This window comes from Lagenorhynchus albirostris, chromosome 12, assembly GCF_949774975.1.
Source record: "Lagenorhynchus albirostris chromosome 12, mLagAlb1.1, whole genome shotgun sequence".
Taxonomy (NCBI): Eukaryota; Metazoa; Chordata; class Mammalia; order Artiodactyla; family Delphinidae; genus Lagenorhynchus; species Lagenorhynchus albirostris.
The window spans coordinates 71,374,617-71,518,795 of record NC_083106.1 but is presented as its reverse complement, the minus strand read 5'-3'; the positions used below and the strand labels follow the sequence as shown (position 1 = coordinate 71,518,795).

General features: G+C 40.4%; 1 pseudogene; it reads left to right on the top strand.

The window, feature by feature from the left end:
* Positions 1–100,402: 100,402 nt before the first annotated feature.
* LOC132530498 (uncharacterized) lies at positions 100,403–142,679 on the top strand (annotated as a pseudogene).
* The last annotated feature ends 1,500 nt before the right edge of the window (positions 142,680–144,179 follow it).

Here is a 144,179-nt window from a genome sequence, read left to right as displayed (position 1 = left end):
GTTGTATCATTATGAGCAACAGCCTGGTCATTTAAGCACATATGCTAGAGAAAAACTTCCATCCTCCCAGTTTCTAGCATACTTGATGTGGGAACTCAGCAGACTTTTCTTATAAATATAGAGTAACTTCTCTGCAGTTGCTTCCAATGTCATAGAGTATCAATACCAATCTCTGCTCCCTTAGGTCCTTCCCAAAATGGGCAAACAAACATAGAGCTAGACTTCGTCCCTCCATGATTCAGGACCCATGGGCAAATGTAGATGGTCTAAGGCAGCACTGTCCAACAGAACTTTCTATGATGATATTCTATATTTTCATTGTCCAATATGGTAGCCACTAGCCACATGTAGCTATTGAGTTCTTGAAATGTGGCTAATACAAATGAAGACTTAATTTTTTATTTTACTTAATTCTAATTTAAATTTAAATGGTCACATATGGCTAGTGGCTACTTTATTGATCAGTTCATATCTAAGGTCATTCAGTCATAGGCTTCATACGAAAATAAAGATTATAGTACAGGTTATGATTACAATCATTCCCTTTTGGAAGCTCCTAGGGTCACATCTGGCTTTCAGTCATTTTTAATTTCCTCAGAGTAATCACAGCTTACAAGGTTCCATCTAGCAGAAACTCAAAAATTATCTTGTCAAATCAATCTAAAACCAAGGCACATAACATGGTTTAAAAAGTCAAACAGACCACAACAAAAAATATCTTGCACTCAACTGTCCTTCTAACCTCCATTCTCAGACAACCACTTGTACCTCTAGCAGTTTTTTCTATCACTTACCTCCTTATTTCTAAGTGATGTTTATTACTACCTCTTAACTCAAAACATTACACACACCTATTGACTTCCTATTATGATTGGTAGAGTACCTAGCTCTCTCAGATGCCCATCTTGCTCCCTCACCTAATACTACATCACAATTTTTACTTAAATCCCTATTTAATGTTTTCATTATTATAACGTCATAATCTGGACGTACACAAACACCATTCACTGCCCAGCCATGACATGCATCATGATTACATTTCTTCTCTGGTGCTTTTTCCGTTTTCCCCTGGAGTCAGCCTTCTTCTCCTCCTCGTCTTCATTTGCTTGCTTTTATTTGAAACTAGGCTACATTTTCATACACCCTCCAACAACTGTAAATGTTTCTCGTGAAATTTTCAAGCACTCAAACCTGGCAAATGAACCAGGAACCACCTTTGTGGACTCTCCATCCTCCCCTTTCAATCTAGTTGGCTTGGTTTCTGGACCGGATTTACAGCTAGAGCCCTGGAAGCTCCCTTTGTTTCTCTCCTGGGTCACATTTCAGGAAATTCTCTCAACCTACTCCTTCATTGACTAGATCATGCCCTCCAGGAGTCGGTCGGGAGAAAAGTTGCATGGGTAGTAAACTGTTTGTGTGTAGCTCTGTATGTCTGAAATAACTTTATTCTATCCTCCCACCTGAATGATAGTTTAACTGGGTCAAGAATTGGCAGAGTTGAAAAGAAAACACGTTATGAATCTGTGAGGAAGGAGGAAATAATTTCCCCCCAGAATCTGGAAGATTTCCTTCTAGTTTGCAGTATTGTTGAGAGAGCTGATACCACTCTGACTCAGAATCCTTTACACGTTTTTTCCTCTGGAAGCTTTTAGAATTCTCTCTTTATCGCTGTTATTCTGAAACTTCAAAATGATGTGCTCCATATGAGGGTATTTTTCATTCATTGTGCTTGGTATGTGAGGTACCCTTTTAATCTGAAGACCCACATCCAAGGAAATTTGCTTGTATTGTTACTTTGAAAATGTATCATTTTCTGTTTCCTTCTAATGAAACTCCTATTGTTAGGCTACTGGACCTCCTAGATAACACCTCTGTCTTAGCTTTTCTCACTCATTACCCAGGGAAAAAAGAATAAAGGAATGGACAGTTTCCTGACTTTATCTTCCAAATTATGATGAGAATTTTAAATTTCAAGTATAATTCTAAATTTCTAAGTGCTCTTTGCTCTGACTATACTTGTTTTATAGCTTTGCATTTTTATTTCATTAAGGATATTCACTGGAGTTAGTTTGTAGGTTTTTTTGTCGTTTTTTTTTTTCCTTCAATCATTGCCTCTCTTAGCTCTGAGTTTCTTCTCGATTTTTCTTTTTCTTTTTGATGGGGACGGACTTTTCATATTGGAGGCTTTCCTTAAATGTCTGATCATTTGCTCATATTTAAGAACAAGGCATTTAGAATGCTGATTGAAAGCCCTGCTATACAGCAGGCCTTGACAACTAGTGAAGCTCACTCTAGGGCAATCACGTGGAGACACAGCTCTTTCATCAAGATACCACCAAAACATCTCAGTTTCTGAGTTTCCTAGGAGAGGGATCCTTCTATCCCCACCTTGGGGTAGGAGTCTGGCTGCTGGTATTCTCAGGTTAGATGCTGGAAGGGCACTAGAGGCCTCCTGTTAGACATGCAGAGTTACGTGTATTTCCACTGCCTTCCATCCAGAACCACATCACTGCCCTCCTCTGTGCTTGGTACCCACAACTCCAAAACCCATTACTGAAATTTCTCCAAGAAATGCATCTCTCAATTCCCATTAGGATACAGGAGGGGTAGTCATATAACTTCTCAGAATGAAGGTAGGGTTTGGAGTTAACTGCTCTTTAAACTGCTGTTAACAGACCTCTTGGTTTCAGCCTCCTGACTCTCCTCCACCCTGTGCAATACCTGATGCTTCCAATTTCTAAGAACTCTTGGAATTTGGCAGGGTCAACCCCCCAGCTTCTCACTGGTCACGTCTCCCAACTCCACACACCCCCTCCTTTAGATGCAACCTAAATGCAAAGTGGGTGCGTGAATGTTCAAGCATCTTCATATTATTATTATACAGTGTGCAGTTTCAGATATTTCCTGACTGGCTCAAAGGTAAAGTTGAACACCCATAATTTTCCTGCTGTCATTACTGTTCTTGTCTTGTTAGTGACTTTTGAGAGGAGAATTGGTCAGAGACATTTTACTTCTACTTCCCATCGTGTAAGCGCATCAGTGGTCTTTCTCAGTACAGGAGAGTTTCTTGTTTATTTTTTTGAGAGGATAGAAAGTTGTTCTCTTCTAATTAGAAGAATCCTGTCATATTAATATTTCTTCCTATTCTCAGCATGAATTCTTATCTAAATGACTTACTGATTTCCTTCATTACATGCCTAATACATAGAAAGTAAGAAAAGCTATGGCAAGAAATCAAAAAAGCAAAGTTCTTTTCGTCTGTGGCTGTTCCTTCAACAATTTGGGCTTTATATATTCTCTCCATGAGCAGAGAGAAGGGCAGAGAGAGAGAAGAGAGGGGCCGAGTTAACATATACAAGCCAAAACTTTTAGGGAGATTATTGCCAAGAGAAGCTAACATCTACATATAAGACTGGAAGCTTTCAACCCAAAGTTTTCTTTTTGGAACACCAAGGAGAAAAGGGAAAACAATGAGGAAATAATCACACTAGAATTTAATGAGACAGGTACCAAACTTCGCCGGGCTGTTTATCTCACAATATTTTCGATGCTACAGTCTAAGAACAGAATAGCCATCTTCCCCTGAGTAAGCAGAAGCCTAGGTGACGCAAATGTCTCTCAGTCATGCCCTGCCGCCCCCATGCTTCTAATCGCGCTCAGAACCACTTCTCTCCCCGTCTGGCTGCCATTCATCAGAAGCCCCTCCCACTCTCCCTTTGTCTGAAAACGTTCTCACCTTGTGAGTCCCGTTGAGAGGCCGAGCTCTCTCCCGTGATCCAGACTCAGCCTGTCAGATTCTCACTTTCCCAAGCCAAGGGTGCTGGCACTTGACCAAATCAGGCGCACCTGCTGCAGCTAGCCAGGTACAGGAGCCAGGATCGCGGAGGGAGGGGAGGCCGCTCCTGCAGCCCCGGCAGCGCGCTGAGCTCTGGGCCAGCAGGGCCCACTTTGCAACCTAACTGCGGCCGCTAACACTCTACAGCTGGGCTGACAGGGCCTCACAGCCATGGAGCCTGAGCCAGACTTCAGGCAGTTCTCTCCGGGACCCACTATCCTTTTGATGAACTGCCTTTCTGCTCAAGTCAGCTGGAACTGAGACTCTGATACATACAGGTTTCATATTAGGTTTGCTGAAATAACTGAGGGAAGATCCCACGTGCGGCGGAGCAAATAAGCCCGAGCGCCACAACTGCTGAGCCTGCGCTCTAGGGCCCGCGAGCCACAGCTACTGAAGCCCGCGTGCCCAGAGCCCGTGCTCCGCAGCAAGAGAAGCCACCTCAATGAGAAGCCCGCGCACCGCAACAAAAAGTAGCCCCAGCTCGCCGCAACTAGGGAAAGCCCGCGTGCAGCCACGAAGACCCAACACAGCCAAAGGTTTAAAAAACAAGTAAATAAAAAATCACTGAGAACTGAAGGTGCAAATCTTGATCTAAGAAATGACAACAAATCCTACAGACAGGTGGGCATCTCAATCTATTTTAACACTACAGACAGGTAGGTGTTTCTTTTGGTATCACAATTTTCTTATCAGTTTGAAAAATTTAAGCCTCTGTTCTCAGTTCTACTCCAAGAAAAAAAAAAAGGCTAATATTCCTCTCATCTTGCAGATTTGAGATCAGACTTTAGATTCTTGTTGGGACACATGAGAACCAACATGAGTGAGCCAGCTAGCCTTCCTCATCATCGTGACCGCCTAGACCCAGGCCTCAGACACCAGTGTGCTTAAGGACCTCCTGAGTCTGTACACCTGCCTTCAAAATACACATTCAGGCCAGAGAGCGAGCACGGGTACTCAAGGAGGCAGTTAATAGCTGTGGGAATCCTATCTGAGCCCTCTCTTAATTAGGCAAAGCTAATGAGAGCCACTGCCTTTTTGTAAGCAGTATCCAGATGGTGGTTTTAGGTTATCATTACTATAATTAAAGGTAGTGTAAGCTTCAGGGAATCCGAGGTTAAATTCCGGAGAGAACCTTATTTTCTACTCAGGATTTTAAGTAAGCAACTCAAAAAAGGAGAGAGAGGCAGAGGAGAAATTTGTTTCAGTAATAAATAGCTGTTTTATAGAAGTTTAAATAAAATATTGAGAATTAACAGTGCAACCAACACTTCTGGGGTGGGGGATGGGCAGTGGCGCCGATGGTACCACATTAGGGGCTGAAGGGAATCTAGAGGTGAAGAGGGCTTCAGCCCCATCTTTACCTCAGACTGACAATCTGGGTGGGAGTCAGTGGAAAAGTGGAAGAGGGATGTGAAAACAAGATACATAAATATGATAAAGGCAGAAGGTCATGAACCAAAAGGGGGTGGCAGGAAAAATAGTTTTTTTTTTAATTTATTTATTTTTGGCTGCGTTGGGGTCTTCATTGCTGTGCGCGGGCTTTCTCTAGTTGAGGCGAGCAGGGGCTACTCTTCGTTGCGGTGCAAGGGCATCTCACTGCGGTGGCTTCTCTTGTTGCGGAGCACGGGCTTTAGGCGCGCGGGCTCAGTAGTTGTGGCACCCGGGCTTGGTTGCTTCGCGGCATGTGGGATCTTCCCAGACCAGGGCTCGAACCCGTGTCCCCTGCACTGGCAGGAGGATTCTTAATCACTGTGCCACCAGGGAAGTCCCCTTTTCATTTGTTTTTAATTGTTTCTATTTCTCATTCCCAATCAAACGTGCCACCGGGGCTCTCCACACACTAAGGCTGAAGTGCACATCGTTTGGGGGGATGGGTGGATTAGTCTAGATTTAAAAAGGCGCAGCCACACTATGATTTGTTTTTTTCAAATTTCCAGCTTTCAGACACAAAACCCCCCAGCTTTCAGTTGCAAGAGCCAGAGACGAAAGAGAAAGCATTTTTCCAGAAATCTCAAAGATAAGCTTTGGAATACCCATTGGCCGGCATAGAGGAGTGGATTGTAGAGTTTTAACTGCAAACAGAGTAGAGAGATGGTAGGAAAAGGGCAGGGATTTGAGGAAAGCCCATCCTGAGGCTGGAGGAGGAAATTTAGGCAAGAAAGGGAAGAGCCAGCGAGTTGAGGTGCCTCTGTTTTGAGCACCTGTGGGCTGAAAGCCTGGGGTGGGGAGGGAGGATTCGGAAACAGGTAGGTTGAGAACCTCAGAATGCAGGAGGCTTGAGCATCAGTCCCTTCAAGAACTCACCAAGTGGTCACCCTGGGCAGTAGGGTAGAAATGGGAACCACTTGTGTCTAAGCTGAGAGCATCTGAGATATACCCGCATCCTCTCCTCCAGCACAAAGTGAAAACAATCCAGAAAATCTCTGCAATCCTTTCAGAGGGGCACGAAGGCCTCTGAGAATAAAGGACACGATCCTCCTCTCTGTGTTGAGTCCTCGTGCCTGAGAATGCTGTGTCGTGGGGAAAGGGAACCCTCAGCAGAGGCTACAAGCCCAGGGGACCATGGGGTTACCGTCACAGAAAATCAGCAGCCCTGGTGGGGCAGAGCTGAGAGAGAAGATGGTGGGAAGAGAAGAGATGGCCAGCAACTCCAGCCAGAGGTACCTCCAGAACAGACACAGCGAGACCTCACAGAAGGCCAACCAGGAACACCTACCTGCCTGCCCTGTGCCACGAGGTGTCCGTGCCATGCAGCCCCCGCCGCAGCTCCTTCCTGCGTGCTGGAAGGAAGGGAGAACACGTCAGAGGCTACACCAACCCTGATAGGTGGCATGAACCGAAAACGACTGAATTTAAGTCCTGATTTAACTAGTGATTGAGGAAACCTGAAGCGGCAAAATCAAGTGTTTTCTATAGGTGATTGGTGGCTGATGAGTTCGTTAGATGCATTTCTGGGAAACTACTTCTATTTCTACCCACCAGGCTATGTGCACACAGGGCTCAGAACACAAAGGTACACACCGAATGCAGTGGGGAAATTGAAGGAAGAAGACATTGTACTAAGTTGGAGGGCAGATTAGGCCAGTATTTATAACAGGATTTTTAAAAAACTGTGCTTTAATGAATTTATGGGCTTTTGACAAGTAGAAATGAGGTGGAGGCATTCCAGATGGCAGAAAAGAGATGGATCAAAGCCTAGGAAATGGGAGGAGGTGGGAAATGTTCAGGAAAAAATGATGGTCCAGTTTGGCTGGAACCTAAGCTCCTCTTTTAAAATTCCACACATGCTCTGCCAGAGCCCTGTGCTTTGTGCCTCAGTGACGGGAAGCGTTTTGTAAACATCTCCGGTATGAAATACATTCGGAGCTGAGTGATGCCTGGAAACATACGCCCATTACTTAGAAGCCCTGTTGCCTCTGTCTGCTTCCTGTCCCTTCCTGCAAATGTAGTAAACAGACTTGTCACCAAATGATGCCTCTGGTGGGAAATCCTCTTCTCTCCTGCTCTGTGTGCAGCCCTAGCCCACAGGGAAGGGATCTTCCATTCGTATTTCATCGTTTCATCACATGCTCGGAACGCTTTCACCATTCTGCCTGTCCTTATTCCTTGGATGGAGGCATGGCTACTACAGTGGAAGGTGGTGGTTCGTTGGGTGTGAGGTGGCGGTCCAGGCATTTTTATTTTGACAAATCGCCAAAGGTGATCCAGATCTCCTCTTTTCCTTTTTACACTTTCCTTAACCTCCCATCCATTCCTTCATAGAAATTTAGAACACTATCTGGTACATATTTGGAGTCTATAACGATTTGTTGAATGAATGAGTTGACAGGCCCACCAACCCATTTTCCAAACTGCAGCATGCAATGGAATCAGCAGGAGGGCTTGTTAAAATACAGATTGCAGGAATTCCCTGGCGGTCCAGTGGTTAGGACTCCGCGCTTTCACTGCCGAGGGCGCGGGTTCCATCCCTGATCGGGGAACTAAGATCCCACAAGCCTTGTGGGGCGGCCAAAAAAGAAAAAAAATATATAGATTTCTGGGTCCACCTGAAGAGTTTCTGATTCAGTGGGCCTGGAGCAGGGGCTGAGAACAAACCCCTTCCCCCCAGCCCGCTAACCCCTGCCAGGTGATGCCTATGCTGTTGGCAGGGGGAGCGGGTACACTTTGAGAACCACTGGTCTATATATAGATCAATACGGAAATCCCCTGAATACTTTGACCATAACCCAAAACTGATTGGTACCTTTAAATGTTTTATCTACCATATTCCTGGAAGCTTTTAGAAAAAGATGTTTCCCTATGTTTTCTTACATAAGTTATGACAGCAACTTAATAGCATAAATTATAGCCACTGAAAACCATTTCTGGAAGACATGGAATTTTGATTAAGAATTCCAGGAATTAGAGACTTCTGAATAAAATGTTATCTTTTTCCCATTCAAGGGTTGATGGTTTAATGATGCAGTAAAATTTTAAAAGCCATAGGACTGCTATTATTCTACCTTGCACTGGCCTTCTTTAATTTCACAACAAAGCAAAACTCAGGCCACCTCTTCTGGAGTGACTGAGACTTGGATAAAGAGGAGTGTTTCTGTCCACTGCCTGGAGGAGAATGCATTTAAGAATCTTGGGGCTTCCCTGGTGGCGCAGTGGTTGAGAGTCTGCCTGCCGATGCAGGGGACATGGGTTCGTGCCCCGGTCTGGGAGGATCCCACATGTAGCGGAGTGGCTGGGCCCGTGAGCCATGGCCGCTGAGCCTGCGTGTCCAGAGCCTGTGCTCCGCAATGGGAGAAGCCACAACGGTGAGAGGCCCGCGTACAGAAAAAAAAAAAAAAAAAGAATCTGGGACTGCCCTATTGTCTTTTTACCCCTACAGGGAAAACGAAACAAAACCACATTGTTTTCACATTATGTCAAGTACCCATAAGAGGCCAGGTTTTTGCCTTGTTTTCCAGGCCTTTGTAAAAAGTCCAGAATTGCTTAAATAAGAAAATCTTCTCTAAGAAAAAAAAATTTTTTTTTTTAACTTTTAAACTCTAATGTTTAATAATCACGTCGGGCCATAGCTTTCCTTGGGAAGATTCTTCTTGAACTTTCCTAACCTGTATTTCTAATTCTATTAGTTATCTGCAGAGTCAAAGACATCCACATTTTGTTGGATCACTGGAAATAAAAAGGATATACTTTATAATGGTTTACCATGTGGATTCTCACTGCTCAGAAATTTAAATGGTCAAATGCCCTTGTTCCTGCAAGCTCCCTGAGAGCCATTAATTCCAATTACACCTAACTAAATATATATTACAGAATTCAGATAAACAATATTTGAGCTACAAAGGCATGGCCTTTTCTCTCTCAGAGCCAGACTACACATGAAATCCCCAATAAAATGTGTGACACAGCTCCTCAAATTTATATCTGCAAGTCTGGTTTTTATATAGTCCTACAGTGAACAGAAATGAGGCTCCTCAGGGCAGAAAATATCATTTGTCTGCAGAAGTGTTCATTGCTCTGGCCTTTTTATTAAAATTCTCACTTATTTAGGTTCTTCCAGACTGAGACTTCAGTTGCAGATTTCTTTTCCTTGCTGTATTTTATAAGACATGCAAAATTAAATACTCCTATATGTAATTATTATTATTTGTAATTGCAGGTTGTATTTTGCATGTTGATTGCATTGCTCCCTGCTGCCCCAGTGTTCCACGAGTATATGTAATTTTACCTTATACTCTAATTACACTTTAGAGAATTTTCCATTTATCTGCCAATGGATTACTTTATCAAAAGGCAGGCAGGCATAGATATCAGAGGGCTTTCATAGCAATAGCAAAAACAGAGCTTGATTAAATCACTTTTAGGAAAGGAAAACTAACCCTGTTTTCACATAATTTGGTAGAAATTCATAACTCGGTCTCCCAAGTGGATGGAGGCTAGCAGAGGTGGGTAGAAGTCAGGAGAGGGCACAGACACAGAGCTCGGGCTTGAGAGTGGAGAGCATCAGAACGGATGAGGGTCAAGACAGGCAAGGAAGATGTTGTCAAGTGAGCAACAGGACCAAGAATAGCAGAATACGGTTGCAAGTTTGGGAAGCAAGGGTGTAGGATGAATGGGATGGCCAGAGAAGTAAGGGTACCAGGTGATCATGCAGAGGGGGCCTGGCAGATTTACCGGGGGAGTAGGAGGGTGTGAAATTGGCAGATCTATGTAGAAGGTAAGTATCAATAAATCAAAGTTAGAGTCAGGGACTGGCAGCTAAGCCTACGAATGTAAAACTAATGGAGATGCAAGAAAATGAAGATGGGGCTTCCCTGGTGGCGCAGTGGTTGAGAGTCTGCCTGCTGATGCAGGGGACATGGGTTCGTGCCCCGGTCCGGGAAGATCCCACGTGCCGCGGAGCAGCTGGGCCCGTGAGCCATGGCCCCTGAGCCTGTGCGTCCGGAGCCTGTGCTCCACAACGGGAGAGGCCACAACGGTGAGAGGCCCGCGTACCGCAAAAAAAAAAAAAAAAAGAATATGAAGATGGAAACAGAACAATCTATTTTGACTCTCCTAATGAGCCTTAATTAACAGCTCTGGCTGAAAACCTCCCATGACAGAACACAGAAGCCTCTAGAGCAGCTTGAAGAAACTGTCAGGATGCGAATCAGCTGTTAACTGAATACATAGCTTGAGTTTCCTTTAGCCAGTTGTTTTCCATTGTGTGGGTAAATGATCAAAGGTGTGAATCTGAATCGTCAGCAAGTAAACCGGATGCAAAAAAAAAAAAGCTAGGAATTGTATTTATGTTACTAGCAGCAACCTTCCTTAGGGAAGGTTAAAATTAATATTTCAGAGATCTCATTAAGTGTTTAGAACCATCTCTGCATACAGTTTTGAATTCCTCAGGCAAGGAGGCAGGCTAGATGCAGAAAAACCCACCGGCTGCCCTGTAAGTCGTATTCACCTGTCGTTTTCGAAGATGAATGAAGGTTAAATTGAAGCCTTAAGTTAGTGGCCCTCACCCAGGTGGCATATTAGAATTATAGAGGAAGATTCTGATTTGTCCAGGGTGAAACATGAGCATCAGTATTTCTTAGAAACTCCCCTGGTGAATAGAAGGGTTGGGAACTACTGCTACGTGGAAGAGACCTCAGTGAGAAGAACACAACTCTACGTGCCATGATATTAAAGTATGTCCTAGGAGGCAGCCAGGATTCCCCAGGACCTCATGCCACCTTTGATTTTACTTCCTTGTACAAAAGAAGGCATATGGTGACTTTGGCCAATATCAAGAACATGGCTCACCTCCTGAGGTCACTATGACTCTTTCTTTGAAGAAAAAGAAATATGAGAACTTGTTGCTTAATCATGCTTTGTGAATATATCTGATAAGTTTCAATGGTTTTGTAGGCCAGTATTGATGGATGCTGTTGCACCTCTGTTCATTATGACATGTACAGCCTGATTCCTCCTTCCAGTTTCTGAGTGTGTATCCAATGATTTGATGTAACAGAAAGGGGAGAAATGTCTATATTTCCAATAGGTATCTGTAGCAGTGGGATGTTTTCATCAAGGCAACTGTTAAGAAGTAAAGAAATGGTTTCATACCCAAGAGAAATAGATATTACAACAGAAGAATGCTTTATAAAAAGTAACATTGGGGGCTTCCCTGGTGGCTCAGTGGTTGAGAGTCTGCCTGCCAATGCAGGGGACATGGGTTCGAGCCCTGGTCTGGGAAGATCCCACATGCCACGGAGCAACTGGGCCTGTGAGCCACAATTACTGAGCCTGGGCGTCTGGAGCCTGTGCTCCGCAACAAGAGACGCCCGCACACTGCGATAAAGAGTGTCCCCCGCTTGCCACAACTAGAGAAAACCCTCCCACAGAAACGAAGACCCAACACAGCCATAAATAAATAAATTTAAATCATATGGGCTTCTAAGAAGACCTCTGCTTTAAAAAACAAAAAAGTAACATTGGGAAAGGGAGATAACACAAACTTTTGCAGACTCAGGAAAGTCATTTTGAGCCAAAAACAGAGCTACCAAATGATCTAGCAGTCCCACTCCTGGGCATATATCTGGAAAGAAATGAAAACTCTAATTTGAAAAGATACATGCACTCCAATGTTCACAGCAGCACTATTTACAATAGCCAAGACATGGAAATAAGCCAAATGCCCATCAGCAGATGATTGGTTTAAAAAGATGTGGCATATATATATATATACACACACACACACACATATATATATGGTGGAATATTACTCAGTCACTAAAAAGAATGAAATATTACAATTTGCAGCAACGTGGATGGACTTAGAGAATATCATAATGAAGTCAGAGAAAGACAAATATTATACGACATCACTTATATGTGGAATCTAAAAAGCAATACAAATGAATCTATAGACAAAATAGAAACAGACTCACAGATATAGAAGACAAACTTGTGGTTACCAAAGGGGAAAAGGAAGAGGGAGGGGCAAATTAGGGGATGGGATTAACAGATACAAACTACTATACATAAAATAGATAAGCAACATGGATTTACTGTATAGCACAGGGAACTATATTCAATACCTTGTAATAACCTAGAATGGAAAATAATCTGAAAAAATACAAATATTATATACGGAAAACTGAATCACTTTGCTATACACCTGAAACTAATACAATATTGTAAATCGACTTTACTTTGATTTAAAAAAAAGTCACTTTGACATAGCAACAGTGTCTAACAAAAAATTAGAAAATGCTGGTTAATAAAACATAAGTTTATAAATATGGCTAGAAACTCGACTAACTTTGAGATCATGTGTGCATATTCATTGGTTGATGAACACTAGCCATGACCTACAAATTTAAATGGAAATAAAAATCCTGTCAAGGATTGGATAAAAATAAATCTTTAAGTCCTATGAAACACTACATGCATATGAGGAGAGTAGTAGCATAACGTCAGCAGGAATGTTATTCATTTTGATTTCTGAGTTAAATTGTCTCCAGGTTCCAAGGTTACATACCAAAGGGATATAGTATTCAAATTTTCTAAGGTGTAAAACCCTCCATCGAATAAAAAAATCCTCCAAGAAAACACAATGAATAAAAGCCTGCCCTGATTGAAACTGAGCTCTGGGTATAGAGCTCTACGTTTAACTTCCTCTTGGCCCCTTCGAGCCCTCGTCCACCAACCTGCAACCAGACTTTTACTTCCATCTCTCCCTCTCACAGATTGAATTCTTTCCTATGAGGTTCTTTGGTTTGATTAAGTAAAGCTCCACTAAATCCTCCTAGAATCAGAAGGAGGAAATAATTTCCTTTTAAGCCGGGACCCCTGCTACCCGAGATATTAAAACAACTATATTATTATTTGGCAACAAGATTGGGATACTATTTAAAAAGAAAAGTGCTGAAGAGCAGGCAGTAGAAATCTAATTTCAAGTGTCTCGGTAAGAAAGTTTACACTGAAATTTGAATGAACTCAGTGCAAAAGGACTTGCGCAGAAAACAAGGGAGGACAAAAAGGAAGGGAAATAACCATGTGCCAGACAGTGTGCTCGCCGGTTACATGCACCAGCTGACTTAACGCCACTGAAAGAGCAGTTACTATCTCCTTCACACCGATGAGGAAACGGATGCTTAGAGAAATTAAGCAATTTGCCCAAGTTCTCACAATCGGTAAGTGGCAGACCTGGAATTTGAATCCAGGAATATCTCACTCCCAAAGTCCATGCCCTTCTTCCCCACCATACTGGCAAACAAGGCGCCTCCTGGGAATCATATTTTGAAATCTATTTTAAACTCAAAACCTAGTGACAACGTGGGGAACATAGCCAATATTTTACAATATAATAACTGTAAATGAAATATAACCTTTAAAAATTGTGAATCACTATATTGTAACTTGTATAATATTGTACATCAACTATACTTCAATAAGAAAAAAGTTTTTAAAGAAATTTATATCTAGTGAAATTCAAGTATGAACCAGGTGGTCTATCTACAGTTAAAGAAAATGATTGAATTATTAAAGAAACACTTCACAACAATCAGCCTGCCTCCTGGGATTCATACGGTAAAAATATTTCATTCAATATTAACGTAAATAAATGAGAGAGAAAAATCCAGCCAGAATGATATCTTAAGATGTAAAATAGGGTCACAACCTCTAGAACGATCTATTGCTAGAAGAAAACAAAGGAATCAAACGTCTTCTGCTTCTTGTCGTTCCTGATGGTATTAAGGACAAGACAAGAAATGGATCTACTTTGTTGGTACATGGGGTCCAAGGAAGGACATAGGCCAGGATGCTTCTTCATTGTGGTAACAAATTCCTAAAGAGAAAATCTGAAGCTGTAGCCTAAAAAGGGTGCTAAAGTTAAACCGGGATAACAAAGAAAAAAATGATATACCAATTGATAGGCAAGAGATTAAAATGTAGAACAAGGTATGAAGGGGAGAAGCGGGAGTGGGGTGTGTGCATTTGTGGACCAGGTATGTCCTGCTTCACCAAAGCCCAGTCACAGCCTGTGATAAAAGGGCTAGGAGGCCCCAGCCACAGGTGGCAGTGCTTACTGAGTGTGATTCTCCCAAGCAAGATAATTGTTCCAGGGACCGTGATGGTGGGGGAGGGTGAGAGGCAATCATATTCTTCTCGTAGAAATGTGCGTGGGGATGCTGAGAGCCTGGGTCTGCTGTAAGACAGAGAGAAAGGAGAGCAGTTGAGTGAGGAAGTACTGCAAAGTCCATAAACTGATTGCGAGCTCCCCAACGCTGCCCCAGGGCCTGCTCTTTCTAAGGACCAGTTGTTCAGCATTTTCAGGACTTCCATGAGGCTTCTCTGTAGCCTTAATAATCACACTTTTAAAACTGAGATAGTCTGAGGAGGTGTCTTAGTCCATTCAGCCTGCTCTAACAAAACACCACAGACCAGGTAGCTTATAAACAACAGAAATTTACTTCTCACAGTTCCAGATGCTGGAAGCCCCAGGTCAGGGTGGCAGCATAGTCTGGTGAGGGTCCTTTTCCGGCCAGGTTGCAGACTTCTTGCCGTGTTCTCACATAACAGAAGGGGCTAGGGAGCTCTGTGCGATCTCTTTTATAAGGGCACTAACCCCATTCGTGTGGGCTCCGCCCTCATGACCTAATCTGCTCCCAAAGGCCCCACCTCCTAATAACATCACATTGGGCATTAAGACTTCAGCATACGAATTTGGGGGGGACACAAACATTCAAACCAAATAAAATAGCAGCGACTAAAGTGAGTGGCCTGGGTGTACTAGAGATGGAATTCTAAGGCCCTTAGATGTTTCCATGCTCCTGGCACTCAACTGATAAGGCAAGCTTGGGTTGGGAGAAACATTTTACTCTCTTTCCTTTTTTACACCAAGAAAGGTAACATGGGGTTGCATGAATCCATTGCTTTGGAACATCCCTCACCTTTGGTTGATCTAGGCTGCTTAGATGGTCCCTACTCCTGCCTTTGGATAAAAGAGGCTAAAGGGAAAGCCTTTAGATAGATAGGTCATCCAGTCTCCCTGAAGTGGGAGCCCCAGAAGGAATCTGTAGAAAATATTTGCCTGGAGGACTCTATACCTAGGAATCCCTACAGTGATGAGTTCTTTGTGCATCCAATTACACAAAATGTTTTCAAATGAGACAGGTTCACCTTGTCTCAATATTCAAGGCCAAGAGCATCTGAAGATAAAAAGACCCAACAAATTGAAGTTGTTAGAAGAATATTTTTAAAATAATAAGCATGATAAGTTAAAAGAGGAATTCTCAAGGAAAAGATTAGAATATAAGACTCTCCACAAAAATCTTGAAACAATTCTCAAAAATATTTCAAATGGGAAGGTACAATTGAAGGGCTTTTAGGGCAGGTTAATCATGAAAGGCAGAGAGCAACCATCGCCAAAAGAGAGCTTGCTGTGCACCAAGGAAGGGGCAAGAGAAACACAGTCAGCCCATATGAGCCAAGGAAAGGCCACAGGCAGTCAGAGAAATTAAAGCACCACCCAGTTTTTAATTTTGATCTTGTTTCAGCATTGTAGGACATAAATATTTCCTTCATGGAGCATAAAGTAAGGGATTTGGAAGACAAAATCTTGATTTTTTTTGGTGAAGTCATGTGACATTGAAATGTCAGCGTTTTTATTTATGTGGATATGAATTGGAATAAGTGCATTGGTGTTCTATTGCTTCTGTAACAAATTACCACAAATGTAGTTGCTTAAAACAGCATATATATATATTACCTTACAGTTCTGTAGGTCAGAAGTCCAGTACAGGTCTCATCAACTGAAATCAGGTGTCAGCAGGGCTTGTATTCCTTTCCGGAGGCTCTACGGGAGAATCTGTTTTGTTGACTCTTCCAGCTTCTAGAGGCTGCCAGCACACCCTGGCTCACAGCCCCTTCTTCTGTTTTCAAAGCCAGAAACATCCCATCTCTGTGACACGTTTTCTATGACCACATCTCTAGGAAAGGGTCTCTGATTTTAAGGACTCATGAGATTAGACTGGGCTCACCTCCTCATTTCTAGGTCCTTAGCCTTAATCACATCTGCAAAAGTCCCTTTTGCTATGGAAGGTCACATAGACAAAGGTTCCCGGAATCAGGCATGGACATCTTTGGGGAGCCGTTATTCTGCCTGGATCTTCTGCACAATGAGTTAAGCCCACAGGTATCTTCAAGTTGTCCAGACATCATCAGATGCCTAAGCCTTCTCCCCAAATTGATGAGGCATTTTCCTTCCCCCTTGTAATTCATAACTTCTAATGTCCTTCAAGCTGTGTTCTTTAATTTACTAAAGGAAATGGTGCCTTCTCCCTTTCACTGAATAAAATTTCACTCAGTATACACTTGATATATTTGCTGTTCCTTGTACTCAATTAAAATATTGCACTTAAGAATTTGTTTTTTTGTCCTTTGTTGATCTGTAAACACAACTGCTATATCAGACACTCTCCCAGAAATAAGTGCTGTATATTTAACTCTCTTCAGATGATTTCCACACCATTTCTGCATCATGGAGATAGAGGATTTTATTGATGCTTTTATTTAACAAGCACATGGTAAAACAAGTATATATTTTATAGACAGAAAACAACAGATACGTGGTTTTTTTAAATCAAGCTATCAAATTAGGTGAAGTTGGAGAAAAGAACTTTCCAAAGCAAGTCACTAAAAATGTCCTTTAAAAACCATTGTTGTCATGTTTAAAATACAATTTTCCACACACATGCTATTTCAGAAACTCACTTGCTACTTAAAATGAGGTACCCCATTGATTATCACCTTAAGTTTTCTACTCAGCAGAGAAAGGTCACAGATGCCATAGGAGATTGGAGCTGGAAGGAAACTTTGAAATCTAGTTTCTCCATTTTACAGATGAGGAAACTGAGGCTCCATAAGGTGAAAAGAATGAAAGCATAAGAATCGCATTGGTTTTATGGGTTGGATTTCCTGTGAACATGATTCAGAATTAGGACAGAAAGGGAAAGATACTCACACTCCCAGGCTTCCAACTGACCACACTTTTTGTTTCTTTGTTTGTTTGTTTTATTGAAGTATAGTTGATTTACAATGTTGTGTTAGTTTCTGGTGTACAGCAAAGTGATTCAGTTATTCAGACATATATTCTTTTTCATATTCTTTTCCATTATGATTTATTACAGGATATCGAATAGTTCCCTAATCTATACAGTAGGACCTTGTTGTTTATCCATTCCATATATAATAGTTTGCATCTACTAACCCCAAACTCTCAATCCATCCTTCCCTTATTCCTCTCCCCCTTGGTAACCACAAGTCTCTTCCCTATGTCTGTGAGTCTGTTTCTGTTTCCTGGATAAGTTCATTTGTGCCAAGTGACAACACTCTTGTCCACAGCTTAAGCTTGAGAATGGATCATGGCCACAGGCCGGTGGAGCAGAAGGCAGAGGATTGAGGGGTGTCACGCTGGTGGGGTGGGCACAGAGACAGTAAATGGGAGCCTGTACAAGGTTCTGAGGCCAACAGTAGTTCAGCATTGTTTCCCTCAGAGTCTAAGCTTCAGTTAAATCTTTGCAACCACCGCTTGCTTGATTTTTAATAAATAGGCAAGCTGATAATCTTTCTTCTGAGGATTTTATTTCTGGTGCCAAAAGGAATTGAAATCAGCATGCTATGTCATTGTACGTTTTCACCTGAGTATAGAAACATGCAAGAGCAAACAGCTAACCTACTCTCACCTCTTCCTCGACCCTCTCCTCACACATGCGACAGCAGCCAAGACGCTAGGCAGTGTTTTCAGTCATGACTCGCTCATGCTATGCACCGTCAGGCTCTGAAATCTTCGTTCTCACCCATTCTCCTGTCTCAGATCTCCTACACCCGAAGACAGTAGGAACATGGGAAAACATACAGGCCCATTAGACAAACACAACATCCCATCACATGCAGTGATAACAGTTTAATTCAGGCTTACTGCAAGCGAAAGTTTCACACAGGATTCACTCCCGTGTTTTCACTCTCCCACTGTCCCCAATCACAGGAAAAGCCTCCAGGATGGATACCGTCTGGGCTTCCTGGATCTGGATTGGATGTCTGTTTCTTTCCCTAGATTAGGAAAGTTTTCAGCCATTATTTATTTGAATAAGCTTTCTTTCTTCCCCTTTCTCTCTTCCCCTTCTGGGACCCCTGTAATGTGCAGAGTGGTCCATTGGATGTTGTCCCCTAAGTCTCGTAAGCTATCTTCACTCTTTATCATTCTTTTTCCTTTCTGTTCCTCTGATTGGATGAATTCCACTGCCCTGTCTTTGACTTCCCTGACCCTTTCTTCTGCTTCATCTATTCTGCTGTTGAACCCCTCTATTAAATTTTTCAGTTATATTCTTCAGCTCTGTGTCTTGTCTGGTACTTTATATATTTTATATCTCTTTGTTGAAATTCTCAATTTGTTTATGCACTGCTCCCCTGAACTCACTAAGCATCCTTATCACCATTATTTTGAACTCTGTCAGGTAAACTCCTTATCTCTATCTCGTTAAGATCTGTTTCTGGCGGTTTATCTTGTTCTTTTGTTTGGGACATATTCCTGTTTCTTCATTTTCCTTGACTCTCCATGTTGTCTCCTGTACATTAGATAAAACAGCCACCTCTCCCAGCCTTGACAACGTGGTCTCACGTAGGAGATGAACTTTATCCTCTAGCCCCACCCTAGCTCTCGGTTGTCTCTCATATGTCTGTGATTGTCCAACTCATCTCTTTTGTTTTTAGTGGCTCCCAAGAGTTGAGGGTTTGCCAAGACCCAACAGTGTCCCAAAGGTGAGGATCTCATTCAGTGCCTAGATGTAGGCTGATTAGAAGCTGTACCCTCAGGAAGCAGCTGGGAAAGTATGTAGTTAAGCCCTTTCCAGGGAGAAACTGGGAGAAGGGCTTTTTTTTAATCTGCTCTCTCTGCATTAGGCTCGTGTATATAGTTGTGAAAGAGGGGTGCTCTTGCACCTGTTAATAACCGCTTCTTTGCTTGCTGGACCACAAACGGAAGCCCGATTGCCATCAAAGCCAGGCAACCCAGGGACCCATCCCTTGGGCAACAGAGCAAAAACTGGGGTACAAGCACGTGTACAAGCTCTTTCCAGGGAGAGACTGAAGATACATGAAGAGGGCTATCGGGAGATAGCAGAGGAGATGTCCATCTGTTTCCCTGGTCTCCAAGAAGGATTGCAGGCAGCATCTAGACGTGGGCTAAATGAGAAGTCTGATCTTCAGGCAGCAGCTTTCAAAGTATGCAGGTGGAGCTCCTTCAGGGAAAGACTGGGAGATGGTTCATCTTGCCTGCTCCCCAGGGCACAGCCCTGGGGAACAGACACAATGAGTGCTTGTGCCCTTGTAAACAGCTGCTCCTTTGTTTGCTATAGTCTTGGCTTTCAGAGCTAGCTGTTTGGGGGGCCTGTCTCTCAGGTAGGAATCTTAAAATTTGGGATGCTAAGTGTGGGTTCCAAACCCCTCACTCATTACAGAGAAGCTGGGAGTTGGGAGGCCCCCCATTGTATGGTGCTGGGCCAAGGGTGTGTTTATGGCAAGGGTGTGTCTGGCCTTTTCTACTCATCTCGATGGGGGTATTTTCTCATTTTTCCATTGTGTAGGAGTTCCTCAGTTTGTTTCTGGATTTCTTGCAGATGTGATTGCTCTGTGTGTGGCTGTAGATGTCTAGCTGTTGGTGTGTCCGTGGGAGGAGAGCTGTTCAGGAGTCACCTATATCAACCTCTCTCTCCTCCAGAAAGATTTTTTTTAGTTCCCTGAGAATCTCTTTAGTTCCTGGGTCCTTCTTGCAAACAAAGGCTTTAGAAAGTCTGAAAGGGCTGAGAGTCAAGTTGGGAGAAAGGGCAAAAGAAATCCATACACAGGGCACACTAATATTACCAAGTGGTCTATGAGAAGTGATCTTTTACAATAAATGCTTCCTGCTGTTCCTGCTGCATCTTGGGCTCTGGGATGGATGCTGAGATACAGTGGGGAAAACACAAGCCTGGTCCACGGAGCTCTGAATCCAGTGACAACTGACCAAAACTAAATCTCATGAAAAGAAATGGTCTGCATTTAAGGTTGAAACTAGATTCATCACCTGGTGTGGACTGTAGGTCAAGACAAACATTACCACCTGATGTGAACCAGAGTTTGCTCATGTACACACATTCGTAGGATTAAAATGTTTTCTTTTCCCTTTTTTTGTCTCCTCTATAGAGGGGCTAAAGATGTCTTCACCATCTGAATAATTTCCCGAACCCAAGGCAATACCAGAAATATAGTATATATTCAATAAATCTTTGGTGCATGAAGAAAACTACGAAAGAGCTTCTGCTCTAAGATTTTTTTTTTTTTAACTTCATCCAGGAAGGTCCAGGATCCTTTAAGATAATAAAGCTGACATAGGATTGACAAAGACAAAGGTATGTCAAAGGAACCATGCCAGGAAGGGCCTATAGATGATCTGGTCACTAGAATTTTGAATAAATAGAGTGAATCAGGTGGTGGACAAGCCAAGGTAAGAAACAGAAGGTCTGTCGCTCATTCCCCAGTGTCTGTGGCTCATTCCCCAGTGTCTGACTGCTTCCTGAGGCCACTGTGCATAACTTTCCACCTGTCAACGTTCTGGACTCTTTTCTTCTAAGCCTTTGGGATCAATTTATTACTCATTGAATTCATCCAGTCCAACATCCCTCTTTTGACTCTACCCAGTAACCCCCTCAGGCCCAGACATCTTTGTCAGACCTCTCCTTGCTGGCATGAGCTTCCCTCCACACTGAAATCATAAAAAGGAATAGGAAAGAGAAAAGGAGCCCCCCCAAAAAGACGACAAAGGAAGAGTCCTAAAAGTAGGAGAAGTAATACAATGTGCTGTCATGCAAGGGATGTGTTATAAAAGGGTGTGGGCAGACTTCCAAGTAGGGTACAAGTGGTTAAGAGCAAGAACTTTGGAGACTCGCTCTGGTAAACAACTCTGCTCTTTGCCAAGTGGGTTAACTTGGCCAAATTATTAATTTCTCTGGGTCCTAGCTTCCATGGATGAGTCCTAGCACCACTTACCCTCAAGGCAGTTTGTGACGACTAAATCAGTGAATACATTTTAGTATCGGGCACACAGTATGTTCTCAAAGATGGCTAATATCATGATAATAACATCACTTGGTCCTGGACCCTTTCATAAGCGTATGGACATATATAAAAGATCTTAAAAGGCGCCTTTATAATTACCAAGCCAGTGCCATTTTTCTTTCCAAGGGACCAAAAAAGTCTTAGAATATAGGAAAGGTGTCTGCTTCACCCTCTTCATTCACAGGAACGCATATTTCTTCCTGGAAGAGAGAGTTTGACAGATTATGATGTACAGATGTTGTCAGGAGGGCAGAACCACCTTGCAGTAAATCAGTTTTTAATTTGTGTTTTTGGAAAATTGGGAAAAGGCTTTAAAATGTTCCAGCGACAGGATAGTTTCCCTTTCCTCAGTGGCAGCAACTCCCCCAAAGAGAGCAAGCAGACCTGGTCTTCATCTTGTAGATGGCGGCTGTGGGGCCTCATCTTCCAGTCTCTAGGCTGGGAGGCTCGCCTCCAGTGGAGCCACTCCTGTTGCGTGAAAAGGCACACCTGGGCCTCCTCTGAGCTGCAGTGCTGAGCCCGCCTGGGCTACTGTTTCTGCCCTCACAGTGTCTCCCCCGCTCAGTTCAAGCCCCTGGGTGATGACGATGAAAATGAAATGGGAACGGACAAGAATCTGGCATAAGGGATGGAAAGCCAGCAAACACAGTTGGGTTTTACACTTTTCAAAGTTGATGCCAAAGTCAGTAACAAGAAAAGACCAGATGATGAGTTCCTAGGAAGGTGACTCACTGGGCAGAGCACAGGAATCTTGAATGGGAGCCTAGAAGCCTCAGATGGTGAGAGTGCCAGGGAGAGGATTAATGAATAAAAGAAAAAGACATATCCTGCTCAGAAAAACCAGGCCACCAAAAGCACCAAGAAAGACCGAGTGACAAATGAAGTCTCTACTACTCTAGTACAGACTGTGTGCCCAGAAAGTCTACTTCAGGAAAATGCTACTGGGGGACATAAGAGACCTCCGGGGCCAGGTGGCCGAGCAGTTTTAACCTGGAACCAGATAGAGAAGGGAGCCTGCTTGAGCAGTGCATGAGCCCCAGGTAGACCGCATTGTTGGTTGGCTGCCCTGCATCCATTCCTTCTTTCTTCCCTCTTAACAAAACCTCAATTTGTTTCCATGGATGTTTTCTTCCCCTATACAGTCTCTGAGAAGGCTGACCCCATCCCCAGTTCTTAGGATGGGTCTTAGCTGTCTAAAAGCAATTCCATCCTCTTTTCCAGAGGTTTGGTAAATTGTCGTGTGATCCACTGAGACCAGGGAGAGGCTTCCCGGGGCTTCTGCTAAAGTTCTACCCCGCCTTCCGGAAGACATTTTGGACATTCTTCAAAAATCGTTTCTTTGTGATGCAAGGCCCAGAGCTGTCGCCAACCTGGGAATGAAGTCAGTCCACTAAGGAGCAAAGAGCTAAAGAAATACAAATATGGGGGCAAGGGCCGTGGGATTAGGTCACTCGGAAGCGGTCTCACCTAGCATTTCCAGTTTCACAAGCCCATAAAATCCTTACGGTTGAAGCCAGTTTGATTTCAATGTTTTTGTCATAGGTGACAGAACACCCTGGAAAAGAAGAAAGAGGAAAAGCAGGAAGAAGAGGAGGAATTATATGTAAGACGCGGAAAAATTATTGCAACTTGCAATAAATCGTACTCCAGCTCAGGTCTAGCTGACTTTGGAAGCCTGTCTTTGCCCACTGTCATCTCACACTGCCTTTCTACTGATGAGCAGAGAGGAGCGCAGGCTTCATTTCCTGCCTCAGTAGGGTGTGCCCTGGACCTCCACACCAGCTGGTAAAATAACTTCTGCTTGAGAAAAAAAAGGGCTATATATAAGAGGAAGGGAAAGAGTACTAATCCTGGAACCCAGTCTTGAAAGGAGAAGCCCAGATCCTATGGAGGTGGCAGAGGCAGAAGTGCTGGCTTCCCTTCTGTTCTCTGGCTTCCCTGGGTCATGTTTCATCACAGCGCAAATTCTGGCAGCAACGGGAAGAAAACTGCTAGCAACTCCTGTTCTCAAGGCCTTAGCAGAAACAAGTCGATGGAGAAAATAAAATGCTACCAGTGGAGTCAAACAGGTAGAGAAATTGACTGTGTACACTTTTGCAAAAAGAGCAGGGAAAGTTGCACCCTTAACTTCATTTGTTTTTATTTTCCTACCCTTTAAGGCAAGTGAAATAAGGCATATATTTCCCCAAACTTTAAGTCATGGAAATTCAGTATGAACATGGCTTTTTATGCACTAAGTACTTTTTCCTTGGAAAATGGTTTATTAACTGCATAGGCAACTTGATTATCAAAGAACACTTTGATAATACAACCGAACATTCTATTGCCAGGAATGTAGTTACCTAACATGGAGTTAGCATAAGTAATACAGTTACCTGATGTAGTAACAGGTGGAAAGAGGCAAGAGCGTCTATTTTAGAGTAGATTCCCTCCCTGCCCAGCTCAGAAGGTTACTTCCTCCCCACAAGGCAATGGAAGACAGAGATTCTGATTCCTCCAGCTCCTGGTAGGGAAGAGATGAGTGGGGAGGGGGAGGGAAGGGACGGCACTCCTGCCCCTCCCATGATGGAGCTCCCATCACTTCCAAGTAACAGAGAGTCTGCACACCACCACACAGTCCAAGATTCTCATACAAAGGCTGTAACAAGGGGTAGAAGTCGCATGAGAAACGTATCAGACGCCACAATTCCCTTACCTCTCCTTCCATGGGACTCATCTGGAAATACCCAAACTTCGTTATACTCATTGATCCTTTTCTTTTCTTTTCTTTTCTTTTCTTTTTCTGGCTGTGCTGCACAGCTTGGGGGATCTTAGTTCCTTGCTTAGTTCCTTGACCAGGGACTGAACCCAGGCCCTGAGCAGTGAAAGGACGGAGTTCAAACCACTGGACTGCCAGGTAATTCCCCCTCATTGATGCTTCTGCTCTGCATTTGTGCTCAGCAGTTACCTGATCTCACTGTGAATGTGTGAGCACAAACCTCAGGTGGGTCCCAGGGCTGCCTGGCAATCCTGCTACACTTTCCCTATGCCATTCACTCTCTCACTCTTCCAATTATTCACTTTTCTCTCCTTAGACCTCCAACATTCCCTCCCCTCCTCATTCTCAACCAATGGCTTTGCTTCTTACTTCAATGAGAAAATAGATGCAAACAGAAGAGAATTCCATATCCTCCCATTATCAAATTTACCAATTTTTCATACATAGCAGTGGACCTTGTGCTTATCTAGGCAATCCCTCCCCTTGTACACAGAATCTCAGTCCCTCTCAGCTGCTCTTAATTATGAAAGAGCCTCAAGGGGTTGGTGAGACTCCTGAAAATATATGCAAAACGTCCTGTGTATAAGTATTTTATTCTGAGGAAACGTCCATAGTTTTCATAAAAATCTCAATCAAAACATTTAGTTCCACTATTCTAAGAGCTAGTAATTGCCAACATTTATTGAGCCTTCACTATGTACCTAGTACTAGCATGAATGAGCTAAATTAATTCTTTCTTTTTAAAATAAATTTATTTATTATATTTATTTATTTTTGGCTGCGTTGGGTCTTTGTTGCTGTGCGCGGGCTTTCTCTAGTTGTGGCGAGCGGGGGCTGCTCTTCCTTGTGGTGCGCGGGCTTCTCATCGCAGTGGCTTCTCTTGTTGAGGAGCATGGTCTCTAGGCACATGGGCTTCAGTAGTTGTGGCACGTGGGCTCAGTAGTTGTGGCTCACGGGCTCTAGAGCACAGGCTCAGTAGTTGTGGCACACGGGCTTAGTTGCTCTGTGGCATGTGGGATCTTCCCGGACCAGGGCTTGAACCCATGTCCCGTGCATTGGCAGGTGGATTCTTGACCATTGCGCCACAAGAGAAGTCCAATGAATGAGCTAAATTAATTCTCAATGCAATTTTCTGATAAAAATATTATGTACTGGGCTTCCCTGGTGGCGCAGTGGTTGAGAGTCCGCCTGCCGATGCAGGGGACGCGGGTTCGTGCCCCGGTCCGGGAAGATCCCACATGCCGCGGAGCAGCTAGGCCCGTGAGCCATGACCGCTGAGCCCGCGCGTCTGGAGCCTGTGCTCCGCAACGGGAGAGGCCACAACAGTGAGAGGCCCGCGAACCCCCCCCCCAAAAATTATGTACTGAGATATCTATATCACAGGTGGGCAAACTGACGCTCAGATGCTCAGAGAGTTTAGATAACCTATTCAAGGTTGTATAGCTCGAGTTGCAGGGCTGGGATTTGAGCACAGACAGGTGCTAAAGTCCATCACACTAGGAGAACTGGCCACCAAGGGATAAAGGATTTAGGATTGTTTTTTCCTTCCCCTCATCTAACCTTTGGAAAACTTATACAAAAACATATATATAAATTCTCATAAAGGAAATGTTATTTTACAGTCAAAATTATTCTAATAAAGCACAAGGCCGGGGGAGGTGAATGGCTTTACTTCATGAGTAATTTAAATGATATATTGTTTTCTACTTTGTACATCATTTTTTAATGAGCTATTATGAGATATTATTCAAATGAAAAGTTATCAGCCTTCTATAAATAACAAAAAAGTACCTCAAATATATAATCAGTGATTTATAACTGCTCAAGTGATCCAAGAAGGTAATTTAGCCTGTTCCTGGAATTCTGTGTATCTGGACAATTAAAACATTGTTTGGTTTACATTCTAAAAAGCCAAAAGGTATGTCACTACGATACATCCTTACTTGTTACGCCCTGGCTGACATTTATCCTCACTTTATGTCTGCAGGTCAAGGGACACATGCTCAAGACATTCAACTGCCCTGCCCTGAAGCTCATTTGTCCTGGTTCTCAATGGAGAAAACTAAATATTGCTCTGAAAATAAGACTGCCAGGATGTAGCCACCTTTCCACTGCTTCACACTGCCTGGTCTTCATTTCTTGCATTGCAGAAGCCACAAGCAACATATCCAACTATTTGGAACAGATAGAAGCATTTTCTTGAGTTTCTACTATTTGTCACAATACACAGACAGAGTCTTGGAGAATTCTTGTCTTTCCATGTAGTAGGTATGTTCCCAGTTATAAGATGATGAGAGAGGGATTTACTCCAGAAAACTAATCCAGGGAGAAATCTCAGTTCTCATCCTCTGCCTCTTTGCAGACATGTTTCTATATCCAGGAAATATATGACCAGGGATCCCTAGACATAGGTGTTCTTCAGTCCTTAGCCACTACTTACACCAACACCTGGAAAAGTGCCAAATCTATCCCCAGATCTCTCAAACCTCCCAGTAAGTTCCCTTACCCCTTACAGTCCACACTCCAGCTATGCTGAGCTTTGCCATTCTGCAAAACCATTCTGCTGCTGCTAGATTTGCTGCTGCCTCTGCCTGGAACACCTTTCCTTTCCTCTTTCTCCTCCTTTATTTGGCCAGTTCTTCTTCCTCAATCACCACCTCAGAGGTGCTTTCCTTGAGCACTCCCCACCCCAATTCAGGGATAGGTGGCATCCTGTGGCTCCCCTGGTGCCCTATTTACTCTTAGCAGCAAACTGTTGTTGTGGCCTACTGTCTGTCCCCCTTGCTGGACTCCACCATCCTTGGGACAAAGAACTGTTTCTGCCTTGTTAAAATGTTCATCTTTTATTGTAGCCCACTGCCTGGACTAGAATAGATGATAAATAAAAATTACTTGCTGAAGGAATGAATGACTGTCCTCATTTATCATTATCCTCTGTTTAGGGCTACATGCCTGTAGATGCATGTAGGAAAGAGGTATGTAGAAGTAAGTGATACAGGGACACAGATAAATTAAACTGCCCTTCAAAGATAACCACTTCCCTCTTCATCTTTATTTCTATTCCTCCTCCTACACCACTACTTCACTGGTCCTTACCATATGCCCTCCTCCTTTCTCATCATTTTGTTTTTGCCATATCTTCTAAAGCTAACTCCTGATCATTCTCACAACTTGCCTTTCTCTCTACTGTCTTCTAATGACCACTTTCACCTGATTCACATTGTCTGTTTCTATTTAGACGTCAAAACAGCATGGAAATAATTTTGCAAAGAAATGTGGTGTACAACACATGGCACACACGAATTTGTGCCTTACAACACTAACTATGATAACAAGATATATTTTCTAGGTATGCTGCCAGAGGACACATCCCTTGAGAGCCTGCCCTGGTGTCCAGTAGGGCTTATGTTCATGGGTTCAGTGGGATGGTAGCAAACAAACAAAAAAACCAGTTCTTAACAGCTATCACCCCAGGGCTCAGCAGAGAGGAAGCAGACAGAAATTCCCATCTCCCAGTCTTCCCCTGAAAGAGATATATTTGCATACTTTAAGAGGTGAAACCTGAGGGTCCACCTTCCAATCACCTTGAACCTAGCTGCTGACTGAGATCCTCCCATTTGGGACACTGACAGGTCTTGGCACATCCTCAACTAGGGGGAGCTATTAAAAATAGAATAGGCTGCTTGGACAATCATAAAGGTCTGAGAGACAACCAAGAGCTCAGACAGGGTGGAACCATAAGATTCATCTTCTACCTAAGACCACTACTTCAAGACTGAGAGACGTGGCTGTTTTATCTAATGCACAGAAACCAACACAGAGAATCAAGAAAAATGAAGAAACAAAGGAATATACTCCACACAAAAGAACAAGATAAAACCTCAGAAAAAAAAAATGTTAACAAAATGACGATTTAGCTGATAAAGAATTTAAGATAATGATCACAAAGGTGATCGCTGAGGTCAGGAAAGTAATGCATGAATAAGGTGAGAATTTCAAAAAAGAGATTGAAAATATTTAAAAGTGCCAAACAGAAACACAGAACTGAAGATTATAATAACTGAACTGAAAAATTCTACAGAGCAGTTCAATAGTAGACTAGATGAAATGAAGAAAAGGTCAACGAACTTGACGACCAAGCAGTGGCAATCATCCAGTTAGAGGAGCAAAAAAGAAAAAACAAAGAAAAAGAGTGAAGATAACTTAAGGGACTTACAGGACAACACAAGCAGACCAATATTCACACTACAGAGATCCCAGAAGGAGAAAAGATAGAGGGGCAGAAAACTTACTGAAAGAAGTAACGGCTGAAGACTTCCTTAATCTGGGGAAAGATCTCAAGTAAAAAACCTAACGTTACACCTCAAGCAAAAAAAAAAAAAAGAACAAACTAAGCCCAAGTTAGTAGAAGGAAGGAAATAACAAAGGTCAGAGAAGAAATCAATAAAATAGAAATTAAAAAACAATATAAAAGATCAATGAAACTAAGAGCTGCTTTTTTGAAAAGATAAAACAGACAAACCTTTAGCTAGAGTTACCAAGAAAAAAGAGAGAAGATGCAAATAAATAAAAAGAGAAATGAAAAAGAAGACATTACAACCAGTATCACAGAAATACAAACGATCATAAGAAACTACTATGAGCAATTATATGGAAAAAAATTAGACACTCTAGAAGGAATGGATAAATTCCTAGAAATATACAACCTACCAAGACTGAATCATGAAGAAACAGAAAATCTGAACAGACTGATTACTAATAAGGAGATTAAATCAGTAATTAAAAACCTCTCAACAAACAAAAGTCCAAGACTAGATGAATTCTACCATTTAGAGAAGAGTTAACATTTATCCCTCTCAAACTATTCCTGAAAATTGCGGAGGAAGGAACACTTCTGAACTCATTCCATGAGGCCAGCATCACCCTGATACCAAAACCAGACAAAGATCACAATAAAAAGAGAATTATAGGCCAATATCACTGATAAACATAGATGTGAAAATCCTTAACAAAATATTAGCAAACTAAATTCAACAAACATTAAAAGGATCATACACCATGACTAAGTGGGATTTATCCCAGGGATAAAAGGATAGTTCAATATCCACAGATTAATCAATGATACACCACATTAACAAACTGAAGAATAAAAACCATATGATCATCTCAATAGATACAGAAAAAGCATTTGACAAAATTCAACATCTATGTATGATTAAAAAACTCTCAACAAAGAGGATATAAAAGAACTGTACCTCAACATAATAAAGACCATATATGACAAGTCCACAGCTAACATTATACTGAATGGTGAAAAGCTAAAAGCTTTTCCTCTAAGATCAGGAACAATATAAAGATGCCCAGTCTCACCACTTTAACCAACATAGTATTGGAAGTCCTAGTCAAATAAATTTGGCAAGAAAAAGAAATAAAGGACATCAAGATCAGAAAGGAAAAAAGTAAAACTGCCTCCATTTGTAGATGGCATGATATTACATAAAGAAAACCCAAAATAATCTATCAAAAAATTGTTAGAATGAAAAATTCAGTAAAGTTGCAGGATACAAAATCAATAAACAAAAATCAGTTGTGTTTCAATATACTAATAATGAACTATCAGAGAAATCAGGAAAATGATCCCATTTACAACTGCATCAAAAAGAATAAAATATCTATAAATAAATTTAACCAAGGAGGTGAAAGACTAAACACTGAAAAGTATAAAATATTGATGAAAGAAACTGAAAAAGAAACACATAAGTGGTAAGATATTTCATGCTTATGGATTGCAATAATTAATATTGTTTAAATGTCCATACTGTCAAAGCAATCTACAGACTCAATGCAATTTCTATCAAAATTCCACTGGCATTTTTTTTCACAGAAACAAAACAATCCTACAATTCATATAAAATCACAAAAGACCTTGAATAGCCAAAGCAATCTTGAGAAAGAAGAACAAAGCTGGAGGAATCACATTTCCTGATTTTAAACTATATTACAAAGCTATAGTAATCAATACAGTATGGTACTGGCATAAAAACAGACACATAGATTAATGGAATAGAACAGAAAGCCCAGAAATTAACCCATACCTATATGGTCAATTAATTTATAACAAAAGACCCAAGAATGTACAGTGGGGAAAGGACTATCTCCTCAATAAATGGTTATGGGGAAACTGGAAGCCACATGCTACTGGATCACTATACACAAAGATTAACTCAAAATGGATTAAACTTGTATGTAAGACCTGAAATCATAAACCTCTTGGAAGAAAACAGGCTTTAAACTCCTTGACATCTGCCTTGGTGATGATTTTTTGGATTTGACACCAAAAGCAAAGGCAACAAAAGCAAAAATAAACAAATGGGACTATATCAAACCAAAAAGCTGCACAGCAAGGGAAATCATCAACAAAATGAAAAAGTAACCTTCCAAATGGGAGAAAATATTTCCAAGTCATATATCAGATAAGAGGTTGATATCCAAAATGTATAAAGAATTCATACAACTCAATAGCAAAAAGCCAAATAATGCAATATAAAAATGGACTAGACATTTTTCCAGAGAAGACATACAGATGGTCAACAGACACATGAAAGATGCTCAACATCACTAATCATCAGGGAAATGCAAATCAAAACCACAATGAGACATCACCCACATCTGTCAGAATGGCTATCATCAAAAAGACAACAAATAACAAGTGTTGGTGAGGATGTGGAGAAAAGGGAACCCCCTGCACTGTTGGTGGGAATGTAAATTGGTGCAGCCACTATGGAGAACAGTATGGAGGTTCCTCAAAAAATTAAAAATAGAACGATCATATGATGCAGCAGTTCCACTCCTGGGTATTTATCCAAAGGAAATGAAAAACTCAAAAGATATATGTACCCTCATGTTCACTGCAGCATTATTTTTTATCTTGAGTAATTTTATTTTATTTTATTTTTTGCACATCTTTATTGTAGTATAATTGCTGTACAATGTGTTAGTTTCTGCTGTATAACAAAGTGAATCAGCTATATGTATACATATATCTCCATATACCCTCTGTCTTGAGCTTCCCTCCCACCCTCCGTATCCCATCCCTCTGGGTCGTCACAAAGCACCGAGCTGATCTCCCTCTGCCATATGCAGCAGCTTCCCACTAGCCATCCATTTTACATTTGGTCGTGTATCTATGTCAATGTTACTCTCTCACTTTGTCCCAGCTTCCCCCTCCCCCACTGTGTCCTCCAGTCCGTTCTCTACATCTGCATCATCATTCCTGCCCAGACACTAGGTTCATCAGTACCATTTTTTTTTTTAGATTCCATATATATGTGTTAGCATAAGGTATTTGTTTTTCTTTCTGACTTACTGGACTCTGTATGACAGACTATAGGTCCATCCACTTCAGCATTATTTATAATAGCCAAAACATGGAAAGAAACTATCTATTTATCCAGAGATAAATGGATAACGTGTGGCATATATACACAATGGGATATTACTCAGCTACAAAAAGTGAGGAAATCATGCTATTTTCGACAACATGGACGGACCTTGAGGGTATTATGTTAAGTTAAAAAAGTCAGAGGAAGACAAATACTGACGATCTCATTTATATGTGGAACCTTTTTGTTTTTTTAAATATGTGGAATCTTAAAAAACAAAACAGAACTCATAGATACAAAGAACAGATTAGTGGTTGAGGGGGTAGGGTGGTGGAGCAGTTGCAAAATGGGTGAAGGCACTGCAAAGGTACAAACTTCCAATTATAAAACAGATAAGTCCTGGGGGTTTAAAGAACAGTCAGGTGACTATGGTTAACAATACTGTATTGTATATTTGAAAGTTCCTAAGACAGTAGATCTTAAAAGTTTTCATCACAAGAGAAAAAAATTTGTAACTACGTGTGGTGATGGAGGTTAACTGGACTCATTGTGGTGAGCTTTTGCAATAGTACACATATCAAATCATTATTTTGTACACCTGAAACGAATATATATGTCAATTATGTCTCAATATAAACAAAAACAACTAACTTCTATTTTACCTTCTCTGCATTTTGAACAAAATCTTGAAATAACTGGGCAGCAACGGATTTAATACTTCAGTGTTTTCTCTCCAGTTCTTCCTTCAGTCTAGCTCTCGCTGGTGATTCCTGCCTAGGTTCTGGAAAAACTATGGCGGCAGCAGCAGCTTCCCTACTCACTCTCAGAGTCTGCCCAGCTGGGCTGATTTCAGGATGATCTGAGGCTCCGCCCCTGCCCCGCCCACACAAGCCTTAAGTGTTGGAATTTTCCCACTGAAGCCCGTGGAAGGGGGATGTGGGCCACTCACCAGGCCCCAAAGTGCACTGCCAGTGCTGACCACCAGGCTCTACAACCAAGCAACCACGGGGAGATTATAAAGAAGTCAAAACCACACCAAAACCCAGTAGGAGGCAAAGCCAAATTTCCAAACTTTCCAACCACAGATCCTGGGCATCCTTTTTGCCATTGCCCAAACTTAAGCAAGTAAAAAAATTAACTTAAAAAATAATAAATGTGTATTAAGCTCCTACAATGTCTAGGAACTATTGTACGAACTTGAAATACAGCAGTGAACAAATTAGACAAATTCCCTGGCCTCCTGGATTTTACATTCTAGTGGTGAGACAGAAGGGGAAAAAAAATCAATGAACAAGTAGTTATAATATAATATTAAAACTTCCTTTAAGAAAACTAAAGAGGGCAATAGGATAGAGCAAGATGAGGACTGTCAACCTATTTTAGATGGGATGGTCAGGAAAGACCTCTTTGAGAAGGTGACATTTGAGTGGAGATCTGCATGGAGTGAGGTAATGACCTTGTAGCCAGCAGAGTGAATGGTAGCAGTTGCATAAGGCTTTGAGTCGTAGATATCCTTGGTGGGCTTGAGGAGCAACAAGGAAGTCAAAGTGGGGGGACAGAGCGGGCAGTGGTAGGCAATGGGGTTGGAGGGGTAGCCAGAGAGGACTCTCAACCCTCACTGTGCCTCTGAAACACCTGGGGAACTTTAAAAATTCACAGATGCTAGGTCCTGATCCCAGAGATCTGATTTCAGTTGATTTGCAGATGGTACCAATCAACAGTAATTTGTCAATACTCCCCAGGTGATTCTAATGTGCAGACATGCTTGAGAACCACTGATGTGGGGCCTTGTACCGAATGTGATGAAGGCGTAGTAGGTTTGAGCAGGGGAGGGAAATGATCTGATTTACATTTTTAAAGGATCATTCTGGCTGCTGGGCAGCACAAGAAAGCAAATAAGGGGACAAGAGAAGAAACTGGGAATCCCAAATAGAAGGCTATTGTAACTGTCCTGGTGAAAAAGATTATGGTGATGAGGGTGGTGGAGGTGGCAGTGGTGAGAAATTGTCATATCTGTGATATATTACGAATGTAATGCCAACGGGATTTGCTGGTAGATTGGATGTGGGATATGAAAGAAAGAAGACTTAATGATGACTCAAAGAAGTTTTGGGTCTGAGGATCAAAATTTATGGTGTTAGTGAAGCGGGGTCCATCAGTGGTGGGATGGGAAGAAAAGAGTAAGTTTGGTGGGAGAAATCAGAAGTTGATGTGAAAATAATGTGTGAAAAAGTGTTATCAATGATGTGAAAAAGTGTTATCAACACTTTTCTACATCTTTACCTTCTTCCTTTCTCTACTTAACTTTCATTTGGCCCTATCCTAACTCCTACCCTGTCTAAACTACATACTATCTCATCTCTTTTGTGAATCCAAAGCTCGAAATGTCTCCCTACAAACCCCCCTACACTGTCGGTGGGAATGTAAATTGGTGCAGCCACTATGGAAAACAGTGTGGAGCTTCCTTAAAAAACTAACAACAGAATTACCATATGACCCAGCAATCCCACTCCTGGGCAGATATCTAGAGAAAACTCTAATTCAAAAAGACACATGCACCCCAATGTTCATTGCAGCACTATTTACAATAGCCAAGACATGGAAGCAACCTAAGTGTCCATCAACAGATGAATGGATAAAGAAGTGGTACATATACACAATGGAATACTACTCATCCATAATAAAAAGAATAAAATAATGGCATTTGCAGCAACATGGATGGACCTAGTAATTACCATACTAAGGGAAGTCAGACAGACAAATACCATATTATAAAATGACACAAATGAACTTATTTACGAAACGGAAACAGCCTCACAGACATAGAAAACAAACTTATGGTTCAAAGGGAAAGGGGGTGGGGGAGGGATAAATTAGGAGTTTGGGATTAGCAGATACAAACTACTAGATATAAAATAGATAAACAAAAAGGTCCTACTGTATAGCACAGGGAACTATATTCAGTATCTTGTAATAAACCATAATGGAAAAGAATATAGAATAGAATATGTATAAAAATGCAGAATCACTTTGCTAAATACCAGAAACTAACACAACATTGTAAATCAACTATACTTCAGTTTAGGAAAAAGTTTCCCTACATTAATATTATATCACTATAGGGCTTCCCTGGTGGCGCAGTGGTTGAGAGTCCGCTTGCTGATGCAGGGGACACGGGTTCGTGCCCCGGTCTGGGAAGATCCCACATGCCGTGTAGCGGCTAGGCCCATGAACCATGGCCGCTGAGCCTGCGCGTTCGGAGCCTGTGCTCCGCAATGGGAGAGGCCACAACAGTGAGAGGCCCGCGTACCGCAAAATAAATAAAAAATAAAAAAATATTATATCACTATAAAATAATGTACCTATATAGATATTCTAAAGATCTGAGGAAAGACGCATCTGGCTACGCCTATAGCTCCTGGAAAGACATTACAAGCATATCCACGAGGAAAGTTTTCGCTCTTGTCAATGTACTCTTGGGTGCAAGTCGGCAGTTAAAATTTGGTTTAGTCAAGTTTCAGAGGAGTGGTCCCTGAAGCTTTTAAGGGTCAGGCCAACTGAATTTCAAGAAGTACCCAATCTTCTCTATTAGCGTTCTTGCATATAAAATGATTGCATAACAGATTTTACAAAAATGAGATGCATTTCTTTATTTATATATTATAAACAAGGCTCATTAGATGTTCCTTTCACTTAAAAAAAGTTAAATATCTCCATTTTTTTAGAGAAGACTTGAACTTCTGACCCCTCTTCTCATTTTAACATGAGGTTTTTAGATTTCTGAAAAGCAATATTGAATGTTTAAGTTTTTCTAGTGGCTGATTTCCAGTCTGGAATTAATTTGGCCTATCTATTTGAAATTACTCTTCTCTCTGCAAAATATGTTAGAATAACTTTCCTTTCATTAACTCCAAAATGGCACTGGATGACAACAGCTTTAGCAATACTCATTTCTCATAAAAAAAAAAAAAACAGAGTTATACTACTTAAATTAAGAGAAAATATATCTTTATCAAATTTTCTTTAGCAAAACAAAAAATAAAGCTGCAAAATAAAAGAAAGACTTTAAAGGGAATTTTTAAAATAATAAAATATAAAGACTAAATGAAGATTAAAATCATTTTAAAGATGTATAAAAACAGGACAGCTAGCTATAAATATCACTTTTCATGTCCTAAAGATGGTACCAACCAAACCTTCTTAGTTAAACAAAAGTTAGAGATATCACGACCAATGATTAGACTAAATTATTTCAGAAACAAGGTAGAGACCCACCATTCTGGATTTTTAACTTAACGGGAGAATATGGGAGGGGAAAAATAAACAAGGTATCATAATAATGCTAGTGATAAGAGTTTGCTTTTATGTACCAAAATATTGATGAAAGAAGCTCTTCAAATATTAAAAAAGGATTGCACGTATGTAATAAAAACAAACAAGCAAACAATGTCTATCTCAGAAAAACCGACTCAGATATGAAAAAGTTGGGGCTACAAATAAAGCTTCAAGAGAAGAGAAAGTCAAAGAGGAACATATAAGCTCCTCTTGACTCAGGGAAGAAAAAGATCAGAAACATATTTTTCCTTTTATGATACTGAGCTTCTGAACAGTGTTTTGCTTGCCAGAAAAACTGAAAGCAAAGGAAAAAGCATTTTAAAGTGACAAAAAATTTCCCAGCAATGTTATAAAGTAGACTGATCCCATATATACAGCAATATTTTCTTGAAGACAAAAACTCATCTTGTGCTAATAGATTTACTGCTTTATTTTTCTGCTAAATTTCTGTGCCTTTAGTTTCAATGCTTTTGAAGCACTGCTCAGTTACATAAGTTGTAAAAGCAATTGTTAATGTGAAAAATTAATGATGTTTATAAAATTATGTTGATATACACTGAGGCAAGCTCAATTTTTTATAAAAATGTAATAGCTTACTAAACCTTTCTTATAAATACATTTATTCAAAACATGTGAAGGTCTAATTTATCTTAATGGTTTTAAGGCAATATTAACTTGATCATCTACATAATACTAACTTGAATAGTAGAATTTTTTTCTGTTTCAATCTTTTAATTTTTAAGAAAATTATTGAGATTTAATTGACATATAACATTGTATTAGTTCAAGGTATACAAGGTATATATCGTATACACTACAATATACTAATGACATTTATTAGTTCAAGTTATACAACATAACTATTTGATGTATGTATATATTGTGAAATGATTACCACAATAAGTTTAGTTAACATCCACGATTTTTTTTCTTGTGATGAGAACTTTTAAGATCTACTCTCTTAGTGACTTTCAAATATACAATAGTGTATTATTAACTATAGTCACCATGCTGTACAATACATCCTCCGATATCTCTTTGATAAGGGCACTAATCTCATTCCTGAGGGTTTCAGCCTCATGACCTAATTACCTCCCCAAATCCCCACCTCCTAATAGCATCACATTTGGGATCAGGATTTCAACTTATGAATTGGGGATGAGAGGACAAAAACATTCAGACCATAGCAGTGCTAGAATTGACAGAAGTTAGAGACTCAGAATACAGGAGTCTAGGGAAGAAGCCAGAATGACTATGTGGTTTCTGAGAAATTGATTCTGGCCATTGAATTAGGGTAAAATCGTTTTTAATGGGAAACTGAAGAGTTTCATTTTGGAATTTTCCAAATTTAATTCACCTGTTGTACATCTGACGAGCAACCTGAAACAAAGGTCCGAGGTTTAGCAGAGGACTAAGAATTGGATTTGTATCAGAGAAATGTTCACCAAAGAGAAAAAGATTTAAAAATAGTGGGTACAGTAAAGATTGCCCAAAAAAATATAGAAAAAAAAAGCTAAGGATACAGCTCTTAAAGACCACATAAAAAGGGGAGATTAGATGAAGGAACTATAAAAATGTATTGGAATCATCAAAGAATTGACTGCCCAAAGACAGTTGTGATCTGAAACTGGAATCCAAAGAAGGAATCCAAAGAAAGAATGATTTCAACCTAGATGGGAAGGATGGTGTGCTGCTTAACTTTATGTCAACTCCATTGGGCTAAAGGATGCCTGGAAAATTGGTAAAACATTATTTCTGGATGTGTCTGTGAGGGTGCGATTAGCATTTGAAATGGTAGACTGAGTAAAGGAGACTGTGCTCTCCAGTGCAGGAGGGCATCACCCAATCCATTAAGGGTCTGAATAGAACAAAAAAGGCAGAAGAAGGGAATCTGCTCTCTCTGCCTGAGCCTGGACATCCACATGCTCCTGCTGTCAGTCGAGGGGGCTCCTGGTTTTTAGGCTTCTGACTTGTGCTGAATTATAGCATGGGATTTCCTAGTTCTGCAGCTGGCTGTCAGCAGACCATGGGCCTTCTCAGCCTCTATAATTGCATGAGCCAATTCCTATAATAAATCATATATATATATGTGTGTATATGATATATAATCATTAAATCATTATATATATTAGTTTTGTTTCTCTGGAGAGCTCTGACCAGTACAAGGGGTCTTCTGAGAAGGGCAAGATGGAGGCTTGCTGGAGAAATTTGTGAATCTCTCCAAATCCCCACACAAAACAGAGTAATAGAACAAAAAGGGGTGGGAGGGAGAGAGAGAGAGAACATTGATGAAAAGGAATCCTCCAGAAACAGTAGGGGTGGGGCAGATCTCTCTCTTTCCTCTCTCCCTGTCCCCCAGCAGCCTGACCCTGCAGGTAAGTGGTTTTAGGAAAGCAGTAGAAGCAGAGGAGATCTGACAGTCCTGAGCTGGGAAACTGGAAGCAGGCCACCGGGGATCACACCCAGAAGAAGAATCACACGCCAAGTGGGACACCACACAACCTACAGGGGATCCACAGGCTCTCGTTAGGAGTATGTGCAGAAAGGCTTGGCACCCCATGAGGGCAGCAAGGAAGAGGGCAGGCAGGGCAGGAAGGGGGCGATCTGAGCCATTGAGATCAAGGCTCTCAGAATCCTCAACTAAAACTTCCAGATGAACAAAGCAGCGTCCTGAGATAACACACTGAGAACAGAATCGGAGAGCAGAAGAGAGGCCACATTTTTTGTTTTTATTTTTTATTTATTTATTTTTTTGCGGTACGCGGGCCTCTCACTGTTGTGGCCTCTCCCGTTGCGGAGCACAGGCTCCGGACGCGCAGGCTCAGCGGCCATGGCTCACGGGCCCAGCCGCTCCGCGGCATGTGGGATCTTCCCGGACCGGGGCACGAACCCCTGTCCCCTGCATTGGCAGACGGACTCTCAACGACTGCGCCACCAGGGAAGCCCGAGAGGCCACATTTTTTAATGCCTGGCAACAGCCATGATGCCAGGGAAGCTTTCCTGGACCACTCCCACCTCTTACAAAGGAACTAAAAATACAGGAAAACTCAGCACATTTTGCCTTGAGTAACACAGAGGATGGTGTTGGGATCCCACGCAAATATAAGAAAAAAGGAGGAATGGCCCAAGTCATATACTGGGACAACTACCACATCCCAGGAAAAAATACATGGGTCCTAGAACAACTAATGACTGTAATCTAATATTTCAGAATTAGATAAAATAAATTAAGAAAATGGGAGACGCTATGAAGGAACAGCTTAACACTCACAAATGGTGCACGGAGAACACAGAAGGCTGTGAACACATAGGTGGCAAAGCTCATAGGCTACCAAGCAGAAGAGAAAGGGCACAGAAACGGCAGAGAGGGACCCTGGAGACAAATGTCACAGACGTCACCATTTACAATCCCGTTCTCACTTAGAGAACAAATAGGGGCTAAGATCCCTAGCTGATGAAACCTCTGTGGCTCTGTCTTGGATCCGCCCCTGCCTGCCTTTGCCTGTCCCCACCTACAGCATTACGTAGCCTCTTCTGTATCATCCCTTAAGTGTTCCTTCTTAATAATGCTAGTGAGAGTCTCACATACTCCCCCTAACACTCGCAGAGCCATTCTCTATGCACGTGTCTGGTATGATTACTTTCAGCAACAAAGCCCATGGTGTCCATGCTCTGCAAAGAATGAAAAGTCTTAACCTCAACATCCTTGTTCTTCCCTCAAATTCCTCCAGCCCACTCCAAGCAGGAAGTAATAACTCAGACTTTGGCTACAGAAGTGACACTTGGCAACTGACAGTTTCTCTTAGCAAATGATCACAGGATACATGGAATAAATGCGACGTGGATGGAGTCAACTGGCAGATGATGCGGGTTTTATTTATTTATTTTAAACATCTTTATTGGGGTATAATTGCTTTACAATGGTGTGTTAGTTTCTGCTTTATAACAAAGTGAATCAGTTATACATATACATATGTTCCCATATCTCTTCCCTCTTGCGTCTCCATCGCTCCCACCCTCCCTATCCCACCCCTCCAGGCAGTCACAAAGCACCGAGCTGATCTCCCTGTGCTACGTGGCTGCTTCCCACTAGCTATCTACCTTACGTTTGGTAGTGTATATATGTCCATGTCGCTCTCTCACTTCGTCCCAGCTTCCCCTTCCCCCCTCCCCGTATCCTCAAGTCCATTCTCTAGTAGGTCTGTGTCTTTGTTCCCCTCTTGCCCCTGGGTTCCTCATGACGATTTTTTTTTTTTTTTTAGATTCCATATATATGTGAGAGCATACGGTATTTGTTTTTCTCTTTCTGACTTATTTCACTCTGTATGACAGATTCTAGGTCCATCCACCTCACTACAAATAACTCAATTTCGTTTCTTTTTATGGCTGAGTAATATTCCATTATATATATGTGCCACATCTTCTTTATCCATTCATCTGTTCATGGACACTTAGGTTGCTCCATGTCCTGGCTATTGTAAATAGAGCTGTAACGAACATTTTGGTACATGCCTCTTTTTGAATTATGGTTTTCTCAGGGTATATGCCCAGTAGTGGGATTGCTGGGTCATATGGGAGTTCTATTTTTAGTTTTTAAAGGAACCTCCATACTGTTCTCCATAGTGGCTGTATCAATTTACATTCCCACCAGCAGTGCAAGAGTGTTCCCTTTTCTCCACACGCTTCCAGTAATAATTGTTTGTAGATTTTTTGATGATGGCCATTCTGACTGGTGTGAGATGATATCTCATTGTAGTTTTGATTTGCATTTCTCTAATGATTAGTGATGTTGAGAATTCTTTCATGTGTTTGCTGGCAATCTGTATATCTTCTTTGGAGAAATGTCTATTTAGGTCTTCTGCCCATTTTTGGATTGGGTTGTTTTTTTGATATTAAGCTGCAGGAGCTGCTTGTAAATTTTGGAGATTAATCCTTTGTCAGTTATTTCATTTGCAAATATTTTCTCCCATTCTGAGGGTTGTATTTTCATCTTGTTTATGGTTTCCTTTGCTGTGCAAAAGCTTTTAAGTTTATTAAGTCCCATTTGTTTATTTTTGTTTTTATTACCATTTCTCTAGGAGGTGGGTCAAAAAGGATCTTGCTGTGATTTATGTCGTAGAGTGTTCTGCATATGTTTTCCTCTAAGAGTTTGATAGTATCTGGCCTTACATTTAGGTCTTTAATCCACTTTGAGTTTATTTTTCTGTATGGTGTTAGGGAGTGATCTAATTTCATTCTTTTACCTGTAGCTGTCCAGTTTTCCCAGCACCACTTATTGAAGAGGCTGTCCTTTCTCCACTGTACATTCCTGCCTCCTTTATCAAAGATAAGGTGACCATATGTGTGTGGGTTTATCTCTGGGCTTTCTATCCTGTTCCATTGATCTATCTTTCTGTTTTTGTGCCAGTACCATACTCTCTTGATTACTGTAGCTTTGTAGTATAGTCTGAAGTCAGGGAGCCTGATTCCTACAGCTCCTTTTTTTTTTGCCTCAAGATTGCTTTGGCTATTCGGGGTCTTTTGTGTTTCCATACAAATTGTGAAATTCTTTGATCTAGTTCTGTGAAAAATGCCATTGGTAGTTTGATAGGGATTGCATTGAATCTGTAGATTGCTTTGGGTAGTAGAGTCATTTTCACAATGTTGATTCTTCCAATCTAAGAACATGGTATATGTCTCCATCTATTTGTATCATCTTTAATTTCTTTCATCAGTGTCTTATAATTTTCTGCATACAGGTCTTTTGTCTCCTTTTGTGACTGGTAGGTTTATTCATAGATAGTTTATTCTTTTTGTTGCAGTGGTAAATGGGAGTGTTTTCTTAATTTCACTCTCAGATTTTTCATCATTAGTGTATAGGAATGCAAGATATTTCTGTGCATTGATTTTGTATCCTGCTACTTTACCAAATTCATTGATTAGCTCTAATAATTTTCTGGTAGCATCTTTAGGATTCTCTATGTACAGTATCATGTCATCTGCAAAGAGTGACAGCTTTACTTCTTCCTTTCCAATTTGGATTCCTTTTATTTCTTTCTCTGCTCTGATTGCTGTGGCTAAAACTTAAAAAACTATGTTGAATAACAGTGGTGAGAGTGGGCAACCTTGTCTTGTTCCTGATCTTAGTGGAAATGCTTTCAGTTTTTCACCACTGAGGACGATGTTGGCTGTGGGTTTGTCATATATGGACTTTATTATGTTGAGGAAAGTTCCCTGTACGCCTACTTTCTGGAGGGTTTTTAATCATAAATGGGTGTTGAATTTTGTCGAAAGCTTTCTCTGCATCTATTGAGATGATCATATGGTTTTTCTCCTTCAATTTGTTAATATGGTGTATCACATAGATTGATTTGTGTATATTGAAGAATCCTTGCATTCCTGGGATAAACCCCACTTGATCATGGTGTCTGATCCTTTTAATACGCTGTTGGATTCTGTTTGCTAGTATTTTGTTGAGGATTTTTGCATCTATGTTCATCAGTGATATTGGCCTGTAGTTTTCTTTCTTTGTGACATCTTTGTCTGGTTTTGGTATCAGGGTGATGGTGGCCTTGTAGAATGAGTTTGGGAGGGTTCCTCCCTCTGCTGTATTTTGGAAGAGTTTGAGAAGGATAGGTGTTAGCTCTTCTCTAAATGTTTGACAGAATTCGCCTGTGCAGCCATCTGGTCCTGGGCTTTTCTTTGTTGGAAGATTTTTAATCACCGTTTCAATTTCAGTGCTTGTGACTGGTCTGTTCATATTTTCTATTTCTTCCTGGTTCAGACTCGGAAGGTTGTGCATTTCTAAGAATTTGTCCATTTCTTCCAGGTTGTCCATTTTAGTGGCATAGAGTTCCTTGTAGTAATGTCTCATGATCCTTTGTATTTCTGCAGTGTCAGTTGTTACTTCTCCTTTTTCATTTCTAATTCTATTGATTTGAGTCTTCTCCCTTTTTTTCCTGATGAGTCTGGCTGACGGTTTATCAATTTTGTTTATCTTCTGAAAGAACCAGCTCTTAGGGCTTCCCAGGTGGCACAGTGGTTGTGAGTCTGCCTGCTGATGCAGGGGACGTGGGTTTGTGCCCCAGTCCGGGAAGATCCCACATGCCGTGGAGCAGCTAGGCCCGTGAGCCATGACTGCTAAGCCTGCGCGTCCGGAGCCTGTGCTCCGCAACGGGAGAGGCCACAACAGTGAGAGGCCCGAATACAGCCAAAAAAAAAAAAAAAAAAAAAAAAGAACGAGCTTTTAGTTTTATTGATATTTTCATTTATCTGATCTGATTTCTATAATTTCTTTCCTTCTGCTAACTTTGGGGTTTTTTTCTTCTTCTTTCTCTAATTGCTTTAGGTGTAAGGTTAGGTTGTTCATTTGAGATGTTTCTTGTTTCTTAAGGTAGGATTGTATTGCTATAAACTCCCCTCTTAGAATTGCTTTTGCTGCATCCCACAGATTTTGGGTTGTTGTGTTTTCATTATCATTTGTTTGTAGGTATTTTTTGATTTCCTCTTTGATTTTTTCAGTGATCTCTTGGTTATTAAGTAGTGTATTGTTTAGCCTCCATGTGTTTGTATTTTTTAGAGATCTTTTCCTGTAATTGATATCTAGTATCAGAGCATTGTGGTCGGAAAAGATACTTGATACGATTTCAATTTTCTTAAATATACCAAGGCTTGATTTGTGACCCATGACATGATCTATCCTGGAGAATGCTCCATGAGCACTTGAGAAGAATGTGTATTCTGTTGTTTCTGGAGGGAATGTCCTATAAATATCAATTAAGTCCATCTTGTTTAATGTATCATTTAAAGCTTGTGTTTCCTTGTTTATGTTCAGTTTGGATGATCTGTCCATTGGTGAAAGTGGGGTGTTAAAGGCTCCTACCATGATTGTGTTATTGTCCATTTCCCCTTTTATGGCTGTTAGTATTTGCCTTATGTACTAAGGTGCTCCTCTGTTGGGTGCACAAATATTTACAATTGTTATATCTTCTTGTTGGATTGATCCCTTGATCATTATGGAGTGTCCTTCTTTGTCTCTTGTAATAGTCTTTGTTTTAACATCTATTTTGTCTGATATGAGAATTGCTACTCCAGCTTTCTTTTGATTTCCATTTGCATGGAATATCTTTTTCCATCCCCTCACTTTCAGTCTGTATGTGTCCCTAGGTCTGAGGTGGGTCTCTTGTAGACAGCATATATACGGGTCTTGTTTTTGTATCCATTCAGCCAGTCTATGTCTTTTGGTTGGAGCATTTAATATGTTTACATTTAAGAAAATTATCAATATGTATGTTCCTATTCCCATTTTCTTAATTGTTTTGGGTTTGTTATTGTAGGTCTTTCCCTTCTCTTATGTTTCTTGCCTAGAGAAGTTCCTTTAGCATTTGTTGTAAAGCTGGTTTGGTGGTGCTGAACTCTCTCAGCTTTTGCTTTTCTGTAAAGGTTTTAATTTCTCCATCAAATCTGAATGAGATCCTTGCTGGGTAGAGTAATCTTGGTTGTAGGTTTTACTCCTTCATCACTTTAAATATGTCCTGCCATGCCTTCTGGCTTGCAGAGTTTCTGCTGAAAGATCAGCTGTTAACCTTATGGGGATGATGTGGGTTTAAAACTCTCTTTCATGTATGTTGAGTTGACCTTAAGTAAGCAATAATTGGAATAATTGAAGTCCACATATCATGTGTATTACAAGTAGCCATATTTAGCCACTTGCACTGTCATGACAATGACAATCAGAGAGAGTGGTGGCATTATAAAGTTCCAGGGACACCAGTAATTCCAGAGGGAAGCATTTCCCCCCTGGGATCTCCTCTCTTTTCCACACACTGTACAGCCTCCCAGCAGCCTGAATTTCACAAGGTAGAATGCTCCATTGCCAAAATGTGGTATCATGTTAAAAAGGCCAAGAGAAGTCATTGGGGGAAAAAAACATTTTTCAGCAAGCAAGGAATAATGCTGTGATTCTTTTTAAGTAAGAAACATCTCTGATTTTGTAAACCAGATGATAGAAATCTTAATTCCCCTATCCGTCTCTGTCCTATTCTTTTTTTTTTTTTAAACATCTTTATTGGGGTATAATTGCTTTACAATGGTGTGTTAGTTTCTGCTTTATAACAAAGTGAATCAGTTATACATATACATATGTTCCCATATCTCTTCCCTCTTGCGTCTCCCTCCCTCCCACCCTCCCTATCCCACCCCTCCAGGCTGTCACAAAGCACCGAGCCGATATCCCTGTGCCATGCGGCTGCTTCCCACTAGCTATCTACCTTACTATGTTTGTTAGTGTGTATGTGTCCATGACTGTCCTATTCTTTATTTTTAAAGTTTCACTCTGAATTTTTCCCTTAGTTAGGGATATTAAAACCACCTTGACACTTGGAAAGCTATGATGATTTAATTAGCACATAACTGAACTTAATATCTAAAACAAGAGTTTCTAAAGCCTGACGGATTTTATTCTAGAGATGACATTACGTGTCCACCAAACAGTTCCCTGCCACCGTGTGGTTAACAGCCTGACCTCTGAGGATTAAAGTTGGCGATGATGAACTTCCAACTTTGCTCATAAAAGTCTAAGTAAAGTTCAGGTAACATGATCTAACATCAGTAAAATGAGATGGCATTTCTGATCACGTCACAGAAGCTGGGCAGGACCGTTCAAGGTTCCCTGTATGCAGGTTGCAACAGTACACACTGCAGATGTAACATACAAGCAAGAAGAATCCCATCGATTTTAATTTAGTGGAATAAAAAGTTGTGAGAATGGCACCAAAATCCAAACCAGACGATGGCTCAGTTAGTGGAGGTGGGGGCCAAGTGCAATCAGGATGGTTTAAAATAGTTCATTTTCTATATAAACAAAGGTTGATGTGTGGAGAATGTCAGTTGTGACAGCCTGTTTCTATAGTAATATCCTAATAGCTTGGACACCTCCTGGAGAAATTATTTCTCTTTCTGCTCTAGCTGGTGGTATGTGAAACCAATCACGTCCAAAATAAAACACTGAGAACAGCATAAAATGTAAGCGCAGAGAGAAGAAATGTTATATGGCTACCTTCTGATTCCAAGGAAGAACTAGAAAATTGAGCTTGTTTTTTGCATCAACTTTTGTCCACTGATTTGCAGAGAAGAACCAAAAAAACCTCCTTTCTTCCTTTTTCTGTTGTTAGTGAATTTCAGAAAAGGACAAATACTGCCAACAAGAGCTGAGAACAGAGAGCTGTCCTAGGTGAATGATTACCAAAGGCTCATTTTCCCTCTCTTAGTCTCCCTTCTAGGTTAGATTTTGAGATGTTTTTGTTTGTTCAGAAGCTCTGTTTGTAAAGTTCAGTAACTATTTTAAGAAGAATAGCTTCTTAACCTAATAAAAATTAATAAAAACATTATTAATACATATAATATCCCCCATTGTTGCTTAAATTAACTGAACTCCACTTTGGGTCCTTCAGTTTTATTAAATCAGTAATCTGCTAGCAACAAAGCTTTTCCCAAAATAAGTATGGTGAGGACAGTTGCTGCAGGTGAAAAGTCAGGGCAATGCCCCTCCACCAAAAGACTGTTATTTTGTGTTTCAATTTAATTAAAGCCAATTCCTGTTTTCAACCGCCCTGAGACACCCAGAATTTCTGGAATAATCTCACTGTTTAGTACTCCAGGGGAAGCCCAGAGAGAGTGCAAAGCTGGGGGTTGAGGTGGGACATTGTTTTCTTTCCTTTTTTTTTTTTTTTTAATTTAAAGTCCAGCAAAATTTTATTTAGAGGTAAACAGAATTTCACAGATATTATCATTTATTTTCTGCATTGGTATAAATTTTTACATTCCTGTGTAAAAGAGAATTACTCTGTTGTATTACAGAACTATTTCTTTCTTTTTTTTTTTTTTTTTTTGCGGTACGCGGGCCTCTCACTGTTGTGGCCTCTTCCGTTGCGGAGCACAGGCTCCGGATGCGCAGGCTCAGCGGTCATGGCTCACGGGCCCAGCTGCTCCACGGCATGTGGGATCTTCCTGGACCGGGTCACGAACCCGCGTCCCCTGCATCGGCAGGTGGACTCTCAACCACTGCGCCACCAGGGAAGCCCCTTTTTTCTTAATTAAAAAAAAAATTATTTATTAATATTTTGGCTGTGTTGGGTCTTCGCTGCTGCGTGCAGGCTTTCTCTAGTTGCAGCGAGTGGGGGCTACTCTTCCTTGTGGTGCGCAGGCTTCTCACTGCGGTGGCTTCTCTTGTGGAGCACGGACTCTAGGTGTGCAGGCTTCAGGAGTTGTGGCACGTGGGCTCAGTAGTTGTGTCTTGCAGGCTCTAGAGTGCAGGCTCAGTAGCTGTGGCACGCGGGCTCAGTAGTTGTGGCACATGGGGTCAGTAGTTGTGGCTCGTGGGCTCTAGAGCGCAGGCTCAGTAGCTGTGGCACACGGGCTTAGTTGCTCCGCAGCATGTGGGATCTTCTCGGACCAGGGCTCAAACCCATGTCCCCTGCACTGGCAGGCAGATTCTTAACCACTGAGCCACCAGGGAAGTCCCAAGAACTGTTTCATTTCTAATAGCAGCATGAGAGACAATAGCTCCTGCAGATATTCTGACTCCATCTGGCTGTGATAGGGATTTTTCCAGGTTCCTCTTGGATTTTCAGATCATCATGTACCCAGGTTTCTTCAAAGGGGAATTTTTAAGTAAAAATTTCTGAGTACTCTGATTCCACTTTTAAAGCAAACTTTACTTTACTTTACTTTACTTGGGGAACCATAATGTTTACACTGAACTTAGCAGAGCCTTCGCATCCTTGGTCAGGAAAGTATCATGGTGGAATCCATCCAGCCTTGTGGGAGGTCCTTGAGGCTGCTAAGGTCAGTGGTGTCTGTTGAATGGCTTGTGGAAGTCCTGCTGCCTTGGGTAGGGGGTTAAAATCGTTCTCGAGAGGAACGTCTCTCTCCGAAGAGAAAATGAGTTTAGCTCTGAGGTCCTTGTTTTCCTTTCAATCAGAATTAGGAAATGCTTCCCGCTCTTCCAATAACATGGTGGATGAGAAGACGTCTACTGGACACTGTCTAAGCTGTAACGTTATAGCAGCTGCGACGCACGAGTCTTTGATATAAATGATTCAGTCAATATAAGGTACAAATGCAAGCTCTGCATCGGATGGTGTGACTACAAACCGCAAGCACTATGGAAAATATGCAAAAGAATTCATTGCTAATTACTATGAAAATGCAAACGTGGTCTTTATCAAGGGCAAGAAAGCCCTGACTCTGCCCAGGAGAGACAGAGGAGGAAGAAATAAAGGGGCAACTTCAGCCAACACACTGCACTTTGTTTTGTCCTAAACAGAATACACATGAATACATTAACAGCATGGGAGCCAGCCAGCAATACCATTATCCACAGGAGTGTAGAAAGTGTGTGAAAACTGTTTGAGTCTCTCAGGAAATTCAGGTTAGTATGAGATTATCAATACCTCTTCCCCCCACCGCCCTCCCCACCATCAGAGCATGAGAACCTTTGCACGAATTATCAAGGCACAGAAATACAGTCCTGGTATTAAGGACAGCCTATAAAAATGGGCTCAAAACAAGATTCGCAGGAAACAATTCGTGGCAACACAGTTTAGCCTGTTACCAAGTAGAAAGCCCGATGAGCACCTTCTTGCACTTAAGCCATGAGACAAGAAAATCAGACTGAATAGATTTTATAAAATCCCTAAATGACAGCTAACATACCTTTCCTTGGGAAGAGCAAAGGAATAAGCCATTAACTTTTTTTTTTATCCCTAACTTAGCCAGCATCCAAAATGCAGTGCCACTCAGGATATTTACCCCACCATCCTTTGCACAAATACAGATTTCCATAAAATCAATTAATCTTAGGGGTGAAAGGGGTCTTGGAGGTCATGAAGCCCAACCCCTTCCCCCTCCAACACTCCCACAGCCAGGAGATTATCCAGCCTGTGTTCAAAAACCTCCACTTGGGAGCTTACCACTGTTTCAGGCAGCCCCTTCCACTGATGAAGAGTGACAGTTACTACAATGTCCTAATAGCAGACTGGGATCTGCCTCCTGGTAATTTCCACCCACTGGTCCTAGTTTTGTCCTCTGAAGCATTTCAGAGTCTAATTCCCTCATTATCCCCATGACAACTCTTCAAATACTTGAAGGCAATAAAAGCCTTCTTCACCCAGGCTGTACATCCCTGGTTATCACACCTCTTCATTTAGAGATAAACCCTTCATTCCCCCAGGACACTAACCTTGACTATATCCTACTTGGTCAATGTTCGTGTTAAAATACACTGACCAGAATGTGATACCATATTACCTTTGGGCCCTGGTGCGAAGGCTTCTGCCCTTTTCCAGGAACACACATTTTCCTACATGAGAATAAAAATTTTGTTGAATCACTCTCCCTAGTAATGCCTGCTGCCAAGAGCATAGGTGGTTGGACTCAACACCAATGTCCCAAGAATAGGAGTTTTTCATAGCCAACATTACGTTATAAGACTTACTTCAGTTTAGTTCAATACATGGTTTCAAACACTCATGATATAGAACGCTTTACGCTAGTGGATATGGAAAATACAACAAGTTTACATGGAGTAGGAAAAAAAATCAGAAAAAAGCACAAGTAAGCTGTAAAACAATACAGAGGGCTTCCCTGGTGGCGCAGTGGTTGCGAGTCCGCCTGCCGATGCAGGGGACACGGGTTCGTGCCCGGGTCCGGGAAGATCCCACATGCCGCGGAGCAGCTGGGCCCGTGAGCCATGGTCGCTGAGACTGTGCGTCCGGAGCCTGTGTTCCGCAACGGGAGAGACCGCAACAGTGAGAGGCCCGCATACCGCAAAAAAACCCCACAAAAAACAAAAAAACAAAAACAATACAGAAAGAGATAAGTACCCTAAAAGATATATACATGATTCCTATTAGATACGAAGGAAGAGGAGGGAATTCCCTGGTGGGCCAGTGGTTAGGACTCCATGCTTCCAGTGCAGGAAGCCCAGGTTCCACCCCTGGTCGTGGAACTAAGACCCCCTCAAGACCCGCAGTGCAGCCAAAACAAAAGAAAAAAAAAAAACAACTGAAAAAAGAACTATAGAAAGAAAAGGGTACAATGTCACCAGGAAAATAACAGCCCAACCAGACTTAAGTGCGCAAAGCAAAAAGGGAAGGAATGGGATGTAAAGCCTCAGAATCTATTTGAAGAAGTTGGACGTGTTTTAATAAATGCGTACTGATTACGCTAATTATATAAACTTGACAAATCACCTAGTCATGGCTGAGGACTTTTTTACTCAGTGTGGGAATCTCTGAGATATTCATTTCCATACTCTTAATATAGTCAAATAAAATTTTGGCCACACATAAACAGAACGGCCATCGTGAAAAAGAGGTAACAAATGCTGGAGAGGGTGTGGAGAAAAGGGAACCCTCTTGCACTGTTGGTGGGAATGTAAACCGGTGCAGCCACTATGGAGAACAGTATAGAGGCTCCTCAAAAAATTAAAGTAGAAGTACCATACCATCCAGAAATTGTACTTCTGGGAATCTATCCAAAGGAAACAAGAACACTAACTTGAAAAAACCTGTACCCTCATGTTCACAGCAGCACTATTTACAATAGCCAAGATATGGAAGCAACTTAGGTGTCCATCCAAGGATATGTATATATACAGTAGATATACAGTAGAATATTATTCGGTCATAAAAAAACAAGGAAATCCTGCCATCTGCAACCACACACATGGATGGACCTTGAGGACATTATGCTAGATGAAATAAGTCAGACAGAGAAAGACAAATACTGTGTGATGTCACTTCTATGTGGAATCTGAAAACAAAACAAAACTCATCAAAAAAGAGATCAGATTTGTGGTTACCAGAGACAGGGGCCTGGAGGTAGGGGAAATGGATGAAGGTAGTCAGAAGGTACAAACTCTCAGTTATAAGATAAATAAGGACTAGAGGTGTAATGTACAACATGATGCCTATAGCTAACACTAAATCCTAAGAGTTCTCATCACAAGGAAAAAAAATTTTTTTTTTGGCTTTTTCTTTTTTTATTATATCTATATGAGATGACAGATATTAACTAAACTTACTGCAGTAATCACAATATATGTAAGTCAAACCATTATGCTGTATACCTTAAACTTATACAGTTACATATATATATTATATATATATCAGTTATATCTCAATAAAACTGGAAAGAAAAACTAGAGGTATAGTGTATATAAATATTTTGGCAAACACAATAACAGCTAAGATACTTTATTTCATACTATTCATATGTCAGGCGCTGTACTAAGTGCTTTACATGAATGAACTCATTTAATACTTATAATGTCCATATGAAGTAGGAATTGCTGTTTTCTCCTTTTCATAGAAGCAACGGAGGCACAGAGAGGTTAAGGAACTTGCCCAAGATCACACAGCTAGTGAGTAGGAGAATTAAGACTTGAACCTAAAGTCTGGCTCCACGGCGAATTTGCTACACCATGCTGCCTCTCACATTAAACATGCAGTTACTTAGTCTAACAACCGGTTTATAACCTTACTTACTCAGGCTTTTCAAAAGCTGTTTTTAGCCTACAGGATGAGCTCAAGCAACGTTTTGGGTTTACATCTATCTGTTCATCTTCCGGAACGCTTACACTATTCTGGATACTGATTAAGGGGCTCATTTAATGTGCTGAATCCCAAGAACTCTGAATCACCATGGAGAACAAGCCATTTCTCTACGGCTAACCACAGGAAAACTTGCCGGTGGTGAAAGTATATCTATAGACCATACACAGTTCCCCTCATCCCTCCTCTAGAGCAGTGTTCGTAATTAACAGAGACTCAAAGCTGCCACTCCCTCCCCACTTCCAGGATGGCTCACAGCTGAATGACTACAGACAGATAAAAATGTAACCTGCTGTGAAAATCTCCAGGAAAGAAAATTCCACAGCCACCCCCAAGGTAACAAATCCCCTGGCCTGACCCCTTGGAGTCATGCCTATTCATCAAATGAGAAAGTTTATTTACAGACTTGTCCTCATTTCCTCAGAGGCCCTCAGGTCCCAGCAAACCTGCTTTGTTCTCCAGCAGCTGGTACCGGCTCATTCTACGATCACTTAATTGGGTTGTGATCTTGTTTTCTGGTCCTGAATCTTCTGCCACCAAGGAAACTTGCTGAAGTTAGCAGACCCAGCAGAGGAGACTTAAGGGAATTTGGTCCCCCGAAAGAGAGGTGTTCTCACTGACCAAAAATCTGCACAGACATACAGACCGCAGGTTGCACCAACCCAGGAGGCTCGCCCTCCTGCTAGATCCTCCCCCGTCCTCTCCACGTCAGCTAAGCTGTCTGCTCTGGTCGATCCATCTTTTGGGGGGGCTCACTGACTTTTCAAGTCCTCAGACACTCGCAGGACTGGGCTACACTGGGTAAGAGAGCCTCCAAGTCTGAATGGCAAGAAGCTTCCAGACTCTTGTGAACACTCTTGCGCAGATGCTCAGGGCACAGCTGGGCCCTCTGCATCCTCCCACCAGAAGGAGAGGAGCATAGGACACAGTCATCCCTCCCTTCATCTCATACTGATGAGACAGAAGGGAAGGGGGCAGGGCACAGCCTTTAAAAGAATGACACGGCTGTTGAGGATATGACATAAACTGGTTAGAGCCTACTAGGTCCAAGATGGCAGAAGATTCGACTTCCTGTAGACCTTGAGCCGCATTATATGTTCATTATAATACATTATAATACAATAGCATCCAAATGACACACCCACAGGCGCCATGACAGTTCTGAGACCAACCATAAAAGCCCAACTAGTGGGCGGTGGCCCAGTTCCCGGCAAGCCCCGCCCCTTCCTCCAAATAATTGGAATAATCCTCCCACTTAGCCTATGCAATTACCCAGCCCACATTTCGGGGCCCCTCTCCCCTTCTGAGATGGCCCATACTCTGTCTGTGGAGTGTGTCTCTCTCTCAATAAGTCTACTTTTTACCTATCACTCTGCCTCTCGCTGAATTCTTTCTGCGCTGAGATATAAAGAACCTGAGCTTCATTAAGTCCTGAGATGAAGTGAGTGATTTCAAGGAAAAGACAGTGGGTTGGAGTCGAGCCCATGGGTACAAGCCCCAATCTGAGTTTTGGCTGGGATCGAGTCCCAATCTGAGGAGTGTGGCTTCAGCTGGGGGCTGCACACCCCCCCAAAAGTTCTCCTGGTATTGCTGTGTCTGGGAGGCGAGTATACCGCTAGGAATGACTCCACTCAGAACAGCAGAGCCTCACATCACCAGCCTCTCCCAACTCCAACCAGCCCCTGAATGCCAGGGCCAAGTCCATAGCACAGCTCAGCTTTTATTCTGAAGGCTCTAGTTCTAGCTTGCCAGGGTAGCTACCTTTATTGATCACTGACTCAGTGCCGGACTTCATACTAGCTGCCTTATTATATAAGTCTTAATCTGCACAAACAGCACACGAAGAAGGTATTACTATTCCTATTTTACAGATATTGAAAAGGAAGCACAGAGAGTAAATAACTTACCTAAGTCATGGTGCTGGAGGGTTTCAGAGAGGGGATTGGTCTGAGAGCTGGTTACCTCCAAGTCCTACATCTTGCCCCAAGCTGCCACCTTGGGGAGGTCAGGTGAGCTCTGAGAGGTGCTCTGACCCAGAACATGGAAGCCAATGTTGGAGCTGGGAAAGACAAGAGATGCAGGGTGTGGCTCTGGCCAGCAATACTCTTTAATCTGCTTTTTCTAAGTGACGCTGCTACCATTTCAGGGGTTTTCCAACCATCTTTTAGGATAGAATGAGGAATGGGTCATCGACCCTAGGAGGCCAAAGTGACTCACCTTCTAGCTCTGCCTTTAGAGCCTCTTTCTTGGGGAGCATAACCCAGGTTAGCATCCCCCAAAGTGTGTTTAGGGAAATAAGGTTCCTGAGAAGTAACTTTTTCAAAAAGTAAAAAAGTTTATTTAGTTTTGTGTAGTGTAATGCAACAGTTCAAAAACTCACTTGACCACAAAGCCTTTTTTCCATACAACACCTGGCACCCTGCAGAACCGACAGTTCCCAGAACACAGGGTGACAAGGGCTGAGAAGCGATATCCCCCAAGGCAATCCCAACATCCAAAGGTGAATTAGCCTCTCAGGTGATGGTTCCACCAGAGCCTGCTGCAGGCGCTTGTGGGCGTGAAGAGCTAGAAAGGTGTCATGTTCTGATGACTAATCAGGGGAGACATTAACTCCTCTGAGCCTCAGTTTTCTCATCTGTGAAATGGAAGCAGCAGGAAGTTGTCTCGGGGATTAATGAAATAATGCATTGAATGGGTTAATGTAACTGCCTGACACATAATAAGACTCAAGGAATGTCAGCGATTACCTTTTAAAATCATATGAAAAGCTGGAGGTAAAGTTACATGAAATTTGTGGAAATACTCTATAAACCCAATGACACGATGTAAATGTCAATTATTATCAAACACTTCCTGGTCTCTGTAAAATGCCACAGTTTCAGGTACAGTTTTCTGCGTGCACAGAAAATACCCAGTGGCTGAAGGCTGATCACTCAGCGTGTTACGGTTTCATTATTCTCGCGGCCCCGACCCGCAAAGGAAAGAAACAAAAATCCTCCTTTTCCCCTTCTATAAATGGAAATTACTTTTCAAGAGGCCACTTCCTTTTGGAGTGAGAAGTGGAAGTACCTGGGTAGGGGTCTTTGTAATAAATAAAGTGTATGAAAACTAGGAACATCTATGCACATCGTAAGAAAGTTTTAATAGAGTAATCTGCAAGGATCTTTAGAATTTTTTGTTCAGGTGGTCAGTTTCTAGCTATACACTAGAATTTCAAATATCCACGGAAACAGGCCCTGGGAAATAATGCACTGTGTGAATACTCCACAGCAGGCCAGGCATGGAGCTTCTAGAAGCAGCGGTGGGCCCTCTCTCTTTACACATAGGCTCTGGCGAACGGTTTTCCCATGTGGGCAGAGGAGCTTTGTGAATGTATCCTTTTCCACAGCTCTTGTTTCCTTGTCTGGACTCTAGAAGGAAGAAGGTGACACCTTCAGCCTCAGTCTGGCAGGTTGGGGCCCAGCAGGGTGGGATCCGGACACCTGAAGAATTTAGCATCCTTCCCGAAGGGGCAAACTGCCTGCCAAGGCGCCCAGAACATGCCGGAAGAGACTGTTCTAAGGCACCGTGGGCACTTGATATGTGACCAGCACCCAGCACCCAGATACTCCAACCCCAAGTTCTCCCGCAGGTTTGTGGGCAGAGCGCGAACTCAGAAACAGGAGCCCCTGCTCGGTCCTCCGGCTCCCTGCTTTCTTTTCTCGTCTCCTATCCTGTCCACCCCCCTCCACCTTCCTCGCTCTCTTTCTCTTTCCCCCAAAGAAAATGTCTTACCCATGATAACACTTTCCGGTTTACAAGGCAATTTTACAATTGCCCTGACACATGGGCTTGGGAGCCCAGAGAGGATTCTGTGTTTCAATCTAGCTCAGGACTCACCAGTATGTGCCCTTGGGCACATAAAAGTCAGCTAAGAATACTTACTCACAAAATTGTTGGGAAGACTAAATATTCTAATGTATTAGAGAATTTTCCACTGGGATTGGCATGGGGAAAGTACTCATTTAGTAGCAGCTATTAGTATTAGGTCACTCTAAGTTAGGGGCTAATAGCACCATTTTACATAAGAGCAAACTAAGGCATAAAGGGAGGATGGGATTGCCCAAGGCCATTAACAAGAAACAGAACTAAACTGAACCTAAGGCACTCGACTCCCTGGACACTTTTTACCAACACAAGAAATGTATTTCTTAGTAACACAGATAATGATTCTGTGAGATTGGCTTTATTTTTCTGGCTCTAGGGGCCAAGAACTGACATGATTCCTACCATCCTACAGCGGTCGGGAAATTATGGTCTGATTTGAACAATTCGTAGCTTTACAGAAGAATATATATATGTATTATACATATATGTGTGTATATTTGTATATCAAACCACGATTTTTTTGTCTAAGAAAACTGTAGGTAGGTTAGGGATAGAAAATCTGCAGTGACATTCAGGGGACATTCAAGAACAAAGCACAGACCATTCAATGATGGGAGAGGAGAGAGAAAACAAATTCAGCCTCCATGTGATTCCAACTTTGCTGCAGCGTTGCTGAGTCAGGGTTTTAATTTCTTCAAAGAAACGTTTGCTGTAGCTCTTATATTTCACAAGCTGGCTTGTGCTCAGTGTTTCATAAATTCAAAATAAGAATACACACCATTTTAAGATGCAAGAACACACAATAATACTGAATAGTGCTGAGAAAGCACCATCATTTGGTACAATATATTTGATGTATAAGAAAAGGACTTTTCTGAATACAGTTTGGATAGTTATTATCTTAGAACTTGAGAAAATACACACAAACAAAGACATTATCACATATAATCATGTTGAGAAATCAGAAAACTTTACTAGAACCTAAATAAAACACTCACCAATAAAAACTACCTTTTATTACCACCTGCTTGCAAACTAGATGGACAACTCTTTCAGGTTAACATCAGGAGCCCTTTAAAATGCATTATTAATACCGGACCCATTTGAAAACCCCAAAATGAAGAAGCTGGGGGAGGGGAGTTGCAAATAGTTTCCTGGATCCTCTGGAATCGCCCCATGAACTCTTGATCCGGGGTATTCTTATACTCTGACTTCCTACAGTTGCCCAGGTCTTAGCACCTTATAAGGAGAGGAAGGCCTCGGAAATCCAAAGGCATCTCCACAGAATCACTGTATAAATGAGTCATTTCACTCAAAGTACATAGAATTTTATTTCCTATAATCAATATACTTCTAGTATCTAGTATTAAATATACCTTTTTTAAAAATTAAGACTTTAGTTTTTTCAGAGCAGTTTTAGATTCACAGCAAAACTGAGCAGAAAGCACAGGGATTTTCCCATCTACCTTCTGCCCCCCACACGCACAGCCTCCCCCATTACTGACATCCCCACCAGAGTGGTGCATCTGTTACAATCGATGAACCTACAGTGACACGTCACAATCACCCTAAGTCCATGGTTTGCACTATACAGTTCACTCTAGGTGTTGCACGTTCTCTGGGTTTGGACAAGCATATAATGATATGTATCCACCATCACAGTATCGTACAGAGTATTTCCACTGCCCTAAAAATCCTCTGTGCTCTGCCTATTGATCCTTCTCCCTCCAGCTCCCCACCTCAACCCCGGCAACCACTGATCTTTTCACTGTCTCCATGGTTTTGCCCTTTCCAGAACATCATATAGTTGGAATCATGCAGTACGTAGCCTTTTCAGAATGGCTTCTTTCACTTGGTCATATGCATTTAAGTTTCTTCCATGTATTTTCATGAGTCAGTAGCTCATCTCTTTTAGCACCAAATAATATTCCATTGTCTGGATATGCCACACTTTATTTATCCATTCACCTACTGAAGGATAATAATATACTTTTAATCACAAACAGTGCAAATAATATGGACGTAGGATGCAATGTATAAACTCTCAGAGTTTTAGAGTCTAAGAGTTAAATCATTTCAGAGTAGAAAGCTAGGAGGAGATAGGTTTAAATCTTGGCTTTACTACTTATGAGCTATGCACTTTTGTACGAAACATTGATCCTCTACGGGCCTTTATTTACTCAGTTATGATGTAAGGATAATAATACATACCTGCAAAGTGCTATGAAGAATGGATAAAGCCACAGGCATAAAAACTCACAGCTGAACAGACAGTGAGAGTTCTGTACATGGTGGTTGAATTTGAATCTGAATTGAAAGTGAAGCCAGACGTGTCCAGTTCTTGAGAGCAAATACAGGTGGCTTCCAGTTCCCTCCCTGCCCTCACCCCAGAATCCCTGGAGTCGCATTCAGAGAATAGGAGGTTTTCAATTCACCTGAGTGATCTTTCCTTCAGAAGATCTCAAAATTCTTAGACACAACTTCATTCTCAGAAAGTAAAGGATCACATATTTTCTTTGAAAGCACCAGTTTCCAAACACGAGGGGGTTTTATTTATTTTATTTTGTTTTGAGGAAGACAATCTTTATTAAACTGAAATTTTATTTTGAAGCACGATATCTATAAAATCAGTAAAATCTGTGTGTACACGATGGTGAAGGCTTGTGAGTTTGGAACGGGGTAGGGTCTGGCCTCCAGCCAGCTTGTCTTCTCTCCAATGACCAACCTCCTCTACATTCCCCCCAACCCCCCAGATAACGCCCAGAAATCCCTAGGATGGTTTGAAAACTTCTGTTCTAAAGGGACAAATAAGCCTTCTCATTCTAGGGTAGGAGAGCTGTCAGGAATATTCTGCTACAGCAGTCATGACCGTGATCCTGTTCTTTCATCAGTCAGATGAAAATATATGTAATCCTGGGAAAATCGGGACATTAAATACCAACGGGGTCACCATCTATTGAGAAGTCACAGACAAATAGAGATCTGCCCCCTTATTTCATTTCAAATTCTCGTGATCTTTAAAACTATCTTGGGTCAGTTAATTAACAAAGGCTTAAAGTGGGATTTATTTCAACCTGACTTGTTAGCCCATCCTTAGTATTGGTTTGGTGATGAGTGAAATAAATGAAGGTCAAATCGGGTATTTCTGATTTGGGCACAAGAGAGCAAAACTGGATGGGAATGTAAGTTGGTGCAGCCACTATGGAAAACAGTATGGAGGTTCCTTAAAAAGCTAAAAATAGAGTTTCCATATGATCCAGCGATCCCACTCCTGGGCATATAACTATAACTATAATTAGAAAACATACATGCACCACTATGTTCATAGCAGCCACAACATGGAAGCAACCTAAATATCCATTGACAGATGAATGGATAAAGAAGATGTGGTATATATACACAATGGAATACTACTCGGCCATAAAAAGGAAGGAAATAATGACATTTGCAGCAACATGGAAGGACCCAGAGATTATCATACTAAGTGAAGTAAGCCAGAAAGAGAAAGACAAATACCATATGATGTCACTTATACACGGAATCTAAACTTCGGCACAAATGAACTTATCTATGAAACAGAAACAGACTCACAGACATAGAGAACAGACTTGTGGTTGCCAAGGGGGAGGGGGGTCGGGGAGGGATGGATTGGGAGTTGGGGTTAGCAGATGCAAACTATTATCTATAGAATGGATAAAAAACAAGGTCCTACTGTATAGCACAGGGAACTATATTCAATATCCTGTGATAAACTATAATGGAAAAGGAATATGAAAAACAATGCATATATATGTATAACTGAATCACTTTGCTATACAGCAGAAATTAACACAACATTGTAAATCAACTATACTTCAATTAAAAATAAAGAGAGATCAAAACTGCCAGATTCAATACTCTGCAGGTTGGGCTTCCCCGGTGGCGCAGTGGTTGAGAGTCCGCCTGCCGATGCAGGGGACACGGGTTCGTGCCCCGGTGCGGGAGGATCCCACATGCCGCGGAGCGGCTGGGCCCGTGAGCCATGGCCGCTGACCCTGCGCGTCCGGAGTCTGTGCTCCGCAACGGGAGGGGCCACAACAGTGAGAGGCCCGCGTACCGCAAAAAAAAATACTCTGCAGGTTTAAATTCATCTAATGCTTAGCACCTAGTGGCAGACATCCTCCAGAAGACTATAAAGACAGATACAATCCATTTGGGTCTAAATTGAGCAAAGTAGGCACAGTGACATAAGAGTATATTACAGACAAGGCCTTGCCCTGGTGTCGAGTATACTTCAATCTCCCAAGCAGAGGGAATAAAGAAAGTACCATGCTTTAATTTGGGGGCTATTTATACATCTTCGTAATTACAGTTGTGAAAGCAACGTCTTTTGTAAGGGAGTTTGGGCTAAAAGCATAGTTGTAAGAATCTGGATAATAGCTTTCCAGTAGCTATTTGTATTTCTCTTCACATTGACTATTGGCAGTAACTTTAGACTTTATTTACAGAAATGTGCTCCACGCTGTTTAATCTAAGATTACTTCATTTCAGGAAGGAGAAAGACACTCTTTACTTGGTTGGAAGCAGACAGAGGATATCTGCACGAATCCTCTGTAGCCCCGAACATTTTCCCCAGGGCCACGCATCACACACAAACCCTTTTAACTATCAAGTAAAAGTGACTACACAGCACTTTGCAACTTAAGCTCTTCTTTTAAATAATACATATTACTATTTTCAGTCATAAACTCACTTCCATGCAAACCCTACTTATAAAGGACAAGTGCTAATGATACACAAGCTGCAGTATTTTCTGCACAGCCTGTTATCCATTAATAGAGCTTGCTTCACTCTCTTGGAAAATGGGCCTTTTCAAATCCGTGAGTGGCTCTAATCTAATAAATTAGATCAGTCTGGATTTTTACACTCTGCTCTTTTTTTTTTTTGCCCTTACCCATCTTATGCTTAAACTAAAGAGATTTATTTAGTCCCAGACTTTGTGTTTGCTCTTGGAGAGATGCAAGAAAAATTTCCTGGAAGCATCACGTTTTCCTAGTTGTGAACTGGAGAGAAACAGTGTGTGTGGGGCTGTGAGACACCGAGCGGGCAACTTGGAAACAGAACCTGCTGCTCAGCGTTACGGCTAACGATTTGCAAGTGCCAATATTCTGGTCTCAACGGGTGGCTGAGTTTCAGAAATATCCATACTGTTGTGTGATTAGCCACAGAAAGGAGAAACTGTGAGTCACAGAAATGCTAGCAAATTAAAACGAACAGATAAATGAAAACCCAGAAGAAAACAAAACTGTGATTCAGTGCCGTATGCAGGAATAAAATGCTGTGTCGCTGCCAGTGGCCACAAATCACACTCCAGTGCCTGCCGGAAACTTTAGGAATTCACAGGACCGGACTCAGATTCAAGATGGAAGACCAAGCACATGTATCAGCCTACCTTACCTCCTCTTGTGTCCTAGTGAAATGGGAGAAAAGTTATTCGTTTTTTAAATGAACCTATAACTGTGCTGGCAAGAAAGGAATCGAGCAGAACAGAAAGTCTGAATGAAACAGGAAGAGAGAAAGCAAATATGGTCAAGTGAACAAAGAAAATGAAGTAGTGAAAACAGCACTTCAAAACTACAGTGCTCAATGAAACTTCAAGATTTAGGTTAACTAATGAAACCAAGCGGGGACCCTGTGCAGCTACAGGATACAAATACTTCCGTCCCCCACCACCACCCCGCCATTTCTTGTTTGTAGGAAATAGGCTTCATTCAGCCTCCTTGACCTTCCCCGAGTTCCAAAGATTCAAATAGTTGCTAATCAGGGAAGGGAGGGGATGCAGAAACAAAGGAGGAACAATCAAGAAACTACAGGGCAGGGATTAAAGCAGGATCCTGGTTCCTCCTCAAGGAATATACATGACACTACCTTTGAGTTCTGCTGCAGAACTAAGGCCCCCAACACAGGTGGAGGTTGGCAACTTAAGGGTGAGCACAAGATTCCTGGAGCACCGCCCTGTTACCACCAACCAATCAGAAGAAAGTCACACACCCTGCAGCCCCCATCCCAAATTTTGCCTATAAAAACTTCTTCCCCAGAACCATCGGGAAGTTCGGGGTTTTTGAGCACGAGTCCCCCCGTTCTCCCTGCTTGGCCCTGCAATAAACCTTTCTCTGCTCCAAACTCCGAAGTTTCAGTTTATTTGGCCTCACTGTGCATCGGGCACATGAACTTTGCTCTGTAACACTAATACAAAAAGCAGGAATGAGACCTGGGGCACTCATCAAGGTAATTAATACAAAGCTAAAGGCAGAACAGCTGAGCCAGTTGGCCCCTTGCAGTTTCCAGAATTATAATGGCTAACATTTACTGAGGACTTACGAAAGGCCAGTTGCTCACTGAATCTTCATAATAACTACTTGCAGTAGGTATTATTTTTATCCTTATTAGTTAAATAAAGAAACTGAGGCACGGAGAGTTTAAGCTCCATATTTACATTCACATGTCTAGTAAATGATCAAACAGGAACTCAAACGCAGGAAGAGTTTGCAGAAAACATCTTTCTAATAGCCATGTCATACTATACTGCCGTAGAAGGCCAGCTAAAAACTGTTCCTTTGGGCTTCCCTGGTGGTGCAGTGGTTGAGAGTCCGCCTGCCGATGCAGGGGACACGGGTTCGTGCCCCGGTCCGGGAAGATCCCACATGCCGTGGAGCGGCTGGGCCCGTGAGCCATGACCGCTGAGCCTGCGCGTCCGGAGCCTGTGCTCCGCAACGGGAGAGGCCACAACAGTGAGAGGCCCGCATACCGCTAAAAAAAAAAAAAAACTGTTCCTTTATGAAATTGGGGGGCTTCAGATTCAGCATGGCAGACAGAGCATCCCAAGAAGTAACAGCAACAAAATTTTTAGTATTCATTTCTTCAGTGAAAAACAAACAATGCATCCGTAGGACCAGAAACTCTGAGGACACCTGAAAGACGGAAGTCAAATGGGATCAGATTAAAGAAGAAAACCACAAACCAAAGCAGATGCAAAAAAGGATTACTGGGAAAAACGAATAAACGAAAAGGAGGCCAAGAGTGCTTGAAGCCCAGATTCAGCAGCTACTGGAGAGATGAATGGGTCTTAGGGCAGCTAAGAGACAAGTGCACCACCCTGCCCTTGGGCAATGCTGGTGAGCAACAGATGAGAATTATGTCTGTGGGCACTTGGGTCATGGACACAGAGCGAAACCCTGGGTAAAAGTGTTAGGGAACCGTTGACTGAAACCGCGGCCTTGGTCAGGCATGATGATAACCACTTGCATGAGCTGTCTCACAACAGGAGGGCCCTGTAAGGCACACGGTGCTACCACCGAAAACTAACCAGGAGAATTCGGGAGGGGCCAAAAGGAGGGAGGAGACGCCAGCCCAAACGTCCTCCCAAGCTCCCAGAATCCTTTGTGCTGGACTCCATCTTGGCTGACAGATGCATGTGCCACCAGGAAGGACCCTGAGTCTGACCAAATATGGGCACAGGCAAGATGATTGGCCAGAGACAACCCAGAAGGCTAACTCCGTTAGCATAAACTGAGAGACTGCGAGCCACGTGGCAGAGCAGTTCTCCTGGGTTCCCTTAACCCCCGGCTCTCTTCCCTGGTGCCCCTTCCCAATAAAGTCTCTTGCTTTGTTAGCACGTGTGTCTCCTCGGACAATTCATTTCTGACTGTTAGACAAGAGCCCACTCTTGGACCCTTCCAAGGGTCCCCCTTCCGGTAACAAAAGGAGGAGAAACGGGTATCTGCTAACCCAGAAAACTGGAGGAGGGGCGGATGTGCTTATATAAATATAGGCACATCTGCCCCTCCTCCAGTCACCAGAGAATACAAGTCATCAGACAGCACATGTGACCCTCTCCCAAAAGCAGGCTCCACAGACAGGCTGACAGGGAAGCTGGAACACAAAGAAGAATGCAAAACCAGGAGTCACCAATACTTTGATGCAGAACAGCACCAAATATAACAAATGGAAGCACTTGCATCCTGAGGAAATAGAGCAAACAGAATAAACCTTTAGGATGGGTTAAATAATATCCTCACAGACATAAAAGTGAGTATGACATCCATAAAGTGAATCAAGTATAGATCTTGAAAACTAAAAATGGTTACTGACTTAGCGTACCTGAGATTAAAACAGTCTCTCCAGACTGGGAGAAACAAGATTCAGCTGAGGGACGGGTTACCATATGAAAAACAGAGGAGTGAGTGCAAGTCTAGGTACATACAAACCTTGAGACCCACTGCCCTGTTCCCAGCAGGATCCCAGAATGTTTTCAGGAATGTTTCACCCTCCAGACAACACACTAGGAGATTCTCTGGGAAATTAGAACAGCCCCAAAGAACAGACCAAGGAAGTGAACTGCCTGATCAATGGCACTAAAAAGCCCCTTAATTAAATGAGCTTAGAACCAGAAATCAATATGTATCTGAGGAAAGGAAAGATCAAAGCCACATCCAGAAGGAATGAAGTTGGAGGAAACAGTCTGTTTTAAAGAAAACTTAAAAAAATACTGTCATTAATATTCTTCCAGAAATAAAAGAAAATATATCCATACCATAAGATTAGGATGCTTTTAATAAGGAGCATTCAGAGCAAAAAGAGCTCTTAAAATTAGATATATGATGGATAAATATTAGAATGCTGGGAACAAAGAGAAATTCTAAAAACTTTCAGAGGGTAAAAACAGCTGTGGGCAAAAAAAAAATAAAAAAATAAAAACTGCATCAGCCTTCTTGAAGGCAAAAGTGGAAACTTGAAGAGAATGGAGCAATGCCTTCAAAATTTCTGCGGGAAATGGATTCCAACACAGAATTAATTTCAAATCCAGCTAATCATCAATTAAGTATGAGGGTAGAATAAAGATGTTTTCAGAAATGTTAAGGTGTCAAAACGTGTATCCCATGCACTGTTTTCTCAGGAAGCTTCTGGAGGAGATGTTCCTGCAGAATGAGTACATGAAACAAGTCAATGAGATTCTGGAACAGGAAATTCAACCCAGGTGAGGTGAGGAAATTCCCAAAGTGATGGTGAAAGGAGACGCTAGCTAGGCAACAAGCCTGGGAAGAGATGGGTCCAAATGAGAGAAATTCAGAAATTTCCAGTAGAGAATTCTCAAAAGAGACAAAATTGATGCTGTCCCACATGCACTCAAATATATGTATAAAGGATATTTAAACAATTTGCAGAAAGTTTGGGTATAAGTTAAAGATAAATGTATTTTAAAAACTAAAATGAAAAAGGAACAACTGCAGCGAGAGCAAAAAGATGTGCAATAGTTTAAAATAAAGTTACCATGGTCATAATCATATAATATTGATCTAAGCAAAATTATGTATAAGTTCATCAGAAAGACAGGAGGCATGGAAGACTGCTTGCAGAATTAATAAAAGAATGATAAATCTTCAATTTCCGTAATAAAAGATCAATAGGTAGTTCCCCAAAATAAAAACAAACAAAAAACAAGAAGAATTGGCAGTAAAACATGTTATTTAATAAGCTTTTTAGAGCTACTTGGCTCTTAATCAACAGCAACAATTTGGAGGGAATCATGAATTACTTTAATAAAAAATAATTTTTTAAAGACACCTACCTACAAAGAAATGAGAAATAAAACTGGCAACACTAGGTACTAGAATACCAAGTTGTAACATCTTCAAAGGTCAAGGAAAAACAATTTTCAACCTAGAATTTTATACCTATGTGAGTTGTCAAATATGGTGAGAATAAAATAAAAAGTTTTCAGCTATATATGGATTCAGAAAGTTTACATTCAGGCATCTCATATGAAAACTTCAGCAAAAGAAAAAGAAATGCAAGAAAGAAAATGACATGAGATACAAAAAACCATGGTAACTGAATATTACCTAAAAGGTGAAAAGAAAACTGGAGATGCAAATTCATTGTTCTTTGGCAATTGGGATACTCTTTTCCCAGTAGTTACAGTTCAGAGACACAGTATGACAGTTTTTTTAAGAGCAAAAAGAAAACTTGGCAATGAAGAATATTTTACTACTGTAATTGTTATTTTTATTTGGGGTTAAATTTAAAAAATCAAGCTACAGATAACTCAGAGAATGCTGAGTTCTAGTTAAAGATCATATTGTAAATGTCATAAACTTTGACCATAAAAAATAAGAATAAAACTTTTTTAAAAAGCAGGAAATTGAAGGGATTGTGGTTGAGGTACATATATACTAAGTTCCTCATCTTCCATAGTTGAGAATTAAAAGGTGCCATGTAAATTGTGAATTATGAATCATAAATATTTTATTTAAATTATAAAGGAAAGCAACAAAAGATATAAACAAGTTGTACTAGTACTCCCTTTGAGAAAGGGAATTAGTGGTAGGGACAGATGACAAGTATTATTTTTCATCTTATATATGTTTTCCTTATGGTTTGAGTATTTTTACTATGCTGCTATGGTCTGAATGTCTGTGTCGCACCCCACCGCCAATTCCTATGTTGAAATCATAACCCTTAAAGGTGATGGTATTAGTAGGTGGGGACTTCGGGAGGTCAACAGGTCATGAGGGTGGAGCCCTCATGAATGGGATTAGTGCTCTTACAAAAGAGACGCCACAGAGCTCCCTAGCCCCTTTGGCCAAGTGAGGACACAGTGAGAAGTCTGAGACCCAGAAAGGGCCCTCACCAGACCATCACCACACCCTGGTCTTGGACTTCCAGCTTCCAGAACTGTAAGAAATAAATTTCTGTTGTTTATAAACTACCCAGTGTGTGGTATTTTGTTATAGCATCCTGAACAGACAAAGACATATGCCTACATAAAAATTTAACTTCTATAAAAGACTAGCTTAAAATGAGAAAATAAAATGAAGATGGGCCTTCACCACAGGGAATTGGTAGCATCTCCTCCAATAGGTGGTAATGTGTCCACACAATGGAATCCTGGCAGATGCTGGAAGGACAGAAGGGGGACAGAAGTTCCTCAGAAAAGGATGTCTACAATGTGATGTTGGTGAAAATGTTTTCCATTCATTTACTCAAAATTAATCAAGGGACTCTTATGGGCCTAGAACTGTACTGGGTGTACACTGGAGAATAACAGTTCTTATGGGACTGACAGTCTGGTGGGGAAGATAAACTTAGAACTAAATGTATAGTTACATTAGGACTTCTGTACAGAGACTGAGTCCTAAGCAGAGGCCTCACAGTTGCAGAAAGTAAATACGTAATATGATCAGTGTGTGTTAAAATATTATATAAATATAAAAGTATGAATTACGGATGTAGGTAGAAAGAAGACCAGGAAGGTGTACACCAAGAGGTCAGAATAGGGAGCAGTAGGTGGAGGAGGGGAAAGATTTTCATTTTGTACTTCCTTATTTTATAATTTAAACATTAAAAATAACACAAATTCCTGGTTAAAATAAGCAGAACTCAGTCAAGAAAGTGGACAACTGAGCAATATGCTATTCATCACTTCTGGAGGAAAAAATTAAAACATTCTTTCCATGGGTAGAAAGTTGTTAGCATTATTCTCCTACCAAAAGGAAGAATGCTATTATTTAGCCAACAGGGCTTTCTGGAGCATTAATTTAGAGTCCTTTAAGAGTACTGAATTACTCGGGCATTGATACTTATTTCTGTATCATAGACTTCATGCTTCAATTAAGATAAATTTTCTGTGGGCCAGGTCAGTATTTGGCAAGTCTTTAAATTCTAATCATTCAATTCACTTAGATTCAACCAACTTTTGACAAAAGTCTTTGTGACTGGACCTTTGTTAGAACCTGAGGGTCACAACGATGAGTAAGACAGGAAAAGCAGCTCGCGGGAAATTCGCAGGGGAATCTCAGTGTCTATACAAGGATAGCACCCTCTCTTGAGAGTCCTGCAATGTTGCTCTCTTCCCCTAGTAGCCTGTGGCTCTCTTCTTCTCATTTCTGTATCAAGTTATTAGGTTATTTTTCAAGGTAGCCAGGAGTCCTGCGGTTCTTTTGGTTAATGGAGATTTGAAATGTGGCCTTGGAGGCATTGAAGCACAGTTTGATTCTGTGCTCTTTTCTGGTCAGCGATATCAACAACCGAAATTAGAGTTATGCGGTGCCCAGGACCTGGATGGAACCCCATCTGTGTTACCAGTGGTACAGTTTTTGCCTTCTCATTCCCAGCTGGATTTGCAGGTTCCACGTGCCAACTCTGCGTAGGTGGAATCTTGGCTTTACCTCCTTGAGGGCTTCAGTTTGCCCTGATTTGAATGTAGCTGCAGATAGATCTCTATCAGGTGGCTCTGAGCAGGTTTAATTGCTCTTACATAGCTCCCTGTCACTGGAGACCAAAAATATACAGCACCCCAGTGTTTGTACCTTTTTATGGCCCCCAAAGTATCATGTATTAGTTTCTATGTTTACATGTTTCTCTTCCCCTCTAGAATGTGAGTTCCATGAGGGCAGGGGACCTGTCTTACTGTTTTTGGTCTCCCCAGTACAGTACAAACTTTCTGGAAATAAATTTTTGATTAAGAAGTATTTAATGAGGAAATTCCCTGGCAGTCCAATGGTTAGGACTCCAGGCTTTCACTGCTGTGGGCCTGGGTTCAATCCCCAATTGGGGAACTAAGATCCTGCAAGCTGTGTAGCATGGCCAAAAAAAAAAGTTTAATGAATTAAAAAAAATAAGATTACTTAGGGGACAGTTTACCCTGCATGTATGATACGAAATATTTCTTGTTTCCATACGCATCTACTTCATCAAAGTACTGAATCTTTGACTCAGTATTTGAAGAGCATCTATGAGAATCTAGCCCTGATTACAGTAGCAACATGTACTGACTCCTTTTTATGTTCCAGACCACATGCTAAGTGTGTGTGTTTATGTACACATTGTGTCATTTTATCTTCACGACAATTCATTAGTCAGTTACCATTTATCACCACTGCACACGTGAAGAATCGAGGCCTAGAGGTAACATGTCCCATTTCAAGAAACAGCTAATAAAGGGTAGACACAGGATTTGAAACCACACCCTTCTATCTTTAGAACCCATATTTAGTTACTGCATTATACAAAAGGTGGAGTTTTCTGGACTCTGAGACAAAATAGTAAAGAAATGTATTAATCTCACGAAGTGGTAGAGACAGGCAACGCCTTTTAGAAATGTCTGGAATGCTAATCTTTGGGTTTGGTAGAAGTTTATTCTACCCAAGTAGAATAAGAAGTAACATGAAATTCTTTGCTTCAATAAGAATAATGGACTTGAAAAATCATTCCATTATGTTTCTCAAGCAGCATTTAGTCACTTAACACTTATTTACATCGCGGGAATAATTACAACTCATTTTGTAATTTGTACAAAGGTGCATAATGAACTATTTACAATATTTAGACCCATGATTGTACCACGTAATCACAGCATAATTGTTTTTTAACAAGCATTGATAAAATGAATCTTTTGGGGTTTTTTTCATAATGCCTGTAAAAAAAATCCCAATGTTTAATTATTAGTATTTTCCTTTCTTCCTGTCTAACATTTGTAGTAAAACTTCTTCCCCTTCCCATGGAAGTGTTTTTAAAGCTTCAGAAAGGCCTGGGTTTACATCTTGGTTCTGCCACTCTAGTTGTGTAACATTGAGCATGTTATTTAACCTCCCTAAGCTTCAGATATCCACACATAAAGCAGGAAAAAGATGTCCTAACTTGCCAAGTTCTTTGAGAAGAAGAGACAAAATATACAAAGCCCCTTACACAGGGACCCAGTATTGATAATTACTGGAACACAGTAGTGGTGATAAAGATGATAACAACCTTTACTGAGTGCTTACTATTTGCCAGGAACTTTTCTAAGTGCTTCATACGAATAAACTCACTCTATAAAAAGTAGTGGGGCTTCCCTGGTGGCGCAGTGGTTGAGAGTCCGCCTGCCGATGCAGGGGACACTAGTTCCTGCCCCGGTCTGGGAGGATCCCACATGCCTCGGAGCGGCTGGGCCCGTAAGCCATGGCCACTGGGCCTGCGCGTCGGAGCCTGTGCTCTGCAACAGGAGAAGCCACAACAGTGAGAGGCCCGCGGACCACAAAAAAAAAAAAAAAAAAAAAGTAGTGGTCAGTAGTACCTTCAACAGTAGCACTCAGTTTGAAGACTGTATCCCTTGCCACCATTTTCCTATGGGAAATACAGTGATGGAAGGTTTTAAAAGTCATTGCAGCTCCTTGGTATTTACCCAAATGAATTGAAAACCTAGGTTGACACAAAAACCTGTGCATGGATGTTTAAAGCAACTCTGTTCATAATTGCTAAACTTGGAAACAGCCAAGATGCTCTTCAATAGGTGAATGGATAAACAAACTGTGGTACACCTATGCAATAAAATATTTTTCAGCAATTAAAAAAAAGAACTATCAAGCCACAAAAAGACATGCAGGAACCTGAAATACATATTGCGAAGTGAAAGAAGCCAATCTGAAAAGGGTACATACTGTGTGATTCCAAGTACATGACGTTCTGGAAAAGGCAAAACTATGGACAGAGTTAGAAAAGATCAGTGACTGCCAAAGGTCTGTGAGGAGAGAGGGAGGGAAGGATGAATAGGTAGAGCAAAAGGGATTTTTAAGACATTAAGCTACAGTTGACCCTTGAACAACACGAGTTTGAACTACACAGGTCCACTTATATGCAGATTTTTTTCCATAATAAATACTACGGTACTGCATGATCAGAGGTTGGTTGAATCCTCGAGATGCAGAAGTACAGATGCAGAGGAACTGCATATATGGAGGGCTGACTTGTAAGTTATGTGCAGATATTCAATTGCACAGGGGATCGTGCCCCTAATCCCAGGGCTGTTCGAGGGTAGACGGTATTCTGTTATGATACTGTCTGTAATGGGGGATGCAGGGCATTATACATTTGTCAAAACCTGTTAGGGAGCCATTGATCAAACCTCCCCACCTTGGCCAGGCACGGTGATAAGCACTTGCTTGAGTTGTGAGAGGAGGTCCCGATAAGGAACATGGTGCTGTTGTTGAAAACTAACCGGAAGAAATCAGGAGGGGCCGAGAGGAGGGAGGAGACGCCAGCCCATAATATGTCTGCCCACCTCCCAGAAACCCTCACACTAGAATCCATCTTGGCTGAGAGATGCGTGCGCCACCAGGAAGGACCCTGAGTCGGACCAAATGTGGGCCAAGCAAGATGACTGGTCGGAGACAACCTGGAAACTCACCCCATTACCGTAAAACCTGAGACTGCAAGCCACGTGGCAGAGCAGTTCTTCTGGGTTCCCTTACCCTCTGCTCTCTGCTCGGGTGCCCCTTCCCAATAAAGTCGTTTGCTTTGTCAGCACGTGTGTCTCCTCGGACAATTCATTTCTGAGTGTTAGACGAGGGCCCTGGAAGGGGTCCTCCTTCCTGCAACAAACCCACTGCATGTACAAAGAGGGACACCTAATGTAAACTATGGACTTTAGTCAATAATAATGTATTAATATTAAATCATCAATTGTAACAAATGTACCAAACTAAAGCAAGATGTTATTAGGAGAAACTATGTATGGGGGGTGGGTGTGGAGAGTAGTATACGGAAATTCTGTACTTTCTGCTCAATTTTTCATTAAACCTAAAACTCCTCTAAAAAGAGTCTGTTAATCTGTAAAAGCATATCAGTTTGTACACTTGAAAAATACAGAGTTCTTTCAGAGAGTTAATACAATTTTTTTCCTGGAAAAAAAAAAGTCTTTGTAAAAAAAAACTAAAAGTTGGGAACTGTCTTACTTAAATAGGATTAGATGTAATTGGGTTCGTTACCCAATGTTATTACTGCTTCTTTTTCACACATACACACATGGGAAGGAAAGGGAAGGGGAGGGGAGGGAGGGGAAGAGAATAGTAAAGAAGAGAGGGAAGGGAAGGGAAGGGAAGGAAAGGGGGAAAGAAAAGAAAAGAAAAAAAAGATATTCAAAGATTAAATAAAGGGAACCCACCTTGAATGCCCAACCCCCCGGGATGAGCAATCTTAAACAGAGGAATCTCACATCAGTGATTCCTAAGGTGTGGTTCCCCCCAGCAGCTTCCCCTGGGACTTGTTAGAAATGCAAATTCTCAGGTCCACCCAGACCTGCTGACTCAGGGGGCAGGGCCCAGCAATCTGTGTTTTCCCTCCAGGTGAGTGTGATGCTTCCTAAAGTTTCACAGCTGCTACTCTAAGCCCGTGCATCTCTATCCTTTTAGCAGACACAGAAACTCACAAGCAAAAGTCTCCCGAGTTTGATGATGGGGCTTCGGCATGAGACTGGGACTAGGGTGAGGCAGGTAAGGTGCCAAAACACGCAGTAATCAAGATAGATAATACTTCGATGCAGTGTTTTAAGAATCATAATTAATGCAAAAAATCTACGATGAATAAAATACCAAAATTTTCAATAAAGACAGGATACGTGTGACTGATCTTCCCTTTCTCCTCAGGCTGCAATATGGCTCCACAAGATGCGGCTTCAGCCAGCGGTGGAGGTAGGGGTGGAGACTCAGGGCTACCATCGCTGAGGCCAGTTCCACGCCTTTCTCCTGACTGATGCACAGACCCTGTGCCACACACCTTCCTCCTGCAGTCACTGCCTCTTCACTGCCTGTTTAGACCTTCCTTCACTGCACCCATTAAAAAATGATACTAATTGAGTGGAAAATGTTAGCATTTCCAAAAGACATTAAATAAATACTGTTCTCCAGACGCTTACTATTTCTGTCGGAGACTGAGTTTACACACAGAAATGAACAGCAGAGAACCCATAAAATAATACCTCTACATTCAAGCAACAACAGGGCTGAGGGTTTAGATTCTGGGGAATCACCAGGGAGAAGACTGAAGTGAGCTAGATGAGGTTCATGTGATAACTTCAGGAAAGTGCTTTGTGAACTGCACGTCCGTCACTGCAGGACTCTTAGCTGTGGCTATTCTCTTCCTGGGAGAGATCAGCTTCAAGCCACGTTTGAAGGAAGTGAGGTCTATATATTCAAGACTTGGCCGAGGGGATTAGAGAAGAAACAAAATCTACTATAGCGGGAAGAAGAAATGAGAAAACTGGAGAGTGCGGGAAATGAAAAACAGATTTGCTTAGCTCCTGTAGGAATAAAGAAAACAGGCCAAAGAGGGAAAGCAGGTGTCAGAGAGAAAGGGCAAAGTGTGTAGGGGGGAACGTACAGCTTGTGACTCAGCACCGCTCGGCGGAGCCTTAACCTGAATTCTGGAAGCCGAGACACTGGAGGCCCTGATTCACGTTACAAGGGGCACATCATTGAAAGGAGCAAATAACATTAAAACGGAATTAAATGATCCCTGTTCATTTCAACCGAACGGAGACGTCAGCATGATTCAAACCTGTTCTCTGGAGGGGTGGTTGTGCGGACGAGAGCAATTGCTTTTTTAAAGTATTGAAAACAAAATGAATGGCAGCTCCAGGTGGGAGCCCTGAGCGATCGATCCCCGGACACCTGAGTCATTCTGAATGGAGACACTCAGCAGCGGCATCGCTGTGGGAATCTACTACCCTGGTGACCGTGTCAGGGCTGATTTTGGCAAACTGTTTTCTTTTTGGAGAAATGTATTTGTCTTTCTCAGTAATTGTTGCTGAAGACGTGCAGCTGAGACCCACAGTGGCTGCAGGAACCAGAGCAGGACAAGGCTCAGCAGGTTACAGGAACAAGGGCTCCGGCTCAAGCCGCGGAAGCGAAGAGGAATCACGCTGGGCGGGGTAAAGCTCATCCTTAACATGGTGCTAAGAAGGAAACTGCAAGCTGAACTAGAGCCAAGTAAAAACCGAACCGCAATGTCATTGCTTTTTGAAACTGAGAGGAAAGGCGCTCCTCAGGGTTACTGGCATAGCTTATGAGAGCCAGCATCCTTTAAGATCAATTTCTCAGGGACGGCCCATGAGGGATTGCATGGAGAGGTGATGGCACTGGAACAGAGCCTAGAAGAGCAGGATTCTTTATAGGAATCGGGGTTTGTCTATCACCTCTGTTTAGCCAATTGTCTAACCAGAGACAGCACTCAGACTAGAAGCAAGAAAGAGTGGGATGGCCCTTACGAAGCATGCACTTTGTGCAATAGGAAGGTGGAGGGGACGGGTTCTGACAGGCTGGTGCTCACCGTGCCAGCCCATCACAGCTAGTGACACGTGGGCTGTCCTGGTCTGAACAGTCTTCATACAGGAGGTCAACACCGACTGGCTGACCGGGTCCAAGAGAGGAATCCACTGGCCAGAGCTGAACTGAAGCCCAGCTCTGTATCTGAGGAGATGACGACCCTAGGACCATGCCAAGGGAGAACAAAACATAGGTTCTGGGAGGGATAGAGAATTCTACCAGCCTAGAGGCCATGCCCACTTCAGGGTTGAAGTGAAGGAAAGAAATTCAAGGCTCAGATCCTACAAGTTGTATCAATAGGTAAGATAATGATTTTTCTAAAATTGAAAAAAAAAAAGAAAAAGAAAAGCTTCTTCCCCCCACCCTCTTAGAGTTGAATAATGGTCTTCTTTGAAAATACTAACTTGTCTGTGATAAGTTGCAAGTAAATGATTTTTGTTACTACTTATAAATGAAGGGGCTTCCCTGGTGGCGCAGTGGTTGAGAGTCCGCCTGCCGGTGCAGGGGATGCGGGTTCGTGCCCCGGTCTGGGAAGATCCCACGTGCCGCGGAGCGGCTGGGCCCGTGAGCCATGGCCGCTGAGCCTGCGCGTCTGGAGCCTGTGCTCCGCAACGGGAGAGGCCACAACAGTGAGAGGCCCGCGTACGGCAAAAAAAAAAAAAAAAAAAAAATGAAGACAAGGCCAAAAAGTCAAGATCTTTGCATTAGGGAGTGAAGAGTTTTCAAGATTCTTGAGTTATCCAGTGACGTGATGAAATCAGTCTTCAATGAGAAAGATGTGAGCAGCAGTGCATAGGATGCATTAGAAGAGAAGACTGAGATGGAAAGCCTGGTATTTCAGGCTGTTGAAACGATGTAAAATCTAAGACAATAACTGCTAGGACTTGATGGTAGTAGTATAAAGGGACCAATCTCTAAGAAAAAAAATATGCAGAGCTGCATGTAGGCAGAAAAACAGGAGAGATGTCTCTATGTCCTCTGAAGGAGGGACGAGAAGAATGTTGGAGCTCTTGACAGCGATGAGGAAACTGGGCTGAAGTGACCGTTTTTTTGGGGGGCAGATAATGAATCATTTCCATGTTAGGTTTCAGGATAACTGGAACACCCATATTTTGTAGGCAACTAGAGCTATGGAAATGGAGAGAGAGTGAGAGGTCAAATAAAATCTAGAAAAGAAAATAACTGGCTTGAAGCTATGTGCATAGTGGTGGAGCAAAGAACCAGAAACATATTAATTATAATAACGACATTGGTAATTACAACTTCCACTACTTACTGAATAGCTCCTGTGTTCTAGCTGTTGTCCCAGCCATTTTACCTGTTTTATCTTTAGACACTATGAAATAGATTTGGTTGTTTCTATTATAAATGGAAAACTGAGGCTCCAAGAGATTAAGAGACTTACTTAAGGTTACACATTAACGAAGTAGGAGTAGATTTCTGTCAACTCCCAATCCACTCTCTTCCCATAGCCTGTTTCCTTACATGGATGGCGGTTCAGTCCCCTTATCATAAAACGCCTGAGGTGGAGCTATGAAAATATGGATATCATGAGAGTACCATTGGAATGACTTTAAATAGAAGAGGGTAAAGGAAATCAGGGTGTAAACAGAGGCTGGGCCCAACAGATGCACAGGTCTGGTATAGAAGGTGGCCAAGAAATTTGTCGTGTCCTCGTAGGATGTTGGATAGTCAGTAAAGGAATCATCTTCCCCCTTGTCCTTAACCTGACACAGCACAAAGACAGAACTTTGAAACAGAATTTGGTTTTGAAACACTGAATTGCCTCCCCCATTGATGCAAAGGGAAAGAAGAGGTCCAGACAACAGCTTTAGAGAGAAGCAGAAGTTCCACCTGGGAGTTGAGCAGAGAGAACCTACTGCTATACAGCTTCACTGACCAACTCCCGGGACACTGTCCACATCCACGTCAGTTACAAGCACCCCCGGGTCCTCCTCTCCTCCCTTTGGCCCCATAGATCCCCAAACCAAATGCAGGCAACTTTTATTCTATTTTCCTAATATTGAATGTAATAATTATATGTAAGTCTTAAAGCCAAATGATAAGGTCCTTAAACTGATGCAGTTTAATAAGCTTTTATAACTCCGTCAACATGTGCTAATCTCTGGTCAAGAGATAAAGCAGACATTTACGGAGATAAAGTAGACATTTCCTGCCTTCCAGAAACTCACCATCTTTACACAGGCACCAGTAAATCATACCACGTGATGAAGGCTACAGAAGTATGAACTAAGTATTCTGGGCATTAAAAAAAAAAACCAAATCAAACTTGGCCTGGAGGAGGAAGAGGAGAAAGGCACAGGGGTGGGTGCTGTTGCCAAAGCTGCCATGCAAAAGTTCTCCCCCTCCCCCCTTCCCCTCCTCTTAAGGCCCCTAGAAAGGTTGAAGCTGCCGCTGCCTGCAGTCGGTGACCGCGTGACTTGGCACCCGCCAGCGTCATAGTCTTTGATGTGTGACAGCCTTAATTTAGAGCTTTCACTAAAAAGTGATGCAAGGATAGAGGGAGGAATCAACAGCTTGAAAATTCGGTCAATTGATCTGGTGGGATGGGCCTTTGCCTGACCTATTTTGTAGAGGAATTGGATGGCATAAATGATTGAAGTGGTACTGAGGGTCTCTGAAGCCTATGAAAGGTAGAAACTCAACCATGATTTCTTTTTCAACTCTACAGCATTCGCTTCCTTGAAGTCTTCATTTTTACGTTAGTCTCAGATACACCAGAAATACATCTACACGTAGAACAACTCCTACAGAACACCTACTGAACGCTGGCAGAAGACCTCAGACCTCCCAAAAGGCAAGAAACCCCCCATGTACCTGGGTAAGGCAAAAGAAAAAACAGAGACAAAAGGATAGGGACGGCACCTGCACCAGTGGGAGGGAGCTGTGAAGGAGGAAAGATCCCCACACACTAAGAAGCCCCTTCGCGGGCGGAGACTGAGGGTGGCGGAGGGGGGGAGCTTCGGGGCCGCGGAGGAGAGCACAGCAACAGGGGTGCGGAGGGCAAAGCGGAGAGACTCCCACACAGAGGATCCATGCCGACCGGCACTCACCAGCCCGAGAGGCTTGTCTGCTCACCCGCCGGGGCGGGCGGGGCTGGGAGCTGAGGCTCGGGCTTCGGTCGGAGCGCAGGGAGAGGACTGGGGTTGGCGGCGTGAACACAGCCTGCAGGGGGCTAGTGCGCCACAGCTAGCCGGTAGGGAGTCCGGGTAAAAGTCTGGACCTGCCGAAGAGGCAAGAGACTTTTTCTTTCCTCTTTGTTTCCTGGTGCACGAGGAGAGGAGATTAAGAGCGCTGCTTAAAGGAACTCCAGAGACGGGCGCGAGCTGCGGCTAAAAGCGCGGACCCCAGAGACGGGCACGAGACGCTAAGGATGCTGCCGCCGCCACCAAGGGGCCTGTGTGCGAGCACAGGTCACTGTCCATACCCCCCTTCCGGGGAGCCTGAGCAGCCCGCCACTGCCAGGGTCCCGGGATCCAGGGACAACTTACCTGGGAGAACGCACGGCGCGCCTCAGGCTGGTGCAATGTCATGCCGGCCTCTGCCGCTGCAGGCTCGCCCCGCGCTCCGTGCGCCTCCCCCCCCCACCCCCGCCACGGCCTGAGTGAGCCAGAGCCGCCGAATCAGCTGCTCCTTTAACCCCTCCTGTCTGAGCGAAGAACAGACGCCCTCCGCCCTCTGGCGACCTACACGCAGAGGCGGGGCCAAATCCAAAGCTGAGCCCCGGGAGCTTTGCAAACAAAGAAGAGAAAGGGAAATCTCTCGCAGCAGCCTCAGAAGCAGCGTATTAAATCTCCACGATCAACTTGATGTACCTGCATCCGTGGAATACCTGAATAGACAACGAATCATCCCAAATTGAAGAGGTGGACTTTGAGAGCAAGATTTATTATTTTTTTCCCCTTTTCCTCTTTTTGTGAGTGTGTATGTGTATGCTTCTGCATGAGATTTTGTCTGTATAGCTTTGCTTCCACCATTTGTCCTAGGGTTCTATCCGTCTGGTTTTTTTTAACTTCTTTCTTAATAATTATTTTTTATTTTAATAACTATTTTATCTTCTTCCTTCCTCCCTTTCTTTCTTTCTTTCTTTCTTTCTACTTTTTCTCCCTTTTATTATGAGCCGTGTGGATGAAATTCTCTTGGTGCTGCAGCCAGGAGTCAGTGCTGTGCCTCTGAGGTGGGAGAGCCAACTTCAGGACACTGGTCCACAAGAGACCTCCCAGCTCCACATAATATCAAACGGCAAAAATCTCCCAGAGATCTCCATCTCAACACCAGCACCCAGCTTCACTCAACGACCAGCAAGCTACAGTGCTGGACACCCTATGCCAAACAACTAGCAAGACAGGAACACAGCCCCACCCATTAGCAGAGAGGCTGCCTAAAATCATAATAAGTCCACAGACACCCCAAAACACACCACCACACGTGGACCTGCCCACCAGAAAGACAAGATCCAGCCTCATCCACCAGAACACAGGCACTAGTCCCCTCCACCAGGAAGCCTACACAACCCAATGAACCAACATTAGCCACTGGGGACAGACACCAAGCACAACGGGAACTACGAACCTGCAGCCTGCGAAAAGGAGACCCCAAACACAGTAAGATAAGCAAAATGAGAAGACAGAAAAACACACAACAGATGAAGGAGCAAGGTAAAAACCCACCAGACCTAACAAATGAAGGGGAAATAGGCAGTCTACCTGAAAAAGAATTCAGAATAATGATAGTAAAGATGGTCCAAAATCATGGAAATAGAATAGAGAAAATACAAGAACATTTAACAAGAACCTAGAAGAACTAAAGAGGAAACAAGCAATGATGAACAACACAATAAATGAAATTAAAAATACTCTAGAAGGGATCAATAGCAGAATAACTGAGGCAGAAGAACGGATAAGTGACCTGGAAGATAAAATAGTGGAAATAACTACTGCAGAGCGGAATAAAGAAAAAAAGAATGAAAAGAATTGAGGACAGTCTCAGAGACCTCTGGGACAACATTAAACAAACCAGCATTCGAATTATACAGGTTCCAGAAGAAGTACAGAAAAACAAAGGAACTGAGAAAATATTTGAAGAGATTATAGTTGAAAACTTCCCTATATGGGAAAGGAAATAGTTAATCAAGTCCTGGAAACACAGAGAGTCCCATACAGGATAAATCCAAGGGGAAACATGCCAAGACACATATTAATCAAACTATCAAAAATTAAATACAAAGAAAACATATTAAAAGCAGCAAGGGGGCTTCCCTGGTGGCGCAGTGGTTGAGAGTCTGCCTGCCAATGCAGGGGACACGTGTTCGTGCCCCGGTCTGGGAGGATCCCACATGCTGCGGAGCGGCTGGGCCCGTGAGTCATGGCCGCTGAGCCTGTGTGTCTGGAGCCTGTGCTCCACAACGGGAGAGGTCACAACAGTGAGAGGCCCATGTACCGCAAAAAAAAAAAAAAAAAAAAAAAAAAAAAAAAGAAGCAGCAAGGGAAAAACAACAAATAACACACAAGGGAATCCCCATAAGGTTAACAGCTGATCTTTCAGCAGAAACTCTGCAAGCCAGAAGGGAGTGGCAGGACATATTTAAAGTGATGAAGGAGAAAAACCTACAACCAAGATTACTCTACCCAGCAAGGATCTCATTCAGATTTGATGGAGAAATTAAAACCTTTACAGACGAGCAAAAGCTGACAGAGTTCAGCACCACCAAACCAGCTTTACAACAAATGCTAAAGGAACGTCTCCAGGCAAGAAACACAAGAGAAGAAAAAGACCTACAATAACAAACCCAAAACAATTAAGAAAATGGGAATAGGAACATACATATCGATAATTACCTTAAATGTAAATGGATTAAATGCTCCCACCAAAAGACACAGACTGGCTGAATGGATACAAAAATAAGATCCATATATATGCTGTCTACAAGAGACCCACTTCAGACCTTGGGACACATACAGACTGAAAGTGAGGGGATGGAAAAAGATACCTCATGCAAATGGAAACCAAAAGAAAGCTGGAGTAGCAATTCTCATATCAGACAAAATAGACTTTAAAATAAAGACTATTAGAAGAGACAAAGAAGGACACTACAAAATGATCAAGGGATCGATCCAAGAAGAAGATATAACAATTGTAAATATTTATGCACCCAACATAGGAGCACCTCAATACATAAGGCAAATACTAACAGCCATAAAAGGTGAAACTGACAGTAACACATTCATAGTAGGGGACTTTAACACCTCACTTCCACCAATGGACAGATCGTCCAAACTGAAAATAAATAAGGAAACACAACCTTTAAATGATACATTAAACAAGATAGACTTAATTGATAATTATAGGACATTCCACCCCAAAACAACAGAATACACAGTTTTCTCAAGTGCTCATGGAATATTCTCCAGGATAGATCATATCTTGGGTCACAAATCAAGCCTTGGTAAATTTAAGAAAATTGAAATCATATCAAGTATCCTTTCTGACCACAACACTATGAGACAAGATATCAATTACAGGAAAAGATCTATAAAAAATACAAACACATGGAGGCTAAAGAGTATGCTACTAAATAACCAAGTGATCACTGAAAAATCAAAGAGGAAATAAAAAACTACCTAGAAACAAATGACAATGGAGACACGACGACCCAAAACCTATGGGATGCAGCAAAAGCAGTTCTAAGAGGGAAGTTTATAGCAGTACAATCCTACCTTAAGAAACAGGAAACATCTCAAATAAACAACCTAAACTGTCACCTAAAGTAATTAGAGAAAGAAGAACAAAAAAAAACCCCAAAGTTAGCAGAAGAAAAGATATCATAAATATCAGATCAGAAATAAATGAAAAAGAAATGAAGGAAATAATAGCAAGGATCAATAAAACTAAAAGCTGGTTCTTTGAGAAGATAAACAAAATTGATAAACCATTAGCCAGACTCATCAAGAAAAAAAGGGAGAAGACTCAAATCAGTAGAATTAGAAATGAAAAAGGAGAAGTAACAACTGACACTGCAGAAAAACAAAGGATCAGAGAGATTACGACAAGCAACAATATGCCAATAAAATGGACAACCTTGGGGCTTCCCTGCTGGCGCAGTGGTTGAGAGTCTGCCTGCCGATGGAGGGGACACGGGTGCCTGCCCCGCTCCGGGAAGATACCACGTGCCTCAGAGCAGCTGGGCCCTTGACCCATGGCCAGTGAGCCTGTGTGTCCGGAGCCTGTTCTCCGCAACGGGAGAGACCACGACAGTGAGAGGCCCGCATACCACAAAAAAAAAAAAAAAAAAAAAGGACAACCTTGAAGAAATGGACAAATTCTTAGAAATGCACAATCTGCCAAGACTGAACAAGGAAGAAAGAGAAAATATGAACAGACCAATCACAAGCACTGAAATTGAAACTGTGATTAAAAATCTTCCAACTAACAAAAACCCAGGACCAGATGGCTTCACAGGCGAATTCTATCAAACATTTAGAGAAGAGCTAACACCTATCCTTCTCAAACTCTTCCAAAATATAGCAGAGGGAGGAACACTGCGAAACTCATTCTATGAGGCCACCATCACCCTGACACCAAAACCAGACAAGGATGTCACAAAGAAAGAAAACTACAGGCCAATATCACTGATGAACACAGATGCAAAAATCCCCAACAAAATACTAGCAAACAGAATCTAACAGCACATTAAAAGGATTATACACCATGATCAAGTGGGGTTTATTCCAGGAATGCAAGGATTCCTCAATATATGCAAATCAATCAACGTGATACACCATATTAACAAATTGAAGGAGATAAACCATATGATCATCTCAATAGATGCAGAGAAAGCTTTCGACAAAATTCAACACCCATTTATGATAAAAACCCAGCAGAAAGTAGGCACAGAGGGAACTTTCCTCAACATAATAAAGGCCATATATGACAAACCCACAGCCAACATCATCCTCAATGGTGAAAAACTGAAAGCATTTCCACTAAGATCAGGAACAAGACAAGGTTGCCCACTCTCACCACTCTTATTTAACATAGTTTTGGAAGTTTTAGCCACAGGAATCAGAGAAGAAAAGGAAATAAAAGGAATCCAAATCGGAAAAGAAGAAGTAAAACTGTCACTGTTTGCAGATGACATGATACTATACATAGAGAATCCTATAGATGCTACCAGAAAACTACTAGAGGTAATCAATGAATTTGGTAAAGTAGCAGGATACAAAATTAATGCACAGAAATCTCTGGCATTCGTATACATTAATGATGAAAAATCTGAAAGTGAAATCAAGAAAACACTCCCATTTACCACTGCAACAAAAAGAATAAAATATGTAGGAATAAACCTACCTAAGGAGACAAAAGACCTGTATGCAGAAAATTATAAGACACTGGTGAAAGAAATTAAAGATGATACAAATAGATGGAGACATATACCATGTTCTTGGATTGGAAGAATCAACACTGTGAAAATGACTCTACTACCCAAAGCAATCTACAGATTCAATGCAATCCCTATCAAACTACCACTGGCATTTTTCACAGAATTAGAACAAAAAATTTCACAATTTGTATGGAAACAAAAAAGACCCCGAATAGCCAAAGCAATCTTGAGAACGAAAAATGGAGCTGGAGGAATAAGTCTCCCTGACTTCAGACTATACTACAAAGCTACAGTAATCAAGACAGTATGGCACTGGCACAAAAACAGAAAGATAGATAAACGGAACAGGATAGAAAGCCCAGAGATAAACCCATGCACATATGGTCACCTTATCTTTGATAAAGGAGGAAGGAATGTACAGTGGAGAAAGGACAGCCTCTTCACTAAGTGGTGCTAGGAAAACTGGACAGGTACACATAAAAGTTTGCGATTAGATCACTCCCTAACACCATACACAAAAATAAGCTCAAAGTGGATTAAGGACCTAACTGTATGGCCAGAAACTATCAAACTCTTAGAGGAAAACATAGGCAGAACACTCTATGACATAAAGCACAGCAAGATCTTTTTTGACCCACCTCCTAGAGAAATGGAAATAAAAACAAAAATAAACAAATGGGACCTAATGAAACTTCAAAGCTTTTGCACAGCAAATGAAACCATAAACAAGACCAAAAGACAACCCTCAGAATGGGAGAAAATATTTGCAAATGAAGCAACTGACAAAGGATTAATCTCCAAAATTTACAAGCAGCTCATGCAGCTCAATAACAAAAAAACAAACAACCCAATCCAAAAATGGGCAGAAGACCTAAATAGACATTTCTCCAATGAAGATATACAGACTGCCAACAAAAACATGAAAGAATGCTCAACATCATTAATCATTAGAGAAATGCAAATCAAAACTACAATGAGATATCATCTCACACCAGTCAGAATGGCCATCATCAAAAAATCTAGAAACAATAAATGCTGGAGAGGGTGTGGAGAAAAGGGAACACTCTTGCACTGCTGGTAGGAATGTGAATTGGTACAGCCACTATGGAGAACAGTATGGAGGTTCCTTAAAAAAGTACAAATAGAACTACCATATGACCCAGCAATCCCACTACTGGGCATATACCCTGAGAAAACCATAATTCAAAAAGTGTCATGTACCAAAATATTCATTGCAGCTCTATTTACAATAGCCCAGAGATGGAAACAACCTAAATGTCCATCATCGGATGAATGGATAAAGAAGATGTTGCACATATATACAATAGAATATTACTCAGCCACAAAAAGAAACGAAATTGAGCTATTTGTAATGAGGTGGATGGACCTGTAGTCTGTCATACAGAGTGCAGTAAGTCAGAAAGAGAGAGACAGGTACCGTATCCTAACACATATATATGGAATTTAAGAAAAAAGTAATGTCGTGAAGAACCTAGGGGTAAGACAGGAATAAAGACACAGACCTACTAGAGAATGGACTTGAGGATATGGGTACGGGGAAGGGTAAGCTGTGACGAGGTGAGAGAGTGGCATGGACATATATACACTACCATGCGTAATATAGATAGCTAGTGGGAAGCAGCTGCATAGCACAGGGAGATCAGCTCCGTGCTTTGTGACCACCTGGAGGGGTGGGGTAGGGAGGGTGGGAGGGAGGGAGACGTAAGAGGAAAGAGATATGGGAACATATGTATATGTATAGCTGATTAACTTCGTTATAAAGCAGAAACTAACACACCTTTGTAAAGCAATTATACTCCAATAAAGATGTAAAAAACAAACAAACAGACAAACAAAAAACCTTGCCTGGAATGGCCAGACAGAATCTCACCAGGAGATAATGTTTGTTCTGTGTCTTGAAAGGTGAGTACCAAATTGCTGAGAGGCTCAAGGACACATAGGAAAGATGAAGTATTTTAATTGGGGCAGAAATGGAGGCTGGAGTAATGGACCAGACTAGAACTGGGCCCAAAGGGAAATAACCCACCAGCTAATGGACGTGTATAAAGAAGCCTGAGGGATGGGTCCCCTTTTGCAGTCCTGATGGAGCATGGTCCCATCAACTGGGGTGTGGCGATCAACAGCAGAGCCCAGGCAGCAGGGAGTGTCTGAAACCTGAGGGTCAGCAGAGCCGTGATTCCAGTGCTCTCTCCCTGGCCCTGCGACCCCCAGGCCTGGGAAAGACTTTGACAAAGGCTTAGTCACGAGCTCAAGGCAGCGTACCGTCCCTCTCAGTGTTGGACAGCGTAAGGAGCCGGGGTCCACGCAGAATGGTCTTGGCCATCCTATGATGAGCAGACCACCAATGTCTAGAATACAGCCTGAGAACATCAGATACCGAGTCCCGGACAATAAAATTCATCTGTGACCCCACCCAACAGCCAGAATAAGCTAGCTGAGATTATCTTTACTATTTCCCCAAATTGCTGCTACAATGATTTACAAGAGGTAAGTATTCAATGTATATTTTCTGAACAACTACGCGAATGTGTTTTTCTGCTATACTCAACTTGTTTTCTTTCTATTTCCTGCAGGACCACAGGCTACATTGTCATCACCATCAATCATCATTATAATCATTTTACTAGCTACCAATTATGGTGGGTTTACCATGTGCCACATGCAATGCTGAGAGCTGGAGATCTCTAACCCTCAGACAACCCTACAAGGCAAACGTTATTAGCCTCATTTTACAGATGGAGAAAGTCGACTTTAGAAAGATTATAGATCTTGCCCAAACTCATATATAGCTCATAAGTGGTGAATCAGTGGGACTTCAAAGCTGTGTTCTATCCAGTATCAAAATAGCACACTTTGATGGTAAATAAGTCATTTTTATAAAAAACTTGGTGAATTAAAAGGAAGCAAAATTCACTCTGTTCACTTGGTATTCTAAGAATAAAACAGTTAAGTGAATTTTTGACAGGTTTTATTAAATATATATACAGAAAAGTATACAATTTGATGAGTTTTTACCAACTGACAACATTGATTTTTCACATTTTGGTTGGATGTATTCGAGTTCCATGAATATAGCACAAAAATCCCATTTTCTTTGTCTATTACAGCTTTCTTACAAATAAGGGGGAAGATGTAAGTTTCCAGTCTATAGACTTGTATGACCTTATTCTGTAATTTACTAACAGACTTCTGGGGCCATAACTCAAGTGTCTTGTCTATTTTTCTGCCCTTCACATGTTTAAAAATGCTAATTAGTTAAAACGTGCAGTCAACTCCATCACCAAGAACTTCTACACTGACCTGAAGAGATTTTATTCCACTATATTCGGCTTATCTTTCCCAAAGAAATATCTCAATTTTCTCCACTGTCTCCTAAGGAAACTGAGCTCCCTTGAGCTCCACTCTGAGTGCTTCAGAACTTAGAGACCTGGTGGAACCACAGTCGCCCCGTTGATTCTCATCAGAGAAAACTATGAAATGTAGCAAGGAAGCTACATCTGACTGGCAAAGAGCCTCGCAACGTTCCATTTTTAAAGTGTTCCTGTCTGTCAGGGCAGATGAATCATGATCCTCTGCCCCCATAGCTAAGCCTGTCCCCTCTCATGGAGATGCCAGCTGCTGCCTAGTCACCAGCAACAGCTCTGTCACTTTTACTTTGCATCTTAATTATGAAGACATCGAGAGACACATGGAACGGCGGGTACCAGAAGGACTGTGCTGTCATACTGTCCTCCAGATGTTCTAAGGATGCCTTTGAATGTGGGTGGAGGAGACGCGCAGAAAGAATGCCGGTGCCATGAAACCGTTCCGGGACTACTTTTTAAAGAAAGACAACAACCAAACCACTACTAATGGGAACCTTTAGCTGGAGAACTTCTCATGAAAAGCATTTACCTGCTCCAGGAGGAATTCATACAGATGAATACCATAGTTATGCTACTTAATTTTGTTCTAAAATGCATAATTTATCCTTCCTAAATCAGTTTCCTCCCAATACTAAGAGCGCTCATTAAGTAAGAAAGATATATCATCAATTAAAAAAAATTATTCTGTAAGCTCATGAAAGCCTACTACAGGAATCATTTCCCAGAAATGTTTTTGAAACTTCCCAAATATTTGACTGGTAGCTGCTGGTATTGTATGATAGGGGAAATGCAAACATAAAGTTTTGAAAACTGGTGCCAAATAAAATGAACTTCCCAGTTGGTTATACCGCTGATTCACTTTTTAAAAAATACTGGGCTTGCATGTAAATCAATGAAGTCAGAACACACCCTCACACCATACACAAAAATAAACTCAAAATGGCTTAAAGACTTAAATATAAAACATGACATCATAAAACTCCTAGAAGAGAACACAGGCAAAACATTCTCTGACATAACCTGTACCAATGTTTTCTTAGGTCAGTCTCCCAATAGAAATAAAAGCAGAAGTAAACAAATGGGATCTCATCAAACTTATAAGCTTTTGAACAGCAAAGAAACCATAAACAAAAAGAAAAGACAACCTACAGACTGGGAGAAAATATTTACAAACGAAGTGACAAGGGCTTAATTTACAAAATATACAAATAGATCATACAACTTAATAACAAAAAAACAAACAGCCCAATCAAGAAATGGGAAGAAGACCTAAATAGACATTTCTCCAAAGAAGACATACAGATGGCCAATAGGCACATGAAAAGATGCTCATTATCGCTAATTATTAGAGAAATGCAAATAGAAACTACAATGAGGTATCACCTCACACCAGTCAGAATGGCCATCATTAAAAAGTCTACAAATAGGGCTTCCCTGGTGGCGCAGTGGATGGGAGTCTGCCTGCCGATGCAGGGGACACGGGTTCGTGCCCCGGTCTGGGAAGATCCCACATGCAGCGGAGCGGCTGGGCCCGTGAGCCATGGCTGCTGGGCCTGCGCATCCGGAGCCTGTGCTCCGCAACGGGAGAGGCCCATGTATCGCAAAGTCTACAAATAACAAATGCTGGAGAGGGTGTGGAGAAAAGGGAAACCTCCCACACTGTTGGTAGATTGGTGCAGCCACTATGGAAAAACAATATGGAAGTTCCTCAAAAAACTAAAATAGAGCTTCCATATGATCGATCAATTCCACTCCTGGACATATATCTGGGGGAAAAAGCTATAATTTGAAAAGATACATGCAACCCTATGTTCATGGCAGCACTATTTACAATAGCCAAGACATGGAAACAACCTAAATCACCATCAACAGAGGAACGGATAAAGATGTGGTATATATGTACAATGGAATACGACTTAGCCATAAAAAAAAAATGAAATAATGCCTTTGGCAGCAACATGGATGGACCTAGAAATTATCATACTAAGTGAAGTAAGCCAGAAAAAGACAAATACCATATGTTGTCACTTACAAGTGGAATCTACAATATGACACAAATGAACTTATTTATGAAACGGAAACAGACTCACAGACATAGAGAACAGACTTGTGGTTGCCAAGGTGGGGGAGAGGGATGGATTGGGAGTTTGGGGTGAGCAGATGCAAACTATTATCTATAGGATGGATAAACAAGGTCCTACTGTAGAGCACAGGGAACTATATTCAATGTCCTGTAATAAACCATAATGGAAAAGAATATGAAAAAAAGAAAAAGATATTGGGCTTAGAGTACTGTGACACACCTCCACACCCTTCTCCACAGGCACTTAATAGAAGTTCTTGGTTTGGATACATGTGAATTACAGGAACAAAAAAAGGAAGAAAGAAAAGGATCCAGTCAGCAATCCTTAAATTTTCATTTTGGCAGCAGGTTTTTGTCTTTGCGGGGGCCAAGCTTTACTATAACTGTGGGGTACATTGTTCTATTTGCTCTGAAGTGTAAGATGAAATTGAAAGGTACGCTTTTCACAAGGAAATGATCTTGAGCAAATTTCAATCAGTGTTGATCTCATCCCCTGAAGAGAAAGGCTAATTAATAAAATGGTCTTTTAAATAGAAAGTCTGTCAGTTCTGTCCAACTTCATTATTCCAATGACCCTTTTCTCCACCCCCAAAGAAAAATGGACAATTTTCATAAATACTGTACCATGCCATCAGGAAATAATTAATTTAGAGCTCTTCATCAGTAATGGGGATGCAGTTCCTTAAAGAGCAGCCTCCCTTTTTTTTTTTTTTTCAGTCTCCCTTTAATTCGATGATGAGACAACTGTTACTGAAACATTTATTGCTATAAAATTATATCAGGGAAAGAAAAAGAAGCAATTTTTTAAAAACTTAAGGTTTTCTCAACAGCAGCACTATTGACATTTTGGGCTGGATAATTCTTTGTTGTAAGGGCTGTTTTGTGCATTGTAGAATGTTCAACAGCATCCCTGGTCTTTACCCAGACAATAGCACTACCTCTCACCCCACTTAAAAAAACAGAAACCTTTCAGACATTACCATATGTCCCCTGGAAAGTAAAATCACCTCCAGTTGAGAACTGACTAATTGAAGGATCTGAAGCTCAAAAACCTTCAAGCTCGTAGTTTGCATAAGTGGGATACAGTGATAGATCAAATAACAGCTCAGCATCAAGTGAAGCATCTAAATAGCTAGATAATTGGGTGATCTAGTGAGAAAATGAGCTCTGACTGTAAAGTCGGATGGCTTAGGTTTAAATCCTGGCCCCAGCTTTTTCTAATGTAGGCAGGTTACCTGTCTTTTCTAAGCTTCAGTTTCCTCCTCTACAAAACAGGGATAATAGCAGAATTTACACATAGGATTGTTTTGAGGATGAGATAAAGTAAAGCAGAGAAGGATCTCAAATGAGTCATATCGCCTGCTATTATCAGAGATGGTATTCAAATTTTTGTTGAATTGGATAGACTAGACCTATGAATATTTATCCATTATTTGAATAGAGTAACAAGTGCAAAATAACTGTGAATGAGTATTTTAGTGCTAGTGGAAAATGTAAGCATTTTTTATACATTGGTATAATGCTACTTACATTTTAAATAATATGTTTTATAGCAAATATGACATGTCTAATCTCATGAGTTTTTCTTTTAGAGTAAAGGGCACACACTGACCCAGGAATAATTAATCCAAAATGATGAAAATTGAGACATATCCAGGGACTTCCCTGGCAGTCCAGTAGTTAAGACTTTGCCTTCCAGTGCAGGGGGTACAGGTTCAGTCCCGGGTCGGGGGAGCTAAGATCCCACATGCCTTGTGCCAAAAAAAAAAGCAATATTGTAACAAATTCAATAAAGACTTTAAAAAATGGTCCACATCAAAAAAATCTTTTAAAAAAATGAGACATATACTACAGAAGTTATTAAAGTTCAAAAACAAGCAAAAAATTTGGGGGGCAGCCAGGCAAAAACAACCCAGGAATATATGAAGAGAGGAAAAAGCAAGGCTGATCTCAGATTTCTGCATAGAATCCAATGCCAAAAACAAGTAAATCATTTCCTAAGATTTTCAAAGAAAGAATTGTGAGCTTAGGAATTTATATTCAATCAAGCTATCCTCGGAGTTTTATAAAAGCTTCAGTCAAACCACTTAAAAATATGAGAAAATTCAGGGAATACTGCCATGATCCCTCTCTGAGAAACTGCTGGATGACAAGTTCCATCCAACCAAAATACAGCTGGGAAAGTATAGCAAGAGAAGTGATGGTGAACATTGAATGTATTTCACTGTAAACCAAAGAAAAAATATTTCAACATGGTACCACTAACAAAAATTTGGAGAGAATTGTGAAGGAAGGTGGTAAGAAAGTTTTTTGATTACCTCACCTTTATTATTGAATACCTGGAAATGAAAGGATCTCAAAGGCAACAAAATCAAGTAATATAAGTTTCAACATACTTACAAGTACAAAGGGAAACACTAAGAAAGCTAATCTTATTGATTGAAATAAATTGATAAAGTAAAAGAGGAGCAGGAGAAGGAACAGAGAACATGTTACTTTCAGTGTTGCATATACTAGGAAACTAATAGGTATAGTCTAAAAACAAGGAGGAATTAGAGGTATTACATAAAAACATAATGAAAAGGTAATTAGAACAAAAATGCAATCGTCTTAATATCAGAAAAACTACACATAGGCAAACAATGAAAAAAGACCACAAAGTGAAGGACTCTTTAAAATCGAAAATGTTGCATGAATACAGCAGAATCAAGATCAAGCACAGCTGTCATATCAATATATCTAAATGGCCCACACCAATTAAAAGACAAAAATTGAATCACACATAAAAACCCAATTCTACATATATATATGGAAACTAAACTAAGGTGATTTATAAAGTGAAAATAAAGAGATAGGCAGCATCATAAAAAGCAAAAACAAATAAAAGGAAAGTGAGGCTTAAAGGTTTCACAGCAGGCAGCATGGAATCCAAAGCAAAAAAGCATTAAACAAGACAAAGAAACCTATTTATGATGACAAAGTGTAAAATTTACACTGAAGATACAACTGCTAAAATATTTCTGTACCACATATCATAGCAGCATTATAACTAGAGCAGAAATTATAGGAGATGAGAGGATAAATACCTAGAAACACATTGAAGTAAGAGATTTGAAGTTACTTTTCTCAGTCCATTGACAAATAGTATAGAGGAAAAATATGTAAAGTCATAGAAGAATATAATAAAAATTAACAACAGATATCTGACTGGTAAATATAAAATTCTGCACCCTGAAAATTGAGACAATACCTTCATTTCATATAGACATAAACATTCACAAAGATTAACAATATTGGACTCCCAAAATAAACTTGTAAATCCAAAAAGTAGAAATCACAATGCCATTAAATTGAAAATTCTATCTAGAGATAGTAAAACTTTCCGTTAAACAATGCTTGAGTAAAATAGGAACTAAAAAACAAAATTTCCAAATTTCTAGAAAACAATGGTTATAATAATGCACCATATCAAGATAAATGAGATAGAGTCAACACAGTGCTAAGAGAAAAATTCATACCTTAAATGACTATTTGAATAATAAAGAATAAAGACAAATGACACAAGCATTCAACCTTAAAAAAGATGATAAAGTGGAAATGTAAACATAAGAAATTAAAGAATCACAAGAGACTAATTTGCATAGAATTTGGTGAATTCTATGAAAATAAATTTTAAAACCTGTATGAAATAGATAACTTTCTAGGAAAGGCCATTTGTAAAAGCCAACCACAAAAGAAATAAAAAATCTAAAGTGATAAAGAACTTCAAACAACAACAAAAGAACTAAGCCCAGTTTATTCACAAGATAATTCTAACAAATCTCAGTGATTTTAAACAGCTCAAATTATAGGTATTGACAGACATATTTAAACTATTTTTGTGAAGCAAGCTTAACATTGATAGCTATACTGACAAAAGAGCATAAAAAACGAATACTGGAGACAAATCTCACTTATAAATATTAGTGCAAAAAATCCTAAATAAAGTATTTGCAAACAAAATCTGGGAGCATGTTACAAGAATAATATAACATAACTTCATGAGATTTATTACGGAAATTATATGAAAAGAATTTAATAACCATTCTTGAAAGAATAACACTCAGTAAAATAGAAAAAGACAGATACCATCTTAACATGGCCCCAAAGCCAACCACATACTTAATAGGGAAACACTGGAGGCATTTTCACAAAAGGCAGGAACAAGAAATGATGCCTGTCACCATTTCTGTTATTTAACATTTCACTAATGTTATTACTAGCCAACATAACTGCAAAGAATAAAGAGTCAGAGGTATAAAATATCAGAAAGGAGGAAGTGAATTTTGTTTTTTTTTTTTGCAGATGATATGACTGTATATTTGGAACATCCAAGCCAATTAACTGCAAACGGTAAGATAATTCAGTAAGGGAGCAAGGTGAAAAAAATAAACACAGTAGTAATCAATAACTTATATAGTTAAATATAACAGATAGAAGTTATAATAGAAGAAATGACTTTATATATCATATCACCAAGGAATAAAATTAACAAGAAATGTACAAGAACATTATGAAGAAAAGTTTAAAATGCTACTGAATAATACAAAAGAAGGTATGAATAAATGGAAATGGTCCTAGACAGGATGACTCAATATTACAAGGAGGTTGATACTCCCTGAGTTAATCAAATATTTAATAATATCCCAATAAGAATACCAGTTGATATCTTAAATAAGCTAGTAGATTCTAAAGTCTGTATTAAAAGAAAAAGAATATGCAAAAAACTCTGAAAATGAAGTAGGAACTAGTATCACTAGATTTTTATAAAATTATAAAGTCTCAATAATTAAAAACAGTGCTCTGGCATATGAACAGATAAAACAATTAGTTGAGATATAGACCCAAATTCATTAGGTGATTTAGGATGTTACAAAGGTGATATTTAAATAAGTGAGAAAGGGAAATGGTGCTGGGGAAAATGGGTAGCCATATGGAAAACATATCCACATCTTGAACCAGGATCATTTCTAGATGGATTAAAATGTTAAAAGTAAAAAAAATTAAACATAAAAATACCTGGTGAAATGCCATGGGGTAAGTACTTTTATATAATTTATAATTTTCTAAGTTTAACACAAAATCCGAAGTCATAAAAGAAAAGACTGATAATTTAAAATATACAAAACACAAATTTCCACATAGCAAAGCCAAAATACAAAGGAAAAAATGGTAAAAAAAAAAAAAAAATTTCACACATATCCCAAATGGCTAAGATTGCTAAATTAAAAGGACCTCCTGGACTTCCCTGGTGGCACAGTGGTTAAGAATCCGCCCTGGTCTGTGAAGATCCTACAAGCCATGGAGCAACTAAGCCCGTGCAGCACAGCTACTGAGCCTGCACTCTAGAGCCCGTGAGCCACAACTACTGAGCCCATGCACCACAACTACCAAAGCAGAATACACATTCAAGTGCAGAGAAACATTCTCCAGGATAGATCACAAGCTAGGCCACAAAACAAGTCTTGGTAAACTTAAGATTGAAATCATGGCAAACATCTTTTCCAGCAACAATATGAGACTAGAAATCAACTTAAAAAAATTGCATAAAACACAAACATGTGGAGGCTAACAATATGCTACTAAACAACCAATGTGTCACTGAAAAAATCAAGGAGGAAGCCAAAAAATACGTGGAGATAAATGAAACTGGAAATACAACATTCCAAAATCAATGGCATACAGCAAAAATGGTTCTAAGAGGGAAGTTTATAGTGATACAAGCCTACCTCAGGAAACAAGAAAAATCTTAGGTAAAAAATCTCACCTACACATAAAGAAACTAGAAAAAGAAGAACAAACAAAAGCCAAAGTTAGTAGAAGAATAGAAATAATAAATATCAGAGCAGAAATAAATAAAATAGAGACAATAAAAAACAATAGAAAAGGTCAATGAAGGTAAGAACTGGTTCTTTGAAATATAAACAAAATTGAAACATGTTTAGCCAGACTTATCAAGAAAAAAGAGAGAGGCCCCAAAATAAATGAAGTCAGAAATGAGAGAGGAGAAGTTTCAACTGACACATAGAAATACAAAGAATCATAAGTGATTATTACAAACAATTATATGCCAATAAAATAGACAACCTAAAAAATGTGGATAAATTCCTAGAAACATACAGTCTCACAAGTTTGAATTGTGGAAAAATAGAAAATATGAATAGACTGATTACCAGTAATGAAACTGAATAATCAGCTAAAAAAAAAAAAAAAAAGCTCCCTACAAACAAAAGTGCAGGAACACAGAGCTTCAGACATAAAGTCTACCAAACGTTTAAAGAAGAGTTAACACCTATCCTTCTCAAACTATTCCAAAAAATTGAAGGGGAAAGAATGCTTCCGAACTCAATCTATAATGCCAGCATCACCCTGCTACCAAAACAAGGACAAAGACACCACAAAAAAAGAATATTACAGGCCAATATCACTGACGAACTTAGATGCAAAAATTCCTCAACAAAATATTAACAAACTGAATATGCTTGGGATTTATCTCAGGGATGCAAGGATGGTTCAATATCAGCAAATCAATCAATGTGATACACCACATCAACAAATTAAAGAATAAAAATAATATCATCTCAATAGATTCAGAAAATGCTTTTGACAAAATTTAGGATCCATTTTTAATAAACATTCTCAACAAAGTGGGTATAGAGGGAATAATACTTCAACATAATAAAAGCCATTTATTACAAACCTACAGTCAACATCCTACTCAATGGTGAAAAGCTGAAAGTATTTCCTCTAAGATCAAGAACAAGACAAAGATGCCCACTCTTGTCACTTCTATTCAGCATAGTATTGGAAGTCCTAGCCACAGCAATCAGACAAGATAAAGAAATAAAAGGAGGGCTTCCCTGGTGGCGCTGTGGTTGAGAGTCTGCCTGCTAAGGCAGGGGATACGGGTTCGAGCCCTGGTCTGGGAGGATCCCACATGCCGCGGAGCGACTGGGCCCGTGAGCCACAACTACTGAGCCTGCGCATCTGGAGCCTGTGCTCCACAACAAGAGAGGCCGCGACAGTGAGGGGCCCGCGCACCGCGATGAAGAGTGGCCCCCGCTTGCCACAACTAGAGAAAGCCCTTGCACAGAAATGAAGACCAGACACAGCAAAAAGTAAAAAAAAAAAAAAAGAAAGAAAAGGAATCCAAATTGGAAAGGAAGAAGCAAAACTATCATTGTCTGCAGATGAAATGATACTATAAATAGAAAATCCTAAAGACACCACCAAAAAACTATTATAAGCAATAAATGAATTCAGTAAAGTTGCAGGATACAAAATTAATATGCAGAAATCTGTTGCATTTCTATGCACTGATAAACCATTAGAAAGATAATTTAAGAAAAGAATCAATTGCATCAAAAAGAATAAGATATTGAGGAACCAATCTAAACAAGGAGGTAAAAGAGCTGTCCTCATAAAACTATGAAACACTGAAGAAAGAAATTGGAGATGACACAAACAAATGAAAAGATATACTATTCTCATGGATTGGAAGAATTAATATTGTTCAAATGACCATGCTGCTCAAGGCAATCTATAGATTTAATGCAAGCCCTATCAAAGTACTAATGGCATTTTCCACAGAACTAGAACAAATAATTCCAAAAGTTGTGTGAAAACAGAAAAGACACCAAATAACCAAAACAATCTTGAGGAAAAAGAACAAAGCTGGAGGTATCATTTTTCCTGATTTCAAACTATACTACAAAGTTACAGTAATCAAAACAGTATGGTACTGGCACCCAAACAGACACGTATATCAAAGGAACAGAATAGAGAGCCCAGAGATAAACCCACACTTTATGGTCAATTAATCTATGACAGAGCAGGCAAGAATATACAATGAGGAAAAGACAGCCTCTTCAATAAATGGTGTTTGGAAAACTGGAGAGCCAAAGAATCAAAGTGAACTCTTTTTCCATACCATGTACAAAAAATAAACTCAAAATGGATAAAGACTTATGTTTAAGACCTGAAACCACAAAATTCCTAGAAGAAAACAGAGGCAGTATGCTCTTTGACATTGATCTTACCAATATTTTTTTGGCTCTGTCTCCATAAGCAAGGGAAACAAAAGCAAAAATAAACAAATGGGACTACATCAAACTAAAATGCTTTTGCACTGAAAAGGAAACCATCAACAAAACAAAAAGACACCCTACTGAATGGGAGAAGATATTTGCAAATGATATATATGATAAAGGGTTAATATGCAAACTATACAAAGAACTCATGCAACACAACATCAGAAAAACAAACAACCTGACCAAAAAATGGGCAGAATACCTGAATAGACATTTTTCCAAAGAAGACATACATACGACATACATATGAAAAGATGTTCAACATCACAAGTAATTAGGGAAATGCAAATCAAAACCACAAGGAAGTATCACCTCACACCTGCAGAATGGCTATCATCAAAAAGAACACAAATAACAAATGTTGGTGAGGATGTGGAGAAAAGGGAGCCCTCACGCACTGTTGGTGGGAATGTGAATTGGTGCAGCCACTGTGGAAAGAGTAAGGAGCCTCCTCATGAAAACAGAACTACTACAGGAACTAGCAGTTCTACTTCTGGGTACTTAACCAAAGAAAACAAAACTACTAATTTTAAAAGATATACACACCCCATGTTCACTGCAGCATTATTTACAATAGCCAAGATATGGAAGCAATCTATGTGTCCATTGATAGATAATATATAAAGAAGATGTGACACATATCACATATGTACATATATGAATATTACTTAGCCATAAAAGATAATGAAATCTTGCCATTTGTGACAATATGGATGGGCCTAGAGGGTATTATTCTAAGTGAAATAAGTCAGACATAGAAAGACAGATACCATGTAATTTCACTTGTATGTGGAATCTACAAAACAAACCAAATAAACGTAACAAAACAGAAACAGACTCATAGATATAGAGAAGAAATTGGTGTTTGCCAGTGGGGTGGTTGAGGGGATGGGGGAATGAGTGAAATAGGTTAGGGAGATTAAAAGGTACAACTTTACAGTAATAAATAAGTCACAGGTATATAATGTACGGCATAGGGAATATAGTCAATAATATTGTAATAACTTTGTAGGGTGACAGATGAGAACCAGATTTGTCACGGTGATCATTGTATAATGTACAAAATATCAAATCACTATGTTGAACACCTAAATCTAATATAATGTTGTAAGTCAATTATATTTCAATTTTTTATAGGTAAGAAAAGAAATTCAAGTTAGAGAAAAAGGAAAGAGAATGGGGTTTATTTCACTCTATTTCTCAAGAGGAACATATGTTACATTTGCTAATATTTGGAGAAGAGTTTAAAAGCATAAAAATTGATAAATAGTAAGTAATCATATAAAAAGAGAAAAAAAGAAACTAATCAGATCTGACAGCATAATCCCAGAAGAAAATTCTTCTCTTTTTTATTGGAAGGGTTATGAAAAAAAGCACCTGCTGTTGACTCCCAAATTACTCTATAGATTCAAATCTCTTTTTTCAGTCCTTGAATGATCCAAATTTCTCAGATTTGCAGGTTTTCTGACCTTCCCGTAATTTTTATATTGCCAACCCACACAATTTCCTATATATGTCTCACTCTCGATTAAATCTGTAATGGGTTTTGACCAAACTGAGCCCTCCTATTTCAAGAATATTTTAGTGACACGTTTAGGGAACCTAGTGCAAACGGTATCTACACAATCACCTCATTTTAAAGTTTATCTTCCCACAAGGCTACTTCAACTTCTCACCATATAAATTGAAATTACACAGTATTTATTGGACTGTTTATCTCTATACCCTGGGCCATTATTTCATATAAAAGGTTTTTGGTAAAACAAGAAGCATGTTCTCTTGAACCTTGCCCTTTAATTAGTGTAAGCTCATTAGGGCCTGATGGTCTGACTTCATAGCAGGTAATAGAACGGATCTAGGCAACAGTGCTAAAATTAAACATTCCTTCCAAATGTTTCAGGCAACCCTAAGCCATGAAATGCCTGCCAACCCGCCCCCCACCCCAGAAGATCAACAGAGCAACCGCTGGGCACATAAAGTAGAACCGCCCACTGCAAAGTCCAGTTAATGAAAATCCACAATGGGTAATAGGTCTGCAATATAAACACATTCTTACAGAAGAATGGATTCCCTTTATCTGTGCTTCTGATTCCAGAGGATGGTCCAGTGAGCAATTAGACCAGCAAAAAACTAATACCCATCAGCACTAAACTGATTAGCTAGCTTCACATATATAAGATTAGATTATTATGGAGTTCTTGCCTTTAGAAATCACTAGAGTACTGATCTTAAACACAAGCATTCTAGGGTCATCTTGAGTTACAGGGATTTTTTTTTCTTTTTTTTTTTTTTAAGAAATTCAATTCAAATCAGCAAACTTTCAGATCGCCTTTTGTAGAAAAAAGTAATTTGTCTTTTACTGACCAGCACACTTATCCATGTCCTTTGGCTTGCTTCATTAAATTCAATGCACATGTTTCATACATTTTTTAAGAGGAGAGACACACTCAAGTGTTACAGGCTGTATCTACTTTGCAATTCTATATGAGGCTAGAATCCCTCTTTCAACAGCAAGTTATTTATCTTCCTAACAATCTATCAAAATAAATATCTCCTAAGGTAGAGTATTATTAAATATTTTTCACAGCTGAAAGTCTCCAACCCCCTCAGGCAGAATTAATAGTTCTTTGCTCAGATATATATCAGGATGCTTCTCACCTTTTCAGTGGGGGCTGTTGTTGATGGGTCTTTTATTACTGCCAGATTGGGAACCCCCTGAAGGCAGAGAACATGTCTTATTCATCTCTGAATAAGTCCCAATGACTTTCACGGTGCCTCCCACATTATAGGTCAATAAATAATGACAACTTGTAGCTGGAGGTTTGCAGTTCTCTCTCTCTTCTGCCTAATCCCCATGGCACTGTTGGGATAGGGGTGGCCAGGCAGAGAGGGGCAGAGGGTTGAAGCACTTTAGACTATTTCTCCTGAGTTCCTATCAATCCCAAAGCCCTAGTTCTCCTTTCCCTTTCACTTCTATTGCTATTTTGACTCCTAGATTCACAATATAACTCTTTTGAATGTGGCAGTGCTGTGCAGAATGGAAATTTAGACCCATGACAGTTCAATGCCGGAACAGGCAGCCTGGAGCACTAAAACTACCCAGTGGCACCTGAGGTCCCTGTTGGTGACACACTCTCATGCACAGCCCTCTTTTCTTTCTTTCTTGCACAACTTCTCCTCTGTCCCTTCTTCTGGTTCTACTCTGTGACTGTCTTTTCTTCCCACACCCCACTATTTCCATTCCCCTGCCTGTGCTCAGAGTAGCCCATGGGCTAAAAGTATTGCTGAGTGGGGCTGGAAATTAGCCAGCAGAATGCTGCCACTCTTCTGTCACTTGGCCAGAACAAAAATCATTAATCGATTTTTAAGACTCTTGTCTGCAGCCCCCAAATCCTAAAACAGGGCTAGGGACAGCCACGGCAACAAATACTCTATAGCTTCTAACAACCACAGTATTCCATTTGTGCTTCAGTAAAACCAACCGGTAGGCAACGTTATCTATGGTCTCCCAGTTTAAGGGAATGGCTTGCATGCAACCATACTTTTATTTAAACCATGAAATCTTAACCTTGGATTTCCAAAAGCCTTAGCCAGTCACAGATACTTCAGAAGGTCTCCCAAGATTTTCTTGTTACATTTGAAAGGGCCTAGGTGATGTAAGTTCAAATAGTTAAATATTGTGTTCCCCTCCAAAGAGTTTGGGAATCTGTGGATTACATTTACATAGTACATGATATTGGTGACAATCGCTGATATCAGAACAAGCCCAGAGAAAATAACAGACTAAAGCAATACCTTTCTGCACAGATATGAATATAGTTGACCTTTGAACAATTCGGGGGGGTGGGGGGGATAGGGGTGCCAATGCTCCACAAAGTCAAAAATCTGCCTATAACTTATAGTCAGCCCTTCTATCCCTGGTTCCTCTGTATCCTCAGTTTGGAATCTGCAGATCCGACCAGCCACAGATGGTGTAGTACCACAGTATTGACTGCTGAAAAGAATCTGCCTATAAGTGGACCCACGCAGCCTAAACCCATGTTGCTCAAGGGTCAGCTGTACATGCCATACAAGCAGTGACTAACTTTCCAGAATAATCAGTTTAGGGTGAGGTGTTTGACTAATGTAGGAACTGTGACATTGACACATCCATGATGGGAGTAACAACCAGCCATCTGTGCTCAAAAGAGCTGTTGCCTTGCAAGAGGAGCATCTGGTCAACCTGAGAACTAGGGCAGCAGCAGGGCGAAGCGTGAAGATCAGAATGGAATATATACACGCTTAGCTCTCTGAGTTGAATCACCCTCTGCGATCAAGGTCTCCTCCTCTCTCTATCAAATATCATGGTGGTTTCAAACCCAGAATCCTCCCAAGCATTAGGCTTCTGTTTTTTAACTAGGTACAGCCCAATGTGAAATTGGGGGATGGTGTGTTTTCCCCCAAACCAGTCAAAATAAATCCAAGAATGGGTTTGTTTTCAGCTGTTGCTCTCTACTGCAAGACGAGATGGGCATTGCCCCTCTTTTACCTCCCTGCCCCACCCCCTTCATTAAAACCAAATGGATCCACAAGACAAGGTATTTCTCAAGGTGCAGCCCACTGACCACCTGCCTCAAAATCAACCAAGGAAACATTAAAATGCAGATTCAGGGGCCCCACCCAGGAAATATTAAGGGCCCATGAATCTGCATTTTAATAATTCACCAGACAATTCATAAAGGAATTGAAGTGTAAGGATCCTTTCCATTCTCGGGTAATGGATTCATGGGAAAGGGCTTTTCCCGTCTAGTTCTTAAAGGCGTCTAAAATATATCAGCAAAACTAGTCACATCTGTGCAGTGGCACCAGGGTGAAGCAAAGTTCAGATCACTGGAAACTTTCCGAAGGTTGACATGAGGCCTCACCCTCAGCTTGGCGGGCCCAGAATAATCCTGTTCCCCGAGTACACCAGGCGCACGGAGGCCGGATGGTTGGACGTCTGTCGCGTGGCGATTCGAGGCCTATTTACAGACGGGGCATACGTCTTCGACCCTCAGAGGGCCTCTGGCAGCCAGGTCTCGGCCTTCATGGGACAGGCAGAAGCCGATGTAGCTCCTTCCCAGTGCCGGGCCGCCTGCCTTGCTATTTACCGACGGATATTCCTGGCTCCGGGAGGGTAACTCCCAAAGTGAGTCACGGAGGGATTTTTGCCTGCATCTCTGGCCAGAGCTGCTCAAAGCCAAGCACCTCTCCTTCCTCCTGCCCTCATCAATCAATAGCAGACACAACATAACATGAACCAGGAAAGCTTCAAGTTCAAACACGGCCACTGAGGGAAAGCCCACTGTCCACTGATTCCCTGCTTCCTTTTTAAGAAAGAAGACCTCAGAGATAAATAGAGAAAATCATTCCCTTGCTATTTTCAAATATCTAACCTTTAACTGTGTTTAACTTCAATAATTGCCTGAGTTGAGACTACTTTGAAAACCAGGTTCAAGTTAAATACTAAGTTCCCTATTTGATTTTATTCACTCTAGATTTCCTTTTCCAACACCTCAAAAAAGCAATCATTTTGATTCACGCACCCTTATTTCACACCACACATTTTAACACCCAAACAAAAAAGCCCCCGTGCTAATGCTTCTATAGAATGAAAAGAGTTGAATTTTGTGCATTTCCAAAGTACTTGTAAGTCTCTTGGTACTCCTACCATGCTTCTAGCAAATACACTTTACCAGGCATATTCAGAACAGGATTTTCTACAGAATTCTTACCTTGTCCAGAACTGCACCTACAGGAAAGATCTACAGTCAATGAAAGAATTAAAACGTTAGAGAAGAAAATGTCTAGAATTTAGTGGACAACTCTCATTTTTGCAATGAAAGAAAATGGATCCTGTAGGGTGAACTCAAAGTTTCCTTCCAGCACTGAAATTGTGATTTGCCTTGTATGGTGGAAGCTGTTGACACCCTTCACCACCAGGGTACCCACACAGGCCCACAGCATCCTACAGCGAGCCCCTGTCTCTACCTGCCTGACTGTTTTCTCTGGCCACAGGAGCCAACTGAGCTTATGCATAGGTAAGAGGCAGGTGCTGGGGAGTTAATGCCTCCAGACAAACTCTCAGCCAATGACACAGGTAGTTAGGTTAACCAGCTCCTTGCCCTCAGATGACACAACCCTGAGGTGTGCTTTACACCATCTCCCAGAAACAGGCAACCTGCTAACATCTCTTGTGTTGGCTTCCCTGACCCACTTCCCCACTCCCTGCCACACTTACCCTCCCTTATACTCAAATTCTTGTCTCAGGATGTAATTTCTGCAGAGTCCACCCTAACACCCAAGGTCCCACAGTTATGGCAGAAAGGGAAAATCAAGCCAGTTTGGTTTTGTATTTTTTAAAGAGAAATGTATTGTGGAACACAGATGAAGATGTCAATAGCTCTGTCTCAAACAGTGTGAGAGGTGTTCATTCGGTTCTTAACAAGTGCCAAGTTTTCAGAATCTTTATCTCAATTAATACTCGGGTGTTATTCAAATGCTGGAGAGGGTGTGGAGAAAAGGGAACCCTCCTACACTGTTGGTGGGAATGTAAATTGGTGCAGCCACTATGGAGAACAGTATGGAGGTTCCTCAGAAAACTAAAAACAGAGCTACTATGTGACCCAGCAATCCCACTTCTGGGCATATATCTAGACAAAACTATAATTCAAAAAGATACATGCACCTCTATGTTCATGGCAGCACTAATTCACAGTAGCCAAGACATGGAAACAACTGAACTGTCCATCAACAGATGAATGGATAAAGAAGATGTGGTTCATACATACAATGGAATACTACTCAGCCTTAAAAAAGAACAAAATAATGCCCTTTGCAACAACATGGATGGACCTAGACATTATCATACTAAGTGAATTAAGTCAGAAAGAGAAAGAAAGACCATATGATATCACTTATATGTGGAATCTAAAATATGACACAAAAGAACCTATCTACAAAACAGAAACAGACTCCTAGACATAGAGAACAGACTTGTGGTTGCCAAGGGGGAGGATGGTGGGGGGGGCGTGAGGGATGGACTGGGAGTGGGGTTGGTAGATGCAAACTACTACGTATAGAATGGATAAACGACAAGGTCCTACTGTACAGCACAGAGAACTATGTTCAAAATCCTGAGATAAGCCATAATGGAAAAGAATATAAAAAAGAATGTGTATATATGTATAACTAAATCACTTTGCTGTACAGCAGAAATTAACACAACATTATAAATCAACTATACTTCAATAAAATAAATACTAGGGTGTTATTAAGAATTGAAGAACACATATCAATCAGGCTCACAACTAATTTAGTGACCAATTTTGAGGTAAAACTAAACAAGCAACCAAATTTTCTCAAAGCCAAAAGTAGCATTTGGGATACTTGCTGTAAGAGGGCAAAGTGTTAACAATTCTGTAGGTGTCCTCAGAACTAATGTTTAGTCTGAGTAAGCCCAGTGTCTCTATTTGGTTCAATATGTTTCAGTTTTGCTTTAACCAAGACACTTCTGCAATATTTCACTTAATTTGTGTTGGAGTAACCCTACAAATACCTGCCGGAAAACTCGAGTTTTTATCTTTTGTTTTTATTAACCTGGCATTGGGTAACAGTTTTGTCTCTGTAACAATATACAATTTTTATCAAATAAGTTTTGTGGGCAACTTGCAGGTTTTCAGAACAAAGGCTTATCCCTCTTCCATTGTTATATTGATGGATACGAAAAGAGGATTTCTAATTTGAGCCTCCACTCCACTGAGTCTGAGATCACCCAAGAGATTACTTTAGGATGAAAAATGTAGTAATATGGTGTACTGGTACAACCTTCTTCCCAAGGAAAGATATTAAATATCTTTAAAATAGTCATTGCTGCAGCAACACTGACAGAAGAAAAACATATATATTCATGTTTTCCAGAACAAACCAAGACACTGAGGTTGCAAGTGAGCAAGTGAATTGCTGAGACCACTCTGAGTCAAAAGTGTAAATGAAAACAGGTTGCAGGACCCTAATTCCAGATCATTTGTCTAGATAAAAAATTTGATTATTTAACTTCACTGCCAGACAGAGGTGGATTTATCCCCAATTCAGTGAAGCTTAAACTTCAGGACCCTAGATATGCATGCATCACTTCCAGAGCCCTGGGTGACACCCTCATATGATCTCACATGGTGATATAATTTTGTAAAATCTGCAAAAGTACCATTATTCTAACTGTAATTCATTAAGATCAATCTCCTAAGGAGGACCTCCCCAAATTTTTTAAGCTTCAGATTCTACAAATTTGGAATCCTTTCTTCTGCTGGGTCTACATGAACATTACATGTATTTTTCAGCAGAACACTCACCCTACAACTCACAAACCCACAAAGAAGTTTTCTTTTCCCAAAGAGACTTTTTATTACAGCGTTAGCTCAGGCCTCATGGCACCTCCCCCAAATAATGCCTTCACTAATCCATGGACCTAGAGGAAATATTTTACAATTACTCTGAAGCTTTGTGAGAAACTTAGGAAGCTTTAGTGCATCAGTGAGCAGTTAACATCTGTGGGTTCCTACTGAGATCTGAGGTTTAAATCAATTAGTGTTAACCTGGACTCTCTGCAATGGGCTTTCATAGAGAACAAGCATATGCTAATGTTTTAAATTAAAAATGTACTCTCCTGTAGAGAATGTCCACCAGCATTCTCCTTCTTTGGCCCATGTAATTCTTATTGCATTTTGCACTCCAAGAGTGGTTATGGGATTCATGGAAACAATAAATCCCAAAAGAAAATATTTCTTTGTAAGAAACCATAACTCTTTGAATCCCATTATTTTGTGGACTTTTAATCATGTAGCTCTTTTTATCTTTGTTTTTTTATAAGCCCCTGCAGCTCTTTCTTCATTCTCCACTCCCAAATCCCAGCCAAGATACTGGATAAAAAGAGATGAGTCCTAATTTAATAGCAGGACACCCTGGTGTTACCATGCTTCCAGGCTAAGGGGTAGACCTGGAGAGGAGCTGGCAACTCAGCCTTCTTTCCAACTCTTAGTATTGTAACTAGTATTGTCAAGTTGCCTGCACAGGTTTCATTGTCAATAATAAGAGCTAACGTTTATTGAGCTCAGATTATAAACCAGGCACTACCCTAAGCACTTGGCATGTATTATCTCATTTGAGCAGCCCAGTAACTCTAGAGGGTAGGTACTCTTCAATGTCCCCATTGTACAGATAAGGAAACTGGAGGTCAGCACATTTAAGTGACTTGTCCATAATTAGTTTTTACAGATATCTGCTAGCTTGAGTTGGCATCTGTTATTTGCAACCAAAGAGTTCTAACCAAAACAACTAAATCTTTCTCACACCAAACCCAAGTTCTTAACTATGAAAATTTTCATTTTTCTTCTTGTTAATGGAGGCACAATACAAAAACATGTAAATTGTGACACGAATAACATAAAGGTTGTGTGTGTGTGTGTGTGTGTGTGTGTGTGTGTGTCTGTAGGGGGGAGTAAAAGTGTAGAGTTTTTGTATGTGATTGAGGTTACGTCTTTATCCGCTTAAAACAGACTGTTAAAATTATAAGATGTTTTATGGACTCCTCATGGCAACCACGCAAGAAAATCCCTACAGAATATACATAAAAGATAAATAAAAAGTAATAAAAGAGTATCAGTACAAAACATCAATGAAATACAAAAGAAGATAGCAAGAGAAGAAAAGAGGAACAAAGGAACTACCAGACAGACAGAAAATGGCAATAGAAGTCCTTCCCTATCAATATTTACAATACTTTAAACTAAATGGATTAAACTCCCTAATCAAAAGACATAGAGTGGCTGAATGATAAAATACAACACTCAACTATTGCCTTCTACAATAGACTCACTTTAGAATTAAGGACACACACTAAAAATAAAGGAATGGAAAAAGACATTCCATGCAAATACTAAACAAAAGAGACCAGGAGTGGTTATACTTATAGCAGACAAAATATATCAGACAAAAGAGAGCAGGAGTGGTTATACTTATATCAGACAAAATAGACTGTTAAAAACAGTCACAAGAGACAAAGAAGGACATAATATAATGATAAAAATATTAATTTATCAGGAGGATATAGCAATCATACATACACCCAACATCAGAGCACCTAAATATATAAAGCAAACAGTGACAGAACTGAAGGGGAAATAGACAGTGATACAATGATCGTAGGAAACTCTAATACCCCACTATCAACAATGGATAGAACATTCAGACAGAAAATCAATAGGAAATGGCAGTCTTGAACAATACTATAGATCAAATGAAGCTAAAAGACACAGAACATTCCACCCAACAGCAGCAGAATACACAGTTTTCTCAAGCACACACAGAACATTATTCAGGATAGATCACATGTCAGGACACCAACAAATTTAAGAACACTGAAATCATACCAACTATCTTTTCTGACCACAGTGGTATTAAATTAGAAATCAATAACAGGAGGATGACTGGAAAATTCACAAATGTGTGGAAATTAAACAACACACTCCTGACAAAACAATGGATCAAAGGAGAAGTCAAAATAGAAGTCAGAAAGTGTCTTGAGACAAATGAAAACAAACACACAACATTCCAAGATATATGGGATGCAGCAAAAGCAGTCCTAAGAGAAGGTTTATAGCAACAAACATCTACATTAAAAAAGAAGAAATATTTCAAATAAACAACTTAATTTTACACCTTAAGAAACTAGAAAAAGAAGAATAAACTAAGCCCAAAGTTAGCAGAAGGAAGGAAATAAGAAAGATTAGAGGAGGAATAAACACAATACAGACTAGAAAAACAATAGAAAAAAATCAATAAAACTAAGAGCTAGATTAAAAAAACAAAGTTGACAACCCCTTAACTAGACTAAGAAGAAAAGAAGACACAAATAAATAAAATCAGAAGTGAATAAGGAGACAATAACTGATGCCAGAGATATACAAAGGATCCTAAAAAAACTAGTATGAACAAACTGGATAACCTATAAAAAATGGATAAATTCCAAGAAACCTACAACCTACCAAGACTGAATTATGAAGAAATAGAAAATATGAATAGATTAATTACCAGTAAGGAGATTTAATCAATAACCAAACCCTCCCAAAAAAGAAAAGCCCAAGACCAAATGATTTCATGGGTGAATTCTACCAAAAATTTAAAGAAGAATTCACACCAATCCTTCTCAAACTCTTCCAGAAAATTGAAGAGGAGAGAACACTTCCAAACTCATTTTATGAGGCCAGCATTATCCAGACACCAAAGCCAGACAAGGACACCAGAAGAAAAGAAAATTACAGGTCAATATCCCTAATAAACATACATGCAAAATTCTCAACAAAATACTAGTAAACCAAGTTCAGCAGCATATTAAAAGGATTTTACACCATGACCAAGTGGGACTTTTGCCTGGGATGCAAGGATGGTTCAACAACTGCAAATCAATCAATCTGATACACCACATTAACAGAATGAAGGATAAAAATCCTATGATCATCTCAATATATGCAGAAAGAGCATCTGACAAAATTCAGTATCCATTCATGATCAAAACTCTCAACAAATTAGGCATAGAAAGAATATACCTCAACATAATAAAGGCCATATATGACCTAGCTCACAGCTAACATCATAATCAACAGTAAAAACCTGAAGGCTGTTTATATAAGATCAGGAACAAGACAAGGGTGCCCACACTTGCCACTTCCATTCAACATAGTCTTAGCCAGAGCATTTACACAAGAAAAAGAAAGAAAAGGTATTTAAAATGGAAAGGAAGAAGTAAAATTATCTCTGTTCACAGATGATATGATTTTATACATAGAAAACAGTAAAGTTTCCACATCCAAAATGTTGTTAGAACTAATAAATGAATTCAGTAAAGTTGCAAGATACAAAATCAACATACAAAAATCAGCTGTTTTTCTACACACTAACAACAGACTATCTGAAAAGGAAATTAAGGAAAAAAATCCCATTTACAATCACATAAAAAAGAATAAACTACTTAGAAATGAACTTAACCAAGGATGTGAAAGACTTGTACACTGAAAACTGCAAAACACTGATGAAAGAAATTGAAGAAGACATAAATCAATGGAAAGACATCTGCCTTCATAGGTTGGAATAAATGATAATGTTAAAATGCCCATTCTACCCAAAGCAATCTACAGATTCAATGCTATCCCCATTAAAATGTCAAAGTCATTTTTACAGAAAGTTTTAAAAATTCTAAAACTCATTTGGAACCACAAAAGTCTCAGAGTAGCTAAAGGGATCTTGAGAAAGAAGAACAAAGCTGGAAGCATCACATAGGCATCACACTTCCCGATTTTAAAATATATGACAAAGCTACAGTACTTAAGACAGTGTAGCATAAAAGCAGACCATATAGACCAATGGAGCAGAATAGAGAGCCTAGAAATAAACTCATGCATAAAAAGTCAACTGAATTTGATAAGAGTGCCAGAAACACACAAGGGGGGAAAAGACTAGTCTCTTCAACAAATGGTGTTGGGAAAACTGGATATCTACATGCAAAAGAATGAAATTGGATCCTTATCTTACACCATACACAAAGTCAACTCAAAATGGATAAGGCTTAAACATAAGACCTGAAACTGTAAGACTCCTAGAGATAAACATCTTGACATTGGTCTTGGCAATGATTTCTTGGGTTTGACACCAAAAACACAGACAACAAAAACAAAAACAGACAAGTGAAACTATATCAAACTAAAAAGCTTCTGCATGGAAATAAGAAACAACAGAGTGAAAAGTCAACTTAAAGAATGGGAGAAAATATTTGCAAACCACATATCTGATAAGAGGTTAATACCCAAAATTTACAAGAAACTCCTGCAAGTCAACAGCAAACAAACAAAAAAATAACTCAATTAAAAAATGGGTAGAGGATCTGAATAGACATCTCTTCAAAGAAGATATACAAATGGCCAAAAGGTAAATGAAAAGGTGTTCAACATCTCTTATCATCAGAAAATGTAAGTGAAAATCACAATGAAGTATCACCTCACACCAGTTAGGATGGATATCACAAAAGAGATAAGTGATAACAACACCCTGTAGGTAAGAATGTGGAGAAATTGAACCCTTGTGCACTATTGGTGGGAATGGAAAATAGTGCAGCTGCTATGGAAAATAGTATTGAGGTTCCTAAAAAAATTAAAAAGAGAACTACCATACGATCCAGCAATCCCACTTCTGGGTATATATCCAAGAGAACTAAAATCAGGATCTCAACTTTTAACAAATCCCCTGCTGTATGGAAACCCCCATTGTAATAACTCCTCATTGTAAAGGTTAAACAACTTCCTCATTTTCACTTTATAAGCCATCCTGTAATGTCATGCCCCTGAACTTCATATCAGTGTTTGAATTTGAACTGTCCCAGTTCCTGAACTGTCCTTATATGCATAACGAACTCCTGCTAAATACTTTTTATTGATATGGTGGTTTTAATTTTGCTATTTCTGGAGTTTTTGACAACATTATGTTAAGTGAAATAAGCCAATTGCAGAAAGACAAATACTGCATGATTCCACTTATATGAGGTATCTAAAATAGTCAAAAAGTAGAAGCAGAGGACAGGTTGGTTGCCAGGGGCTGGGGTAGGGGGAACTGGGGAGCTGTTGTTCAACGGCATGAAGTTTCAGTTACGCAACATAAACTCCTGTGATACAGTGCCCGTAGTCAATGATACTGTGTTGTACACTTAAAATTTGTTAAGAGGGTTGATCTCATGTTCCTACACACAAACACACACACAAGACACAAGCAAACTTTTGGAGGTGATGGATATGTCTATTTCCTTGATTGTGGTGATGGCTCCATGGGTGTATCCCTATGTCCAAACTCATCAAATTAGGTACATTCAGGGTTTTTAAATATCAATTACACCTCAATAAAGGTGTTTTTTAAAAAAGGTTGCCAATGAAAGAAGTATGTTTTCCCACTGACTTCCATAATAAATCCAAAGGTGCATCTATGAATATGTATTGAAGAAGGCCTATTCTTGAATGGAGTGTCCTACCCTCAGAGATTTTGATCTAGTTGCTCTGCAATGTAGCCCAAACATCAGGGTTTTTTGAAACTCCCCAGATGCTTTCAAAGTGCAGTCATAGTTGAGATCATCTGATGTACATCAGGGCTTCTCCAACATGAATAAATGTACACCTCACCTGGGGATCTTGTTAAAATGCAGATTTTGATTCAGGATGTCTAAGATGGGGCCCAAGAGCTTACATTTATAAAAAGCTTCAGGAGATATGAAGGTTGCTGGTCTGTGACTCACTCTTGGAGCAGCAAGGCTCTCAGAGGTACCAATATGTAACCAAAAGGGTAACTTGGATACAAGAAAAGTGGCACCCATGGAAAACATAAACAGTGCTTCTTGGCTAGTGCGGGGTGACTTTGCAAGGAAATCCATGAGTGGGACTCCATCTTTTTCGTTCTGTTTCCCTAAATTTATCAAGCACCCACAACATCATTGATCTGTTGTAGTGCTCTAAGTCAACCACTCTTAGGATGGGGAGAGAACAGTTTCCTTTTATGAGTAGAGACACTCTGGAATGGGAAAGATGCATTCATCTTTTTTTGTATTGCACCCGCCTGTGACAAGCTGTAAACAACAGGGGAAGTCATGTGGCATTTTCCCTGCAGCCATTTGTCAGGTGTCATAATTCAGTGGAAAAAAAAAAAAAAAAGCCTTTGGGAAAGTATAATGAATGTATTCCTCACTATCGAATTTCTATTTATGCTGCTATCTTTTTAGAGTCTCAAGTTTTATCTGTATTGTAACATTATTTTAATATTAATATCATTAAGCTTTTTGGAGAATACTTACTTGATACACAAACAGAAGGTATTTTTGGTAAAATAAAACAAGTATAACATTTCAGGATTTTCATTCTCCATAAAGTTTGTTCCTAGAAATAACCAGAAAAGACATACTTCTCACATTTATGACACTATTAAAGATTTTATGGCTACGTTTTTTAAGATTTTTTTTTTATGTGGACCATTTTTTTAAAGTCTTTATTGAATTTGTTACAATATTGCTTCTGTTTTTATGCTTTGGTTTTTTGACCACAAGGCATGTGGGATCTTAGTTCCCTGATCAGGTATGGAACCATCACCCCCTGCGTTGGAAGGCAAAGTCTTAACTACTGGACTGCCAGGGAAGTCCCTTATAGCTATTTTTTAACATCATAAGAATGTAAGTGCTGGTTTTAATTTTCATGGAAGATGCATAAATGAAAGGACTTAAATGTGACCTCAGGAGGTTTTTTCTAGTCCAGTGGTTCCCAAATGTTTTGTTCACAGGACCCCTTTCCATCCTTAAAAATTATTGAGGATAAAAATTGCTTTTGTTTATGTTGGTTATTTCTATTGATATTTACTCTTTTAGAAACTAAAACTGATATGTTTATATCCTTATTAATTCATTTAAAAATAACAATAGTACACCCATTACATATCACATAAATAATATATTTTTTGAAAATTTATTTTCAAAATAAAAAATATTTAGCAGAGTATCATTTTCTTTTTCTACATAAAAAAAAGATCCCTTTTGGGCTTCCCTGGTGGCGCAGTGGTTGAGAGTTTGCCTGCCGATGCAGGAGACACGGGTTCATGCCCCGGTCCGGGAAGATCCCACATGCCGTGGAGCGGCTGGGCCCGTGAGCCATGGCTGCTGAGCCTGCGAGTCCAGAGCCTGTGCTCCGCAACGGGAGAGGCCACAACAGTGAGAGGCCCGTGTACCGCAAAAAAAAAAAAAAAAAAAAAAAATCCCTTTTGAGTCTGTATTACTGGACATTCATATCTGCTTCAGCATTCAATTAATTTTGCTATGTTATATTTATTAAAGCATATAAAGAAAATCTAGCATCTCAAGATCTAGGATCTGGAAAGGGGAGAATATTTTAGCATTCAGATAATTGTGGATCTCTTTCTTTGATACTACACTAAAACTCAACAAGTGGTCACTTCTGAAAGGTTAACTGCAACATGGAATCAGAAACCCTGTCAATAAACTTTCATTCTGTGTTATATTAAAATCTATTGGTCTAGCTTGCTTCTTGAATGGATCTCTTACCCGTGCATGATTTGGTAACTGATTCACCGAGTTATGGCAATCTTCCAAATGCTAATGCATTTCATTATACAATATCAGAAACATCAATTAATATCACCACCAATCTCATCAGAAAAGTTTTTACATATTGGATTAAGCTCATGGTGGCAGATAAAAGTTTTCCAAAGTTCAAATTTTCACTTGATAAGTCAGAAGGAGAAAGACAAATACCATATGATAACACTTATATGGTGGAATTTAAAATATGGCACAAATGAACATATCTACAAAACAGAAACAGACTCACAGACATAGAGTACAGACTTGTGGTTGCCAAGGGGGAAGGGGGTGGAGGAGGGAAGGAGTGGGAGTTTGGGGTTAACAGATGCAAACTATTATATATAGGATGGATGAACAACAAGGTCCTACTGTAGAGCACAGGGAACTATATTCAATACCCTGTGATAAATCATAATGGAAAAGAATATGAAATAGATTGTATATACATATGTATAACGGAATCACTTTGCTGTACAGCAGAAATTAACCAACATTGTCAATCAACTATGCTTCAATAACATAAGATAAAATTTTATCATTGGCAACAAATGATGTCAGTTGTTTTCCTTGAAGTGGCAGGACGGATTCATTCATTTCTTTTTAAATGTCAGCTAAATATTCATGTCTCAATACCAGTTATCTGTAGTCATTTGATCAAGTGAAAAGGAAACATTTCCTGGTGTTCCAGGAAAAACACGGCTAGTTCAGCTACAACTCAACTCCACAAGTGATTTTCTTCAAAATAGCCATCCTACTTCACAGGCAGGAGAAGTGTTTGTGCATAGTTTCCATTTACTCACATAGATTATTAAAAATATGTGTGCTCAATAGTCAAGATTTAATAATAATAATTTTTACTGCCCCATTGAGAACATTACTAAGTAAAATTGGCTTTTTGTTTGTTTATTGTTGTTTTACTGCAAGTGTGTGACAGTGAAGAATACAACGACAGTTAGTACAGGTTGGACCCACTCCCTTGATTTGTGCTAAGGCACCAGCAGTTTTACCCACCATTTGATTTTGCACCATCATTATTTGACCACAGAAAGTGTTCATTTATTTCTTGAAAATACTACTACTTTCTGCAATGGCGTTCCACGGAACACATTTGGAAAAAGCTGTATTAAATACTCCCTTTATTCCTTTCCTACTTCTAAATCTATGAAAGAATTTATGGTTGCACAAATCTGCCATTATATCTTTGAACTGACATATATTTAGGGGGTGGGGACATTTTTACCAGTTTTCATTAGGCTTCTACGTTCTTTCCTATAATTTACAAATCGAGTTTTGACTCAGGTCTGTAGTACCCAACACAGTGCCTGCAACAAGAGTATGTTCTGAAAATGTTTATTGCGTTATACTTTATCATTTTAAAAGAGGATTTGAGGCATTTTACCAAAGCATACAATATAACAAATGCATTTTTAAAATCTGATCAAACAAATAATTGCAGCATGTCAGGGCCCGCAGCGTAGTGGATATGCAGTATGTTTACAACGTGGTTAATGCTCCTGTTCTGACTGATGGCCGTGATCAGAAGAATTTTTGGAACTATTTGCTTTTCAAGGATATAGAAACAGTCATTATATACCTCTCAATAAAATTCTAATACACAAATAGCCATATCGAAATTATAAATTTAAATCCGTTTGGGGGGGCTATGTTAATCACAGATAAAATCAGTGTAATTAAGGCTGTGACCCAGCCACACCAAAAGTTGCCTCTAGGAGAAATCTGAACTATTAATACTTTACCTTACTGTACCATACAAGTACCATAGAGAGGAAAGAGGAATAAACAGAATAAAATAATATTTTTTAAAAAGTGCAGAAGTGAGTTGAAAATTTGACTCAGAACTTCCTCATGGTCATAAAAACCATTAAATCTGGCTCAGAAAGAAAAGCTACATTATGAACTTGGGTTTTAATAAGAATTAGGCAAAAAAAGAATTAGGCAGAAGAGAAGTCAGGGTCATAGAAAGTGGTCTCCATCCATATCCAGAGGTGGATTGAGACAGTTTAATAAATATTAGATATAGAGTCTGTTTCCATTTATGAGTAGTAAAATATTACTTCCCTATAATTTTATTATTTCACTCATAATTTTAATAAAATCTACCTTTTAAAATAAAATCTACCTATGATTGTAGCTATGAGGAACCAAGTTGTCCAAGTGTCCAAGGGGATTATCTGCCTCATTCATTGAACAAGTTAGAATCCCTCAAAGTTTGACTACAGTAACTCAAGAATCATAATAGCAGCACATGTCAATCATTCTAGAAGGATTAAAGTTTGTAAAGAAGTCTAAATAGAGTTTCCCTGGTGGCGCAGTGGTTGAGAGTCCGCCTGCCGATGCAGGGGACACGGGTTCGTGCCCCAGTCCAGGAAGATCCCACATGCCGTGGAGCGGCTGGGCCCGTGAGCCATGGCCACTGAGCCTGCATGTCCGGAGCCTGTGCTCCACAACGGGAGAGGCCACAGCAGTGAGAGGCCCGCGTACCGCAAAAAAAAAAAGTCTAAATATATTTGTTACTCTATTAATTTACTTATTCGGGAAATATTTATTGAGTATCTTTTGTGTACAAAACCACTGACTGTGAGGTATGAGCACCAACATAAGACTTTCATGTTTCCTTGGAGTCAGGTATCCAGGTGTGATAACTCATGCATATAATTTTTCCCCCAAATATAAAAATACTTGAGAAGTAGCTAAGAGCAAGCAAATTTTGCATTCACTAGGGATCATCTTTGACCATTGTGTACAGGGCTTGGATAAGAGCTCATATTAAGTAGATGTGCTAATTTAGATTTGGGACTATATAGCACAATGTGAAATGGAGACACATACACACACACACACACACACACACACACACACACAGGAATATCACTCAGCCATAAAAAAGAATGAAATAATGACATTTGAAGCAACATGGGTAGACCTAGAGGATATCATGCTAAATGAAGTAAGTCAGACAGAGAAAGACAAATACTGCATGATTTAACTTCTATGTGGAATCTACAAAACAAAACAAATGAACAAACACAACAAAACAGAAATAGATTTATAGATACAGAGAACAAACAGGTAGTTGCCAGAGAGGACGGGTGTAGGGAGAGGAAAGAAATAGGTGAGGGAGATTAAGAGGTACAAACTTCCAGTTACAAAATGAATGAATCAAGGGGATGAAATGTATAGTGTCAGGAATATATTCAATAACATGTAATATTTTATCAGGTGGCATATTTTAACTAGATTTATCATAGCAATTATTTTGAAATGTATAGAAATATAGAATTACTATGTTGTGTACCAGGAACTAACACAGCATTGTAGGTCAACTATACTTAAAAAACAAACAAACAAACCCACAGAAAAAAAGATCAGATTTGTGGTTACCAGAGACGGGGGTGGGGGAGGGGAATTGGATAGTCATTCAAAAGGTACAAACTTCCAGTTATAAGATAAATAAGTACTAGGGATGCAATGTACGACATGATAAATATAATTACCACTGCTGTAGGTTATATATGAAAGGTGTTAAGAGAGGAAATCCTGAGTTCTCATCACAAGAGGAAAGATTTTTTCTATTTCTTTAATTTTGTATATATGATGATGGATATCTGCTAAACTTATTGGATAATCATTTCATATAAGTCAGATCATCATGCTGTATACCTGAAACTTATGCAGTGCTATATGTCAGTTACCTCTCAATAAAAATGGAAGAAAAAATCAATCAATTAAAAATCTCCAACTCTGTCAGCTAACTGACCAAGGAGGATTTATAATAAAGAACCTTAAGAATGTGTCTTACTTGTCCTGAGTAGCATTTTGAGGGCTGGAAGGAATTACATATCTGAAGGATATATCCAGAGCCTCAGGAATTACATCCCTTACCACAAATGGGCCTCACAAAAACAATGATGGTAGATGACATGTAGCACAGTATTTTGTGATGTGTACTGAACAATCTGTTTGAACAAGAATAAAATTCAGGCAGAATTAGACTTGCTGAAATTCTCTAATAATCATTAGAAACCCTGCTACCATTTTTGGTATGAGGTGTTCCAGACACTGAGCAAATCTCTACAAACCAAATGAAACTGATGTTAACATCAGCATTTTACCGATAAAGAAACTGAAAATCAATGAAGTAAATAATTTGTAGAGGTCACATAGCCAAAAAACAGAAGAGGTAAGAAACAAATACAAGTCTGTCTAATTTCAAGTTCCATGCTTGTAAATGCTATGCAGACCCACCCTTAAAAAACTATTTACATTCTGCCAATTTCTGAAGAGGATTTGCAGGTAAAACCTAGGCTACTTGGGAAGCTGACATAATTTTAATTTACCTTCCTCAATGCTCCTTTGCGGAATCCAAATACGGTTCTCCCTCTATACATAATATTATTTATCCTAACATTTGTACAGTCTTACCTTGGTTTTGAGCTTTCTGCCCAGAAGTTAAAGCAAGCAATTTAGCTACGACTGTGTTAGAGAAACGACAGAGAAGAAAACATGACTAACAAAAATGTAATTTTTGTCTTGGCCTCCATTCATTTAACAAATATTTATTGAGCAGCTTCTTCGCACCAGGAGCTGTTCTTAGGCACTGGGGATACGACTGTAGGCAAATAAAAGGATCTTTGCTTTCATAGAACGTCCAGTGGGCAAGAAAGACATTTAACAAAAATAACATAATATGAATAAACAAACAAAGAAACAAAAACTAAGAAAGAGGCTCTATGGAAAAAGAATAAGAATCTATGAGGGCCTACAATGAATGAAGACTTTAAATTCAGGGAAACCTTCCCTGAGGAAGGGCCCTTTAGCTGAGATCTAGGTATGATATAGTACTAACACTACATAAAGAGGATGAGGTTCGAGAGAGAGCATTCTATAAAGAGAGACTTGGTTCTTCCCTGGTGGTACAGTGGTTGAGACTCCATGCTCCTAATGCAGGGGGCCCGGGTTTGATCCCTGGTTGGGGAACTAGGATCCTGCATGTCGCATGACGCAACCAATACATAAATCAATAAACAAATAAATAAATAAACCAGTGGCTATGTAAATCAATCACACTTCAAATAAAAATAAAAATAAGAGAGACTTACTTGTGCAAAGGCCCTGTAGTTGGAGGCAAGATGGCAGCATTGGGAACCTGAAAGAAGGCTCTGTAGATACAGGGAAGAGAGCAACAGCACGAGTGTGAAGGGAGTTGTAAGAATCTGTGACAGGTGGCATATAGGACCATAATGATCTTTTTCTTTATTCTAAAAACAATGTAAAGCTAATGGAAGATTTTAAGAAGAAAGAATGGGCTGACATAGAATAGATGCGGATAGGCCACATGAGAAGCAATTATGATAGGTCAGACATGAGTGCATGGTAGCTTGGACAAGAGTGAGGCTGGTGGAAAGGGCGAGAACAGGAACATTTTGAGAGAGATTCTGTATGATCAAATACAGTGATATGTTGGTGATATGTTGGATGTAGACAGTGAAGGAAAAGTCAGCATCAAGAAAAACGCATGGGTTTCTGGCTTGTGCAAATGGTCTGATGAGATCATCATTCATCGAGATAAGAAATACTGAAAGAACATCATGTTTGGGGAAATGGCAAGATTCTAAGTTCAGGGCTGGACATGTTGAGTTTAAGGTACTTTTGAGGGTATCCAAGAGAAGTCAGTGGGCAGTTGGACATATGGGACTGGAATTAGAAGCAAGATCTTGAATGAAAATCGAAATTTCCAGTCATCTAGACATCCACAGTAATTGAACCAGAGTTCTATCTGAGATTCCTTTGGGAAGGACTAGAGAATGAGAACAAAACGGAGGGTGGAGAACAAGCCCAGGACAGTGCTTCGAAGAAGATGAGTATGTATAAAGAACACAGAAGAACTGGCCAGAAAATATAAGAGGATATCAAGAGAACTTAAGGGAAGAAGTCATTTTAAAAGGAGGCTGTGGTCATCAGTCATTGAGTGTCAAGATTATCAGTTGAATTCGGCTACATGGAAGACATCATGACCTTCACAAAAGGTATTCTGGTGGACTGATGAGAGCACAGTTAGATGGTTAATGGTTTTGAGAGTAGTAAAGAATGGAGCAATGATTATAGACAGCTCTTCAAGAAATTTGGTTGTGAATGGGGAGAGGGGAAATAAGATAGAAACTTCTAGGGATATGTGAAGTTTAAGAATTTATTCTACCTGGGAGAGACTTAAACAAGTGTAACTGTGCATAGATACGATCCATACTCGTGGTGGAGGTGAAGAGTGTGATCCAGGTGCCAAAACTGTCAACAAATGAAAGAGACCCAGAAGCTTCCAGATGACAGGAACCAGGAGGGCGTGGGTTGATAGAGCTGAATGGCATCGGCTTTAAAGAAAACAACTTTTCTTCTAAGCAAGTAAGGGAGTACTAAGTTAGAAGGAGCAAAGAGAACATCAATTCCATCTCTAAACACAAGGTATGGAATGTGAGTGGTAGAAGAATAAAAGGCACCACTTTGCGATGGCCACAAGGAATGCCCTATCCTTGGGGAAAAGCCTGGTTTCTATTAAGGCAAGAGGGTCTTGGGAAAACTATGAAGAGGCTATGACATAAGGGCATCTGTCTATTAGACTGTGAGAACCTTGAGATCAAGGATTATGTCTGTATTGACAAAACAGTTTAGACCTATGCTTCTCAAACTTTAGTATACATCAGAATAACCTGGAGGACTGGTTAAAAGTTTTTTTTTTTTTGTCCCATCCTTAGAGCTTCTTATTTAGTAGACCTCAAATGAACTCAAGGAAGGATGTGCCTTTCTAATAAGTTCCCAGGTGATGCTGATGCTGCTAATATAAAAACCACACTTTAAAAACCACTGAGAGTTCCATTCTTAATTTTTTGAGGAATCTCCATGCATGATCAAGCTACTCTACTTCTGGGTATTTATCTGAAGAATATGACAGCACTAATTCTAAAAGGTACATGCACCCCAGTGTTCATACAGCATTATTTACAATACCCAAGATATGAAAGCAACCTAAGTGTCTATCAACAGATGACTGGGTAAAGAAGATGTGATCCATATCTTCTTTAGTCCAACTGGGATGAATAGCTCTTCTAAGCAGAAACCCAGGAGTCCAAGTTACTTCTTCTTTGTATGGGATGCCATCTGGAACATGTGGCCTCCAAGGTCACATGGCAAAGAAGAGAGACCTGGAGAGTCATGTGATATGTTCTCAGGGGTCAAGTCTGGAAGTAGTTTATATCATCTCTGCAGAGATTTCATTGGCCAGAACTTAGTCACATGGTCGAAACATAATAGCGAGGGAGTCTGGGAAATGTAAAGGAGAACATGGATGTCTTGTGAGCATAAACAATCTCTCTGTGAGCCTCTTCTGTCTCTAACTTCAGCAGAGAGGACAATGCTAGTCAAGATCCAGAGCTCAGTATATGTCGACTACTGGTTTAATAAATATAATTGAATTGAATAATTATTGACTGAAACCTGGGTTTTAGTTTTCCTTTAGACACACAAAGCACCCCTTACAACTAACCATTGTTATCCACGCATACCCTTCAACACACACACACAAATCATGCCTTTGCTGAGTTAGCTTTTCTGTCCTTGCCAGGTTCAACTTTACATTGCTATACTTGGGACATTCACAGATTGAAGTGATATGAACACGTTGAGATGGAAAAGAAGATTACACTGATGAAAATTACCAACCCTGAAGCATGTTCACTCCCCTTTGCTGTGAATTTGGACACTTGAAGGAGAGTATTTAGTTCAACAACAGCCTCCTTTTCGAGACGCTTACGCCTTTGGGATGCTTCACTTCCTGTATTACCTTCAAGACCTTTATTATATCTGAGGACTGGTGATGGCCGAGTGACAGGAGAGCTGACAGTTCTATCAGCTGTAGAAGCAGGACAGGTCAATCAAGACTTTTCACTTCTCTAGGTAATGAGCTGAGTTACCGAACGCAACCCAGATTTCAGCAGGATGAGCTGCAGAGTCTTGTTACAAGATGAAATGTGCTCTTGAAGGCTGCTTTTATACTCAAGGATCCTCGGTCACTACTTGAAACGGAGAGTGTTAGTGCTGTTTCAAACTTGCCCTGCCAGCCTTTTGGGAGCACCTTGTGCAGAGGACAGAAATACAAACTGGGAGGGAGAGAACAATTTTCTGGGTTCTGCGGTGTCAAGAGAGCACAGTTCATCCTCAACCACTTGCGGTCTTTCAGGAAGGAAAAGATCTTGTGATGGGTACTGAAGATAAAAGAGGTTATGTTTTAATAATGTACATCTTATTTTGAATCACCGATTGAAGCACCGGTCTCACAATGCTAAAGAATTACTTTGTTCAACAAGCACATCTCTTGGGGAGAAAATGAGAAAACTTTATGAAAAATAGTGAAAGACATTCCAGTGTGAAGTAGAAATGTATTATTCGATGTCTCAGTACAATTTGTGTGATGGGGCAATTCTAGTTAAAAAGTAGTTAGATTGGCATTTTAGCAGAAATATAATTTTCACAGCATATCATAGACGAGGCATTAGAACATGTATCTAGCTGCGGCTTTGAATCTTTGCACAGTACAAATCTTATTTATCTTCAAGTTCTCATGATAGTGACCAAAGGAACAAAAAGTTCATTTCTTAATACTTGACCTTGGTGAGATGCCTTTCAAAGGGAAGCTGAGACAATTGTAGCGACTGTCACTGAGTTCCCTTTTCAGGCATAAAAATACAGTGAGGTTTTGCACAAACACGAACAGCCTTCAGATCCCTACACACCCCAGGAAATGACTGGCTGAATGAGACTGTATTTGTAAATGCCAATGTGGCTTAAGAGCTCCTTTGCTGGGAGAAGCTGTTATTTCAGGAATGAATGTCTTACTTTTTAATACTCTGCTGTGGAGATCTGGGAACCAGCGCTGTCCAAAGATCTCACCAACACACACCACGCCACAGGTCATGCTTATTAAGGTGTTATTGTCCTTTAAAAATATGAAAATGATATTGTTCTGGAATCAATTCTGCACTCAATAAATATTTATTGGTGCCTGTTGTGTCCAATGAAAATAATTCTACGTAATTTTTAGTGAGTACATAGAAAAGTGAAAGCATGAGGCTCAGAATCAGGGTTCACGTTTCAGTACACGGATAGAGAGAGCAGTTCTAAGAAGGAAAATATGTCAAATTGCATTGGAAGGTTTGTTCAGGGACTGTCGTTGTAATGGAAAGTGTTTTTATGAATTTTTTAATTAGCAAGACTTGGGTTTCTCCATCATCCTATCATTTTCTATTTGTGGGATCATGGGAAAATTACTTAAGGCTCAGTGAGCCTCAGTTTCCTCATCTGTAAAAGAGACATAATACTATGTACCTTGTACAGTTGCCATGAGGATTAAATGAAAGATATATGAAAAAGCCAAGTATGTGGTAAATGCTCAAGGAGCCATAATTGAGCTATAGTTGTTATTATTCAGCCTTCTGTGAAGAGGTGACTGTATTAAATGTTCTTTGTCAAAAGAATATAATTTCTAAATAAAAAGTGCTATAGACTGAATGTCTGTGTCCCCCCATAATGCATATGTTAAAAACCATTCCTCAGTGTGATGGTAGTATTTGCAGGATGGGCCTTAGAGAGGTGACTAGGTCATGAGAGTGAAGCCCTCGTGAATGGGGTTAGTGCCCTCATAAATAAATGAGACTCCAGAGAATTCCCTCACCCTTTCTACTATCTGAGGACACAGTGAGAAGATGGCCACCTATGAACCAGGAAGCGTGCCCTTACCAGACACCAAATCTGCCAATGCCTTGATCTTGGACTTCCCAGCCTCCAGAACTGTGAGAAATAAATTTCTGTTGTTTATGAGCCAGTCTGTGGGATTCTGTTATAGCAGCCCAAATAGATGAAGACAAAAAAGTTTTCTTTGTAAAAATTTTAAAAGGATCTAAATGCATGATAATATATTTGTATGACTGCTAGCATCAAATATACATTAGCTTGTAAAGGCTTGTTAGCCTAAAGAGCTGGTTTATATTTCAAAAGAAATGAGGATGAAAAATAAGAGGAAATGAATTCTGACTTGCTATTTGATTATACTTTCTATGGTGCATTTGGATTTTTAAATTTCCATTGACCTTTAAATTAAACTGTTTGTGTGTCACAGAGTATATTTTGAACATTCTTTTAGACAAGTCCCTAGGCAACTTAAAAGAACCAGGTTTAGGCTGGATATGAACTACAGTATACGCACTGAAATTTATCAAACACCATCTGAGAGAAATATGATTCCTGAGTCACAGAAGCCAAAGAACTGCAAAAGTAGAAAGCTATTTTAAAATTTGCTCATTTTTTAATTAGCTCCTATAACATCATTCATCATAAAGTGTGAGAGACCTGTTCACAAATATCAGAATTTGAAGGTCACATTTATAGATAATATACCTACTAGGCTTTCTCTATCTGGCCAATTGTCCAGAAGTAGGTTGTTTTTTTCGCATGGACCAGACATACATTTTTAGAGTTTTCAAAAAATTTCATTTCTAGAAGGTTATGGTCACAGTTCCTGAAAGAAGAACTTTTTTATTTAGAAGCCTATCACCTTTTTAATGGAATAAAAAAGGTTTATATACCTCAATATTTGCCGTCAATACTTGCTTTCCTGTTTAACAAAATTATTTATTGATTACAATAAACCTAAATCATCAGGAAAAGATACATTATATTCAATATGGATTTTAATACATCTTATATTTTATAAAAGGTTCTTTTGCAAATTATTTATGACATTTCTTGGAGTAAGCATCATTTATTTGCAAGTTTAAGAAACAAGAATTTTTAGAAAAAATTTAGAAAATTTTTTTAGAAAATCATGATCTATTTAATATTAACATATAATTTTTATGGCCACATAATTTATTCTGAAAGAAGAACTTTAAAAGACACATATTGTAAAGAAATTAATATGTCTTTTACCAATATGAAGGTCTGGATTTCATCTTCCATACTGTTCGACAGAGTTAAATGTCAGAAATTAGGAACAAAGCTTAAATGTTCCATGTCATCTCTGACAAGGGTATAAATTTAAAGGCTGTCAACACATTTAGTTTTCAAAACGAAAGTAGGCTTCCTGGAAGTCACATTTTTCCACCACTGATGACTCTGACTGTATCGGAGAGGATGTGAACCAGCAAAGCAAAGCCAGGCAAGGAAGGAGAAGGACAAAAGGAAGTGAGAAGCATAATAAGGGAAAGAGAAAGAGAAAGAGAAAAAGGACAGTTTGAAAACCAAGAATAGAAATAATCACGTTATTTTCCCAACTGGCTCAAATACAAAGAGAATTCAAGAAAATCAGAACTATTTTCTCAGTAAGATGGGATAAATAAACAAAAGGAGGCACCCCTTCAGGTCAAGTTTTTTTTTTTACATCATTATTGGAGTATAATTGCTTCACAATGGTGTGTTAGTTTCTGCTTTATAACAAAGTGAATCAGTTATACATATACATATGTTCCCATATCTCTCCCCTCTTGCGTCTCCCCTCCCTCCCACCCTCGCTATCCCACCCCTCTAGGTGGTCACAAAGCACCTAGCTGATCTCCCTGTGCTATGCGGCTGCTTCCCACTAGCTATCTACCTTACGTTTGGTAGTGTATATATGTCCATGCCACTCTCTCACTTTGTCCCAGCTTACCCTTCCCCCTCCCCATATCCTCAAGTCCGTTCTCTAGTAGGTCTGTGTCTTTATTCCTGTCTTACCCCTAGGTTCTTCATGACATTTTTTTTCTTAAATTCCATATATATGTGTTAGCATACGGTATTTGTCTTTCTCTTTCTGACTTACTTCACTCTGTATGACAGACTCTAGATGCGATTGTCCTCGCGTGGGAAGAGGCACCCAAGGCCAGTGTTTTAAAATCACATTCTAAATAGATTACCTTTCATATTTTAGTTTTAGGAGTGGCCATACATTTGGTCTCTTATCAAATCCAAGCTGTAGACTCTAAAAGTAACAATGTGACATCTCTAATGAACCGATTTAAGGAATGAAAGCAGGATTTGGGAAACTAATTGGATTTCTTATCTAATTTGCCCTGTTAGAAATAAATGAGATTCATTTCTTCCCCAGAAGTAAATTTTAGAACTAGGACTCACCTATGCTAATTTATATACAGATATCTGGTTGTGTTCTGTCCTTTATACCCATTACTACATCTGTATATTCCCTTATAAAAAATACTAAAATGAACAACCACACCGAAAAGATTAGTGGTCATCTGTTCAGATCACACAGTTCTATAGAAGCCAAGCATGAATAGGTAATCGTATTTACATCGTTACGATAGGATACTATTAAAACAGATGGATTTAGACATACTGTTGTCAAAATATATCTAAATACAACTCCTCACTGAAAGGAACAGGGCTCCTTGGTAAAATGGTTAATTCCACGGCTGGAACAGGCAAAACATGAGCCTAGGACATCTTGTGCCAGGAAATGCTCACAGAATGAATGAGATATTTTTAAAGGACAGAGAAATCATCTTGGCCTCCCCTGGCCAATCTGGAGACAATGAGATCATCAAAATACATAACAGTAGTAATAGATTATAAGCCACTGAACTAAGAAAACCCGAGACAAGACAGTTACAAATAAACAAATAAACTGAAAGTCTGGTGAGGAACTGGCATGTACATAGCCTCATGTCACATCTCCACAAAAGATCTGGTAATTACAGAAGGAAAAAGAATAAGCCTCTGGGAAACCCTGGCAGACATCACCTTAATCAAGAGAAAGTGAACATCATCAGTGATGGGACAAATCAGAATTGGTACCACTTAACAGCATGCAATGAGAGGAAGCCAGCATCACTTCTGTGATGCTCCTGCTAAGATGCTAATCTGAATCAAATCATGAAGAGATATCAGACAACACCACCTTAGGGACATTCTACCAAAATACTGACCTGTAACTTCAAAAGTATCAAGGTCACGAGAATCAAGGAAAATCTGAGAAAGTGGTCCAGACGGGATGAGACTAAAGAGACCTGGTAACTAAATACAACCCATGATTCTGAGCTGGATTTTTTGGCTGTAAAGGACATTATTGGGATATTTGGAAAATGGGGTCTGAAGACTAGATAGCAGTACTTTATCCACATTAATTTCCAGACTTTGATGGTTGTTATGGGCTGAATTATGACCCTTCTCATGTTTGTATGTTGAAGTCCTAACTCCCAGTACCTCCGAGAGTGACTGTATTTGGGAATGGGGCCTTTAAAGAGATGATTAAGTTAAAATGAGGTTGTTGGCGGGGGGGTGTGGGGGGGGTCTATTCCAATCTGACTGGTGTCCTTATAAGAAGAGGAGATTAGGACGCACGGAGAAACACCAGGGATGTGCGTGCACAGAGAGGAGGCTGTCTGCCTGCCAAGGAGAGAGACCTCAGAAGAAACCAAGCCTGCCAACACCTTGATCTTGGACGTTCAGCCTCCAGAATGGGGAGCTAAATAAACTGCTGTTGTGTAAGCCAGCCAGTCTTGGGTATTTTGTCATGGCAGCCCCAGCAAACTAATACCATGGCTATATTGTGGTTATGTAGGAAAATGTCCTTGTTTGTAAAAAAAATGAACTCAAGTAACAGGGTGCTTACTCTCAAATGGTTCAAGACAAAACATTCTTTGAAATTGACCTGTAAATGTTCTGTAAGTTTGTGATTGTTTCAAAATAAATAAAAATAAATATATATTTTAAAATTATATATATATATATATAGGTATATATATACATATACACCCATATGTATATGGGCTTAAAAGTCCCCAAAAGAAGTGTTTGCAGAGTTGAGAGAACAGAAAGGTTTCTGACACACACAAAGTGCTGCTTTGCTGTTCCAGATCACTGCCAATGACAGGCTGAAAGGAAATGGGTTTAAACTGAAAAATTAAATATAAGGGTGGAAATGTATATAATCTTCTTTTAATGAAATAGTCTATAAAGGCCTCTATAAATAGAAAATTCCTTAAATTTTATTCCCCTCCTTAACTGATTCAGGCACCCGTCTTCATCCTCTGTAAGCTGTGGTTTCAAACTCTTTCAATCTTGTGAAGGTCCTCGATTATGTCAAACGGAGTCACTCTGGATAAAACAATGGTTCTGGATGAAATAAAGTCATGTTCACTCAGCCTACCTTTTCCTTCCCTCATGAGCTCAGGAATTCTGGGATGTCCACAAAGTTTGTGAGGCCTCTTCCTACAAGGGCTCCTTTGGCTTTTTAGAAAGAGCTGTGTAGATTTGAGGTCTTTATCACTACACACACCCAGGATTTCGTGAGCATAAATATGGGTCGGGGAGTGTCCATGGCAAAAGGTTGGCACCATGCTGACAAGAAGGTGGCACTGACACCTGGATGTTGCTGACCCTTCAGGGCTAGCCTTCAATTCCCCCCCAGGCTACACCTTGTCCTGGTGGTCCAGAAAACCTCTAAAGCAAAGATCATGTTGTAGTGTCTGTCTGGGCCTAACCAGAATACTTCTGAGCCTACCTTGGGGAGTTAGGGCACTCTGGGGCATTGACAGGAGTGGTACATGTTGGAGAACGGAAGACCTGAAGTGCCCAACTCAAGACGATCTAGACTGGGAGTTGGCACTCAGAAGGCTTCCAAGATAACAGTGAGCTCCTGAGTCTCTCCTGCTCTAAAAACCACATCCTTCTAAAACAGCCTCAGGAGCGCCGGGGTGGACTGCATTCTTGTTCAAAAGTATTCACTACTCCTCTCCGGGGAAGGACTATACTTTCCTTCCCCATTGATGGCAGGCTTGGTCTCGTGATTTATTCTTGGCTGTTAAAAAACGTCAAAGTGAGATGTCACTTCTGGACAAAAGCTTTAAGAGCCAGTACGTGATTTGCTGTCTCTTTACCCTCTGTTACAAAACTGGCAATACTCCAGATAGAGGCTACTGCATCAGTCTGATCCCAAAGATGATGGGGAACAGAGTTGTAGCTTACTCATGATGGACCTGTACATACTGTTAATGTAGTGCGGATTAAAAATAAATCTTTGGGTTGTAGGCCATTTAGATTTTGGAGTTGTTTGTTAACACAGCAAACCTAGCCCATACTAACTAATACACTATCCAGTTACCTAGAATCATTTCATAAAAAGCACAAAGTTTATTGTTCTAATAAGTACTTTGGAAAGTTGAGATTGAATACCATATATTTAGTCTGGCATTTTAAAAGAGATTCTGCAAAAACTTGTGCTATATTGCTTTGGTCTATGAAGTCATCATTTGCTAGAGAGCTAAAGGTAACAAGGTTTTAATACCCATAGTTTGGGGTCACAAACATCACCTCAAAAGTATACATTCAAGCAGGGCTTTTCTCTTAACCTGCCAGTCAAAGAACACATGCTCATTTTTTGCCCTTCTTTATATCGCAAGTTACGTTATCCACATTTTTGGAAACAATGGTCCCCCAATCACAAATACCTGGAGGTCATAAGATTTTCTGTCACTTAGAGACCCATGACCCCAGCTATGTCTCAGTCCTAGTGAACTTTAAAGCACCAGAAAGTTCATGTTTCTAACCCCCATCTGAGAACATGGCATTCAAAGGCCCTGTGTGGGTAAATCACACCATCACAAGCAGGGGGGAACATTGGTCTTAGCCACTTGCTTCTTTATTTGACTAGAAGAAAGATCTGATTCAGACAACTATTGTCCTGGGAAATGACTATCTTACTATACCAAATTATAATAAAATTCATTTCTAAAACTCAACAGTAAGACCTAGACAATGTCCTTTTACAATTTGTTTAGTGACTTTTTAATTATTTATTTATTTATTTATTTATTTATTTATTTATTTTTTGTGGCATGTGGGCCTCTCACTGTTGCGGCCTCTCCCGTTGCGGAGCACAGGCTCCGGACGCGCAGGCTCAGCGGCCATGGCTCACGGGCCCAGCCGCTCTGTGACATGTGGGATCTTCCCAGGCCAGGGCACGAACCCGTGTCCCCTGCATCGGCAGGCGGACTCTCAACCACTGCGCCACCAGGGAAGCCCAGTGACTTTTTTAAACAAAATTAATAAAAATAGGAAAAGTATGTAACCATGACTATATAACAAAGCAGTTAGAGTTCTTCCATGGAGAAGAATTTGTTTTTCTTTCAGTGGACTAGATGTTAATTCCCAAGGGAATCATTTGGAAATTTAAAACAGGAGGTAACAGATTGTCCCCACTGGCTCAGAGAGGTTATTTGGCTAATATAATTGTGTTAATGACACTGGAATTTCATCCAGAAATAATAGCTCAGCTCTGCCAGGGATTGATGGGATTTTCTTTAATTCAAAAGGTCAGGCTAAGGTTTTTCTTAATTTCTGTAAAACAATATTTCTCAAACTGTACTCCTTGAAACAGCATTGTCCTGTAAGCTATTAATAAGAATTATGTGAGAGAGGGATGTTAATGAGTATTCTATGAGAAATTTTCAAATAAATTTGTGAAATGCTGAATACCATATCATCTCCTTGTTCCAAATGACATTAGCATATTAAGACTCTGAAAAGTCTTGCAGGAAAGGAACCTGCTTAACATCGTTTAACCAAGTGATTTACAAAATTATAGGGAACACCGTAAAACATCCCTGGGAACTAATAATTCTCTGGATGTACTAAAAGATTAAATCTGCATAAGTACCACAGAATGGTCAGCAGGGTAGAGCCAATCCTCAAAACTGTCTCATGTCCCTAGGGAATTCAGACTCTGTGTGACCGAAGACATACTAGTTGGAAGAGACACAACTTGGAGCAAGTGTAGCCCACATGATATCAGGCATGAAATGGTAAAACAGAAATGCTCCTAAACTATTCCTGCGGCACTGCAAGTAGGGAGTTGTTGGTGTCACACAGGAAGTGTCATCGGGCTACACAAGAGGTGGATCTATTTCCACTTCCACTGCAATTTGCAAGTGGTTCCAACCGAGAGAGATTCACACCCTCTGTTACCACCCCTAACCCCCAGCCTCAACACCGTAGTATGTAGAATGCTAATCCAACAGGAAGAGCATAGTTGGAGAGCATGAGGATTAGAGATACAGACATCTACTGCATGCGTCACAAAGCCATTCCTGGGGTTACCAGGCAATCAATCATATGATATGTGATTAGCATTTGAGAGCCAGTGACCTCAACTGATTGCAATCTTCATCTCTGCTGGCTTCGGTTGTTCAGAATTGTCATGCTTCCTGTCCAGTATGCTACACGGGCTTCTGCTATGCTAAGTACAGATCTTTAAAGCGCTATCATCTCCTGGTGTCTTGAGAGTTCAGTAGACTCTTCTGAAGTGAGAACACAAATGTTTCCTCCAAGGAGCACTCTTACTGGCTGGAGAGGGACAGATTCAAGTGTGTGTAACAGCCTCTGTGTTATATGTGCAATCACAACTTCCTCAGACCCTGAGCATATCCAACATTGTTTCACAAAACCTGAATTCCATTGTCTTCCACACCCATTATCCACAAGACATGTCTGTAAATCTCTGAACTTCCCTGGAAGTCACAGTTCAAGACAGGTTATTAATACTGTGGTTTTCCAGATTCTTTGGTCCCTATGTACGTCACTGGGTGCAAACAATTACTTGAGGGAATTACACATTTCACACATTACATTCAGTCCAGCTCAGTTCCAGACCATTTATAACTATGTATGTGATTTTCATTTCTGTGTATGGGTTTAGTTATTCTTAACAAAATTGTTATATGGAGATGCCAGGATAGGCTGACTACCTCCTTGGCCAATAGAGTCAAGAGTCTGAGTCACTTTGTAGAATGCTCTCCGGGCATGCTGAACATCACACCACACAACCACAGGTTTACTGTTTTTTTTACCCCCTGGGGCATTCACACCCACACAGAAGTACTCTTTTTTTTTTAAGATTTTTTTTTTTGATGTGGACCATTTTTTTAAGTCTTTATTGAATTTGTTAAAACATTGCTTCTGTTTTGGTTTTTTGGCCGTGAGGCATGTAGGATCCCAGCTCCCCGGCCAGGGATCGGACCCGCACCACCTGCATTGGAAGGCGAAGTCTTAACCACTGGACCGCCCGCACCACCTGCATTGGAAGGCAAAGTCTTAACCACTGGACCGCCAGGAAAGTCCTCACACAGAAGTACTTTTAACTTTCAGGTCAAAAGACAATATCAGTGAAGCCAATTGACCCCCATAAGCTTTAGCACATTCCCATTTCAATTTTGCTACTCCCTTTCTCCTGTTTGCACAGGGAGTCCACCTTAACAAATCACCTTTTCCCACACAACACTAATTTTTTTCTACCCTCTTGCAACCTGAAGATTTTCTCTCCTGACCACCTGAGCCTGAACTTTTCATCCCAGATCCCAAGTTCTCATTCACATGTGAAGTTACTGTCTTTGTTTAGGGGCTTCCTCCCCTTATCTGAGGCAATGGTCAGAATCTCTCAAGGTTTCTTTTACTGAAAAGACCACCAGCCTTGCAGCTGAAAATTCTAACTGGAAGCAATAATGAATTTACAACACTTAGACCAAACTCTTGAAAAATAATTTAAATATAATTGATTGACTTTAAAAAAAAACTTTGCAAATCATTACTAGATGATATCTTAATATTTTGGCTATAATATGTTGTTCCTAAAATTTTTTTCAAAATATTATTGTGACTAAATATAACAGGGATTCATTAATGATTTTAATTATATTTTATTTGTACATTTAATAATAATTATTTATTGTTTTAAACATATATTTTATTTATAATATTTTTAAATTATCCATAATTATTTTATCTATTTTTATACATATTCAAACTATATTTAGTGCTATACTCTTTTTTAAGACAAAGAGCTTCACAAAACATAAATCTTTGATGTGAATTTCCTCACATAGCAACCTTATTAGCAACAACTATACATTTATTTATTTATTTATTTATTTTAACTCTACATTTGTGTTTTCTATTTTTTTTTTAATTTTATTTATCTTTTTGGCTGCACGGGGTCTTTGTTGCTGCACGTGGGTTTTCTCTAGTTGTGGTGAGCGGGGGCTACTCTTTGTTGCACTGTAGGGGCTTCTCATTGCGGTGGCTTCTCTTGTTGCGGAGCAGGGGCTCTAGGCACGTGGGCTTCAGTAGTTGTGGCACACGGACTCTAGAGCGCAGGCTCAATAGTTGTGGCACACATGCTTAGTTGCTCCGCAGCATGTTGGATCTTCCTGGACCAGGGCCCAAACACGTGTCCCCTGCATTGGCAGGGGGACTCCTAATCACTACACCACCAGAGAAGTCCCTCAACAACTATACATTTAGATTCAATTTCTTTCACGTTCAAAACGATTTCCTCATACTCGGGCAAATCCATTTGGAAGTTATTACTTCCCTAACACTGGAGTAGCATTTAGTGAGCCCAAAGAATAATGTTCTAGGCACTGGGAAATGGCTTAATAACTGTCATTCCTATGTGATGAAGAGGACCTCAATAGGTAAAAACCTTCTATAGGTTAAAAAAATCCAACAACCCCCCCACCACCATTTCTAGTTATGGGGAAAGGATGACATACTCTTCCCTTAGGCACTGATACTGCCTCTCTCTGTGGAAGTGAGGTTAGCCATCTCTGCTTTTCTTCAGGCCCCAAAGTCCTCCTCCAGCCTAGATTGCCAGACACATTGGAGAAGGGGAGAGGAAGCACAGAGAAATACTGGGACATGAGTGGAGAACACACAAGATAAGAGTTGCTTCTTTTTTGAGCCAAGGCCAAGAAAAATAGCCATTGGGGGAGGGGAACAGCAGGTACATGATATTAGGAGAAGGTAGTCAGGGTGATTTTGAAATTATCAAGCATTATCTTAGTCCATTTAGGCTGTTATAACAAAAATATCATAGACTGGATGGTTTAAACAACAACATTTATTTCTCACCAGAGAAATGGCTGGCAAGTCATCAGCAGATGTGGTGTTCAGTAAGAGCCCACTTTTTTGGTTCATGGACAGCCACCTTCTCATTGTGTCCTTACATGATGTAAGAGATGAGGGGACTCTGTGGAGTCTCTTTTATAAGGGCACTAATCTCATTCATGAGATTAACCTAATCACCTAATCACCTGCAAACTGGTGCAGCCAATTACAAAAACTAAAAATAGAGCTACCATATCATCCTGCAATCCCACTCCTGCGCATACACCCAGAGAAAAACATGGTATGAAAGGATACATAAACCCCAGTGTTCACTGAAGAGCTGTTTACAATAGACAAGAAATGGAAGCAACTTAAATGTCCTTCGACAGAAGAATGGATAAAGAAGATGCATATACAATGGAATATTACTCAGCCATTAAAAAGAATGAAATAATGCTATTTGCAGCAACATGGATGGACCTAGAGATTGTCATACTGAGGGAAGTAAGTCACACAGAGAAAGACAAACATTGTGTGATATTGCTTATATGCGGAATCTAAAAAAAATGATACAAATGAACTTATTTACAAAACAGAAACAGACTCACAGACTTAGAGAATGAACTTATGGTTACCAGAGGGGAAATGTGGGAGGGAGGGATAGTTAGGGAGTTTGGGATTGACATGTACACACTGCTATATTTAAAGTAGATAACCAACAAGGACCTACTGTATAGCACAGGGATCTCTGCTCAATACTCTGTAATAACCTAATTGGGAAAAGAATTTGAAAAAGAATAGATATATGTATATGAATAACTGAATCACTTTGTTGTACTCCTGAAACTAATACAACATTGTTGATCAACTGTACTCCAATATAAAATAAAAAGTTAAAAAAAAATAAGGGCACTAATCTCATTCATGAGATTAACCCAATCACCTAAACACCTCATAACCTAATCACCTCCCAAAGGCCCCCCCACTTCCTAATACTGACACATTGGGGGGTAGGATTTCAACATATGAATTTTGGGGGAACGCATTCAGTCCATAACAAGTATATTTAAAGAAATATAGTGTCATTATTTCAGGTACACACTACCAGGAAGCAGGGCAAGGAACTATAATTCCATAAAGTTTCTTAAGGGAATTGCTTTCAATAAAACCTGAGTGACTTATAGTTAATGAATCAATTATTTAAGGATAAATGGGTATTTCTGAAGTGTGTAAGGGTGCTTAAACTGTCTTGTTCTCCTCGAAATTTCAGCAACTGCCTGCAGTTTTGTTTATACCATTTATATTCAGAGTAAAGCTTTCTTTACAGCTTCTCCCAGCAGTGGCCTCCACTATCCCGGACATGGGCTCTACCACAGCAAGGTGTCAACCATGAACTTCACCTTGAGCCTCCAACTGCTCTGGCACCAAGGCACTTTATCACTGAGTTCTGTTAAGACCTTGAGGCCCGTTGTCTTCCTTGGCCATGGCCCCAAACAGAAGCAACTCTTACCTTCTTTGTTCTCCACTCGTGTCCCAGTGTTTCTCTGTGCTTCCTATCCCCTCCCCACTGCTTCCCTCCTTCCCAAAGTTTTCCACTGAAACAAGCTCTCCTCCATCCTTTAACTATTCACAGAAAGCATCTTCCATCTCTTTTTCCTGGCTTAAAAGCTTTCTCCCCTAAGATTGTTGCTCTCAAAGATTATCAGGCTTCAGGAGACCATTCTAACTCATTTCTTACTCACTTTACACCTGGAGGTTGGGAAATGGGGTTAGCATTTTCTTAAATCACTTATGCCACTTCCAGACCATTATTTTTTCCTATTTAATAATAATCCCTGCTTAGTTTAGGATGCTGCCATTTGGCTACACCACTTTGGCCCTTCCTCATCTCTGTCAGTTCTGATATCCATTCACTCCACCCTCTTCTGCACAGTTTATGGCTCTAATTCTTCCTCAACTCTCCAAGTATAGCCACCAGCCTGTGTGACTTCACATGGGTGACCATCCAGGGCCCTAGACTCTTGGTTCCTCAGAGTTCCATTGATGGGAGCCTCTGTCATTCCATCTACTCCTTCTCACTTCACACTGAGGACATCATCATGTCTCAGAATTGCTCCTCTTTTGAGTTCATACTCTATACTCTCTCTAACCTCCTGGCCCCCCCTTCCTTTAATCCCACTATTATCAGTTCAGAAACCTCAGCAAGAATTTTATCCCCCTAACATCATCTTCTTCCCAACTATCAGTTTTTAATGCTGTCTTGGGTCCCAGCACCCATGGTCTATCATTACCCCTTTACCCTCCTTTATATTATTCTTCATTATAATAATTAAAATCGGAATCACACTAGTTATTTACTCATCTATGACTCTTCCACTAGAATATAGCCTCCTTAAGGGCAGGGACTCCAGTTCACTGAGTCTAATAGGATGAACCACTAATGAAACTCACACATAGTATAGATTCACTAAATATTTGTAGAAGGAAGAAAAAAAAGGAGAGAAGAAAGGATACAGATATTTCTTCAATCTAGAGACTAAGATCCCCTTATTTAGTCCAACAAGTTTAAACCTGAAACAACTTTTCAGAAATGTGTATATTAAAATGACTCAGTAAATCTAAGAATATATTATTCAACATTAGAGGGTTGATTTAATCCTTACTGGTACATCTAATAAGATAATACTGGGCAGTCAATGATAAATGACTTAGAAGAATATTTAACAACATGAAAATTTACATATATATGGATAAGTATAAAAACCTATTACAGTACAGTATAAACTATAATCTCATGTTGATATAATAAAAAAAGACTAAAGAGAAAAATCTATGTGGCCTTGGATTTGGTGATGACATTTTAGATACAATACCAAAATCATGATTCATGAAAGAAAGCAGTCTGACCTTATTAAAAATTTTAAAATCCGCTCTGCCAAAGGCACTGTTAAGAAAACCAAAAGACAAGCCACAGAGAGGAAGAAAATATTTGCGAAATATTTTCACATGTCTGATAAAGGACTTACATCCAAACTATGCAAAGATCTCCTAAAACTCAACAATAAGAAAACAAACAACCCAATCAAAAAATGAGCAAGAAATCTGAACAGACACCTCACCAAAGACGGTATACGAACGGCAAATAAGCACACGTAACGATGCTCAACGTCAGTTGTCCTGAGACCATGCAAATGAGAACAAGGATGAGATACCCCTACACAGCTGTTACAACGGCTAAAACCCAGAGAAACTAACCATCCCAATTACTGGTGAGGATGTGGAACAGCAAGGACGCTCATTAATCCCCGGTGAGAATGCAAAATGGTGCAGCCATTCGGAAGAGTTAGGCAGTTTCTTACAAGCCTAACAATCGCATTCCTGGGTGCGTAGTCACAAGATCTGAAAATGTATATCCACACAAAAACCTGCATGTGAATATTTACAGCAGCTTTAAAGTGAAAATCAGAAGCACTCAACTTGTCCTTCAATAGATAAATGGATAAACAAATTTTGGTATGATTCTCCAGTGACAAAAATGTGAAATAGTCTTCAGTGAGGAAACGAAATGAGCTATCAAGCCATAATAAAATATACACGAATGTATCTTAAATGCATTCTGTTAAGTGAAAGAGTCAGTCCGAAAAGGCTACATACTATACGATCTCAATTATAACATTCTGAAAAAGACAAAACAATTCTAAAAAGAGCAGTTGTTGGCAGAGATTGGGGTGGGGTGGGGTTGGGTAAGAGGGTTGATAGGTGAAATAGAGAGGATTTTTAGGGCAGTGAAACTATTCTATATAAAATTATAATGGTGGATATATAATACCCTTGTCAAAACCCATTGAACTTTACAGCACAAAGAATGAACCTCAACTGATGCAAATTTCTTAAAAAATCACTTAGGAGATCCTGCAGATCCTAGCATGGAATGCGGAATGTGACAAAAGAATCTAATTGTATTACAAATGTGTGAAACAACTACAGTGAAAGGAGTAGGGGGAGAGGTGTTGAGTAAGTAACTTTAGAAATGAGTGAAAACCATAAGACTACAGGCAAAAGAAACTGCACATAAATACTGTGGTCTAGTTAATAAAGTTGGTTCCCATATGAATACCAGTTAACAATTCTAATTCTGCTATACATGTATGCTAGAACTGAACCACTATGCCCTTGCTCTGTCAGCTGAAAGGGCCTAAAAGCAAGGACACCCCAGTAACAATGAGCACACCTAACACCCAGATCTTGCTTCCTAATACCATTCTCTAATAAAAGGACCAGGATTCCTTGGAGAAATGGCTGACTAGGACCAAGACCATGAAGATAACCCTACACCATCTTGCAGTACCAGAAAGTAAGGAAGTACTCAAACAAACAGAACCACTTACAATTAGGGGGTAATGTCAAAAGGCAAGGACACAGAGCCAACTGAAAGAGCTCCCAATAGTGAAAGCTGGAAAAATTTGTGCAAGAAAATAAATAAAGCAGTATTGGATTATAACCCAAAGTACAAAAAAGTATATTCATAGGTATATTCATATACTCAAAGTGTATTCATATGTTCACAATCATAAATAAATAAATAAAAATAAAGCTAGATAGATAGATAGATGGATGAAGAGGAAACAAATCTCTCATGCAGAAGACTCTCAAATAATCCATATAGACTCTCCATTCTCAAGGATGTGGACTTCCCTCTCCATAAGTCTGGGCTATGCATAGTGACTTCCTTCCAAAGAGGACAGGATGGCGAGAGGGAGAGAAAAGAGTCACTTTACAGGGGAGAAACTTGACAACTACTACTTCATCCAGGAGGTCAAGGTCAACATCAATGGTGATAAGTCATGTGTATAGTTTGCATCCTTGATACGATGGGATCAGAATGCATTTTACCTCCATGGTCTTCCTTTCGACAACCCATAATCCCAGTCTAATCATGAGAAAACATCATACAAATTCCTAGTTAAGGGATAGTCTATAAAATGCCTGATCAGTACTCCTCAAAACTGTCAAAGTCATCAAAAACAAGGAAAGTGTGGGGCTTCCCTGGTGTCGCAGTGGTTGAGAGTCCGCCTGCCGATGCTGGGGACGCGGGTTCGTGCCCCGGTCCGGGAGGATCCCACATGCTGCGGAGCGGCTGGGCCCGTGAGCCATGGCCGCTGAGCCTGCGCGTCCGGAGCCTGTGCTCCGCAATGGGAGAGGCCACAACAGTGAGAGGCCCGCGTACCGAAAAAAAAAAAAAAAAAAAAGGAAAGTGTGAGAAAATGTCATAGCCAAGGAAGACCTAAGGAGACAGGATGACTAAATGTAATGTGGTCTCATGGATGGGATCCTGAAACAGAGAAAGGATACTCGGTAAAAACTAAGGAAATCTGAATAAAGTATATTACTTAATTAACAATATATAAATATTGGTTTATTAATTTTAACAAAGACACCATACTAATACAAGATGTTAATAATAGAGAAACTGGGTACAGGGTATATAGAAAACTCTATATTGTACTCTCCTGGAAACTCATCTGTAAACCTAATACTTTTTAAAATGTATATTTAAGAAGGAAGAAAAAAACTGCAAAGATAAGCCCTGAAACTTTATCAGTGACTGTGCTTTAGTTATGGAATGACAAATGGCTTTCTTTTTGGTTATCTGTATTTTAAAAATAATACTATTGGATTTTGATTTTTAGCTCTTGAAGGCTTGACATTAACCTAATAGGTTTAACATCTGGTCTCTTACTTCTTCAGATACAGTTTGGGCGCTTGTTAAGCAAGTGACACCTGTTACTACCTCCAGGGAAGGAGTCCCAGAATGTCAAACCACTGCATGGTTTGCAGGTTGCATGGTTGTACGGGTTGCATGGTTTGCAGGTTGCATGGTTGCATGGGTTGCGGGTTGCATGGTTGCATGTGTTGCTGAGAAAAACACGACTCCCACAGACACTGGATGGAACAACACTCAGAGAACAGACAGAGCAAGATCAGCCTTGATAGCGAGTGTGGGTGCCCCATGGCCAACGCATCTTGACCCACAGCTGACACAGGTCTGCACACACCCCTTCTGTGATACAGGCAAAGGACCCCCTTCTCTCCCCACCAGGAACAAACACAGCAGTGGGGTTGTCCAGGCGCATATGCACACGCTTGAAGCAGAACAAAGAAGTACACATCAAACCCAGAACAGGAAAAGAGATTCACAAATAAGGCAGTATGCTCAGCACAGGTGGTGAGGGCTCCAGGTAAGGAAACGTTCCAGGCCCGAGGCACGCTCTTATGCATCCCTGCAAGGTCAGCAGGCTGTGCGTGACTGCCCTTCCCCAAACCCCCCATTCATAGCAATAGACCCCAGACAGTGTAACTTCCTTTTGAAAAATGAAACAAACGAAATATAATTATCTCATAATGAGTGATAGAGGTAAGCCATTTTAAACATCAGGGGAATACCGTGAGCCATTATTTTTAGAGAAACAATTATTTCTGCAAATTAAATTTTAGGAATCATGCCAGAAAGATAGCTGCAGAACTAAGAACGCCTAGTAGAAGTAAAATCTCAAGCTCTTCAGAAAGACAATCCTCTACATGTGTTACAGAAGCCAGAGGGAGACCAACAGAGCAGAATTTCTCTCACAGAGGATGGCAGTGTGTCAGAGGGGATAGGAGTAGACATCCGTCTTACCCTTGGTTGATAAAGGAATCCCTCTAAACTTGCCCTTCACACCTGCCTGAAGTGCCAGACCCCGGTGACAGCAAGTTTGTTTGCCATCAACATGGCTGGTTTTATTTCCAGATAGATTCCAAAGCCAAGTTACATAAATCAAGACTAAATTACTCTATGATGATTTGTTTGCTGTTTGTAAACAATCAGTCAGTGAAGAATAATTGTGAATTGAGGAGATGAATATTACTTATAAAATGGCTACTATCTGTTAAACTCTAGAAAGGCTCTATAGAGGCACAGAAGTTCAGAACATACATTCATATTCTACCCTGAGCAATTATTTAACTTTTCGGTGCCTCAGTTTCTTCATCTGTAAAATGGAGATGTTTGTAGTCCCTATCTCTAGCTGCTGCAAGGGTTCCATTGAATTAATGCGTGCTAAGTGCTTAGAATGGTATCTGGCATGTAGCTAGTTCTATATAAATGTTAGCTGTTAATTTAAGTAAGGGCACTCAGTGGCTTTTGACCGTCTCCCTTTTACTCTTTCACGTTCCACTCAGATCTCCAAACCCAACATCATTTTGCCCGCATCCCTTGTCACTCGCTTCTCCGTGGCCCAGCCATTCTCTGAGTTACACGGGAACAAGGCCTATTGATTCTTTCCTTTCTCACTCCTTTTGCTGTGGGAATTACTACGTCCTTTAAGTCTCCCTTTGGTTATGGTTCTTGCATTTTTTTCCCCATTGCCATCACTAATACTGAAATCAATAGTCTATTAACCTGTTATTCTACTTCCCTCATCCACCCCAATCACTCATACCTCGATGCCAGGTTAAATTTTCTTTTTACCTTAATAACAACTTCATTGAGATATAATTCACTTTTCTTAAAGCTCACACTGTTGAAGTGTATTTCTCAATGTTTTTTAGTATATTCACAGACTTATGCAACTATCACCATTATCTAATTACAAAATGTTTTCATCAGCCCCCCCAAACCCCATACCCATTAGCACTCACTCCTATTTTCCCCCAGTACAGCCACAGACAACTCCTAATCTGCTTTCTATCTCTATACACTTGCCTACTCACACATCCTCATCAACACTTATTACCCATCTTTTTAATTACAGCCATTCTATAGGTATGCAGTGTTATAGTTTTGGTTAATATTTCCCTAATGCCTAATTTCATGTGCTTTATTGACCACTTGTATATATTCCTTGTATGTAGTCTTTAGAGAAATGTCTATTCAATTTTTTGAAACTGGGTTATTTGACTTTTTATTGTTGAGTTGTAGGAGTTCATTACATATTCAGGATACAAGTCTCTTATCAGGTCAATGTTTCACAAATATTTTCTCCCATTCTCTGGATTGTGTTTTCAAGTTCTTGATGCTGTCCTTTGAAACACAAAGGGTTTTCACTTTGATGCACTCCAGTGTATCTGATTTTTCTTTTGTTGCTTATGCTTTTGGTGTCATATCTAAGAAACCACTGACTACCCAAGGTCATGAAGACTTACTCTTATGTTTCCTTCTTAGAGTTTTATAGCTTTACCTCTTACATTTGGGTCTATGATCTGTTTTGAGTTAATTTTTGTGTAAGAAGTTAACACTCTAGCTTCATTCTTTTGCATGTAGATAGCCAGCTGTCCCAGCACCATTTGTTGAAAATACTATTCTTTCCCCAGTTTGAGTTGTCTTGGTACCTTTGTTGAAAATCTGTTGACAATAAAGTTAAAGGTTTACCTCTGGACTTTCAACTGTATTCCATTGACCTGTTTCTCTTTATGCCAGTACCACACAGTCTTGATTACTGCAGCTGTGTGGTAAGTTTTGGAATCAGGAAGAATGAGTGAGTTCTCCAATTTTGTTCTTCTTTTTCAAGATTACTTTGGCTATTCTGGGTCCTTTGCCTTTCCATATGAATTTTAGGATCAGCTTGTCAATTTCCTTTTTCTTTTTTTTTTTTTTTTTCTTTTTTGGCCATGCCGGGAGGCTTGCGGGATCTTAGTTCCCTGGCCAGGGATTGAACCTGGGCCCTCGGCATTGAGAGCACAGAGTCCTAACCATTGGATCGCCAGGGAATTCCCAACTTGTCAATTTCTGCAAAAAAAAAAAAAAAGGCTAGGATTTTGACAGATTGTATTGAATCTGCAGGTCAGTTTTGAGAGTATTGCCATCTTAACATTGCGCTTTCCAATTCATGAACATGGAATGTCTTTCCATTTGTTAGGTTTCTTTAATTTCCTCCAATAATGTTTTATAATTTTCAGAGTACAAATTTTACACTTCTTATGTTAAATTTATTCCTAAGTATTTTATTCTTTTTGATGCTATTATAAATGGAATTTTCTTAATTTCATTTTTGAATTGTCTCATTGCTAGAGTACAGAAATACAATTAAATTTTCTATATTGATCTTGTATCCTGAAACCTTCCTGAACTCATTTATTATTTCTAACAGTGTTAGGATTCTTTAGGAAAAAGGTCTACATACAAAAAATCATGTTATCTTCAAATAAAGATAGCTTTACTTCTTCCTTTCCAAGGAATACCTTTTATTTTTTTTCTTGCCTAAGTGTCCTATCTAGACTCCCAGTACAATGTTGAATAGAAGTGGTAAGCACAGACATGCCTATTTTCTTCCTGATTTTAGGGAGGAAATCTCCAGACGTTCACCATTTAGTATAATGTTTGCTGTGGGTTTTTTATAGATGGGCTTTCATAGATGGATGTATTTGATATTTGGGAAGAGTGTGAATTTGGCAAGGAGGTAAGAAGGCAGACTATGGTAGGCAGGACTTTTCTGCTCTCATCTCCAGAACCTATTAACATGATGATGTTTCATTTCTGTGATTATGTTATGTTCTTTGGCATAATCTAGGCAGGCCTGAACTCACCACAAGCCCTTAAAATCATGGAGCTTTCTCCAGCCAAAAGCAAAAGAGTCAGAGAAATTTAAAACATGGGAAGAACTCAGTGTGCCACTGCTGGATTAAAGATGGAAATGGCCTCATGAGAAGGAATGCAAGTAGCATTTAGGAACAGAGAGCAACCCCTTGCTGACGGCCAGCAAGGAAACAGGGAACCTCTGATCTACAGCCTCAAGGAACCAGATTCTGCCAAGAATAAGAATGAGTTTGGAAGCAGATTATCTCCCAGAGCCTCCAGATAAGAGCCCAGCCCAGCCGACACCCTGACTTCAGCCTTGTGAGATCTTATACATAGGATGTAGTTGAACCCACCTAGACTTCTGATCCACAGAACTGTGTGCTCACGAGTGTGTGCTGCTTTTTTTTTTTTTTTTTTTTTTGCGGTACGCGGGCCTCTCACTGTTGTGGCCCCTCCCGTTGCGGAGCAACAGGCTCCGGACGCGCAGGCTCAGCGGCCATGGCTCACGGGCCCAGCCGCTCCGCGGCAGGTGGGATCTTCCCGGACCGGGGCACGAACCCGTGTCCCCTGCACCGGCAGGCGGACTCCCAACCACTGCGCCACCAGGGAAGCCCTGTGTGCTGCTTTAAGCTTTGAAATTTGCAGTCATTTGTTATGCAGCAATAGAAAACTAAGACAAGGACTGATAAGATTCATTCACTGCAGCAGAGGAGGTCAGGGTGTAGGCAGTGTGCTAGGCAGTGCTGCGGATCTGTCTCTTGCTTCAATAGTGTTTGGGTGGGACAGACCCACAGGGACATCCCCTGCTCCAGCCTCCGATCACCCTCCAACCTTTTTTCCAGTCGCAACCTTCAGAATCAACCACTCAGCTACCCTTGGTCACCGGGACCAGCCAACACCACTTTTTGAGCTTAACTGCTTTCCACCGATCAACCACGAGTTTCCAGATTCGTCAGAATTATCCCACTGAGGTGGAGGTCACTGTCAACCCCCTGGCCGACACGCATCTGCGGGCCTCCTACACCTCCCTCTCTCTGAGCTTCTATTTCGACTGTGACAACGTGGCCCTGGAGGGCATGGGCCACTTCTTCCGTGAATTGGCCAAGGAGAAGTGCGACGGAGCCAAGCATCTCCTGAAAACACAAAACCAGCGTGGCGGCCGCGCCCTCTTCCAGAACGTGCGGAAGCCATCTCCAGATGAGTTGGGTAAAACCCAGGATACTATGGAAGCTGCCGAGCTCGTGGAGGAGAACATGAACCAGGCCCTTGTGGACCTGCGTGCCCTGGGTTCTGCCCGCGCAGACCCCGCCTCTGTGACTTCCTGGAGAGGCTTGTCCTAGATGAGCAGGTGAAACTCATCAAGAAGATGGGTGACCACCTGACCAACCTCCAAAGGCCGGCTGGTCCCCAGGCTGGGCTGGGTGGGTCTCTCTTGGAAAGGCTCACCCTCCAGCACGAGTAGGTGCCCCTGGAGCCCAGCGGCCTTTGAGGAGCTCCTCTGGCGTCGGGGTTTCTGCCTGAAGCCCCTCCCTGCATCCACTAGGCAGCTTTTTAACCGCCTGGAGCTATCTCCCAAGCCTTGGACCAAATGGAAACCATAAAGCTTTTTACAGAAAAAAAAAAAAAAAAAAGAGCGGGGTATAGTAAGTAATGCATTACGCTTGGAATACATTGGAGACACTTGGAAAAGCAAGCATTGCCGGCCAGGCGATTTCTCAGCCATGTGAAATCCTTCCTTTATTTGGAAAGTCTTGGACTTGGAACTGTCACTGGTGTTCCTATAGTCTGGCACCTCAAAAGCATGACCATTTAATTTTATTCTCCACAGATAATTTACAAACATTCAACAAGGGAAGGAAATGGAAGCAGGAAAATTTTTATAACTGGCTTCTTTGGTCAGAGGAATCGTGCTTGCTTACTACTTTGTAATTTGCCCACTAGAGACTAAAGGAAAACTCATTTGGATGTGTACCAAATAAGAAGCAGAAGGTTGCAACTGGATATTATAACTGTCCATTACTTATCTTACTAAAGAGGGATTCAATTTTTCTCAACCATCAAAAGTGGAAACAACACAAGTGTCCATCAACAGATGAATGGATAAACAAAACGTGCTGTATACATACAGTACAATATCATTCAGCTTTAAAAAGGAAATAAATTCTGATATGCTAAAACACGGATGACATTATGCTCAAAGACATCATGCTAAGTGAAACAGACCAGTCACAAGAGGACAAATATTGTATGATTCCACTTATACAAGATATCTAGAGTAGTCAAATTCACAGAGACAGAAAGTAGAATGGTGTTGTCCAGGGGCTGGGAAGGGAGGAATGGGGAGTTGGTGTTTAATGAGTTCAGAGTTGCAGTTTTGGGAGATGAAGTTCTGGAGATGGTTGGTGGTAATGGTTGTGCAACAATATGAATGTACTTAATGCCAATGAATACAGTTAAAAGTAATTAAAAGGTTAAATTTTATGTTATGTATATTTTACTGCCATTTTTTTTTTATAAAGGGATTACATCAGCTTCCCTTCTTCAGAAATCATCATTCAGTTGTGTTAAAGGAATTTCACTGTGGGTGACTTTCTATAATAAAACTCCTTCTATTCTCATCTACTTATTTGTGTGAAAAATTTTCTCAGGATTTACATCTTATATAACACAAAATAGGAATACAATTACTGCTAAATCTTGTGTCTTTCTACCAACTCTTGGATACATAAATTCATTGAAACCAAGCAGTACTGTCCCAATAAGTGATGCATTTGCAATAAAATTTTACTTTGTTTAGTTATATTGGTCAAAATGTGGAATACATATGTTGTTTTGACCAATTGTGCACTAACAGTAAGTGTAATAGTAACTAAATTTTAAATTTTAATAAAATAGACTTATCAGGGGCTTCTCTGGTGGCGCAGTGGTTGAGAGTCCGCCTGCCGATGCAGGGGACACGGGTCCGTGCCCTGGTCCGGGAAGATCC